At 40.7% G+C, this 144179-nt stretch overlaps 6 protein-coding genes across 11 annotated transcripts in view; all 6 read left to right on the top strand.

Annotated features, from left to right (window-relative positions):
* The window catches only part of LOC100560613 (alpha-1-antitrypsin), a 68165-nt gene extending 4975 nt beyond the window's left edge, over positions 1 to 63190 (top strand). For 2 of the 4 annotated variants that reach the window (XM_062968434.1, XM_062968433.1), the window contains exons 2-6: positions 355 to 558; positions 48967 to 49670; positions 54020 to 54290; positions 55902 to 56049; positions 58731 to 63190. In XM_062968434.1, the coding sequence (XP_062824504.1) occupies positions 48974 to 49670; positions 54020 to 54290; positions 55902 to 56049; positions 58731 to 58922 (1308 nt within the window). In that variant the 5' untranslated portion in view covers positions 355 to 558; positions 48967 to 48973 and the 3' untranslated portion in view covers positions 58923 to 63190. Of the gene's footprint in view, positions 1 to 354; positions 559 to 45189; positions 45349 to 48966; positions 49671 to 54019; positions 54291 to 55901; positions 56050 to 58730 lie in introns of those variants that run through there. The other 2 variants (XM_016990760.2, XM_062968435.1) reach the window with 2 other exon arrangements.
* Positions 63191 to 72701: 9511 nt separating this feature from the next.
* Positions 72702 to 79874, top strand: LOC100564098 (alpha-1-antiproteinase). Its single transcript, XM_062968432.1, has 4 exons — positions 72702 to 73560; positions 76369 to 76639; positions 78411 to 78558; positions 79614 to 79874. The coding sequence occupies exons 1-4, from the start codon at positions 72960 to 72962 to the stop codon at positions 79803 to 79805; spliced, it is 1212 nt and encodes a 403-aa protein (XP_062824502.1). The 5' UTR covers positions 72702 to 72959; the 3' UTR covers positions 79806 to 79874.
* A 12035-nt stretch (positions 79875 to 91909) lies between these two features.
* Positions 91910 to 99028, top strand: LOC134295659 (alpha-1-antitrypsin-like). Its single transcript, XM_062968770.1, is given in 4 exon segments — positions 91910 to 92549; positions 93806 to 94076; positions 94847 to 94994; positions 96172 to 99028. Coding segments are annotated over 4 exon segments (1245 nt in total). The 3' UTR covers positions 96358 to 99028.
* A 6162-nt stretch (positions 99029 to 105190) lies between these two features.
* On the top strand, positions 105191 to 117832 carry LOC100563702 (alpha-1-antiproteinase). The gene is made up of 4 exons (XM_016991328.2): positions 105191 to 105913; positions 107451 to 107721; positions 110893 to 111040; positions 113775 to 117832. The coding sequence occupies exons 1-4, from the start codon at positions 105319 to 105321 to the stop codon at positions 113964 to 113966; spliced, it is 1206 nt and encodes a 401-aa protein (XP_016846817.2). The 5' UTR covers positions 105191 to 105318; the 3' UTR covers positions 113967 to 117832.
* Positions 117833 to 122327: 4495 nt separating this feature from the next.
* LOC100563120 (alpha-1-antitrypsin) lies at positions 122328 to 131062 on the top strand. The gene is made up of 5 exons (XM_062968431.1): positions 122328 to 122525; positions 123496 to 124149; positions 126709 to 126979; positions 128138 to 128285; positions 129912 to 131062. The coding sequence occupies exons 2-5, from the start codon at positions 123516 to 123518 to the stop codon at positions 130113 to 130115; spliced, it is 1257 nt and encodes a 418-aa protein (XP_062824501.1). The 5' UTR covers positions 122328 to 122525; positions 123496 to 123515; the 3' UTR covers positions 130116 to 131062.
* A 2763-nt stretch (positions 131063 to 133825) lies between these two features.
* Positions 133826 to 143017, top strand: LOC100560417 (alpha-1-antitrypsin). Of its 3 annotated transcripts, none has more exons than XM_016991292.2 (5): positions 133826 to 133983; positions 136270 to 136959; positions 139328 to 139598; positions 141176 to 141323; positions 142644 to 143017. In XM_016991292.2, exons 2-5 carry the CDS (start codon positions 136290 to 136292, stop codon positions 142845 to 142847), a joined length of 1293 nt encoding a protein of 430 aa, XP_016846781.2. In that variant the 5' UTR covers positions 133826 to 133983; positions 136270 to 136289; the 3' UTR covers positions 142848 to 143017. The 3 variants fall into 3 exon arrangements, with proteins under 3 accessions (XP_016846781.2, XP_062824499.1, XP_062824498.1); XM_062968429.1 differs by having other exon boundaries at positions 133835 to 133983; positions 136273 to 136959; XM_062968428.1 differs by having other exon boundaries at positions 133850 to 133983; positions 136152 to 136959.
* The last annotated feature ends 1162 nt before the right edge of the window (positions 143018 to 144179 follow it).

The raw sequence follows: 144179 nt of genomic DNA, 5'->3' as shown, positions 1-144179 counted from the left end.
CTAGCAGTTTGAAAACATGCAAATGTGAGTAGATCAATAGGTACCGCTCTGGCAGGAAGGTACCCTGCTCCATGCAGTCATGCCAGCCATATGACCTTGGAAGTGTCTACAGATAACACCGACTCTTCACCTTAGAAAAGGATATGAGCACCAACCCCCAGAGTCGGACACGATTAGACTTAATGTCAGGGTAAAACCTTTACCTTTAATATTAAAAAGAGCTTGCATTAAGAATTGGGGAAAGAGAGAAATAACAAATATGCTTTTGTGTATATTCAGATATTTGCATATGTGCATATGAGGTCCAGCGCATAACAGAGTGTTTTTTTTTTTTAAAAAACAACCTTTCACCAGATGTTTCCTGTTCACCCTCCATCTTGATCTGATACAGAGGAAGCCAGTGATGATGGTGAGGAACTTAATCCCAGGACTAACAGGTCTATGTGGGGACCTGCAGTCAGGTCCCAAGATTTTTTACCTCCCATTTTAAACCCGGATTTTGGCACTGCCTGGAAGCGCCCTCAGAAGAACTACAGCTAGGGATCACTGACTTAAGAGGTAAGATTTCAGGGTTACATTTGGTCATTAATATCCATAAACATGAATATCAAAAATTAGGAGAACAACTTACAACGTCAGTCAATGTGTTGCTTTTTCTACACAGAATCTTTTGACTTAATTTCACACATTTTACATCTATAGAACTTAAATCCCCAGAGGGGCTAAATTAAATTATATATATCATAGAGGTGGCATTTTACAAATATTATTTCAATCCTGACATCATTTTTTTCCTGTCAATCTGAAAGTATAAATCTATTTTGTGCTAATGTTTTCATTCACTTCTCCCATAAACCTGACTACCGGTAATAATACCACTGATTTGATATTCAGGTCTGATTGACTTACAAAACTATTGTTAAAGAGCACCATCCTGATTAGACTATTGTCTTCTTGCCTTCCACACCCAATGACTTCAGCACAGTCTCCCTGAAGTCTTAGTTGGCATCAGACAAAACATATTATTTCAGGTAATTTCAAGTTAGCTTGATGTTGAATACAGTGATAAAACCTCATTCTTAAATGCCATACCCATTTTTACCCGAGTCTAATGCACCATTAAATCTATTGCACATTTCAATTTTCAAAACCCTGAAACCAAAAAAAAAAAATGGAAAAAAAAGGATTTGCTGGTGAATGTAGGTGCAGTGGCAAAAAGTACACTCTTTGTAATTTGGCCCAAAAAGATGTGCATTACAGTAGCTGCATGCTTATGATTTCTAATTTAAAAAACACCAAAGCTTTCAGCAATAGAAAAGACAATCTTGGGGTGCATCTATGCTGTAAAATGAATCCACTTTCCCTGCCCTGGCTTAATGCTTTGGAATCCTGGAGGCTGTAATTTTACAAGGTCTTGAGACTTCTCTGCCAAAGTATGTTGATGCCACACCAAAATAAAAATCCCAGGATCACACAGCATTGACCCAGGGCAATTGAATTAGAGATAAAATCCCTCAAATAAGAACTCTAGGTGTTTCTGAATTAGCTTCCCCTTTTGCTTTGGCTCAGCACTAAGATTACCATATTACACAAATCTAACGCACATCTTAATTTTGGCAATGTGATTTAGCCAAACAGATACTGTTCCATTATCTGGGCAGACTCTAAAAGGAGGCCTAGACAGTCAATTTTATGGGGTGGGGGGAGGGTGTTGAAGGAGGAAAATCATTTCCCCATTTTCATTGGTTATTCCACCTCCCTGCTTCCCATGTTATAAATGAAGATTTTTTTCCACAATGGCGACATGGGTGAGGAGTATACCAGGAAAATGGGGGGGAATAGTTTTACTCCTCCCCCAATAAAATGGATTATCCTTCTCTGTCTTGGCCTCCCTTTGTCCTATGCCCAGATAATGAAACAGTAAAAGTTAAAGGTTTTCCTCTGACATTAAGTCTAGTTGTGTCCAACTCTGGGGGTTGATGCTCATCTCCATTTCTATGCCAAACAGCCAGCATTGTCCATAGACCCTTCCAAGGTCATGTGGTTGGCATGACTGCATGGAGCGTCGTTACCTTCCCACCAGAGCAGTACCTATCGATCTACTCACATTTGCATGTTTTCAAACTGCTAGGTTGGCAGAAGCTGGGTCTAACAGCAGGAGCTCACCCCGCTCCCCGGATTCGAATCACCGATCTTCTGCAGCTAAATGGTTTAATCTGCTGTGCCACCAGGGCTCACTAAACCAGACAGTAACACCAAAAAAATGGTCATTAGATTCAAGTAAATCTTAAAACAGAGATTCAGTAAGTGTGGCTCTCTCGACGTTGTTAGCCTGTAGCTCCCATTATCCCTCACCATTGACTATGGGTCTTTCAGAAAGGAGCAAAACTGGCACCAAAAAATCAAGATGGCTGTGTGGATTGGGCCTGGGAATCACGTGATGCGGCTCCTGAGCCCAATCCACACAGGGCCCACACCTGGTAAGACTTGCATCTTATCTAAGATCTGGATCTTACTAGGTATTTAATTAATTCAGAACAAAACAGGGTTTCCCTGCTTTATTCCAAATTAATTTGGTTGCACCAGATACATCATTTGGTCATCTCCGGTAAAACTGAGACAGGTTCCCGTTTTTAGGCCAGTCTGGATGGGTCCTAAGGCAGCTAGGCTGATTTAAGATATAGTCCATCCTCCACCATTTGAAGGACCATATATTTCCTACTCCTTCACCAAACACAGAAAATACACCTACTTCTTTATCACATAGGGCTTTAAAGTGGGTAGCTCCACATTTTGGGCATATTCTGCCACCTGTAGAATTCTGGGAAATGTAGTTTCATGTAGGGCCTTTTGAATTCTCAACTACAGAGGTCTTTGCCTTCCCAAACTACATTTCCTAGAATTCTGCAGGTAGCAGAAGACATCAAAAATGTGGGGCTGCTCGCTCTAAAGCCTTAGTGTGATAAAGCAGTTATTGTCAGTAGCAATTGAGCATTTTATTCTGAAATTCCAAAATATGAATCACCCAAAAATTCAAAATGGGTGGCTGAGTAACCCCTTTGTTTTTTGATGATCCAATGCATACAAACAATGTTTCATGCATGACATTATTAACATGTTGTGTATAAAATTACCTTCAGGTGATGTGTATAAGTTATATGAAACACAAATGAACACAAACAGGTATTTCAAAATAAAATCCCAAATCCTACATACTTCCGGTCCCAAGCATTTTGGACAAGGTAAACCTGTATTTTATTAGAAAAAAATAATAAAAGTGAAAGTTTGCTGTAAATATATGTCACAGCTGTCTTCCATATTAGCCATACCAGTGTTGTCATATCTCAGTTTCAAAGTAGAAGGACCTTTAGAATTCACTGGATAAGATTTGCATAGTTTACATTCCTCCCAAATGGATTCCCTGCCTCATTTTCATTCTTCTCACTCCACCCTTTCAATTAGTCCAGAGATTAGCACCAACTCATCTTGGTGTGTTCTACAGCAACTCCAACAGATGTGTTTTTCTTGTTGCAAAGTGAGAAGGAAGACCAACATCTTGGACAAGGCATGAGCAAACTTCAGCCTCCCAGGTGTTTTGGACTTCAATTCTCAGAAATATCAGGCAGCTTACTGGCTGTTAGGAATTGTGGGAGTTGAAGTCCAAAGCACCTGGAGGGTCGAAGTTTGCCCATGCCTGTGGACAGATAGTTATTTTGCTGTTAACCTTCAGCAAAGAAGGCTATCTGTGAATCAGCCAATCATGGAAAGCCAGTGCTAGCATTACATACCCACCAACATTTCACAGATGTAAACCAAACAAAGTGTAGTTAAGCAATGCCAGAGTGTTATCAAGATGAAAATTATTAATGAGGATAGGTAGGCAAGGTAGGAGTAGTTTGCCTTTTACTGGGAAAGGTGCATTTACAATGTAAAATTAACGCACCATTTTGACACCAGTTTAACCGGCATGGCTCAATGCTGTGCAATCCTGGTAGTTCTCTTTCTACAAGGCCTTTAGCTTTCTCTGCCAAAGAATACTGGTGCCTTACAAACTTACAGCTCCCAGATTTCCATAGCATTGAGCCATGGCAGTTAAAGTAATATCAACTGCATTAACTTTGCGGTGTAGATGGACCCTTCATCCCCTCTAGTCCTCTTCCCCTTGACATGTTAAATGAGTGCAAATTGACTGAAATCCTCTCTGGTCATTCAGAATAAACCTCTGACTTTGCCTTCTACCAATCTGTGTCTGATTTGGCTTTTTAGAAAGTTAGACACTCTAGGCCCGCTGAACCCATGATTTTAGCAAAGCAGAAATTACTCAACACTCTTATGAGACTTCAGGCAGTCTTTCAGCAGGCATCCATTTATTTTCTCATCTGATCCCAGGGCTTTCCAGCTCAGCAGAAAACAGATTACACTTGTACATCATCAGTGCACCAAAAAGATATGCACAATCAGATGGGAATGAGGGCAGAGAGACAACATGTATATCATTTGGGCCCATGGACCTAGGAATAACTAGGTCCTCCAGTGTAATTCTATGATCAATTTCCACTGGAAGTTGTCTACAGAATCACACTGGACCTACAAAAACTTGAAAAATTGTATTACTAGAAATCTTTAGGTCATCTAATTTGACTCAACGAGTCAACCATACCGTCGCCCTGGAGGATGTAAAGATTCCTAGAGAAAAGATATAATAACACAGCACAGCTGTGTTATTTCTACTTTTAATGTTTTACAGAATCTTAGGGTTTGTAGTTTGATGAGGTGTTAGAGGTTTCTGCCAACAAATTGTTAGTACCTCTCTCTAAACTGAGTAGACTGTACTGATTGATAATTTAGTAGCCAGTGGAGCGGAGAGCCAGCATAGTGTAGTTGTTCACTTTATAGGCTCGAATTTATTTGTAGGCACCCAAAAATAAGAGCAAGCAGAAATGAGAGCCACCTTAGTAAATAGAAAGATGTTAATGAGGTAATTACTTGAACAATTACTTGAGCGGGGGGTGGGGGTGTCATTGTCTTGTGAGGTTGAAATAATGTGACTTGCCCAAGGTTACCTAGTTGTTTTCATGGCTGAGTTTCAGTATTGTAGTCCAATTCTCAAACCCAAAATTGGAGAACATTGTTTACAATTATATATAGATGACAAAAAAGTAGAATCCCTGTGTTGTAGGTCTATTTCTGTGTTGACTCTGCAATAAAAATATGATTTTCAGAGATTAAATTGTCCTCTTTTTGGTGCGTGAGGGTTAAGGTTATGCTTTCTTCCCCTTCTAAGAGAGGGGGCGTGGTAAAAATAAAATAATAATAATAATAATAATAATAATAATAATAATAATAATATCTTAATTTATCCCCTCCCCTTTTATACATACAATATTTATTAATTATATAAAGTATCAATTAGCAAGCCCTTTTGTTTGTTGTGTGTTCTCACTATTACCAGGGCAATGCCACCTTTCTTGTGACTTGAGTGATAGAAGGAGAAAGGGAGAGAGAAACGCCTTGAGATGGTTATCAAAAGAGAACTTGGATATTTTTTACTTTTCTTTTGATTGTTGTGTAACAATGGTGTTGAAGTTGACATTTGCTGGGAGGGGCATTTTTGGGGAAGATATTTCAATGGAATGGAAACAGCTGTTTTGGGGAGTTCCAAGCCTGGAAGCCAATAGATGAAGAAGAGTGGGTGGCAGCAACAAAGACTTACAGGATGTCATAAATCACAGTGATAAGATGAGGAGAGTGAAAAAATGAGTGGGAGGAAAGGTGAGAGTTTGGGAAGACAAGGGCAGAGTTTCTTTCTTGCAACACCATCCATGCTTATGAAGATCTTTGAAACTCTTACGGTGCATACACATTACTTTTATCCTGGTCTAGCTTCAGGCACAGCTTAGATTTTTATGGATTAGCTGTGCTACACTGTACATATTAATGGGCCGGGTGCAGTCCACACAATTCACAATGACCAGCAGAAGGAAAATGATTGCTGTTATCATAGCTAGATTGCAGAGAACTGAGGGTTTGTGGGGTACATTGGTTTGAGATGCACTAGAACTCCAGGGAACCAGGGCTCAAATTATCAGTCAGCTATGGAGCACACCTATAATAACACTTATTTCAAGACCAATCCAGCATGCTGAACACCAGATTGACCTCAATAAATGTCCCTACAGAGACTCCCTCAACTTCCATAAAGATGGGACCGCATCTCCCCCTATGAACCCGCATGTTATCTTCGCTCGTCGGGGGAGGCCCTTCTCTCACTCCCACCACCCTCGCAGTCGCGGTTGGTGGGGACGAGAGAGAGGGCCTTCTCCATCGTGGCCCCCCGGCTTTGGAACTCGCTTCCTAGAGAGATCAGGCAGGCCCCTACCCTCCTCTCCTTCCGAAGGAGCTTAAAAACCTGGCTCTTCCAAAAGGCCTTTGACACTTAATTTGTTGTTGGACTGATCTATCTGCCCATTTTATAATAGCCCATTCTTGAGGTGTTGCCAATGTTATATTGCACTTTATTGTCCATTTCAACTGTGAAATTACCTTCCCCATTTGGCACATTCTGCACTGGGTTCTATGAATTAGTCTCCTGTTTTAATATTGTATGTTTCATGTCGATTTTAATGATTGTTTTTATTGATATTGATGTTTTTATTGGTATAATTGTTTTATTGCTGTGTTATTGATATTTGATTGTTTTATCGGGCTAGGCCCCATGTAAGCCGCCCCGAGTCCCTTCAGGGAGATGGGGCAGGGTATAAAAATAAAGTTGTTGTTATTATTATTATTATTATTATTATTATTATTATTATTATTATTATTATTATTATGGAGTTCCCACCATCCAGCAACACGGAAACACAATTTGGCACCACTGTGAAGGGCACTCTGCATCCCCTCCCCAATGTTGCAGTGGTCTTTGGCCATGACATAGATCCTGCCTATTCCCCATCACTTGCCCTGATTTCAGGGTAAATCGCGTGGAACAGGTAGGTGCTATGGCAGTGATATTGAAGGTATGATGGAAGGGGGTTAGCCTGGGGAACATGGGATGGCAATTGGGACAGTTGCAGCCAGTTCTGTTTAGGAATCCACCCAACTTTTCCCACTGGTTGTCAGTCAGGGGAAAGCCCAAATTCTGAGCCCTAATTCAGACTTTCCTCCAACTTTGGGAATGCAGAGCAAGGTCACCTTAAAGTGGCTTTGTCCTGTGTTCCCGGTGATCAGCCCCAAGAGGCCTTTGGCCTAAGTGGTCAGTGTAGATGGGGATATGGAAATCCAGTGGGAGATCTTGTAAATCACAGTCTCTCAAACTTACAATGGCAAACTTCATCTAAACAAATAATAGGAGGAAATCATAGCTCAGATCTGACATAAATTGGAACTCAAAAGTCTATAACAACAACAGAGAGTTTTGTGGATATTTATTAGACTGGACTATTTAAGATTGCACTATCTGTTGTAGTGCTATTATTCTATCTTAGCTGTCATGGCAATATCATATGGAATCTTGGGATTTGCAATTTAGGGAAGGACATTTAGAATTCGCAATCAGAGAGCTCTTGGGATTCACTAAACTATAATCCAAGAAGTCCACAGAACGTTGCTATGACAGTTAAAGATGAGCAATTGTGCTATAATAGTGTAGTGCGATGGGGGTCTCAGTTAGCAGTGTCTCAAATTTCATCTCAAGTGAGTAGTAAACATGTTCTGCACTTTCTCATTTAGCTTCCATTAATGTGGTCCTTAAGCTTTAAATCTGTTTTTTGACTTGATATGTTAGATACACAGGTTAGCTATCAATATTTTGGAAAATTAATACTATAAACAAGGGTGTTTTCATTTGATATTGAATATATTAATTTGTTTGCAAATTGCTCTAAGCTTCTCAGAGGAAAGAAGTTCATACTAAAGGGCAAACATAGTGTTTGCAGACATGTCAGGCTATATAGATAATGACTCAAGGCTAATTGCTCCATATGATTTCATTTCATACTGAATTATAGATTGAGTGCTTGGATTAGAAATAGAGATGTGGGGGGAAAGCAGGTCAGATAAAGTCACAAAGCAATTTGACTAATAAAGTTGGAAGATACCTTGAATATACTTGATAGGGTGGAATCCAAGTTCGGTAATGTATATATAACAGAACAGTATGTTCTATTGTCACAGAAATTGGTTCCCAGTTTGAGCTAGGGTTCTCAGTTTCATTCTTTGAATTTGGTTTTCTGGCAATCTATTGGACTCAGAGTCTTCTTACTAGTATAACTTGCATTTCATTTTTCCTGTGTAGTGCCTAACTTTTGTCATTTTTGGATCAGCTTTCCCATTTCTTCAGGTCATTTTGAGTCATGATACTGTTCTCAGATGGATTAGCTATATCTCCCAATTTGGTATAATCTGCAAAACTGATTATATTGGGAAAGTTCAAGACCCCAACTTTAAGGATTTAAAAAAATGTTTTATGTCATAAAAGTTGTTTTTTGTTTTTTTATTTTTAACTGGAAAATAAATATAAACAATAAAAATCCCCTAATAAGATAATTTTTCCAACAGTACATTAATTAAATACAGTTTACAAAAAGGCTTAGGAATAATTATGCTATCTAGACATTATGCAAAACATCTTTTCATATTTCAACAAACAAAACGCTATTAGACCCAGTCATTTTTTGTCTCATCCTCAAGTCCCCCCCCCCCCCAAAAAAAAGAAAATATCCCATACTCATCTTCACCAGGTAGTAAGGAAAAGGAGAGGTCGTTTTTGTTTTATAATTTCATTAACAACACTAATAACTCTAAGTGGAATTTGGTTTATTTTGAGGCACTCCAGCCACAGGTGTAAATAAATCTATTACAGTCACAATCTCTCCAACAATTTATTTTAAGACACATTTTTCTGGTTACTTTTTATTAAAATAAAACAAATAAAACAAATACATGGTTCTCTCTCTCTCTCTCTCTCTCTCTCTCTCTCTCTCTCTCTCTGGATTCAGATTGTGTTCCTTTTCCTTCCTATTTTATTCTGCAGAGCCATACATGTTCTGTTTATCTCAGAATATTTTTGTCAGTTCCCATTATCATTTGAGACTTTTTATGCCTGCTCTTCAGGTCACTTTATTTTAACCCGGTATAACTCAGTATACAGTATAACCCAGTATAAATTTGGGAAGAGCAGGAACAACATCAGTGATTTATCAATCAGTCTGGATGTGTCCTATCATAGAATCATAGAATCATAGAATAGTAGAGTTGGAAGAGACCTCATGGGCCATCTAGTCCAACCCCCCGCTAAGAAGCAGGAAATCGCATTCAAAGCACCCCCGACATATGGCCATCCAGCCTCTGCTTAAAAGCTTCCAAAGAAGGAGCCTCCACCACAGTCCGGGGGAGAGAGTTCCACTGCCGAACAGCCCTCACAGTGAGGAAGTTCTTCCTGATGTTCAGGTGGAATCTCCTTTCCTGTAGTTTGAAGCCATTGTTCCGTGTCCTAGTCTGCAGGGCAGCAGAAAATAAGCTTGCTCCCTCCTCCCTATGACTTCCCCTCACATATTTGTACATGGCTATCATGTCTCCTCTCAGCCTTCTCTTCTGCAGGCTAAACATGCCCAGCTCTTTAAGCCGCTCCTCATAGGGCTTGTTCTCCAGACCCTTAATCATTTTAGTCGCCCTCCTCTGGACGCTTTCCAGCTTGTCGGCATCTCCCTTCATCTGTGGTGCCCAAAATTGGACACAGTATTCCAGGTGTGGTCTGACCAAGGCAGAATAGAGGGGGAGCATGACTTCCCTGGATCTAGACGTTATTCCCCTATTGATGCAGGCCAAAATCCCATTGGCTTTTTTAGCTGCCGCATCACATTGTAGGCTCATGTTTAACTTGTTGTCCACGAGGACTCCAAGATCTTTTTCGCACACACTGCTGTCGAGCCAGGCATCCCCCATTCTGTATCTTTGATTTCCATTTTTTCTGCCGAAGTGAAGTATCTTGCATTTGTCCCTGTTGAACTTCATTTTGTTAGTTTCGGCCCATCTCTCTAGTCTGTCAAGATCGTTTTGAATTCTGCTCCTGTCTTCTGGAGTGTTAGCTATCCCTCCGAGTTTGGTGTCATCTACAAACTTGATGATCGTGCCTTCTAACCCTTCGTCTAAGTCGTTAATAAAGATGTTGAACAGAACCAGGCCCAGGACGGAGCCCTGCGGCACTCGTCACTTCTTTCCATGATGAAGACGACGCATTGGTGAGCACCCTTTGGGTTCGTTCGCTTAGCCAATTACAGATCCACCTAACCGTAGTTTTGTCTAGCCCACATTTTACTAGTTTGTTTGCCAGAAGGTCGTGGGGGACTTTGTCGAAGGCCTTACTGAAATCTAGGTACGCTACATCCATGGCATTCCCTGTATCGACCCAACTCGTAACTCTATCGAAAAAAGAGATCAGATTAGTCTGGCATGACTTGTTTTTGGTAAATCCGTGTTGACTATTAGCAATGACCGCATTTGTTTCTAAGTGTTTGCAGACCACTTTCCTTAGAGAAAGAACGGGATAAAACTGAAATAAACCATGAAAGGGTTGACTGACAATGACAAGGTGCCAGAACACATTTGTGTGACCACTGACACAATCACACAGAAGTGAAATCCTGAGCGAGTTTCAAACTTCCTGCTTCCCCACAGCTGTTGACAAGAAAGTTAACCCAAAGATGATACCAAAGTTATTGGTTTTGTCTTTGTCAGTCATGAATCCTGAGAACCAAATAAGTACAAGGCACTGTGCCAGTCCCCTTAGCATTCCCTACCCATGCAATTGTTTGGGGGAAAGTCAGAAAGTTCCTTTAAAGTCATCTTGCCCAAACTCCCACAACAGCAGCTATTTTGGCTCAGAGCTTTAGCAGATGTGGCATGTCATCCACCCACTCAAATCAACAGCAGAAGTGAGTGGCTGCCTCTTCTTCCAAGTCTCAAAGTGCTGAAGAAGTTGCCAAAGCCAGCAATGGGAAAGAAGCATCAAGGCCAGGAGAAAAGCAAAGGACCCCTGCATCTGGCTAGAGCTAGCATTGGCTATTTCAACATGAAATATTTGGCTTCTTTCTGCCTTTGGTCTCTTTTTTTCTCTGAGCTTTTTGAATATCTGTTAAATCTGTTAAACTATTAGCTTTCAAATTAAGTACAGCATTATTGGTCACCTTTGATTTTTACATTCTTATAATTGGTTCATTGTGGCATCTTTGTATGGTAATTGAATACACAAATAGTCATGTATTACTTTGGTTGCAATACCATTTATATCCATGCTCCTCTACTTCTGCATGAATATATACAAGCCAGAATGAGAGTTGACTGTGTTAGTCAAATATATCACATGCAATACAAAATCCCCTGGAATTAGCTCATTTGAAACCTTTATGGTCAGAGACAAAGCATCAGCTCTGCTTCTGAACTATGGCTCTCATCCCATGATAAAATGGACCCTGGTCTTCTCCCTTCTGTCAGATAACTATGAACCATAACCTAATAATAATCCTTGAACTTTTTAATCATTGCATAGTTCTTGTCTTCATATAAATAATTGTATGGATTTGATGTGCCATTACTTCACAAGAATATACATTTCCCAATAAGGTATCAAATCAAGATTTTAATGTCCAGACTTGATGTGACTAGTCCTCCAAAACTAACCTGAAATCAGAGTGAGTGAGAATTCAGGTTTCAGGAGGGTCCTCCTCTGTGCCACAACAGATTTTGTAGCATGGCTTCTAACAGGCTGTGCCATACATCACTGGGCATCTTCATACGCATCACTGGATGTAAACTGTCCCCATTGTCTATGAACTTAGGTAACTCATTTGAGGTATCCAAGCAACATTCTACAAAACAAAATTATACCCAGCAGGAAAATAGGCTATCAGGAGTGTTGATTGATTATCCAGAACTCTGTCTAGCCCCAATGAAATATAAAACCAAAACTGCTGATGGTGAAGTTTTCAGAATGGGACAGTGATCAACATCAGCAATGTTTAGGAGTGGTCACTTTTGGGAAATATATTCTACTCACATATTAGAATCCTAATAAGGAAGGCTTCTAAAATGCCTACACATAGACACCCCGGCAAGCAATATTCAGTCTTGGTATCCAGTAAAGTTTATTTTAAATGTATGCTGAATATGATTTAAGGCTGTTTTACAATTTTGTAACAGCTCTTAAGTGATGCCTTCACTCATATGTTTTGGTTAATGTAAGATGTACTTGCTTACAATAAAAGCTTTCCTTAAGTAAATCTTTCTACTCACTCTTCATATGCTTTTGCTTCATGTTTGTGCACAGATGTGTATACGATTCCTGTATAGTTACTAAAAATGGAAGTGGATTCTTCTAGTTGGATCCACACACATAATTTCAACTAAAAATTTGCTTTACAGGTAAATTTGACATGTTTTTCAAAAACATATTCAGAACCAAGAAAGAATATGAATATTTCCATTACCTGATTACATGTGAACTGGAATCTATTGAACATTGAAGGAAACTGTAGACAGTATAGTCAAAGGTACAAATGAAATGTGTCTTGAGATTTTGGTCCTTCCATAGCCAAAACAGTTCCATGCATGCACAAGAAGAAGTCTAGGTATTAGAAGACAACTCACAATTGTTGCCTTTTTAAAAAAATTCTTAGGAAGAAAATTCTAAATGGGGTAGTGAACATAAATTTGCCATTCTGGGCTGAGAAGATTAGTTGTTGTTTTTTTAGAACATACACATATGATGAATTGGAATATCCTAGAAGAGGGCATGAAGTGTATTTACACTGTAGAATTAGTGCAGTTTGACACCACTTTAACTGCTAGGGCTCAATGCTACGAAACCCTGTGATTTGTAGTTTGGTGAGACACTGGCACTCTTTGGCAGAGAAGGAAAAAGATCTTGTAAAATTACAACTCCATTGATTCCATAACACTGAGCCATGGTAGTTAAAATGATGTCAAATGGCATTAATTCTGTGGTGTAGACATATACCCTAGGGTAGCAGGAGCTGATCACAATATAGCAATTCTTTATCAGTTCTAATTGGTGGTTGTGGTGATGGTGATTGTTTATTTTGACACAAGTGTTGATGGACATTACCGCATGGAAGCTGCTATACTGCAGTGTTCCCATAAGTGGAATATTAGCTATTTACTGGCATTATCATCAGTGGCTACCACACAGCTGCTGGTTTTTCATGATTGCAACATTTAGTTTTTATTTATTTATTTGTTTGTTTTTAAGTCAGGGAAATACATAGTATTTTTTAAAAAGAAAAGAGAAATTATTGATGTCTTAATACAGCTTATACGTAAAATCATTAAGAATGTTAACATTTTACATAGTTGCTTATCTAAAATAACAACAAGCATAATAATAAGGTGCTTCCCATCTAGTGTAGAACTTTGCCTGCTTAAGGTCTATTATGCTTATAATTCTGCTACAATCTTCTACCTACTTAAGTATATTTTGTTTTATTCCCCCCCTCCTTTGTCCCTTATCACTTTCTTGTGCCACCTCCACCTGGATCAACTAATCTTTTAAATCCAAAATTTCATTGTTTCTGTCACAGGTTTGCTCCCCTTTCCTCCAATAAATACACACTCAATAAATTTACCCCATATGTTCCAAAAATCAATTTGCTTCCATATTCCCTTTATAACTTTAATGTCACATGTCAGCTTATCATTAATGGCTATATTCCAAATTTCTCTATACCATTCTTCTAATTGGATTTCCCTTTTATCTTTTGAATTCTTTGCAACTATCAGTCTCGCAGGCGTTAGTAAGCTAGAGGTCAATTCTTTATGTTCTTGTGATAATTTATAAATATTACCTATTGTTCCTTTTATTGTTTTGTTTTTGTTCTTTATTCTCTCTTTGGGTTATCATCCTTTCTAATTTTGTTAGAAAGGATGTTATACTTCTTTCTTATCTCAGTTGACCATTTTCTCAATTGTAAACACTCATACCAAGCAATGTCCATTCCTACTAATTGTTCTTTAATTCTCTCTATGTTTATCATCTTTAGATCCCAATCACTTATTTTCATTATACCTCTTCTTTTAAACTCTTCCTCTAATTCTTTTTTTAAAATATATTTGTTGAGAAGTTTTCTGTCGTCAATACTGGTGTTAAAGGTGAAATACCTGGCATCAGTTTTATTTTATATTTTTTCCAAATCTCTAAAAGGTTTTTTAAAAAGGGGATTGCTTAACTTATTATACTTGTTCTTTTTATATCTTCCTTTATTATCCAAAAAGAAATTATATTCTAATTTCAGTTCTAATTTTTTATCATTTTCTTCTAGCCACTCCAACTTTCCTCATTTTGCCAATATTTCTTCTGTATACCTTATTTGATTGGCATGGTAGTATAATTTAATATTTAGAAGGACTAGTCCACTTTCTTTGATAGTGCAAAGCTGCACTTCCAAGTGAGCAGTGTAACTTTGCCCTCCTGCTGTGCCACTCCCCCGCTTTTTAAAAATTCTTTAATAGTACTAAATATTTCCAAAGTACTAAGCATTTTTTAAAAGAGGACAGCATGCCTCCACAGAAGCACTGAGATCCCATCATATGAAGTATGCCCTGGAACTGAGATGCAAACAGGGGCTGTTGATGGGGAGGTGGTAGACTGGCAATGGGCATTGTGTGACAGTCCTACTTCTGTGCCAGTTTCCACCTCTGTGCAATAAAGTTTGATACAATATTTTATAGGATGCAAGAAAACAGGTTGTTGTACATGAAGCTTACAATATAAAATTCATGGGGGACAGGGGAGGAGATGGAGAAAGCCAAGGAATAGAGAACCAGGTAGAAGAATCTGTAATGGCTTGATTTCCACATCTCCACCCAAACATCCTTTCCTGAAGATCCCCACCTTTTTGTGATTGCTGATGCTGCAAAGTGTGCTGTCAAGATGACTATGAAGTCCTAATTATGAGCTTCTTATTTTCCTCCATGCCACAGCCCTTCATTAAGACACATGAGAGATCTAAATGGTTGGCTCATGTGTCAAGGTGAAGGAAATGAAAAGCATGAGTATGTGTGGGTAGGTGGGAGGTTTTAATCTCATTAAGGTTTGGGAAAACAATGTTTCTGGACAATGGTATTTCCTTCAAAGCATATTGGCGTCAAGAGGGTGTAGGTGGTGTGAATGTTTTCTCGATACAGATAGGTTCTTTCTCAAACTATTTAGTATTTGCTAACCCAATTCCCTTCTTACTGTTTGCATGACAACTAGGGGCATAGGTAGAAGGCGGTTTGTAAAGATCCATGTGAGGATTTTCCCAGAGGAGGTTAAATGGGTGGTACCTTGATAGTTTCACCCTTTTTGAAAAGAGCCATCCTTGAAGTCTCCTGAGATCTTCTTGGTCACCCACACATTTTCAATGAGCTTGTGGAGTTGTTGTTTCAGCTCAGGTCCACCCTCTTTAAAGATTTCAACAGGAATCCCATCAGGCTCACTGCCTTTGTTATTTTTACTTGGTTGATAGCTTTGCTGACTTTCTCCAAACTAGGCAATGCTGCAAGCTCATCCCTGGTTTGTTGCTGAGGGATTTGCAAGAGGACCTCTTAAGCCACATTAGAACTGTGGTTAAGGATGTTATGGTAGTTCTTGTAGTGCAGTTGATTTTTTGTTCTTTAGAAGTTTACTTCCATCTGATGAATGTAGAGTGTGTATGCTGTGATTTCTTAGGCCATAGATTATCTTTATGGCATTAAAGAATTCCCATGCATCATGAACATCTGTGAGGTGTTGGATTTCTTGAGCCTTTTTTGTCCACCAGATATTCTTGAGTCCTCTGGTCCTTCTTTGGACTTCAGCATTTGCACTAGTGTAGATCTTTTTCTTAGGAATCTAGCTGGTGTCTCTTTGCCATATTTGGAAGGCTTTCCTTTTCTTATCAATTAACTGTTGCATCTCATTATCATTTTCATCAAACTAGTCTGGCTGTTTCTTAGTTTGGTATCCAATGTTTTCTTCACAGGCTGTAATGATAGAGATCTTCAGTTTATTAAATTGTTCCTCAACATTTTCAGAGTGTTCCATGGGTAGATTATCCTTAATGTTGTTTGTAGAAGGGCTGATTTAGAGGACTCTTGAAGAGCTTGGGTGTTCATTTTACATCTTATTTTTTTCTCCTTGGAGTCTGTGTTTGGAAGCAATCTTGATGGCCATCTGCACTTGTCATGGCTCTTGTGGAAGTCTCTGGCATGTATAATTACATAGTCTAATAGGTGACAAAGCTTTGACTAGGGGTGCTTTCATGATGTTTTAAACTTGTTTTTCTGGCAGAAGAGTGTGTTGGTGATGACAAGGTTGTGTTCCACACATTTGGTGAGAAGTAGGATGCCATTTGAGTTGCTGTTTCTAACCCCATCTTTCCCTATAGTCCCTGACAACGGGTTGATATCTCGTCCAATGCTCACATTAAAATCACTCAGGAGGATGATTTTGTCCTCCTTAGGTATCTCCAATAGAATGATGTCCAGCTGACAGTAAACATTTTCCTTGATGTCTTCATAAGCATTTTTTCGAATGAAGTAGAGAGTGTTTGAGTATCAGAGATTTAGATGGACTTAAAGCTATCCTTAAAAACTGTGGCATAGACACCAAGAACTGGAAAGCTCTTGAGCGTTCTAACTTAAGGTCAGCTGTTACCAACAGTGTTGTTGAATTTGAAGAGGCATGAATGGAGGGTGAAAGGAAGAAACATGTCAAGAGGAAGGCATGTCAAGACAACCCTTGTCAGGACCACCTTCCATCTGGAAATAGAAAGAATATGTGGATTCAGAATAGATCTCTACAGTCACCTATGGACCCACTGCCAAGAATCTACACTTGGAAAGCAATCATACTTAGCCATGAGTGATAGCCTATGGTGGGTATGATGACAAAAATCTGATTTTAGTGGAGGGAAAGAAGTTTTGTGCACTTTTTACTAGTCATATTATTACAAAAATATTAAGCTGAAGAATATCAAATTGAAAACCAACTTTCTATGCTGATCACATATTTAGCACAATTTTGTTTCTTTGAATCAGCTCTAATAATACATATAACTTGCCTATTGACTCAGATCAAATGTCATAATTTTTATTTTATTTTATTTTATTTTATTTTATTTTATTTTACTAGCTTTATGTAAGTTGGGGAAGACTGTCAGTGTTTCCTATATTTGAGGGTTGTGTTTAAATATTAACAAATTTCAAAGCCCTGTGACTGGATGGATGAGCTCTATCAGTTCGGTTGCTCCAGTATTCAAATGTGATTCCCATGTTCTTTGCATTCTAAATATGAAAATAGTTGGAAATGTTGTTGAAATATGGTAAACTAAACCCCCAAAACCAGATTTTCCCCTATGCTCAGATTTAAGCAATGAGATATGCCCTTCATCTAGGTACATTATATATTCTGTTGCTAAACTCCAGAACACTTGAAAGATGTTATGAGCTTGCCCAGGCTTTGAAATCCTCAGAAGAGACCATTCCCGCCACCTTATCATGACCTGAAATAAGGGTATGAGATAGAAGTGGTCATTCCTAAGTGCTGCAACTCCTGTCCTAGAACTATTCTATCTTTGCTGGCAGGTAGGTTCATTATTCCCATACAATTTAGAAAATTCAGTATTCCTAATGAAAGGGCTTTCTTAGAATCATAGAGTCACAGATTCACAGAACTGGAAGAGACCACAAGGGCCATACCCTACCACACAGGAATAGATATTTTTAATGAGGTTGGTTGATGTACTGCTCTTAACTGTTGTGACGGCGCGAGTGGCGCCATCTATATGTCAAACTATAAGTTTCAAGATTTGAATTGTTGTATCATGCCTGATTTTGCCCTTACCCTGTAAATGTATTTGGATTGGTTATTTATATCTGTCAGTCAGTGTTGTTTGTACCTGTTATATTGCTCACTCAGCAAAACTGTTTGGCTCCACCTCTTCCTGGAGTAGGACTGTGTTTCCTCCTTTTCATTCCACCAGCAAGTTCTCTTATCGGATGGACGTGAAAGAGAGGCTTGGCTCAAAAAGCCCTTCAAAAGTTACCTCTCAGCACCAATTCTGAGGTTCTTACCCTTGGGACTCACACTTCATGTTCAGGGCCAACCTGAACAACGTTGAGGAGTCTCAAGCGCCTTCACATCAGTCCTTTGGCAACAGAGGAAGACTCTTGTCTTCAGATATAGGTCATTGGACTGAGGCTGAGTTTGCTCCGGCATTCACAGCCAGAGAAAGAGGGATCTGGACAAGCTTCATGGACTTAAACAATCAAAGACTGTAATGTATATTTTCTTTTACCCCCTTTGTGAAGAATAAACCCAGTTTTTGAGTTAACTACAGTGTTTTGGTCCTTGGGAGTTCCAGTTTCCCTAAAGGAGGGCAAGAAGCAATCCCCTGGGGAAAGATGTCACGTCCATGCCTCTTTCACTAAGAGTACAGCCCCAGGCGCGACGGCACAGTGCTGAGAGGAGCCTTCTTTTCCAGAAGTGCTGAGAGGACCCTTCTTTTCCAGCAGTGCTGAGAGAAGCCTTCTTTTCCAGAAGTACTGAGAGAGAAGCCTTCTTTTCCAGAACTGCTGAAAGAAGCCTTCCAGAAGTGCTAAGAAGGGAAAAGAAGGAGCCAGGAAGGGCCTTGAATTTGCCAAGCCCATAGTCTCCTAAAGATAAAGAAGTCAAAAGAAGCCTGCCTTTGCCTCCAGAGGGAAGTCCAGCCTTCACAAAATTGAGACATTTGCAAGCTTTCCCGCTCTTTTTGCATCTCAAGCCACCAGCAAATTGCTACATTCAGCTCTTGTAGCTGCAGCAAGTTCAAGCCTTCTGCAAAGTGGATACATTTGCTAGAAGCCTAGCCTTTGCAAAATTGAGACATTTACAAGCTTTCCCGCTCTTTTGCATCTCAAGCCATCAGCAAATTGATACATCCAGCTCTTGCAGCTGCAGCAAATCCAGGTTTCTGCAAAGTAGATACATTTCTCCAGAAGTCAGCCTTTGCAGACCAACCAAGCCTCTTCCAGAACTCTGTTTGCAAAGCAATAAATTTCCAACCTTCTGCAGTTCCTGCCATTTCTTCAGAGCCTGCTGCAAGTTTATGAAGGCCCAGGCTTAACTTCTCAGTTAAGCAGCTGTTTTAATTGTCTTGTTTAAAGTATTGCATTGCCCTTTTGTGTGCCTTTAATTGTATAGTTATATAGTATTTGTGATGACCCATGGGCCTTGTAGTCCTGCTCAGGACATTGTAATTCCTGATGAAGATGAAAACTTGGGTTTTTTACCTTCCCAGTCTGAACTGGATTCTTCTCAGCCAGATCTTTCCCAGGCAGATCTGGGAACCTTGCACCTGCAAGAAAGTTGTCTCCCAGAAGTATGTCAAACAAGCCCAGAGCCTACTTCTCCCGTGTTCTTGCGCCGGGAGTTTTGTAAACAACAGAGAAGTTTAGAATCAGCTTCGCGCAGGAGTGCGAGGATTGCAGCTAAGAATGTGGCCAATTAAGACTGCTTCTCGTGAGAATCTTTGGGGAGTCTCACATCTGGTCTCAGAGTTTAGCTTTCGGTTCTGATTCCCAGAGAACTGCTTCGGCGGGAAAGTTAGACTCTATTTAGGTGTTTTACCCGCGTAGTAACTTCGCGGAGTCAATTCGTCAGCCTACGGAGCGAGTTGTGTCTGGACAGCGCGCTCCGATTCAAGCCTCGCTCCTGCTCAAGCCTTGCCTTGCTATCCAGCCTTCGCCTTGCTACCCAGCCTTTGTTTATCTACGGACTTTGCCTTGTTTCCCAGGATCAATCCTTGCCTTGTTCCACGGATTTTATCAAGTTATTCCACGGACCTTGTTCTTGTTCTTAGTTACCTTGTTCCACGTTCAAGCCTTGTTTCAAGTATCAAGTTATTTCCTAGCCTCGCTCAAGTTTCATGGACTAAAGGACCTTGTCATCTCCCCTCACTTTGCTTGGCAAAGTGAGTGTTTCGGTTATTGGATTACAACTTTGGACCTTAATATTTCTTATTGGACATTGCTTTTTTGGACTAATTCTGACCTTTCCTGAAAGGTCTAATTCTGGACTATTTTCTACACTTGTTTTTATTAACTTTATATATTCCTTCAATAAAGATATTAGATAGATTCTGGCCTCTGTGTATGGTTATTGGTGCTCTGCAGCCCGGGTCGTGACAGTTTGACTCCGCCTCCCTAAGCACCAATTAACCTCGGCCAGAATGTCTACCGGAACCGTGCCCGGTGGGCAGCCACTGAGCTACACCATCAGCAAGGACGAAGTGGATCGCATCCGCGACAGACTCAACGCCCAGGATGGAGAAATAAAGGGCTTGCGGGAGCGCGGAATCCGCCTCCCGGCCATGGCGCTGCCTACCAAGTTTACCGGAGAAGCTTCTAAGGTTCATGTTTTCCGTCGCCAATGTCAAGCTTATCTAGAGGCCCGTGATGCCGAGTTTCCCCAAGAAGACATCAAAGTGGCGTGGGTTTACAGTCTTCTAGACGGGCCAGCGGCCAATTGGGCGACGGCACTGTTCGACCAAGCCTCTCCACACCTAAGATCAGCGCAACACTTCTTGGACCACCTCAAGGAGACTTGGGGAATCGAGGACAATTTGGAGGCAGCCGGTCACAAACTCCGTCGCCTTTTCCAAGGAGACAGACCTATGTCTCAGTATATAGCCGAGTTCCGAGTGCTGGCCCACAACACCGGCTGGAACGATGTAGCCCTCAGAGGACAATTCCGGGAGGGTCTCAACATCGAAATGCTGGAAGAAATCTCCAAGGTGGATCCTCCCCAGACCCTCGAGGCACTTATTGATCAATGCTTACGGGCTGAAGTCATGATTGCCAACAGGAAACAGTGGGTTCGAGGCCAGGGCGGTAGAGCCGGGGCAAAACCCCCCGCTCCCGCCAGCGTTCAGCCACGTCCGGTGTGGAGACCCCCACCGCCAACCCCATACCCCAGAGGAGGTGAGGAGGTGCCGATGCAGTTGGGCAATGTGCGTCCCAGACTAGATGCCGCCGAGAAGGCCCGTCGTCAACGCTTAAACCTCTGCTGGTACTGCGGGAACGGGGGCCACTTCGCCAGAGAGTGCCCAGCCAAAGGGAAGCCTGCCGCCCGTCTTGCGGCGGCGTCCTCCACGGAGACGAAGACGTCTGAGCCGACTGGCACACAGCCGGCGGGGGAAGCCAACGACCGGGTGTAGAGAGGCTCGCCAACCCGGTCAAAAAATCCATCCAAGAGCCGCCAACCGGGGTCCTGTTCCTTCTCGTGGTCACATTATGGTCAGCAAAAAGGGGACCCGTCATGATCCACGCCATGATAGACTCTGGAGCTACCAACAATTTCATCGATAGAGAGTATGCCGACTCTCTGGGATTACAATATCATGATTTCAAGAATGCCCGTGTGGTGCAAGCCATAGACGGCCGCCCCCTCAAGACGGGCCCCGTAAGTCAGTGGTCGGAACCCACCAGGATGTGGATAAGGGAACATATGGAAGAGATTTCCTTCTTTGTTACCGAGGTTCCCCATTTCCCTGTGATTTTGGGAATCCCATGGCTGACTCTCCACGACCCTAACATCTCCTGGTCCAACAGAGAACTGCAGTTCGCTTCACCGTACTGCCAAAACCATTGCCTCGTAGCCAAGGTATGCCACGCCACAGACACCGAGCCCATCATCACCTTGCCAAAGAAGTACTCCGAGTATTGGGATGTATTCAATGAGAAAGAAGCCGAAAAATTACCCCCACATAGACCTTATGACTGTGCCATTGACTTGGTGGAGGGGGCCCCGATCCCGCGAGGGCATCTCTACTCCCTGACTGAACCAGAGCAAGAAGCTCTCAGGGAATTCCTAGAGGCAAACCTTCGCAAGGGATTCATCAGACCCTCTCAATCCCCAGCCGCCTCCCCAGTGATGTTTGTGAAGAAGAAGTCAGGGGAACTACGCTTGGTGGTGGACTACAGAGCATTGAACAATATCACCAAGCGGAACAGCTATCCCCTGCCCTTAATCTCGGATCTACTGGATCGGCTTCGAGGAGCCAAGGTTTACACCAAGCTGGATCTTCGGGGGGCTTACAACTTAGTTCGCATCAGGGAAGGGGACGAGTGGAAGACCGCCTTCCAGACCAAATTCGGATTATTCGAGTCCCGAGTTATGAATTTCGGTTTATGCGGAGCTCCCGCAACGTTCCAGCATTTTGTCAATGACATTTTTCAGGACTATCTAGACAGGTTCTTGATAATCTACCTGGACGATTTTTTGGTGTTTTCTAGATCACAATCAGAACATGAGAACCACGTCAAAATGGTGTTACAACGATTGCGGGATCATGGACTTTATGCCAAGCTGGAAAAATGCGCCTTTGATCTACAAGAGGTAGATTTCCTTGGTTACCGCATCTCGCCTCTAGGGCTTTCCATGGATCCAGCCAAGGTTTCAGCAGTATTGGAATGGCGGGCGCCAACTAACAAGAAAGAGGTGCAGCGTTTCTTGGGGTTCGCGAACTATTACCGCAAGTTCATTCCAGATTTTGCCCGCTGGTCCGACCCCATCACTAGCTGCATCCGTGGAAAGCAGCCTTTCCGCTGGACTGATCAAGCAGAGAAAGGGTTCCAGCAACTAAAGAAACTATTCACTTCTCAGCCAATTCTACAGCACCCAAATCCTGGAACCCCTTTTGTGGTGCAAGCGGACGCCTCTGATGTGGCAATTGGGGCTGTACTCTTACAACCGGTGGGAGATCACCTCCATCCCTGTGCCTTTTACTCTCGTCAACTAACCACACCAGAGAGGAATTACACCATTTGGGAAAAAGAACTACTGGCCATAAAGGCAGCCTTTGAAACTTGGAGACATTGGCTAGAAGGGGCCAAATTTCCCATTGAAGTCCACACTGATCATCGTAATCTAGAACATCTAAGAACTGCCCGCACACTAAATCAGAGGCAGCAACGTTGGGCTTTATTCTTTGAACGTTTCAACTTCCAGATCCATTATGTGACCCCAGCCCAAACCAAGCAAGCAGACGCCCTGTCACGTAAACCGGAATACGCTGCAGGACGCAAGGAGATCTTTGAATCCCAACTACTACAACCCGAGAACTTTGCCACGCTCACAGTGGGGAACACCAAATCCACTCTCATTGGTTCAACTTCCTCTACTCCAGGACCCATCTGTGCTCAAGAAATCAGGGCTAGTCAGCAAGCAGATGCCTGGGCGCAGGACCAACTTCGTCAAGGTCTGCATTTTCCCTTTTCGCTTAAAGATGGACTGCTTTGCTATAGAAATCATGTTTATATCCCACCCGGACCGGGCAGGGAAAAAGCGCTTCGTCTGTGTCATGACTGCAAACCAGCAGGGCATTTCGGACTATTTAAAACCATGCATCTGATCCTAAGGGATTTTTGGTGGCCCAAGATCCGCAAAGATGTGGAAAAATATGTCAACACCTGCCCAGTTTGCCAGCGCTCCAAGATAAGAAGGGAGAAACCCTCAGGGCTTCTACATCCCCTTCCTACCCCATCTCGCCCATGGGAAATAATTTCTGCGGATTTCATCACTGACCTACCACCTTCCTGTGGATTCACCACGATCCTAGTGGTGGTGTACCTTTTCACCAAGTTAGCTCATTTCATACCCTGTGAAGGTCTCCCCACGGCCAAAGAGACTGCAGATCTATTCCTTCAACATGTTTTCAGACTACATGGATTGCCCAAGAGTTTAGTCACAGACCGTGGTTCTCAATTCACCTCTCGTTTTTGGAAGGCACTACAAAAACTATTGGGCATAGACTCTCGTTTATCTTCAGCTCATCATCCTCAAACAGATGGGCAAACGGAGCGCACCAATGCCACCTTGGAGCAGTATCTTCGCTGTTATGTAAACTACCAACAGGACAATTGGGCTTCTCTGTTACCACTGTCTGAGTTTGCCTACAACAATGGAGTTCAAGCTTCTACAAAAGAAACGCCGTTCTTTGCAAACTACGGCTTCCACCCACGTTTCTTTCCCCCTGTCATTGAAACTTCAGAAGTCCCCGCAGCAGAGGATTGGCTGCAGGAACTCACAGCGGTGCAACAACTTTTGCTCCAGCAACTGGACCAAGCCAAGGAGGACTATAAACGCCACGCTGACAAACATCGCCAGCCGGGCCCCGAAATCAAGGTAGGAGATCGGGTTTTCCTGTCCACTCGCTTTCTGCCCTCCCACCGCCCTTGCCGGAAGTTAGATGCCCGTTTCATTGGCCCCTATCCAGTGGTGGCGCAATTAAACCCCGTGACTTTCAAACTCCAACTTCCGCGTTCAATGCGCATTCACCCAGTGTTTCACCGTTCCCTGCTCCTTCCGGCGGATGGTGTGCGACCTGATACAGACCAACCAGCCCCCCCTCCTGTTTTGATGAATGGGGAGGAGGAGTTCGAGGTTGAGGACATTTTGGATTCTCGCTTTCACCGCCGCCGCCTACAATATCTCATTGACTGGGTGGGTTTTGGCCCTGAGGAACGCTCTTGGGAAGATGCCTCCACAGTCCATGCTCCTGATCTAACCCGTCGCTTTCATCAGACCTATCCCACCAAACCGCGACCTCGCGCCTCGGGGAGAGGGCCCCAGTTTGGGAGGGGCCTTGAGGAGGGGGATAGTGTGATGACCCATGGGCCTTGTAGTCCTGCTCAGGACATTGTAATTCCTGATGAAGATGAAAACTTGGGTTTTTTTACCTTCCCAGTCTGAACTGGATTCTTCTCAGCCAGATCTTTCCCAGGCAGATCTGGGAACCTTGCACCTGCAAGAAAGTTGTCTCCCAGAAGTATGTCAAACAAGCCCAGAGCCTACTTCTCCCGTGTTCTTGCGCCGGGAGTTTTGTAAACAACAGAGAAGTTTAGAATCAGCTTCGCGCAGGAGTGCGAGGATTGCAGCTAAGAATGTGGCCAATTAAGACTGCTTCTCGTGAGAATCTTTGGGGAGTCTCACATCTGGTCTCAGAGTTTAGCTTTCGGTTCTGATTCCCAGAGAACTGCTTCGGCGGGAAAGTTAGACTCTATTTAGGTGTTTTACCCGCGTAGTAACTTCGCGGAGTCAATTCGTCAGCCTACGGAGCGAGTTGTGTCTGGACAGCGCGCTCCGATTCAAGCCTCGCTCCTGCTCAAGCCTTGCCTTGCTATCCAGCCTTCGCCTTGCTACCCAGCCTTTGTTTATCTACGGACTTTGCCTTGTTTCCCAGGATCAATCCTTGCCTTGTTCCACGGATTTTATCAAGTTATTCCACGGACCTTGTTCTTGTTCTTAGTTACCTTGTTCCACGTTCAAGCCTTGTTTCAAGTATCAAGTTATTTCCTAGCCTCGCTCAAGTTTCATGGACTAAAGGACCTTGTCATCTCCCCTCACTTTGCTTGGCAAAGTGAGTGTTTCGGTTATTGGATTACAACTTTGGACCTTAATATTTCTTATTGGACATTGCTTTTTTGGACTAATTCTGACCTTTCCTGAAAGGTCTAATTCTGGACTATTTTCTACACTTGTTTTTATTAACTTTATATATTCCTTCAATAAAGATATTAGATAGATTCTGGCCTCTGTGTATGGTTATTGGTGCTCTGCAGCCCGGGTCGTGACAGTATTGCATTTTGTACTGTTTGAAACTTGGGATAAGTTTCCCTTTTAATTACAGAATGTCAAGTCATAGCAATGAGATTTTGCAAACAAGGGTCAAATCCCCCCGCCCAGTCAGAGAAAGGCACCCCACAGAGAAAACAATGCTCTGCCTTTTGCAGCAGGAAGGCCAGCTTAGGCAGAGGTTTAACAGAGCTTGGCAAAACCTGCCAACCATAGCTGATGCAATAAAGGCATCCCTTTGCCCAAAGGAAAAGGAAATTCTTAGGCAAGAATTTGTAAAGGCCTTCAATAATGGGAGTGCTATTGCAGAAGAAATAATCTATGTACTGAACAAAATTAACACTCCAGAGTCTTTAGATAGGGCTAAGGAAATTTCTTTTAGCCTACAAGAAGAGAGGAGGCGCTACAGCGCGGTTCTATCTGAACCAGAGCCCAGTTCCTTATTCAAAGGTGCAGAAGAAAGGGTTCAAGGCTCCCCATGTGTAAGCCTTAGATCTAGTCTGCTCAAGATTCTATCTAATGATGCTAGCCATAAATCCAAGCATTCATCTAGGCATAGCAGTTCCTCCCAATCCATACATTCATTCATCAGTACTTCTACCAAAGCAGCCCACTACAACAGAGAGGCTGTCCGTTTGAAAATTAGAAAAGAGGTTTTAGAAGCACAGGCGTCTGCAGAAATAGCTAAGCAAGACCTTTCCTTCAATGAAGAGGAACTCCTCCTTCAACAGGCTAAAACCAAGCAGAAACTGCTTCTAGCACAGGCCAGGGCCCAGAGAGAAATAGAGCTTGCAATGGCTGAAGCCAAGCAAGATGAGCTGCAACGGGATCTAGATCTGCTTCAAGTAAAAAGAGACACAGCACAAAAGATAGTCAGAGCTAACGTTCTAGCCAAAGCCCTATCACAGGAACTAACCCAAGAAAACCTTAGTTTCCTGCCAACACAAGAGCCTACAGCAAAGGTTTCAGCACATCTGCAACTGGAATCACCTGTAGTGCAGAGTCATATCTCCTTTCGCCACCTTGAAGATTGCTCACCTGTTCCAGTGTTCGCAACTTCAAGGCCAGCCCATTCCTCAGAAGTACAGCAAAGCACGGCCGGGAGAGTGCCATCGTCTCTGTCAGAGTCCATCCCTCCACTTAGGCCTCAGAGATACCACCTGTCTACTTGGGAACGAAAGGATGACGTCTTTCAACAACATCCAGATGTCCATTCAGATTGGCAAGGCATGGCCGGGAGTGAACCACCACATTCATCCCTGCATACCAAGTCAATTCTCCCATCGCTGAAGATGAAGGCTTCAGAGGTGCTGCCTGCCAGCAATCTGCTGAACCCAGCATCGCCTACCATCGAGACAAGATGTGTTCAACCGAAGAACATTGACTTCGTCGGGCCACATCACACTCCTCAGATGTACCCTTACACACTGGAGTCTCAATTGGGTTCCCTCTTGAGAAATCCAAGAAGAGACATCAGAGACAAAGGCGTCCAGAAATTCACTGACCGACCAGATGACTACCTTCTGTGGAAAATCACCTTCATGAGGGCCATTCGAGATTTCAAGCTAGAAGCAGATGAAGAACTGTCCCTTCTTATGGCGTGGCTTGGACCCAGCTCAGCCGAGCAAGTAAAAAGACTTTATGCTGCTCATGTAGCAGACCCCCAAAGAGCTTTGTCCACAGCATGGTCTCGCTTGGACCAGCGCTTCGGTGCGAGCACTGAGATAGAAGCATCCCTCATGGATCGACTCAACAGGTTCCCATCACTGAAGATGAAAGATTGCAAACAGCTTTGGGACTTTAGTGATCTTTTACTAGAGCTAGCTTCAGCCAAAGGAAATCCAGAGCTGCCAGGTTTAGCATGTCTGGACCAGCACACGTCGCAGAGTGCCATCCTCTGCAAACTTCCTTTTCCTCTTCGAGAAGCTTGGGGGAAACAGGTGTTCAAGTACAAAGAGGAGAATGCAAATGTATACCCGCCCTTCACCTTTTTGGTGGATTTCGTCACTAGAGCAGCCCGTGAGAGGAATGACCCTCAAACAGGTCTTCTCGCTTTGTACCAAGACCTAAAGCCTGAAAAGACCTCCAAAGAAGACAAAGCCCAGGCAGAGGTGTATCCAGACAAGCAGCCGTGGAATAAGAAAAGGGTCTACGTCGCCTTGGATGCCCAAAGTGACGCATCTCTTGCAACCTGTGATGACCCATGGGCCTTGTAGTCCTGCTCAGGACATTGTAATTCCTGATGAAGATGAAAACTTGGGTTTTTTACCTTCCCAGTCTGAACTGGATTCCTCTCAGCCAGATCTTTCCCAGGCAGATCTGGGAACCTTGCACCTGCAAGAAAGTTGTCTCCCAGAAGTATGTCAAACAAACCCAGAGCCTACTTCTCCCGTGTTCTTGCGCCGGGAGTTTTGTAAACAACAGAGAAGTTTGGAATCAGCTTCGCGCAGGAGTGCGAGGATTGCAGCTAAGAATGTGGCCAATTAAGACTGCTTCTCGTGAGAATCTTTGGGGAGTCTCACATCTGGTCTCAGAGTTTAGCTTTCGGTTCTGATTCCCAGAGAACTGCTTCGGCGGGAAAGTTGGACTCTATTTAGGTGTTTTACCCGCGTAGTAACTTCGCGGAGTCAATTCGTCAGCCTACGGAGCGAGTTGTGTCTGGACAGCGCGCTCCGATTCAAGCCTCGCTCCTGCCCAAGCCTTGCCTTGCTATCCAGCCTTCGCCTTGCTTCCCAGCCTTTGTTTATCTACGGACTTTGCCTTGTTTCCCAGGATCAATCCTTGCCTTGTTCCACGGATTTTATCAAGTTATTCCACGGACCTTGTTCTTGTTCTTGTTCTTAGTTACCTTGTTCCACGTTCAAGCCTTGTTTCAAGTATCAAGTTATTTCCTAGCCTCGCTCAAGTTTCATGGACTAAAGGACCTTGTCATCTCCCCTCACTTTGCTTGGCAAAGTGAGTGTTTCGGTTATTGGATTACAACTTTGGACCTTAATATTTCTTATTGGACATTGCTTTTTTGGACTAATTCTGACCTTTCCTGAAAGGTCTAATTCTGGACTATTTTCTACACTTGTTTTTATTAACTTTATATATTCCTTCAATAAAGATATTAGATAGATTCTGGCCTCTGTGTATGGTTATTGGTGCTCTGCAGCCTGGGTCGTGACAGTTTGACTCCGCCACCCTAAGCACCAATTAACCTCGGCCAGAATGTCTACCGGAGTCGTACCTGGGCCGAGCGGCCAGCCGATTACCTACACCATCGACAAGGATGAGGTGGACCGAATCCGTGATAAGCTCAATGCACAGGATGGAGAAATAAGGGGTTTGAAGGAACGCGGAATTCGTCTTCCGGCCATGGCGTTGCCAACCAAGTTTACTGGAGAAGCTTCTAAGGTTCATGTCTTCCGTCGCCAATGTCAAGCTTATCTAGAGGCCCGTGCTGCCGAGTTTCCCCAAGAAGACATCAAAGTGGCATGGGTTTACAGTCTTCTAGACGGGCCAGCGGCCAGCTGGGCGACGGCACTGTACGACCAAGCCTCTCCACACCTAAGATCAGCGCAACACTTCTTGGACCACCTCAAGGAGACTTGGGGAATCGAGGACAATTTGGAGGCAGCCGGTCACAAACTCCGTCGCCTTTTCCAAGGAGACAGACCTATGTCTCAGTATATAGCCGAGTTCCGAGTGCTGGCCCACAACACCGGCTGGAACGATGTAGCCCTCAGGGGACAATTCCGGGAGGGTCTCAACATTGAAATGCTGGAAGAAATCTCCAAGGTGGATCCTCCCCAGACCCTCGAGGCACTCATTGATCAATGTTTACGGGCTGAAGTCATGATTGCCAACAGGAAACAGTGGGTTCGAGGCCAGGGCAGTAGAGCCGGGGCAAAACCCCCCGCTCCCGCCAGCGTTCAGCCACGTCCGGTCTGGAGACCCCCACCGCCAACCCCATACCCCAGAGGAGGCGAGGAGGTGCCGATGCAGTTGGGCAATGTGCGTCCCAGACTAGATGCCGCCGAGAAGGCCCGTCGTCAACGCTTAAACCTCTGCTGGTACTGCGGGAACGGGGGCCACTTCGCCAGAGAGTGCCCAGCCAAAGGGAAGCCTGCCGCCCGTCTTGCGGCGGCGTCCTCCACGGAGACGAAGACGTCTGAGCCGACTGGCACACAGCCGGCGGGGGAAGCCAACGACCGGGTGTAGAGAGGCTCGCCAACCCGGTCAAAAAATCCATCCAAGAGCCGCCAACCGGGGTCCTGTTCCTTCTCGTGGTCACATTATGGTCAGCAAAAAGGGGACCCGTCATGATCCACGCCATGATAGACTCTGGAGCTACCAACAATTTCATCGATAGAGAGTATGCCGACTCTCTGGGATTACAATATCATGATTTCAAGAATGCCCGTGTGGTGCAAGCCATAGACGGCCGCCCCCTCAAGACGGGCCCCGTAAGTCAGTGGTCGGAACCCACCAGGATGTGGATAAGGGAACATATGGAAGAGATTTCCTTCTTTGTTACCGAGGTTCCCCATTTCCCTGTGATTTTGGGAATTCCATGGCTGACTCTCCACGACCCTAACATCTCCTGGTCCAACAGAGAACTGCAGTTTGCTTCACCGTACTGCCAAAACCATTGCCTCGTAGCCAAGGTATGCCATGCCACAGACACCGAGCCCATCATCACCTTGCCAAAGAAGTACTCCGAGTATTGGGATGTATTCAATGAGAAAGAAGCCGAAAAATTACCCCCACATAGACCTTATGACTGTGCCATTGACTTGGTGGAGGGGGCCCCGATCCCGCGAGGGCATCTCTACTCCCTGACTGAACCAGAGCAAGAAGCTCTCAGGGAATTCCTAGAGACAAACCTTCGCAAGGGATTCATCAGACCCTCTCAATCCCCAGCCGCCTCCCCAGTGATGTTTGTGAAGAAGAAGTCAGGGGAACTACGCTTGGTGGTGGACTACAGAGCGTTGAACAATATCACCAAGCGGAACAGCTATCCCCTGCCCTTAATCTCGGATCTACTGGATCGGCTTCGAGGAGCCAAGGTTTACACCAAGCTGGATCTTCGGGGGGCTTACAACTTAGTTCGCATCAGGGAAGGGGACGAGTGGAAGACCGCCTTCCAGACCAAATTCGGATTATTCGAGTCCCGAGTTATGAATTTCGGTTTATGCGGAGCCCCCGCAACGTTCCAGCATTTTGTCAATGACATTTTTCAGGACTATCTAGACAGGTTCTTGATAATCTACCTGGACGATTTTTTGGTGTTTTCTAGATCACAATCAGAACATGAGAACCACGTCAAAATGGTGTTACAACGATTGCGGGATCATGGACTTTATGCCAAGCTGGAAAAATGCGCCTTTGATCTACAAGAGGTAGATTTCCTTGGTTACCGCATCTCGCCTCTAGGGCTTTCCATGGATCCAGCCAAGGTTTCAGCAGTATTGGAATGGCGGGCGCCAACTAACAAGAAAGAGGTGCAGCGTTTCTTGGGGTTCGCGAACTATTACCGCAAGTTCATTCCAGATTTTGCCCGCTGGTCCGACCCCATCACTAGCTGCATCCGTGGAAAGCAGCCTTTCCGCTGGACTGATCAAGCAGAGAAAGGGTTCCAGCAACTAAAGAAACTATTCACCTCCCAGCCAATTCTACAGCACCCAAATCCTGGAACCCCTTTTGTGGTGCAAGCGGACGCCTCTGATGTGGCAATTGGGGCTGTACTCTTACAACCGGTGGGAGATCACCTCCATCCCTGTGCCTTTTATTCTCGTCAACTAACCACACCAGAGAGGAATTACACCATTTGGGAAAAAGAACTACTGGCCATAAAGGCAGCCTTTGAAACTTGGAGACATTGGCTAGAAGGGGCCAAATTTCCCATTGAAGTCCACACTGATCATCGTAATCTAGAACATCTAAGAACTGCCCGCAAACTAAATCAGAGGCAGCAACGTTGGGCTTTATTCTTTGAACGTTTCAACTTCCAGATCCATTATGTGACCCCAGCCCAAACCAAGCAAGCAGACGCCCTGTCACGTAAACCGGAATACGCTGCAGGACGCAAGGAGACCTTTGAATCCCAACTGTTACAACCCGAGAACTTTGCCACGCTCACGGTGGGGAACACCAAATCCATTCCCATTGGTTCAACTTCCCCTACTCCAGGACCCATCTGTGCTCAAGAAATCAGGGCTAGTCAGCAAGCAGATGCCTGGGCGCAGGACCAACTTCGCCAAGGTCTGCATTTTCCCTTTTCGCTTAAAGATGGGCTGCTCTGCTATAGAAATCATGTTTATATCCCACCCGGACCGGGCAGGGAAAAAGCGCTTCGTCTGTGTCATGACTGCAAACCAGCAGGACACTTCGGACTATTTAAAACTATGCATTTGATCCTAAGGGATTTTTGGTGGCCCAAGATCCGCAAGGATGTGGAAAAATATGTCAACACCTGCCCAGTATGCCAGCGCTCCAAGATACGAAGGGAGAAGCCCTCAGGGCTTTTACACCCCCTTCCTACCCCATCTCGCCCATGGGAAATAATTTCTGCGGATTTCATCACTGACCTACCACCTTCCTGTGGATTCACCACGATCTTGGTGGTGGTGGACCTTTTCACCAAGTTAGCCCATTTCATTCCCTGCGAAGGCCTCCCCACGGCCAAAGAAACTGCGGATCTATTTCTTCAACATGTTTTCAGACTACATGGATTACCCAAGAGTTTAGTCACAGACCGTGGATCTCAATTCACCTCTCGTTTTTGGAAGGCACTACAAAAACTATTGGGCATAGACTCTCGCTTATCTTCAGCTCATCATCCCCAAACAGATGGGCAAACGGAGCGCACCAATGCCACTTTGGAGCAGTATCTTCGCTGTTATGTAAACTACCAACAGGACAATTGGGCTTCTCTGTTACCACTGTCTGAGTTTGCCTACAACAATGGAGTTCAAGCTTCTACAAAAGAAACGCCGTTCTTTGCAAACTACGGCTTCCATCCACGTTTCTTCCCCCCTGTCATTGAAACTACAGAAGTTCCCGCAGCAGAGGATTGGCTGCAGGAACTCACAGCGGTGCAACAACTTTTGCTCCAGCAACTGGACCAAGCCAAGGAGGACTATAAACGCCACGCTGACAAACATCGCCAGCCGGGCCTCGAAATCAAGGTAGGAGATCGGGTTTTCCTGTCCACTCGCTTTCTGCCCTCCCACCGCCCTTGCCGGAAGTTAGATGCCCGTTTCATTGGCCCCTATCCAGTGGTGGCGCAATTAAACCCCGTGACTTTCAAACTCCAACTTCCGCGTTCAATGCGCATTCACCCAGTGTTTCACCGTTCCCTGCTCCTTCCGGCGGATGGTGTGCGACCTGATACAGACCAACCGGCCCTCCCTCCTGTTTTGATGAGTGGGGAGGAGGAGTTCGAGGTTGAGGACATTTTGGATTCTCGCTTTCACCGCCGCCGCCTACAATATCTCATTGACTGGGTGGGTTTTGGCCCTGAGGAACGCTCTTGGGAAGACGCCTCCACAGTCCATGCTCCTGATCTAACCCGTCGCTTTCATCAGACCTATCCCACCAAACCGCGACCTCGCGCCTCGGGGAGAGGGCCCCAGTTTGGGAGGGGCCTTGAGGAGGGGGATAGTGTGATGACCCATGGGCCTTGTAGTCCTGCTCAGGACATTGTAATTCCTGATGAAGATGAAAACTTGGGTTTTTTACCTTCCCAGTCTGAACTGGATTCCTCTCAGCCAGATCTTTCCCAGGCAGATCTGGGAACCTTGCACCTGCAAGAAAGTTGTCTCCCAGAAGTATGTCAAACAAACCCAGAGCCTACTTCTCCCGTGTTCTTGCGCCGGGAGTTTTGTAAACAACAGAGAAGTTTGGAATCAGCTTCGCGCAGGAGTGCGAGGATTGCAGCTAAGAATGTGGCCAATTAAGACTGCTTCTCGTGAGAATCTTTGGGGAGTCTCACATCTGGTCTCAGAGTTTAGCTTTCGGTTCTGATTCCCAGAGAACTGCTTCGGCGGGAAAGTTGGACTCTATTTAGGTGTTTTACCCGCGTAGTAACTTCGCGGAGTCAATTCGTCAGCCTACGGAGCGAGTTGTGTCTGGACAGCGCGCTCCGATTCAAGCCTCGCTCCTGCCCAAGCCTTGCCTTGCTATCCAGCCTTCGCCTTGCTTCCCAGCCTTTGTTTATCTACGGACTTTGCCTTGTTTCCCAGGATCAATCCTTGCCTTGTTCCACGGATTTTATCAAGTTATTCCACGGACCTTGTTCTTGTTCTTGTTCTTAGTTACCTTGTTCCACGTTCAAGCCTTGTTTCAAGTATCAAGTTATTTCCTAGCCTCGCTCAAGTTTCATGGACTAAAGGACCTTGTCATCTCCCCTCACTTTGCTTGGCAAAGTGAGTGTTTCGGTTATTGGATTACAACTTTGGACCTTAATATTTCTTATTGGACATTGCTTTTTTGGACTAATTCTGACCTTTCCTGAAAGGTCTAATTCTGGACTATTTTCTACACTTGTTTTTATTAACTTTATATATTCCTTCAATAAAGATATTAGATAGATTCTGGCCTCTGTGTATGGTTATTGGTGCTCTGCAGCCTGGGTCGTGACAAACCCCAGAGTTCTTCGACATGTTCGATCTTCATACAGAGACAATAGAATACACCATATCTTGTTCTGGAAAGAATAAGATGAATGGCAGAGTTGCAACAAAGTTCAAAATCTCACCTGTCGGACAAAAGGCCAGGTACGATCTTCCTGACCTTATAGAATGCAGCCTGATTCCCAGGAACAAAGAACAGATAGCCACGAAGGAGGTGGTACAAGCCCATCCTCATCTCAAAGGTATTCAAGATCTAATACCAGCTTTGGACTTGGAAACAGACATCGTCATGCTTATCGGTGCAGATTGTCCCACACTGTTCCGTGTTAGCAACCAGATTGAAGGTCCTAAGGGATCACCCATGGCCCAGCAGTTGCCTTTAGGATGGACGGTGTTAGGCCCAGTCTGCCTGAACAAGATGTTCCAGCCTGTCACTAAAAGGCCTTCACTAATGCAAGTATGTGCCAGCCACATCTCAGTTTGCTGCCAGGGAGTAATGCCCGATTACTCTTCCATCATCGAAGTCACAGAGAGAGATGAGCAAACAGCCTTCTCTAAAAATGAACAGAAGTTCCTTGAGATGATGAACAGCCAAGTCACTCAAGACTCTGAAGATAATTGGATAGCACCTTTATCTTTCAAGCCGGTAAGACCATCTCTACCCAACAACAGAGATGTTGCCCATCATCGTCTCCTGTCCTTAAGAAGAAGGATGCTAAAGGATCCGAAGGTAAAGACCCAGATCACCCAGTTTGTGGAAGACCTCTTCAGAAGCAACTACGCTGAACCAGCCAGCGTGTGTGCGGAGGGAGAAGAGCAGTGGCATTATATATCCACTTCAGAAAATCCGGCAGATGTGGCATCCCGAGGAACATCAGCCGCAAAGTTGTCCAAGTCATCCTGGATCACTGGACCCAAATGTCTCCAAAATCCTTCCTTTCCAGAAAGCATTTCCGTGCTCAAAGACACTGAGTTGCCAGAAATTCAGTCCTGCAAATCTACCATCGATGGCCAAGACTTATCAAGGCAAGGTTTAAATCCAGCCAAGTTTGAAAGATTTTCAAAATGGACTAGACTTCAGGCAGCCATTGCCAGGCTCATACATTACATCACTACAAAAAACAGTGGTGCAATTCAGCCCCAAGATCTTTCGAAAGCCTCAACAGTCATCCTGAGATCCACTCAAAGACAGTGTTTTTCAGAAGAAATAGCTTGTCTAGAAAGAAAAGCATCCTTGCCCAAAAATAGTTGTTTAAAGGACTTGAACCCCTTCCTGGACAATGAGGGTCTCGTTAGGGTTGGAGGTAGACTAAAAAGAGCAAAGATTAGATCCTGTGTTAAAAATCCTTTTATTTTGCCACACCATAGCCACATAGCTCTGCTGTTGACACAGCATTTCCACACAAAAGTCAAACACCAGGGAAGGTCAATTACTCAGTCTGCCCTAAGAAACTATGGGTTTTGGATTGTTAGGTGCCAACGTAAAGGTTGGGGATTTGGTGTTACTTAATCAAAGATGCTCCTAGATACCAATGGGCTAAGGGTATTGTGTCAAAATTATATCCTAGTTCTGACAATAGCCCAGGTTAAGGTAGTTTCTAACAAAAGGTTTCTTTATTTGACAGGCCTATTAGCGGCATGGTTGTGTTATTTACAGAAGACATACAGTCTAAAGTTATTAGAGTTAAAGGTATTTAACTCCATTTTGTTTAGATTTCCGAAAGTCCGGAAATCTAGGCCGGGAGTGTGACGGCGCGAGTGGCGCCATCTATATGTCAAACTATAAGTTTCAAGATTTGAATTGTTGTATCATGCCTGATTTTGCCCTTACCCTGTAAATGTATTTGGATTGGTTATTTATATCTGTCAATCAGTGTTGTTTGTACCTGTTATATTGCTCACTCAGCAAAACTGTTTGGCTCCACCTCTTCCTGGAGTAGGACTGTGTTTCCTCCTTTTCATTCCACCAGCAAGTTCTCTTATCGGATGGACGTGAAAGAGAGGCTTGGCTCAAAAAGCCCTTCAAAAGTTACCTCTCAGCACCAATTCTGAGGTTCTTACCCTTGGGACTCACACTTCATGTTCAGGGCCAACCTGAACAACGTTGAGGAGTCTCAAGCGCCTTCACATCAGTCCTTTGGCAACAGAGGAAGACTCTTGTCTTCAGATATAGGTCATTGGACTGAGGCTGAGTTTGCTCCGGCATTCACAGCCAGAGAAAGAGGGATCTGGACAAGCTTCATGGACTTAAACAATCAAAGACTGTAATGTATATTTTCTTTTACCCCCTTTGTGAAGAATAAACCCAGTTTTTGAGTTAACTACAGTGTTTTGGTCCTTGGGAGTTCCAGTTTCCCTAAAGGAGGGCAAGAAGCAATCCCCTGGGGAAAGATGTCACGTCCATGCCTCTTTCACTAAGAGTACAGCCCCAGGCGCGACGGCACAACTGTACCATTTCGATCTGTATTTTTGTTATTTTAATTCCTAAAACTTTCATCAACAATTTAATTTTTCAATATCATTTGTAATTCACAAACATCAACAATAAACTCAACAAACACCCAAACAGCACAGTGTTCCTGTTCTATTCTTTAGTATTATTCTGTAGCAGGAATGGGCAAATTGTGACTTCCAGGTTGTTCTTGGACTGCACTTCCTAGCAGCCTTAGCCAGTATGGTCAGTGTAAGAACATCTGTAGGGCAGAATTCTGTTCATCTCTGTTCTACTGGACTGGTGGTGTCCCCCCATCCAATATTTTGGAGTTCAATTTCAGATCATCATTCCATCAGTGGCTAATGTGCTGTCACTACAGCTGAAGTAAAATTCAAGTTTTTAGCTAACTCATTTCTGTATGTGGAATAACACATACAGAAATGAGGAGAATCTCTGCCAAATCAGTATAGTTACAAGATATATCATTAGTATATTTCTGTAATTTAAAAGAAAGATAACTTCACTAGGACAAAATTCTAAAATGAATTGTATTGAAAGTGTTGACAGAAGTGGAAAACAATAACTGAAGATGTACTTCATTAAAAAAGAATCAAACCTAAAATCAACATATTTAACTCACCCCCATCTACACACACGTACTTGCAATTTAGTAGATTTTTTTATTCAATGTTGTAAAGGGGAGGGGGCGAAGACCTGCACCAAACTCAATCTTATAACACATGAATCGGATGTTTCATAGTGGTAAGTTATTATCACCCCTTCCTGTTGTGCATGACAAATGATACTGTAGTTTAAAATCAAGCAAAGCTATCAAGGAAAGTATATTCACCCCCATGCTGACATTTGAATATTTGAGTTAGCAAAGCCATCTCCTTATGCTCCAGCAGGAGAAACGCTCTAAGAGTGACTGCATGTCACTCACACGTCTCCAGCCGTTCTGGAAGGATAGGAAGAACACAGCACAGCAGGGCGCTTTAGCTGCAATCTACAGGCATATGCAAGGCTTTAGGGGGATTTAATGACTTGGCCGGTAATAAATGGTGCACAAGCATCATGGTTAATAAAACACTTAATCAGAAAGATGTTTCTTTTTGTTCCGTCAACAAGCAAGAAAGATGTCAAAGGTGTGCTTCTTTGCCACAAACATTCTTAAGATGAGGGTACAACCTAAGGGAGAAAAGGATCAGATGAACAAGAAACAGAACAAACAGAAGAGAGAGAAGTATTCTTTTTTAAAACAAAAAAAATCCATCTTTATTTTATTTTACATTATTTTGCAGTTTCACAAGCTGCCACTTCATCTTAAATTTATGCACAGTGCCTAAATCTCAGAACTTTCTTATACCAAGTAGGATTACTGTTCCAACAATTATAGGGTTTTAGTTCTAAGTCAGAGGCAGGTTCTTCTAAATCTTAAATCCTTCAGGGGGAAAAGAAAACACTGCAACCTTTCATAAGGTTCAGATCCAGTTTTCCTCCCTGCATTTCTCTAAATGAATGATCCAGTTCCACACAACCAAACCAAGACATAGAGCATTAACGGTGTCAGCTGTACAAGCTGATGTGGGTGTAACCTTCAAGTCCTGTAAAATCAGTGGACTGTCCTATCAATATGATGGACACCAGGTGGTCTGATAGCTTTGCATCTTAGCATTTCATTCCTGCGGGGGGATGTCAAGTTTCCCATATTATCTGCTGCAAACTATTAAGGTGGTGATATGATACTGGGTTCTAAGCTATGCTACTGTCTTTGGACAGTTCTACACATAAACTCGAGATAGGAAGTTGATGAAAATGAATGGGTTTTACTGCAGAGTGCCTAAACAAACCCCAGAAAGTGGTTCGAAGCTGGGACAGTGGTTACTGTATCTGCAAACTGTAGATCAGAACTAACAAAAGCATTTTTTTCTGCTGAGATGCATTAATGTGCATTGTCACGTCCATTTTGGATCTGTGTTGTACCATGACAGGGTACAGGAAATTATAACAAAGGGGTAGAAAATGAGACTCCCCATGGGAATGATGTGGTTTCCCTCCCGAAGAAGTAATTTCTACCTGCCAGCCAGCTATGTTTTGCAGTTTTAAAAGGTGTGTCACTGCTAACGATGTCCTGTCAAATGCTCCTCATTTTCCACTCCTGGTTTTGAGTCCTGCATGGTATATACTCTGATCGGCTGCAGCATATTACTTGGCTTATTCCTGACTTTCTGGTGATTTTTATTAATGCACTGTTTATGGTTTAATGTGCACTACAATGTGCATTGGGTATGTGTGTTTAGCATATACCCCGCCCTCAAGCCAGTTTCAAACTACATTATAGTGTCTTTGTAGAACCACCCTTACTTTCTGCATGGAAGACTTCTGCTGGAGTTATGGTAGGGCAAAAGCAGGAAGAAATAATCTAATATAACAATATCTCCTAAAGTTGACCATACTTTATTTCTGGCAAATCTGTCTAATAATAATAATAATAATAATAATAATAATAATAATAATAATAATAATAATAATAATAAGGCCAAGATCAAAAAATCAGCTGATGACTCAAAATGCAGACTGTGCAAGGAAACCGATGAAACCATTGATCATATCCTCAGCTGCTGTAAGAAAATCGCACAGACAGAATACAAACAGAGGCACAACTATGTGGCCCAAATGATTCATTGGAACTTATGCCTCAAGTACCACCTTCCAGCAGCAAAGAACTGGTGGGATCACAAACCTGCAAAAGTATTGTAGAATGAGCACGCAAAGATACTGTGGGACTTCCGAATCCAGACTGACAAAGTTCTGGAACACAACACACCAGACATCACAGTTGTGGAAAAGAAAAAGGTTTGGATCATTGATGTCGCCATCCCAGGTGACAGTCGCATTGACGAAAACAACAGGAAAAACTCAGCCGCTATCAGGACCTCAAGATTGAACTTCAAAGACTCTGGCAGAAACCAGTGCACGTGGTCCCGGTGGTGATGGGCACACTGGGTGCCGTGCCAAAAGATCTCAGCTGGCATTTGGAAACAATAGACATTGACAAAATTACGATCTGCCAACTGCAAAAGGCCACCCTACTGGGTTCTGCACGCATCATCCGAAAATACATCACACAGTCCTAGACACTTGGGAAGTGTTCGATTTGTGATTTTGTGATACGAAATCCAGCATATCTATTTTGTTTGCTGTGTCATAATAATAATAATAATAATAATAATAATAATAATAATAATAATAATAATAATAATAATTTATAATCTGCCCTATCTCCCCAAGGGGCCTTCTTCTTTGGCCATCTCTTTCTGGTTGTTTCCCACAGCATGAAGAAGGAATGCATTCAGTTATATGATATGCCCCTTCAGAACTTTGGGTAAAAAGCCTTACAATATATAAGTAGAGAAGGCTACGGTACAAAAATTTGGGTTTCATTTGCTTCTTTCTTTGATTGACTCAAGATCTTGTCCAAGGCTGGAGAAAATATGGCTACATGCAGACCAAACTTCTTTTTTGTATCCTACCAAGCCTCACTCCAAATCCCTTTCCCATTATTTTAGGTGGGGCAACATTGCCTCAAAATTCCCCCACAAATACCCCAAAATGTTATACTTTTAACTCTGAACTGTCCCCATTTACCTACAAAGCCCCCAAACAAACAAAATTAGGGGGAGGGGGGCAGCAAGTGACATACACATCCATCACATTATGCATGGTTCTTTCACTTTGAGCAAGCATTGTATCAAGACCTACCAAAGTAAAGAGTTCTTTACCAGTCCCTTTGGATCCCCAAAAGGAATCACAACCATTTGTTTTACCCCAGGAGACCAATTCCCACCTGATTGCGAGCCCTCCCAATTGCCTCAGCTGGGTTTAGTGGAACTAAGTGGCAAGAATTATGAGTTAACTTCATGACCCTGAGTATTTGAGGAAGTAGATGCATCCAAACTCCCCAAGATACAGCAAGAAGGAAGGCCTAACCTCCAATTGTTCCAGTTTGGCAGGAACAGTTCCAGTTAATCTTCTGTCATCCCACTTTTTCAGATGATTTAAAAATTACCAAGTTTCTGTCTCACCATCCCCCGTTTTCCCTAGCTTACATCAATTGAGGCAACGTTTCAAAGTGCAAATACAGTTTGCATTGGGGGAGGATGGAGGAATGTTGTCTGATAACACAACAATCAGCTGTTTAAGTGACCTGTTTACATTAAGGAAATTGCAAAGTTTTGCTATTTTTTTCTAAAGACCCATTCACACAGCTATATAACCCAGAATATCAAGGTAGAAAATCCACAATATCTGCTTTGAACTGGGTTATCTGAGTCCACACTGCCATATAATCCAGGTCAATGTGAATTTTATACAGCTGTGTAGAAGGGGCCTTAATCTCTCATGCTGTATGGCAGTGGTCCTCAACCTGTGGGTCCCCAGATGTTTTGGCCTTCAACTCCCAAAAATCCTAACAGCTGGTAAACTGGCTGGGATTCTGGGAGCTGTAGGCCAAAAACATCTGGGGACCCACAGGTTGAGAACCACTACTGTATGGGGACCTGGGACTTGCTGTTCTCAACTCTGCTAATTTTACTACTAATGTGCCCACAGCTGTTTCTGTCACTACTACTATTACTCTATTTCCACCCATCAAGCCGTCCTCTTATGCTTGTTGTTAGCACTTGCTGCTGTTTCCAAAGAGGAGAATAAATTTAAGATCTGGGAGTGTCATAAAAAGTTCTATCTATCTCCTGTGTAATGCTTCAAAGATACCACTGAAACCACACCTTGAGATTGAACTTTCCTCTCCACCTGACCCAGCCCATTTTATAGCACCTTTCTGGACTCACATGGAATGTAATTGCGTTTTCATTGGGCATCTTTCATCCTCCAAAACATTAGATTGCCATGCATTGTTGAATTCAAGAGGACTGGTCTATCAATGCAAGGAGGGTGGTACAAACTATACAGTCTGGAAAAATACACCAGAGACTCCTGAGTTACTTCTGTATATTATTTCTACAGCACTTTGCTATCAATAGACTTGGCAATCTCTTCAGGCCACCATGAAAACACAACTCCTTGAAGCTGAAGCTTAGTGCAGGTTGGCTTGCCAGAAGCTGTTGCCTCCCTCTTTAATTAGAGCTCTGGAGAGATGCTGTGGCTTCAGTGGGAGGGCATGGCATGAAATTCTCACTGTGTACATGTGAACACTTGGACCATCCCTGGGTTTGGCACACTTTTAAGGAAGGGTTTTGCATTTCATGAAATAAAATCTTCTTTCCATGTTTCCCACAGTTGTAAATTGTGGTTTGCTGCCACCTGTCATAGCACCCCAGGGGTTCTTCAATAACTTTATTTTTAATTCTCATGTAATTTGATTCTTCCTAGTATTTAAACCATATTGGTCATAACTATCCACATTAAGCTTTGAACCAGTTAGCAGGTATAGAAGTTCTTACAAGTTTTCATTTTTGTCAAGAGCCTATAGGCATGAGCTATTAAGCCATGAGAACAGAAAAAGAGCTATGTTGGATCAGATCACTGTCCCATTTAATCCCACATTCTGTTCAAGCAGTGCTTGATTCATTCCTCACAGGAAGCCCATCTGTTGCTCATGAGAATAACTGAATTCTCCATTTCATGTTCCTTGAATGCTGTCTCCTTACGAAGTGTACTGTTGGAGGTGACCCATAGCCATCCTGGACAGATCAACAGTGCATTTTTACAATTCTTTAAAGCCATCCTAGTTGACTGGAGACCATGCCCATCAGGAATGGCTTAAAGAGCTGGGTATGTTTAGCCTGCAGAACAGAAGGTTGAGTGGAGACATGATAGCCATGTATAGATATTTGAAAAGATGTCATAAGTAAGAGGGAGCAGACTTGTTTTCCACTTCCCTGGAGACTAGGACTCGTAGTAATGGGCTCAAATTACAGGAACGGAGATTCTACTTGAACATTAAGAAATATTTGTTCAACAGTGGAACTCACTGCCTCAAAGTGTGGTGGAAACTCCTTCTCTGGAGGCTTTTAAACAGAGACTGGATGGCCATCTGTCAGGGGTGCTTTGACTGTGCTTTTCTTGAATGGCAGGGGGTGGGACTTGGTGGCTCATGTGGTCTCTTCCAATTCTATGATTCTATGACAACAGCTTGTAGCAACAGGTTTCACAGTACATAATGAAATTATTTCATTTATTTTGAAGTTCTCAACATATAGTTTCAGTGAATGACTCTGGATTCTAGTGGTGTATTTCTGCACCATGCATGTTAGGCATTTTTAATCTGTAGATATTATCATAAAAACAGGTATTCAGATTAAATGAAATATTCTCTGTCACATTCTCAGAAATGCTTCTCAGCTTTCCAGTCACCTAATATTTAGTTGTGACCTCCCAAATATATCTTAAATTTGCATGCCAATTGCACCTTAAATTGAACCTGCTTTAATGCCATGTGGGAGAAATGAACCATGGTGACAGTAGCTTGCATAATAACACTGTTCAGGTATTCTCTTTTTCCTCCCACTGAGCTTGTCCTTTTAGTCAGTTCCTAATAAGTTGTTAGACAGAAACGCCTTTACACTCACCTGTTTGTAATACAATACTTTGAAGTTACTAAAGTACAGACTGCACACCAGTTTCTCTAGTAGTGATACAGTTGGCCTTCCATATCCATTCACAGCTAGAAAACAAATTCAAAAAGCAAACCTTCATTTTGCCACTATATAAGGGACACCAGTTTACTATGCCATTATATATAGTTTATTTATCGTGTCAGAAGCAAATTGAGAATACAGTTATAGTGTATAAAAAACCACAAAGTTAAAAAAACTTGGCATTATACTAGATTTGCTTTGACCAGAAGCTGGCCACTTTGAATGCCTCTGCTGTCAGTGTAAGAAGGTCCTCCATTGTGCGTGTGCTGGGGTTAAGATTTCATTGTAGTAAGTGATCTGTGGTTTGTTCTTCTCCACACTTGCTTGTCAATGTAGCCTCATTTCTTAAGGTTGGCTCTGCATCTCGTGGTGCCAGAGTGCAGTCTGTTCAGCATCTTCCAGGTTGTCCAGTCTTCTGTGTGCCCAGGAGGGAGTTTCTCAACCAGCACCAGCTACTGATTGAGATTGCAGGTTTTAGTCTGCCACTTTTGGACTCTCTCTTGCTGAGGTGTTCCTGTGAGTATCTCTGTAGATCTTAGGGAAGCTATTTCTTGATTTAAGTCATTGGCATGCTGGCTGATATCCGAACAAAGGATGGACCAGAGATATTAATGCCTTGGTCCTTTCATTACTGGTTGATACTTCTGGGCGGATATCAGGTGGTGCAATACCAGTGGTGTTGGGTGTAGACATCCTGTGATAATGTGGCATGTCTCATTAAGAGCCACATCCACTGTTTTAACATGGTGATATGTATTCCACAATGAGCATGCGTATTCAGCAGCAGAGTAGCAAAATGCAAGGGCAGATGTCTTCACTGTATCTGGTTGTGATCCCCAGGTTTCAGTTACGTCTTCATTTATTCATATTGCCTTCAACTTTCTCCACTAAAATGGACTCTTGGTCTCCTCTAAGGTTTGGTTCCAGGACTCACATGGATATCAAATGCTCAGGTTCCACTATATATATACACCAGAAGTGACTTGCAGCATTATATTTAGTGGGGCCTGAGCATTTTGATATCTATGTGAGTCCTGGAACCAAACCTTAGAGGAGACCAAGGGTCCATTGTAGTGGAGAAAGTTGAAAGCAATAGGAATAAATGAAGACATAACTGAAAGTTGGATTGACACAATAATGGAAGCTATGGCCCCGTGTTTCCAAGACCTGTGCAAGGCTATTGATGACAGGATACCTTGAAGCTAAGTTATGAATAAGGTTGCTACAAGAACAAGCTGACTTGATAGCATACAACAACACATATTTTAATGAATCACTTTAATGTGTTTTAATCTTTGTCTTTTAATATATGTGTTTTGATGTTGCAATCTCTGTATTTGAAGTAAGTTGTACGGCACCTCAAGACTTGAAGAGAGGCATGTAAGAAATAATAATAATAATAATAATAATAATAATAATAATAATAATAATAATAATAATAATAATAATAATTGGAACTCTTCATCATCACTCATTAATCAATGCTGTTCTTTCTCAGAGCTTGCATTCAAACCCAACTTTCCCTTAGTAAGTCTATGACATGCACAAGGGTGGAACTAAATACATTTAAAAACACAGGGTTGATGCCTTCTAAATAGACTTTTTCTACCCAACTCATTCAAAACACTTAGGTTTAATTGCCATTTTTTAAAAAAAAAAATCCTTTCATTTGTAATGAGTTGGAAGATTGCAACAATGAAAATGTGGATTGATTATTTAATTGTGCATTCTGGAGAAGTTCATGCAGATGAGAAATGGTTCTCAATCATCAAGGAGACAGACGTTTCTGTGTCATAATGTAAACAAGGTCACATGTACTTTCAGAAGAATTCAGTGTCTAGTAAAACTAGTTCTCTGTCTGGGTGAGTCAGACTCAGAACTAGTTTGCCAGTCCCAAAAGGACGCTCTGCTTTCACTCTAGCAACCAAAAGGACCAAAGAGGGAGCAGTGCAAACACAGAGAGAACAACAGAGCAATATTGACTGTGCTGTAAGTACATTTCTCAGCTAGGCTGGTATTTGTGAGTGCTGGGCAATTAATAATTCATGAAAATGCTTGTTTGAAATGCAGGCTTATCTGTAAATGTCTTTTATAAGCTTTTATAGCAGTAAATCTAATATTAGGAAGATTATTTCATTTTTAAAAAATCATTGAAAGATTTCATTATAAGATAAAAGAGACGTGTATGTCAATAGGTAATATGTGGGGGCAGAAAGGGAGGGGGAAGATTATTTCATTTTAATGCTATTCCAATATTTTAAGACGCGTTCAATTATTGGAGACAATAACCATGTCTACACCGGGAAGTTTAATTTGGTTTAAATCTGTGTCAGAGCAGCCCTGAGTCCAGCATGAAAAGATGATGCCTAGCTTACAAGGTCTGTCTGGACAAGTCTCCAGTCCAAAATGGACCAGATCCACTTGCTAGACTGGCACAAAGCTGGATACTCAGGAGTTTCCAGATAACTCTGGAGTTTCAAGTAAACTCTGGAGTGGAGTGCCTAAAAGTCAAATTAAGGCAAGAAAATGTGGGATTCTCACTGGAAGTTGCTATTTGGCATGGAAAACAGTGATGGATTCATGTGAGTCCAGGTTTTCTGTCTGTTGCAGGCAAGCCCTGCATTAGTTGTTTCAATGTAATGAAAATATGAATTAGGGAATTAGGTCAGTGGTTCGAATTCAGGGAGCAGGGTGAGCTCCCGCTGTTAGCCCCAGATTCTGCCAACCTAGCAGTTTGAAAATATGTAAATGTGAGTAGATCAATAAGTATCGCTCCAGCTGGAAAGTAAGGATGCTCCATGCAGTCATGCCAGCAACATGACCCTGAAGGTGTCTACGGACAAATGCTAGCTCTTCGGCTTAAAAATGGAGATGAGCACCAACCCCCAGAGTCGGACATAACTAGACTTAATGTCAGGGAAAATCCTTTACCTTTTACCTTAGATATAAAAGAGAGAGAGAGAGAGATTGAAATATAAATGAATTTAAAAATTGGTGAAGAATACAGAAAGGAGAAGAAGGGATATTTGCATCTCCAGCAGAAGATCTGGACCAGGTAATATTTTGTGACATATTCTGAGCATGAAACTTTAAACAAGGTAAATATCTGGACAAAAATGCCAAAACAATTACAGAAAATCTGAAGGGGGCATTTTTTTTAACAGAAAGGAGCTAGAATCCTCTATAGGTTTATATTTAATTAAGTACTTAATGAAGTAATTTATTCTAGTCTGACGTTCTCAATCCAGATTGAAACATCATTCAACAGCGGTCTAATTTGTCAGCAGGCTAGATCTTCTCTCCAAGAAGTTGATCCCCTGTAAAGCAGTATTGAAATCATGATTACCCTACACACCCATGTATACGTCTAGAAATATTAGCCAAAAAATCAATGGCCCAAAGTGGATCTAATATAGGTCAATGTGAATAATGTGTCTTATCTATTATTTTTTTAAAAGGAGCACCCCTTATCTGAATAGGATGGTGAAAAATTGACCGTTCTGGCCCTCTTGAATGCCAGAATGGGTGGGAAAATGATTATGGCGGCCAGGGGTGGCTGGTGCCCTTGACTTAGCCACAGTGTCTTTGGTGACTCTAGCTATCAACAGGTCATATCCACATCCATAATGTTAGCCCCCAAACTCAACTTACATAAACTTGGCTACCAACTAATTTTGTTGATAAAATAGTTAGGAGGAAGGAACATAGCCTTCTAAAAATGGTCTATCAGTCAATCCCATTTCTGTAGTTACATCTTTCCAACCCTCTTTTGCCTATTGCTTTCTTTTTAGACCAGAGTTGCACTTGCTGATTTAAAGTGTTATTAATGGGTGGGAACCAATGTTATATTCTTCTAGCAGAGCCTTCCTGTGATAGAGAATCTTCTTTCATGGAAGGAAAGGGAAACATTGGCTCCAACTCTGAAGAAATACTTCCTACATTTTTCATTTTTATTCTTGATGATGAGATTGTTTTGGGCATCAGCTCTTCTCTTATTAAAGGTAGGGAAAGGTTTCCCCTGACGTTAAGTCCAGTCGTGACCGACTCTGGGGGTTGGTGCTCATCTCCATTTCTAGGCCGAAGAGCCGGCATTGTCCATAGACATCTCCAAGGTCATGTGGCTGGCATGACTGCATGGAGTGCCATTACCTTCCCGCCGGAGAAGTACCTATTGATCTACACACATTTGCATGTTTTCGAACTGCTAGGTTGGCAGGAGCTGGGGCTAACAGCGGCCGCTCATTCCGCTCCCGGGATTTGAACCTGGGACCTTTTGGTCAGCAAGTTCAGCAGCTCAGCGCTTTAACACACTGTCCCACCAGAGGCCCTCTTATTACATTTTATAATTTCTGCTTGTTATAAAACAATTTCTCTCAATTGTGAAAACCACCTGAAATATACATTTTTTTTCATTTGGTCTTACAATTTTCTATCAGTCATTTACTCCACAAATTGAGCAAGCTTATATGTTGTGGCAGTTAACAACCACAATACCTTTACATCCTCTTGCCAAAGGCAGCGTGTATTAAAATGTATGTAATTCCATCTCATAGTAGCTCCATGAAATACTTTATGTTGAGCAAGGGTGTCATCCACTGGTTGGAACTTGTCATAGCATTGTAGCTAGCTACTAGTAAGCACAGGAAGTCCGCAATTCAGTTTTTGCAGTAGCAGAAAATATTTTCTCAGCTTATGTTCTTCCTGCCTCAGTGAAGATAATAATAACAGCCTGCTATAGACCACTGTTTTAAATATGATGAAAATACTGTATAAGAAACAAGGGTGAGCAGCAAGAACAGAATAATGACTGAGTCAAAACTGGATCAACTTTATTTTGTCAGACTTGCAATACTTATGACCTCATCAGACAGGCTACTTTGCATGTTGTGCACCACTTCTTCTCTTTTGCCACGGAGCCCACTACACAATGCACATTTACTTCCAGCCAGGCTTCATGGTGAAAGGGAAGAGCAACAGCATAGACTGCTGCCGCAGCAATATGGAAGGCTTCCCATGTTGCCTTTAAAACAATGGAGGGGGGGGGGAGCCAAGTGGCAGATGCTTCTTTCCATGGGATGGGGTGCCAGGTAAGTTGGGTGATGAGGGGTGTGGGGCAATGGGCTCACAATGCGTGGTGAATCCCGACTATAATCTGATAATGTCCAACGTCACATAGTTTAAGTACAATATTAACAATCTAGAGTATGTCCATATAAATGGGACAAAAATGAGAGGCTTGGAGAACAGATCCCATGATGAAAAGTTGAGGGAGGAGCAGCACGCCAAGAACATGAATCGTATGATTATGTGTGCTTATTGTTAGTGAGCTTCATTTTTCCTTGGGAATAAATGTTTTGGTAGTTTATAATGAAATGTGGTTGTCCAAATGTTATTTTATAATAGCATGAGAAATAGGAAATATCACTGTGTTGCCAAGGTTCAGGAACTTGTGTTGCCAAGATGCAATGTGTCAACAAGCTGAGATAATCTCCAGCTAAGAAGAATTTGATAAAAAGAATGTGTCAATAAGAACTAACACCCCTCTCTCTCCCTCTCCCTCTTTCCCCCCTTTCTCTCTCTGTCTTTCTCTGTCTTGTTTTGTTAAAGGGGCAAAATGAGAATTTTATTCTTCCTGTTCTTTTTCATTGTTGGGAGCCTTGCTAACAATCCTTATCCAGACAATTCTGGTCATCCTAACAATAACAACAATTGGAACAACAACTACCGAAATGAAATATATGGCAATCGTGAAAATCAGCCCAACACAAGAAATCGTGAGATGCCAAACCAGGTGCTAGTTAACAGTAATTTTGACTTTGCATTTAAGTTCTTCAGGGAGGTTTCTTCCAACAGAGGTCAAGGGTATCATTCCAGAAGGAAGAACATTGTCTTCTCTCCCATGTGCATCTCCTCTGCCTTTGCCATGCTGGCCTTGGGTGCCAGGGCCAACACCTTAGATCAGATCCTTAGAGGACTGGATTTTAGGCCATCAGAGATCCAGGAAAAAACAATCCATGAAAGCTTCCATGACCTCATCTACATGCTAAACAACGCAGGACCCGGCCTCCAGATGGAGATGGGCAATTGCCTCTTTGTAGAAAAGAAGCTGCATCCACAAGAGCAATTCTTATATGGACTCAGAAATATCTATGGAGGAGACATTTATTTGGAAAACTTTAAGAACACAGTCGAAACAGAACAGCATATCAATGATTATGTTGAAAGGAAAACCCATGGGAAGATTGCCAGGCTTGTTGATGGGGTGGACCCAATTACTGAAATACTATTGATTAGCTATATGTATTTGAAAGGTAAGACAAGATTGTGATCTTATCTGCAGATAATGTTAGATATTTATCATTACATGAAACCCTGCTCTAAGTAAAACCCCAATTGTTCTAATAATAATAATAATAATAATAATAATAATAATAATAATAATAATAATAATAACTTCATTTTTATACCCCGCCCCATCTCCCCGAAGGGACTCGGGGCGGCTTACATGGGGCCTCGCCCGATACAACAATCAAATAACAATAACAGAGCAATAACACAATTATCCCAATAAAAACATCAGCATCAGTAAAAAAAACAACCATTAAAATCAACATGCAGCATACAATGTTAAAAACAGGAGACTAACAGCAAGGGCAGGAATTTTCTGAACTGTCCCCTTCTCATTCTCTTGGACCCACATCAAGAATGCTCATTCCTTCTTGTTGTTTCTAGAGACATAGACATTATATCTGCAACCATCATTTCATTATTGCAGTATTCCAGAGCCCATCTACATTATAATGCAGTGTAGAGAGTGCATTAGCCTAGGACATTCAAATGACACCCCATGCAAATGTAATTTAACCTGGGATCAACCTGTTAATCTAGGTTCATTTCAGATTTAAAAAACACCAGCAAAGGTCCAGATCTTCCAGAAAGCTCCAAGAAGATCTGGACCTTTGCTAATGCCATGGCTGTGGAGACTGCTATCAGGGATTACCATGGATGATCCTCAATGGCAGTCTTCAGAGCCAAGTCACTCTCCCACGGATCAGGTAGCCAGGTATGTGGTGTTTCCCTCTCTGCACCCAGTTTTGCCCAAAAACTAAAGAAAAGGCATGCTTACTCATGCAGGAAGTTTCCCTGTAGTTCTGTGATACTCAGACATGACGCTATGGAGTTTTTGAGAGAGGAGGGGGAATTCAGCACATGTGGGAGATCTGACCCACAATTAACTAATGAGTGGCTGCAAATTTTTTAATGCTACTTCACATCCCATTTTGGCCCATGTAGAAGGGTCCTTTGTCAGACAAGCCTCTACGAAGACACCATTTCCAGGGTCTATGAGACAAAATGAGAATTCTTTCTCCACTGCTGCTAGAGCAATTGAGGTTTTAGCTGGGATGGGTTTCGGCATGCTTTTTCATTAATATGCATTAATGAAAGAGCATGATAAACATACAATAGCCATAAGAGCAAACAATTTCAGAAAGAAGTTCTCCCATTGAATCATAATCAGTCTCAGAAATATTGAAAAAGAATGGTTCTAAAGTAAAGCAAGTAAATATTAGAGATTATGGTTAAAAAGACTGAAGTTATTGCCGTATTTAATTATCTGCATTTGCAAAGTAAAGAAAGTCAATATTGTTCACAATTATCTTTACTAAAGTTAATAAAACCTTTTGAAATAAGTTCATCGAAGGGAGTGGGATGAAGCATTGACTTTGGATGGAGGAGGAGGATAAGGAATTTAAAAAACATATTCTGTCAGACAAAGTCAGACAAATTCTGAAGTTCTAACTTCAGTTAGGTATGTACACTCAAGAATTAAAATATTAAAATTGAAAGGTTGTTATTCAGTTACAAGAACTGAGGTATAGAGGATGGTTAGGAAAAATGAGAAAACATGAAATTAAAACAAAGACACCACCATAGTAGGTGACCCATCAGTAGAACCAAAACAATAAAACTCTTCCTGGATCATGCTAGCCCTGACTGGATATGGAGGATTGTATGTTTGAGTATATATTTATTTGAAACACATACTGAACAAGAAAAGCGTCTGAAGATACTTAAAATAATAGAAACTATAGAATCTCTAATTTCAGTTGCATAGTCAAAAATATATAACAAGAAAAAAGGAGGAAATAGACAAAGGAAAGCTGGAAAAGAGAGGGACAATTTCTTATAATGAGATTTAGTTTTTAATGCCACCCTTCATTGTTTTGTAATGTGGTGAAATTAATTCCTTTGACACCTTCAGATGAGAACATGGGATTAAAGTTGCTTTGTTAGCTATTTAGGGCAGTTGGCATTTAAAGCTTTTATAGTTTGAGTGATTGATTAATTATAGACATAATGCAGCTACTTGTTCTTTTCACACATTTAGTATCATAGCACTTCAAAGGACTAATGAATGAATTCCCAGCAACATACCTGTTAATCATGAAAGCATACCATAGTTATTCCCATATAACAGATTAGAAAACAATGGGTGTATAGAGAAATTAAGTGGCTTGCCCAAGACTATACAGAGAGCCTCTGTCAGAAGAGGGATTTATTTAATTCATGGCTCTTTAGATTTTAAGCAAGAATGACTGTGATCGGCTCGACAATCGTTTGTTGTCTGTTGTGTTGCTATTTGCAGGGGGTTTTTTTATGTCTTGCATTATTTCTGTGAATTGCTAATGGCTATTATCAACTTCATGTCATGCCAAGCAATGAGAAAAGGCATAGCAGGGATGCATATACAATGCAGAATTAATGCAGCTCGACACCATGTTAACTACCATGACTCAGTGGATTCTGAGGTTTGGAGTTTGGTGAAGCATTAGCCAAAAAAATTTAAAGACCTTGCAAAACTACAATTTCCATGATTTTATAGCATTGAGCTATGGCAGTTAAAGTGATGTCAAACTGCATTAATTCTACAGTTCAGATACCCCTTGGGACACTTGGCATCTCTGCTTATTTAAAAAAACTATAATAATGGGCATATGCAATCCTACCCATAACATTGGGATCTAGTGCATAGTAGTTCATAAACATCTGAAGTCTGACAGTTTCCCTTTATCTGATCTAAATGGTGATAGTTTCTATGGAAGAATATTCAACATTGTGTTCTACATTTTGTACCAGTCGATCCATATAGATGCATTTATTCTCTATATGTTTTTATTGGCATTTATTCTGAAAACAGAGAATGGTTTAATGGAATTTTCCCTATGAAATGAAATCTTCAGATTTAAATACAGATTGCACACATCCTTCATCTTGAATTTTAAAATTGACTGAAAGGGTGGTTGAGACAGTCACTTTTGCTCTATGAAGGTTTGGCGCACAAAGTCTGAAAAAGAAATTAAATCCAATCTGTATAGTTGTTCTTGTGTAAGGAGAGTTCTAAAGTGGAGAGGAGATATTTTGGTTTCCCTCCCTCCCTACCATGGTTTTTTGTTTCTGTAGATAGCAGGTGTTCCCATAAAGGTGCTCAAGGAAGAAAGTTGCTTGAAAATGAGTTCAAATAAAATATTAAAAGTGCTCAGCAAGCTCAGAGTCTCAACTTTTCCTCACCTTAAAGAACAGAAATTAAGGAAATCTCACTAAATATGTGCCCTAGTATTAGAAAATGAAGTTACCAGACACCTAAGGCTAGTCCTTCCCTCACGTGTTAAGAGTGTTTTCACAGAAACAACGCTTAGCATTTTCTCTTTACTTCTCCCTGGACAAATCAGCAGCTAGGCTTTCATAAGGCTTCAAAAGTCATTTCAGACTTTGGGCTTCTTTACGTAGAATCCAGTGCATATCTGAACAGCAGGTGATTTTAAAATTTTTCCCTCTTGGCATGATTCCAGTGAAAAGTTGGAAGTCTTCCCATTTTCTTCAGAAGGCAAGACTTGTATGGATGTTTATTTTGCCTTAGGATGTTTTCTGAAAGCTAGCTTATAACATGTATGTATGCATGCAATAAATACCTAGGTAGAGGGAAGGAATGTTTGAGATATCCCCATAGCTTCAGCTTGTAATGCCAAATTTCTGTGTGCATGTGGTTGGCTGAATTCAGGCTCTGGAAGATGTGAAATTTTATTCCACAGTAAAACAATGGAGAAATATTTATTTTCAGCACACATTTAATTACTCTTAAATGCATTGAACCCATGTATTCTGTATCCTGAGATCTGCAAGATCTGAATTGATTCTCATCTCTCAAATCTCAGGTGTATTTCTGTTATGGTCATGTGAACTGGCCCGTGTCCCAACAGGCTGGGTCACATGAACAAATTGTATTACTATCTTAGGAATGGACAGAGATTTAGAGATAAAGACGAAGGTAGAGAGCAACAACAGAAACATTAGCCTCAGCAGCAATAACAAAAACAGCAAATAGAGAAAAATAGGGGAAAGCAGGAAAGAACTATTGAGATTTAGAGATTACAAGCAAAAAGCTGGATGGAAGGATGAATGGATAATCTGTAAAGTAAAAAAACCCAAAACAATAAATTCCACGTTGCACCTTCAAGTCAAAGGTGAAAATTAGGTCTGGAAATGTTGTATTCCCCAAATGATTCTATTCCAAATTCATAATATCTTGCATACAAAAGGGTCTAGTAAGAATTGCAATGTTTTAATTAATTGCCCACTAATACATTCTTCTTTTTGTCAGCCAAATGGAAGAAGCCTTTCAATCCCAAGTACACTGAAATGCAGAACTTCTATATAGATAGCTACAATGTGGTGAAAGTGCCTATGATGTTCCAGATGGGCATGTTTGAAGCTGGCCGTGATGATGAGCGTTCTTGCACTGTTTTGAAAATGCCCTATGAAGGGCACGCTGCTGCATATTTTATCTTACCTGACAAAGGGCAACTGGACAAGGTGGCCAGAAGCTTATCATGTGGAGCCTTGAGAGCATGGAAAAAAATACTTACAAAGAGGTAATAGCCTTCAGGTTTTGACTTTGGTGCCAAGGGATTTTGATTGAAGGTTAAAATGGTAACTGAGGGATGATGTTTTAAATACAAGGTTTTTGTAAGAGGTATCTGTGAAGACTTGAGTGCCCAGTGGCGTAGTGGATTAAACTGCTGAGCTACTGACCAAAAGGTCAGCAGTTCGAATCCAGGGAGCTTCTGCCAACCTAGCAGTTCAAAAACATGTAAATGTGAGTAGATCAATAGATACTGCTCCAGCGGGAAGGTAACAGCACTCCATGCAGTCATGCCCTCCACATGGCCTTGGAGATTCTATGGACAACACCGGCTATTTGGCTTAGAAATGGAGATGAGCACCAACCCACAGAGTCGGACATGACTAGGCTTAATGTCAGGGGAAAACCTTAATCTTTACGTATCTGTTAAGATTAGGAAAACTGATACAAATGTGATACTAATTATTGTGTGAGGGTTTTTAAAAAAAATATACCAAGATTATTTGTTTTGCTGTTCATGTGTATTAATCTGGAGGCAGGGCCGGCCCCACCATAGAGGCCACGTGAGGCGGCCGCCTCGGGCGCAGGTCCCCGGGGGGGCACCGTCAGGCTTCCCCCGCCCCTGCAGGGGGGGCGCTTTTCCCCACCCCCTGCGTGGCGCCGGCGGGGGGGAGGGGCGCTTTCTCCACCCCCGCTTAATATTTTAAATTATCTCCGGCCGGCCCTGTCTGGAGGTTTACTCTATTGAATATATTAGGTCTTAATTAACTTTCAGTTTCATAGTAATTAAAAACATTAATTTTTCAGAAAGAAAAAAATCAAATTCTCTTGGATTGGACTAACGGCTAATCTAATTCAGCAGTCTGATCAGTGAAGGTTTGAAGCTGCGTTGTATTACTGAATCAATCTATGGGTCTGCCTTGCCAAGGTGGAAAATTTGTGGCAGTCAACTTATTTCAGTCTTTAACTTTCATCAGTCTGGATCACAGGCCATACTTTTGTTGTATTCCACCAAAAAAAAAAAAAAAACCTTGAAAGTCTGACAAAATCTAGATGTCCACATGTTTCCAAACCACTGTCCTATAATGACTGACAGCATCTCCCTAAAGTTTTATTTGGAAGTCATTTCCCAACATATCTGTATCACTCTCAGAAGAAAATTAATTTATTGGCCATCTATGCTTTAATGGTTACATTGCTTGTGTGGAATATCCTTCCTCCTTTCTTTGCTAGAGATTTTAAATGCAGGAGAACAATACAATGACTCTTTGTAGAGGGGCAATCCATTTTATCACTACATTCTGGTGTTCAAGGAGAATGTATCCACAGGGGATATATTGCAAGATCACCTTGGTTAACCAAAACCATACATAATAACAGACCCTATATTTTGATTATATCTGGGCCTGAAGCATACAATAGAACTACATAAAAGGACCTAGAGAGGGTCCCAAACACTTCCAAGGGAAGAGAGTTATTTTTTTTGGAGAATGGGTAAGTAAAACCGTGGTTATTGAATCTGTAGTTAAGGGGATCATAATGTATAATGATCTTGATTTGCATCAGTTTTCACATGTAGTTGACAACTCCTTATTTCTCTTCTGTTTTTATTACTGAATAGCTCGGTCAATGTGTATCTTCCAAAGTGCATGGCTATTGGAGAACTTCACCTGAAAGATATAATGTACACTATGGGTGTGGTTGATGTCTTCACTGACAAAGCAGATCTGTCTGGAATCACAGGACAACCACGGCACAGGCTCTCAGAGGTAAATTGACAGTATTTTCCCTACTTCATATAAGAATGGAAATTTGTCTATACTTACTTAATTTTTATCCCGCCTTTCTCACAATATATACTGATGTTAGTTAACAGCAAACATGACAGAATTACAAATTTAAAAAGAGCAAATGCATCAAAACATGAACATCAAAATTAAATCAATTAAATCAAGATTTTCTGAGCAGATAATAACATCTTTAGAATAAATATACATTTGTAAATATACATATCTATATTGCTATTCTCTGAGACTCCACATGGACAATTATGAGCATTGTCCTCTGCAAAACTTTTCAAAGCTTTAGCCATTCCAGTGTGGTTGTGTTTATTAGTACACCATATCCACCCCATCATTTTTGCTCCGATCCTTCAGTTTCATTTCAGAGATTTATCTTAAATCATCCCCTCCCTGCAAGTCAGATGAACCCCAAATGACTTAAAGGAACTCTAATTTTCACATAATTACTGGGACCCAAATTTAGATGATGGCAAGAGTAGAACAAAAATCTGTGGGGGAATTAATAGTCCTCGTTTCTCCATTCACCTTCCAACCCATGACATGATGATTGCCCACTCCATGACCACAGCCACTTTATTCCCACTAAACAGTATTTAAGAAAGGATGTTAATATTCTAATTAGCATGCTGGGTACAGTGAAAACATAGTGGCAGCTCATGAGTGGTGTCAGTGGCAGAAGCGATAATGAAAATTGACTGCTCATTTACCAACAGTAAATGATTATTGGATGGCTCATTGCACAGGAGGTGTATTTACACTTTAAGCAACTTGATATTACTTTAACTGTGAAGCTTCATCATTCTGAATCCTGGACTTTGTAATTGGATGAGGGACTCAAACATTTCAGCTAGAGGACCCTAGTGCTGTGGTAAAAGGAAGTATGTTAGGATGGAGCCACAACAAAGTGATATCAAACTATCATAATTGTACAATTTAAATGTGCCGAGCTATTTCAGAGGGTTTTTATTTATTTATTTTGAGATGCTATTCAAGATCCTGAACTCTATCTTCAAAATTGTTCAGCACCTTAGACATCTTAAAAGTCTGAAATACAGCCATGGAAACTCATAGATACAATAGAAACATGGGATTTTATTGCAGGAAGGAGGCAAACTGTGGTTATTACATAATGTGATGCACATCCCATAGTCTATCAGCCCCAACCCTATAATAAATCTACCTCCAAGGAAAAGTCATGTATAGCCACAGATCGTGCCATCTTTCTATAATTTACCAAACACTAGTGATGTGCATTCAGGACTTACCTTGTTCCATTTCGTGTCCTGGCTTTCGTTGGGGCCCTGATCTGTTTTTGTCTGAGCCTCCCAAAATCGGGAGGTCAGACATTTGTTTTTTTGTTTTTTGTTTTTGTGGGTCAAAAGATCAATTTTTTGGCCCATTATTGGATGGAGAGGGCTTAACCCATAGGCCCAAAGCGCCTGGACCTATGGTTGCAGCCTTTGGGCCTATGCACCCAGGCCTCGCAGGGCTTGCAGTCGATTGCTGAGTAAGGAGCGCTCCTTACTCGGTAATCAGCTGCAGGCCCTGCAAAACCTGGGTGCACACCCTTGCTTTCGCACCTCTGTGTATTCATACCACTGCTCTGATTCACTGATCTGTGATCCCACAATGGTAGTTCCACATAACAATGGCACCCCAGTCTCCTTCACTTCTACTGCTCCATAGTTTTAACATATTTTTAAAAGCAATATTGTAATTCCCGCTAAGATTATTTTTAAAAATTCCAAATAAACTTAAAATAAAGTGAGGGAGAGGGGAGAAATTGGGAGAGGAGGTGAATCTCACCCCCAATGTCACTTTAGTGTGTGGTAGTTTTGTGGACGGTATTTGTCCCATTTGTTTAATTCGTGTTTCCGTTTCTTACTGTCCATTTGAATGGCATAAAATGGGAAGCCCATCCCCGAAACAAAAATCAATTCGATATGAAAAGCGTGACTGGGCTTCGCAGGGTCTGCTGCAGACCCTGCTGCAGAGTCTGCAGCTGAGCGCCGAGTAAGGAGCTCTCATTACTCAGCGCTCAGCTGCAGAGTCTGCAGCAGACCTTACGAGGCCTAAGGGTGCAGACCTTGGGCCTATCTTAGCTGGAATTACAATATTGCTTTTAAAAATATGTTAAAACTATGGAACAGTGGAAGTGGAGGAGTGTGGGGTGTCATCGTTATGTGGAACTACCATTGTGGGATCACGGATCAGTGAATCAGAGCTGTGGTGTGAATATAGAGAGGTGTGACAGTGAGGGTGCTCCTCCCAGTATGTTGCCACAACTGCCATAGAACAGCGGCTTCATACGATAAGGTCCAGACAGATGGGAGAAATCAAAAGGCCCTGCAATCTAACCCACTGTCATAAATGAATACATCAAAGCACTCCTGACAGCTGGCTATCCAATCCTGGATCAAAGCTACTACAAACCCTGACATTAAAGCCACCAGCTCAAAAGGAATTGTGGGCAAATGTTGCTTTGATAGAATTTTAGAGATGAATTTGCCAAATGCATAGAAAATGGGTGATATAATTGGACTTATTTGTAAGACATTCATTAACAGTCTGGAAGAATGTATTGAAGTCTTAACTATCCATTGACAGGTCTTACCTATTCACAATGTTTGATTCTGTTTCTTTTTTAGGCCATTCATAAAGCAATGATGTTGATAGATGAGAGAGGAACAGAAGCCGCTGCAGCATCCTCCATGGACCTGGTACCAATGTCTACACCTACCGTTCTGAAGTTTAACATGCCTTTCATAGCTATGGTTGTAGAAGAAAATACTGAGAGTATCCTCTTCATGGCAACAATTATAAATCCAAATGAGAAGTAGAGAGCCCAAATACACCTGATGATTATAATTTGGCATGTATTTAAGAAACATGTTGACTTATTCCAAACTGAGTTTCCTATTGTCTCCTAATTTGCGTGGCAGTATTTAATTAGCTAGGGAGAGAAAGGAAGACATTTGATCCCTAAAAAGTCAGAATTTGATTGCTTCTCACAGTACCTCACTACATAATAGCTGGAAGATGATTTTGTCAACTTATTTATGTGGATTGAAGGTGGAATCCTGTTGGTGGACTCTGCTAGCAATAGCTTATTTACCAGAGTCACACAATGGTCATGACAAGACAGCATCCAGTTATTTCTCCTGTACCCTATTCCTTTAAAGTCCCACTGCTTGCACCAATGCTCTTCTTACTGTCAGGTGCTTTGCCAATGTAGTTACACCAGTGTACTTCACCAACAGGATTCCAGCTTGAGTCTACAGGTTGAACAGCCAAACTTGCATGATTTGCTTCCAAGCCAAATTTTATTGGCTGCTGTTCAAACCGCCTTCTTCTTCTATACCAAGGCCAGGTCTACAAAAGCATTTTCAGACAGTAGCCCTTTTTCCATTGGAGGCAACTTGAAATTTATCTGCTGGCCATTCTGCTAGAAACAGTCCTTATTTTTCCCTTGTGGGTTGGAGTGGGTGGGTGAGTGGGTGGGGGGGGGTGAGAACAAAGTACAAATACAAACGAAATAGTTAAGAGACAGGAAAATGCTATACTATCAATAGGAGATACCCTTTTCCTTGCTGCTGGGAAATTATAAAGGTCCATGATCATACTTTTTAAATTTAAGTTGCAGTTACCACATAGATTTAGCATGCTTCTAGACAGCTCTAGAAAGCCTGTGTGCTTTGTGGCTATACCAGAAGCCCTTGAATTGTATATAGTTTGGGTTTCAAAGGGTCCTCTATTTGCTCAGTCCCAGCCACGTGGCATGCATGTATCATGCAGCAATCTTTCCTAATCTGGAATTATCAATGTGAGATTTAACAAAACCTCACAGGGTTTTGGCCAATATGGGAATGATGTAGGATATATAGTTAATCATAGGTTGGAGATGTCAGGCTGAGAAAAGCTGCTGTATAGTCAGTATTTGTTTTCCAGCATGATGAATCACAAGTTGTACAGGCATGAATTGCACTACATTTCTCCTATTGGTTACCCTACATCTCCTTATGCAGCAAATGCCCCTTAAAGGAATGTTATAGAGCAGCACTTCCTACTCTAAGAAACTCCTTTACATTTAATAGTCTTGCTTTACATTTAAAGGTTTGCAAATAATACCTAAAATACATAAATAAACCGATAATGAGGATGTCATTTTAACATACAACTGTAGAGTTTGGGGCCTGTTTATACTGACAGCTATGTCTGGGGCTACTCTGGAGCATTTATTCTTTCAGCAGGCCCTAGAGGCAACCAGAGGCATCCAGTCAAACTCACTGTGGTGTTGCTTTGGTGTCCACACAGTCCAGCCAGGTCAAAGTTGCATACCCCGCCTTTTTGCAGCCATTTCCAGCCAGACATATAGCTCTGTGATAACTCCTGGCCATTGTGGGTTTCCTGTTTTGATATCAACATTTTCATGTGTTACTAACAGAAAGCTAAAGAGTGAATTCCCTTCCTTTTTCTTAGTCATACAAGACACCTCTGTTGATGTCAAAATGAGGTGGCCATGATGTTCCAGGAGCTCTCAAAGAACTCTGTATCTGACTGGGAGTGGCAGTGGTAATGGCGCAGACTGATGAGCAAAGAGAAATGGGAATTGCTGCCAGTGCGTGTCTGGACAGTGGACTGGTCCAATTTGGAACCAGTTCTGTTGTCCAATTGCCCCAAAGATGTAAGCTACTCCATAGTTTCCAGAAAAACCCAGAGTATCCCCCGACTTTGCTCAAAGCAAAGCAAAGTCTGTTTAATCCTGTAAAATCCAAGACTCACCAGAAGTTAGAACAAATTGTGGGAATGGCAAGAAGTGACTTCAAGTTTAGTCTGGGGTTTCTTGCACATCCCATAAGAGTGAAGCACACATGTAGATTCTACTTTCTACTTGATGTTCTACTTGGAGCTCTGGCATAATGGAGCTTCAACTGCCTTTTACTTATTCCTTTCTGTGATCTTGTCTTTTAGCTGTGTTCAAGGTTCAAAACCAAAAACACAAAAAGCTATTCATTTTAGTGCAGAATGTACAAGTGGACGGTGTAGTATGACGGTCTTGAAAAAGTTTGTTTAGTCACCAACAGCTCTTTGGTACTTATTGGCTCACAGTGGATCTTAGGCTTTGTATTGTGTACACACCTAAGCGTTCTCTCAGGGAAAAAAGAAGGCCTATATTCATGTGGGGTTTTTTTTGCTACTTTCACAGGGATCCTGAACCCCTTGACACTCACAAAAAATGCGGACAGAGTGTTGTCACTATTCACCTGATGAATCATAGCTCAATGACACAATACAAGCTTCACATGTAGATAGTTACAGGTTTGATACTTCCTCTTTTCAATCAAAAAGATCAAATAGCTCAGGATAGGAAAAACATGGAATAAGACTCAAAAGAGAAAATAATACAGACCTAGATGGACCAGTGATTAGTTATGGCATGCAGTACTTTCCTATGAAGTCAGATGGATCAGATCTGCACTATAGAAAAGGAACTATGCCTAATTCTGACTATATACGTTTCATGGATTAACTTTCTGAGTTCAGACAAACTTATATAATCACATTCTGACAAATGTATGGTTCCTAAATGTGCAAGATTAGGATTCCAGTAAAATTTGGAAAAGGAATTCTGATACTTACTATTACCCACTGGTTGCACTTGGGCAAGCCAGTCACTCTCACAGTCCGTCCATACAGAGCACAGAACCCGCGCCCTCCCAGGTATTTGCAGGGGGCATCCAAATGACGGCTCATGCAAAATCAAATGCTTTCACCACAAAGTAAGAAAACCCTGCTTTGTAGCGAATTACTTTGTTAGTGGGTTTATTCTGCACATCCTTGGAAGGCATGGAGTAAAGCCACTATGGCTGCTGTCTGGAATAGCCAATCAGAAGTCCTGGGACTTCTGAAGGGATAGTCCAGACAGTAGTCTCACTTTTTTCTGGGCTAAAGCAGCCCAGAAAATGGCAAGGGCACCAACCCCTTTCCCAAGCCCCCCAAAATTCCTGCAAAAAAGAAAATAACTTATGGGGCTGGCATTTCCTTGCTGCTGGCCCTCTCTTAGCAATTAGGAATGATGAGCCAGGAGTAGCGGGGGAGGAAAAGAGCTCCTACCCCCCCCCCCTCCCCTCCCCTTCACCTGGCACATTATTCCTAAGTACCAGGAGAGGGTCAGTAGCAAGGAAATGACAGCCCCATAAGTTATTTTCTTTTTACAGGGGTTTTAAAGGGGATTTGGGGAGGGGGTTAGGGTGTCTGGGTGTTCTCCTGAAAGCGCAGACTTCAGGCTGGTGCATGGACAGAAGGCTGCCCTGACCTGGGTTTTTCAAACCTGGGTCGGCACAGACTTCTTCCCTGTCTGGAACCGCCCTCAGCCTAAGAGGAAGACAATGGGAAACCTTGCCGTTGTTGGGAGTACAGATTTTGACAAAATTTGCTTACCTCTGTTAAAGGTTGAGAGGGTATGTAGTGCTTAAAGTCACTTACTGGGTTTCCATGAATGAACAAGGATTCCAATCCGAGTCTGTCAGTCTCCTAGTCCAACGCCCAAACCATTACTTCATGCTACAAAGCAGGAAAACTTGTTCTGAACAAATCTTGCCAGGAAAAATAGGTTTGGCATCAGATTCAATGGACGTAATAACAATAGCACAAATCCCCTAAAGGCACCAGATCTGTCTGGTTTTGGGAACTAAGTAGGATCAGCTCCACTCAGGACTTGGATGGATGACTGCCAAGAAATACTACATGACATAAGACATATTTCAGAGGCAGAAACTGGTAAAACCAAATCTGAGTTTCTCTTGCCTAAGAAACCCTATGAAATTCAGGAGATCACCATAAGTCGATAGATAAGTGGAAGGCACACTCACATACAAGAATTACAATGACTCTTTTCTTTCCTCTTTTAAGATTCAAGCAGCGTAGCCTCTTTGGTGCTTTTTGGTGATAGTTTTTTTTTTTGTATAACTGATGATAGTATAAATGGAAACAAAATTAAGACATACTTTCTCTATGACTAGGAATTTATGTTATGATAGACATTCTTTGTCTTGAAAAAATATACAAATAAAAAATGAAAAAAATAATTAAAACTCAAACAAAATCAGATGTCTGTTTTGTCATTTTTTTTTTACAATAAATATTTAATTACTTAAGCATTCCTGTATTACAGTTTATAAAATATCCCAAAATGGAATTCTGGAAGGAATGGCATATAACATAATATAAAACACACAACATTAAAATAATAAAGAAAGTAGAAATATGCGGTCATGATGCAAGACAATTTAAAAGGAAATTCATGCTAGTGGAATTAATAACAGCTAGAAGATAAGCAAAGGCACTCAAAGTCAACAATGCCAGAGACACTCTAGGGAAGATGGCACCCATGGTGTGTCGCACATCATCTGAAAATACATCACAGTCCTAAACGCTTGGGAAGTGTTCAACTTGTGATTCTGTGATATGAAATCCAGCATATATATCTCGTTTGCTGTGTCATACCCTTTCTTTGTGTTAATGATAATCATAATCATAATCATAATCATTGTTACCTGCCTCTCCTAATGGCTCAAGAGGGCATACAAATAAGCAATCAATCAGTCTGTTCATATGATTCTTCAAATAAATATTTACTGTAATATGCTTTACTTATCTTTGAAAAAATAGATGTGCACAGAAGTGTCTCAGAAGTCTCTATATTATTCCCAACAACCTGATCTATTTCAGTCCTAGCTAAGCCAAATTCTGAATAAAATGAAGTTGCTTGTGCTATAGAAGTGTGTGTGTGTGTATTTCATGCACAAATGTGCTTTTTTCCCAGGTAGATAAAAAAATTGGTTTCTGCCCTCAATAGGAGCCCTACAGAATTCTTCTCCTTCCCGACCCCCTCCCCTTTGTACACATCACTGTCAATTTCTGTTTTATTCAATGGGAGCTCAGGCACCACTTCTGGGTTCAATCCCCAGCTCAGTCATGGAAAACCTCTGGCTGATCTTGGGTAAGTCACACGATCTCATCCCAGCAAACTCCATGATAAGGTCATCTTAGAATTGCCATGTCAGAAATGACTTGAAGACACAACAACACATCAGGTAGATGGAGGCAAAGTTAATGACAATAAGGATGTAAATAAATTGTATTGTTATAGTTCATTGCGTTGGTCTGGTTGCTAATTTGTCAATTTATGGCACATTGTACATACATTTTATCTTCCATTTCATTATTATAATAATTGGAATAGTTATTTTAGTTCATTCCCAACGAGAATTTCACCCTGTTTGGTTAGCTAAATATGCCTGGACACAGGTTATGAACCACAGTTGAGTCTGTAAATTTACTCCAACATTAACCCTGTTGTATCGTGTAGTTATCAAGGCAGTTTTCAAAATATAAACCATTAAACCAGGGGTCCCCAAACTTTTTAAGCAGAGGGCCGGTCCACAATCCTTAAGACTGTTGAGGGGCCGAATTATCATTTGAAAAAAACTACAAACAAATTCCTATGCATACTGCACATGTCTTATTGGTAGTGCAACAACAACAACAACGAAAGAACAATACAATATTTAAAAATGAAAACAATTTTAACCAACATAAACCTATTAGGATTTCAATGGAAAGTGTGTGCCTGCTACTGGCCAATGAGATAGTCAAGTTAATTAGGATTGTTGTTGTTGTGTGCCTTCAAGTCATGTCAGATTTTGGCCGAGCCTAAGTCTAAAATTAATTATTTATTTACTGCATTTATTTACTACATTTATATCCCACCCTTCTCACCCCGAAGGGGACTCAGAGCAGCTGTATGTACATACAATATACAGTAGAGTCTCACTTATCCAACACTCGCTTATCCAACGTTCTGGATTATCCAACGCATTTTTGTAATCAATGTTTTCAGTAATCGTGATATTTTGATGCTAAATTTGTAAATACAGTAATTACTACATAGCATTACTGCGTATTGAACTACTTTTTCTGTCAAATTTGTTGTATAACATGATGTTTTCGTGCTTAATTTGTAAAATCATAACCTAATTTAATGTTTAATAGGCTTTTCCTTAATCTCTCCTTATTATCCAACATATTCGCTTATCCAATGTTCTGCCGGCCCATTTACGTTGGATAAGTGAGACTCTACTGTATTATATTATTAGCGTAACACAATATTAGCATTATATATTACTATATTGAACTATACCACTATACTATTCTATAATATGTAATATATAACATATAATTAATATTATTATATGGTATTACTATTAGTATTATATTGTATAACATAAGATTATTATCAATATTATATGTATATACAATATATTATATTATTAAAACTGATATAAAATATTATATTATAAAACTGAGGGCGGGGGCCAGGTAAATGACATTGGAGGGCCGCATCCGGCCCCCGGGCCTTAGTTTGGGGACCCCTGCATTAAACTATTCTTAAGGTAGTGCAGGATGTTCACTGTTTCCTAACACAAGGTGGCACTGTAGCTTACTTAAAAATGCTTATTTCCTGAATTTTTCATTTTCAATGCATGAAATGAAATATTATAATGCACATGAAAGATGTACAAGCATACACTGCCACATATTTCAAGTTATGCAAACTTTACAAGAATATAACCTGAAAGCCTATGAACAGATGTGAGAAAACAGTTTCCTTCAGTGTGCTGTTAAAGGCTTTCATGCTGGAAACATTGGGTTGTTGTGAGTTTTTCAGGCTGTATGACCATGTTCCAGCAGCATTCCCTGTCAACAGAACCTCTGAATATGCCAGCCACAGATGCAGGTGAAATGTTAGGAGAAAATGCTACTGGAACATAGTCATACAGCAACCCAGTTTAATTTAGCCTCAAAAAAAAGTTTTACATCATTGGTCATGTAAGCAATATAACATATTATGATAACTAAAATGCAATCTCCCCATTCCCTAAAAAACCAGCATAGATCCACCAAAAGGATAAACAAAATAATGTGTTTGTGTGTGTGTGTGTGTGTGTGTGTGTGTGGAGGGGGGGCATTATTGAGTATTCTCAATTCACAAAAATTCACACACATTAATTTTAAAAATCTGAGCAGTATGATTGGCAAGCTGAGCACATAAGTCCAAATCCACCCATCAATATGGGAATGTAGCATATTTCCCCACATTCAGTGGTCACAGATCAGTAAAAAATGAGAAAATCCACTTTGGGTCTTGATCAAGAGAGAAAAGTGGAGAACAACAACAACAACAACAACAACAACAACAACAACAACAACAACAACAACATAACATCTGATGTAAAAGAGGTCCTAGACTGAGATGTTCAATTGTCAGATTTAGGAAGCCACACTGGTCTATCAGGGAAATTTGGAGGACTACACCTCCCCGCATACTCCTTAGGGAGAGAAAAACCAGGGTTAAAATAAACATAATAAACAATTGTTTTTGTTTGCGTTCCCCCCCCCCAACAATGCCCCCTAGATGGTTTGAGGACAATTACTCCATATTTCTTCATCTTCAATTTATTCTGCACAAAACCACAATTTTTCATTCAAAGAACTTGGTTTAAATACGTTTTTCTCAAAATTATATTTCTTGCACCAAAACCTATCAATTTTGCACAAAGACCGCCCATGATTCTGGAAACAGTGTGTGTGTGGGGGGGGGGGGAGGAGGGATGGTGGAAAAACCATAGAAAATTTTGACAGGATATTGGTTTAATGTTGTCGATAGTTGTGTTCTATTTCAATAATTTTAAAAAATGTTTTCATCTGTATTGCAATCATTTTAATTTGGAGAAAAGGTGGAGCATTCCTGATGATGTTGATGATAATGATATAGACCAGTGTTTCTCAACCTGGAGGTCAGGACCCCTGGGAAGGGGGTCACAAGGGGAGTGTCAGAGGGGTCGCCAAAGACCATCAGAAAACACGTATTTCTGATGGTCTTAGGAATCCCTTTGGCAGAGAAGGCTGAAGATCTCTCTGCCTGTCCTTCTCTTCAAGGTCTATTTTCCCCAAACTCCAGCAGTGTTCAAATATGAGCATATGTACTCATGCCAAGTTTGGTCCAGATCCATCATTGTTTGAGTCCACAGTGCTCTCTGGATGTAGGTGAACTACAACTCCAAAACTCAAGGTCAATGTCCACCAAAACTTTCCAATATTTTCTGTTGGTCATGGGAGTTTTCTTTGATTATAGGTGAACTATAAATCCCAGCAGTCACAACTCCCAAATGTCAAGGTCTATTTTCCCCAAATTCCACCAGTGTTCACATTTGGGCATATTGAGTATTCGTGCCAAGTTTGGTCCAGATCCATCATTGTTTGAGTCCACAGTGCTCTCTGGATATAGGTAAACTACAACTCAAGGTCAATGCCCACCAAACCCTTCCAGTATTTTCTGTTGGTCATGGAAGTATTGTGTGTCATGGTTCAATTCCATCGTTGGTGGAGTTCACAATTCTTTTTGATTGTAGGTGAACTATAAATCCCAGCAACTACAACTCCCAAATGACAAAATCAACCCCACCAGTATTCAAATTTGAGGGTATTGGGTATTTGTTCCAAATTTGGTCCAGTGAATGAAAATACATCTTGCATATCAGATATTTACATTACAATTCATAACAGTAACAAAATAACAGTTATGAAGTAGCAACAAAATAATTTTATCGTTGTGGGTAACCACAACATGAGGAACTGTATTAATGGGTCACGTTATTAGTAAAGTTGAGAACCACTGATATAGACACTTTTCATAAGCAGCATAATGTATAAGGACAAAGGTATGTTATTGATGTAATGAATAATTTATTTTTGTTCTGCTTTGGCATGAAAGTATATTGTGTATTCCTGTATTTTCCTTTAAAAAACATTGTCTACATTGATGCAACTTTGCTAGAGTTTGAGAGATGGAGAGACATTACTTTTAAAACATGTAATATTATGACCAGAATTATTATCTAAGAAAGCTGTTTTGAAAGCTGGAGATGTGGAAAATGTTGTTAGACTGGCTATTCATGCCACTTCCAGCTCCTCAAAGATATTTTCCATATCTTTACTGTAAATAAGATCTTGAAGGACATTTTCAATGCAAAGCATGTCCTCTTTCTTGAAGATCACAGACTTATCCAAAAGGAAACTGTCTACATTCATGCAATGACATAAAAACTTCACTGTCAGCAGAGGCGGTCCAACCATAAGGCGAAATAGGCATTTGCCTGTGGCGCCATCGTCCCGGGGGCACCATCGTCCTGGGAGGAGGGCACCACTCTCCACCTCCTTCTCTTTCGGGCCTTCCAGTGGCCGTGCTGGGCCTTCCGGCCGGCGCAGACCCACCTTCGCACCACGCAAGCCCACCTTTGGGGCCTTCAGAGATTGTGAGGTCTGTAGGAACTTGGAAGCTAGGTATGTGGGGTTTATATATCTGTAGAAGGTCCAGGGTGGGAGAAAGAACTTTTCTTTGAAGCAGGTGTGAATGTTGTAATTAATCACCTTGATTAGCATTTAATGGCCCTGTGGCTTCAAGGCCTGGCTTCTTCTTGCCTGGGAGAATCTTTTTTTGGGAGGAGTTAGCTGTCCCTGATTGTTTACTGTCTGGATTTCTTCTGTTTTCAGAGTGTTGTTCTTTATTTATTGTCCTGATTTTAGAGGGTTTTTTTTAATACTGAGGGCTATCTGGGTTATCTAAGTCCACACTGCCCTATATCCCTGTTCAATGTTTAGTGCTAAATTTGCAAATATAGTAATTCCTACATAACATTACCATGTATTGAACTGCTTTTTCTATTGATTTGTTGTAAAACATGATGTTTTGGTGCTTAATTTTTAAAATCATAATGTAATTTGATGTTTTATAGGCTTTTCCTTTATACTTCCTTATTATCCAGCATTTTCACTTATCCAACGCTTTTATTTTTCAGTGATTGGTTTGGGGGGGCGCCAAAATTCTGTTCGCCTACACTTGAAAAATACCTAGGGCCGGCTCTGACTGTCAGTGACACTTTCCTCAATGATCACGATTTCCATCTCAGAAGATCATAATCCAGTTAAATATCTTCTTAGCTTTTGAAAGTGGAAATCAAAGGGAAAATATTCCTACATTATCTAAATCATGCAGCATTATAGCATATAGAATATATTCGGATATCAAAGTAAATAATTGGTTCAATGGACTCAGGGCAAATACTGACATGGCAGTGGTAATGAAGGGTTTCAAAGAGGAATGTTGCCCATCTTTCCCTGGAGATGCCAGTGATTGAACTGGGATCTATGAGTGAAAGCATGTGGACATCACTGAGCTGTGGCACAGCCTCAAGGAAAAAGTGTCTAAAGTCATGCAACCTGGTGAACTCTAGAATGATGTTAAAATGGAGTGGGGCAGGTTGGTTGTGGCAATTGCAGTTTTTCTGAGCAGATAAAATCTTCTGGGACTTTTTGCTGTGACAAATGTGCTTGTCTTATCAAGAGGCAATGCAACAACATCCATGAATGCAAATACATAAAAACTGGAAAAACCAGTTGGCTGTGGCATTTCAAAAAAAAAAATTCTTGTATTTCCTGTAGATAACATCTACACTTACCATAGGGTCATTAGATATGAATCTTTTTGGGGTTAAAAAAAAAAAAGGACGAGGGGATGTATTCAGTAGAATGCTAATCTGACATTGAGCTTCACTTTTTCAGCCCTTATTTCTCACCACTGGACTCTGTCCACCAAAGCACTGAATGATGTGTACCACAAGGGACCTCTCCACACTGGCTTGAATTTTTCAGCGATGGTGGGTGTTTAGCAGTTCTGCCATGGAATCCGATGGCTCTCATAACACTCTGGAGAAATGCTTCTGGGGTCGCTCCATGGCTGAACAGCCGTAAAAACCCTGCTGCTGCTGAAAAATTGCTGGTGATGGTCGACCAAAGGCTCCATCTTTCCATTAGGAGAGATGGTTGATCTGGCTTAATGAGGTTTTCCCCATGTGATGAGGAAGGGGTAAAGCTGGCAAATGTGGGCATGTGATGATTGGTCCCCATACCCCCTCGCCACGGTTCTAGCAGCTCATTTGAAGAAGTCCAAGGGTGACTCACTTGTTAAACTGATCAGGTGAATTCACCAGCTCTCTGTTTGGGAACCATCCCCAGGGTGCAATTGGACACAGAGGATACCAAGAAAGGTCCAGCAATCTGCACCATAGCCATCGTTTTAGTCGCCTTGCCTAAAATACACTCCAAATTGTATTAACAAACTGTATTCACTGTGAAACAGGAATGTTGAGACCATACTCAAAACTTCACCTCAGGTCAGTGGTTCTCAACCTTTGGATCCCCAGATATTTTGGCCTTCAACTCCCAGAAATCCTAATAGCTGTTAAACTGGCTGGGATTTCTGGGAGCTGTAGGCCAAAACACCTGGGAACCCATAGGCTGAGAACCATTGCCATAGGTGCTTTCTGTTGGACTATAATTTTAAAAACCAGGAGAAATTTAACAGTGTACTGCATCTCCCACTATTTTCCCACAAAAAAAACCCCAAATACATTAATTTTACCTTCAACCCCCCCCCCCCCACACACACACACACACATGCACGCTCCTGTAGTTATTTTTGCCAAGTTCTGGGGCTCAATTAAGCCATTTTAGACCTTGAAAAATACATTTTTCATGCAAAGGAAGTAGTCAGAAGTCAAGGATTACATTTTTGACCTCCTAGGGTGCCCATGGACCATAAAACCACCTTGAATGTGGCTGTGGGCCACATTTTGCCTACACCTGAGTGATTATTATCACTGAAATACCAGCTTATTCACACCAATTTTCTATTTTGGATTATCACCATCACTTCCTAAGCAGGCCAGTCCAAGGCAGCAAGCTCAAAAGACCCAAACAAGCTGCAACTAGCAGACTTCTGCTCTCCAGAAACGAAATTCATGAGTAGGTTAAAATCACACTTTCATCTTTGCAGATTGCATCCTCAGTAGGTCTCAGTAATGCCAAGAGCAGATCTACACTGATCCAATAAACTGGGGTTGTTGGCTCAAAGTTGCTGGACAGCCACCCTTACCATCTCCTCCAAACCTCCATATTGGGGTGGTCACCAGCCAAAACATGTGTCCTAGCTGTTGCTTATAGTGGCATCATCTGGGGTGATGAGGGGGACAAGGGAGGGGGAAGGGGAGAGGAAAATCTCCCCTTCTGATTTACCCATTGCCTAACTCCCCTAGACAACATCACTGCAGTTGGCAGCCGACAGGTATCCCCTGAGTCTCAACTGGAGACCATTGCAACATGGAGAGCAGAAGAGGATGGTAATTGCCATCCCGTGTTCCCAGGCCAGGTAACATGAGTTGTATTGAGAACAGTTGAGGCCATTTATGTTCCAGAATTGGTATTCTTAAACTTTTGTTAATGCAGGGAAAGGCCACATTAAGGTGGCCTTGTCCTGCATTGGCCTAGATCAGCTCCACGTAGCATTTGGCTGCAATGGAGCTAATCCAGGGCTCATCCGACCTAAGTGGTCAGTGTAGATGTGCTCCAAGACTATGTCAAAGCAAACTGAAATGGGGCAGGAGTGAAGAGGAAATCTGCATAACAAAATGATATGAAGTTGACGAAACCTTGTAAAAGCCTAAATGGAAAAATGGAACCATACCAGTTGATTGTATCAGTTCCTGGTTTCGATAATGCAAGGGCAACACAAATTATGATAAGGGCACTTTCAAATAAGATTACTTCCCTTTGCAAAAGTATGTCAGGATGTTGCAGAATAGGACTGGCCATTTGGGAAACCAACTAAAAGCAACCAAGGAATGGCATTAGGATTTCTTTCTATAAAAGCCCAGTTTTTCAGTGAGGGACATCATTCTCCAAAGTGTTTGCAGTGCTGTGTATCACTGGTTCAGCATTACTTTGTGCATCTTTGTGAAGCAACAGCAAGCTCAGTCTTGTCTGTCTCCTACTTTAGTGCCCAAGTCATCTTCATTGTAGTCTACTGGACTGAATAACAATCTGACAAAATCAAGGTGAGAAAAGTATAAGGCTGTGTTTGGAATTGCATGTGTTTTTTCTTACTAGTATATTCTACTGACAAAGACATTTTTTTATTTTACAAACTTTGTGGGGGGGGGTTGAGCATCATATTCTAAAAAGAACTTTGAAAGCTATTATTTTCTATATGCATTTCTGAGATAAGGATATCTTTATTTCTAAAGGAAAAAATTACAGGTCATCTCGAGATCATCCACACTGCAGAATTATAGCAGTTTGATACCACTTTAATTGCCATAGCTTCGCCCTATGGAATTTTGACTGGTGCACCAAAGTCCTCTGGGAGAGGAAATTGGAGAGCTCATAGAACTACACATTCCAGAATTCTATAGCATTGAGTCAAGATTAATGTGGTGTTAGGCTGCTATAAATCTGAGTTGATACAGCATGTATTTTAATATCATTACAGATTGGTTATAAATGCAAAGCAGGGATAATAAAAGTTATTGTCCAAAGTCAATTAACAATCCATCATAGAAGATCTGCCTCTTGAGCTCAAAACTGCACAATAAGACAGATTTACAATACTTATTTTATCTGTTTGCAACAAAACATATTAATATATTAATAGAGATATTAATATCTCTAGCTCTTCTAAGGTTAGGAGTAGCACTGGTTCCCACTTCTGATGTTATGAATTGATTATTTTAAAATGGCATCCATTTCTCAGAAATTAACCTGACAAAGAAGACTGCAGAGACTAATATATTCAGAGTAAATACCCTAAGAGACTCGAGCAAGAGATAAATGTTGTGCCTCACATTGACACAGCTTGCATCTTATATCATGGAATTGTGCAATATCTTTCCTTCTTTACAAATTTCTACCAAGGGAGCAAGATGTCTGATTTCAGTCTATGGCTGATTTTTGCTGGGCTCCTGGCTTTTGGCAGCTGTGGTGACATAGAACAGAAACCACCCAAGACTTCCCCCTCTCTGAAAATATCCCCAAGCAATGCGGATTTTGCCTTTAAATTCTACCACCAGCTTGCTTCAGAGGCTGCCAATAAGAATATTATTTTTTCTCCTGTGAGCATCAGCTTTGCCTTTGCCTTGCTGTCACTGGGGGCTAAAGGAAACACTCTGAGCCAGCTTTTGACAGGACTTAGTTTTAACCCAAAGGAGATCACTGAGCAAGAAATACACAATGGTTTTCGTCATCTTCTCCTTGCGCTAAACCGTACTCAGGCTGAACTTGAATTGAACATTGGAAATGCCCTCTTCACACACAACGAATTCAAACTTCTGCAGAAGTTCTTGAAGGATCCCAAACATTTTTATCAGTCAGAGATACTTCCTACTAACTTCAAGAAGCTTAAAGAAGCAGAACAGCAGATCAATAACTACATAGAGAAGAAAACTAATGGAAAATTAAAAGATGTAGCGAAGAATCTCGATCCATCGGTAGTTCTAGTTATTGTAAACTATGTTTTCCTAAAAGGTAAGGGAAAATTCATAATTGTTGCATTGTGTTCCAAAATCACCTTGCATGTCCTCATTTTTAAGGTAAAGGTTTCCCCTGACGTTAAGTCCAGTCATGTCTGACTCTGGGGTGTGATGCTCATTTCCATTTCTAAGCTGAAGAGCCGGCGTTGTCCGTAGACAGCTCCAAGGTCATGTGGCCGGCATAACTACATGGAGCACCATTACTCATTTTTATCTGGGTATTAAAGTATAATTGGTCCTCAGGTTTAGTTGAGCCCCTGGAGATCCACAATGTAAACCACCCAGGATTATAGTGAGGTCTCCCTTCTGTCCTAGTCAACTGTGCCTCCCTCTGATGTAGGATATCTAGAGAAATGGAAGGTGGATGGGAATTTATATCTTGCAACCCTTAATTGTTGGGCTCAAGACAGCTTTTGAAAAATTTAATTCAATGCAGATTTGAGTATCCCTTATCCAAAATGTTTGGGACCAGAAGTGTTTTGGATTTTAGACTTTGTCAGATTTTGTAATAATTCCATATACATACATACACACACACACACACACATATATCTATATCTATATATCTATATCTTTGAAATGGGACCCAAGTCTAAACACAAAATTCAGCCACACATATTGATGATTATGGAGAATTTTAGAATTCCATATAGCGAATGCTTACTTTATAGATATAAAATACAAAGTAAAGGTTATTTTAAATGCAATTCCACAATCTATAGTATAAAAATAATTAAAAACAGAAGATAAACCTTTACAAGGCATTATAGTCTTAAAAGTCTATTACAGTTCATTTTAAAAAAAGATTTTCAGATTCTTGTGTTATATCTGAGCCCAGATCAGTATAGATCTCTTCTGCCACTGTGTCATTGTTCTTCGAATTGGAAAGGACAATGGAATTCTTGGTATTATCTCCAGTTACATTTTCCAAAAAAGCAGCAGGGACGTACTTGGCTCACTGTAATCTTGTAACCAGCACCAGAGTCATGTTCTCTGGTTTGCAGCACATGGCCCTTCTCCAGTCAGAGATATGTGGAGTAGATAGCTTTCACAACAGGTGTCATCTGAAGAATCACTTTGGTAACCTAACCAGAGCCTAGCTCAGGAAAGCTTTTCTTTTTATTTCTTTACCAATGTTTTCAATTAATTTTTAACAAAAAAAACAGAAGTAAAAAATAGCAATACTTACACATACATGAAAACAGACATACCTACAAGAATTCAATATCAAGCTATACAACATACCTCTCTCTCCTTTGACTATATATGAGTCAAACATGTATACATAAATTGATTTTAAAGGTGGATTTCTTGCTTCCCTTTTTCTGTTTCTCTATGATGTAGTATTTTTTTCCAATTTTAATTCCCACAAATCATGTACTTCTGGTTATTTTAAAATTAACAAATATGTGTCTTAACAGTTCATATTTTCAAACCTATACATAAGTCTTTCCCCTTTTCCTTGGTTATATATATTGGTAAAAAGATTTCCATTCTTCAAAGACTATATCCAATGACTTATTGCTCAACAGCATCATTAATGTGTATATTTCTGTTATTTCCCACACCTTTACTGTTCAATCTTCTACAGTTGGCATCTCTGTTGTTTTCCACTTTTGAGCATACAGGATTATTGCAGTTGTTAGCCATATTGCAGTATTATTTCGTGTTTTTTATCTTATTGTCTAATAGTCCCAGTCATGTAAGTTACATCTTAAAGTGGATTCTTGTCTTAAGGATTTATTTGATTTCCTCATAGATTTGTCTCCAGAATCTTTTAGACTTTTTACAGGTCCATCACACATGGTAACACTTCTAACACTTATTATTTGGATCTTTATATAATTTTGATATTTTTGAGAGGTTAGATGCCATCTATACATCATTTTATAGAAATTCTCTTTAAGATTATTTAATAATGTAAATTTTAGTCCCTTCTGCTAATGTTTCCCCATTTCTCTAATTCTATACCATAGCCAAAACTCTGTGCCCATTTAACCATACATTATTTAACAGCTTCTTCCATTTCTATTTTCAATAAAGACTCATACATTTTAGCCATTAAATGGTTGCCATTACTCAAATTCACTTCTATTATGTTCAAAGCCAGACAATTAAAATTCATTTTATGCCTTTCCCACAATTGGAAAGGCATCCCTTCAGCTCTTCTCTTGTTTTGAAATTAGGTTGGCCACTTTCCCATTTGAATATACAGTAGAGTCTCACTTATCCAACATAAACGGGCCAGCAGGATGTTGGATAAGCAAATATGTTGGATAATAAGGAGGCATTAAGGAAAAGCCTATTAAATATCAAATTAGGTTATGATTTTACAAATGAAGCACCAAAACATCATGTTAGACAACAAATTTGGCAGAAAAAGTAGTTCAATATGCAGTAATGCTATGTAGTAATTACTGTATTTATGAATTTAGCACCAAAATATCACGATATATTGAAAACATTGACTACAAAAATGTGTTGGATAATCCAGAACATTGGATAAGTGAGTGTTGGATAAGTGAGACTCTACTGTATTGATATATTTCCATCTTTCAGGAACAAAATCTTCAGGGAGGCTTTTCTAATCAGGGTTCAGCCAAAGAAATCCTGTGTACAATGTAGCAAATTTGTACATTCAAAAGCTGGTTAATCTTAAATTTTGAATATTGCATAGCATTTTGAAAGTTGGAATGCTTCAAGTTTTGGATTTTGAGGTAGGAATTAATTCTGACTTTGTGTAAAATGCCATGAGCCTATGTTGCCAAAATAATCTTCATCTTCATGTTTTTCTCTCTGAAAGCTTACTGGGAAAAACCTTTCAATTATGAGTTTACAAGGGAAGGTGACTTTTTTGTGGATGAACAAACCACTGTGAAAGTTCCTATGATGAACAGAGACAGCTATTTTAATGCCTACTATGACAAGGATCTGGGCTGCCAGGTGGTGCGGCTTCCATACAAGGCTAATGCTTCAGCATTATTAATTCTGCCTGACCCCGGGAAACTGAAACCGGTGGAAGATGCTCTCGGAAAAAAAGTTCTATTGAAATGGGAGAAGTCACTGAAACCACAGTAAGTAAATGTGCTGTATTGAATGAAATGGAGAACTCACACTACTGGGACTTCCATTCCAGGAGTGGTAAAGATGGCAAAGGTTATTAATGAGGACGAAAATGCAAGTTTAAGGAAGACCAGAGCCGGCCCTAGGTATTTTTCAAGTGTAGGCGAACAGAATTTTGGCGCCCCGCCCCCCAAAACAATCACTGAAAAATAAAAGTGTTGGATAAGCGAACATGTTTGATAATAAGGAGGGATTAAGGAAACGCCTATTAAACATCAAATTACATTAAGATTTTACAAATTAAGCACTAAAACATCATGTTTTACAACAAATCAACAGAAAAAGCAGTTCAATACCTTGCGGAGGCAGGGCGCAGGAGACAGGAGTTGCCTCGATGGCGCCCCTAACAAGATGGCGCCACAGGCAAATGCCTAGTTGGCCTGGTGGTTGAACCGCCTCTGAGGAAAACTGCAGCAGTCTGGTTTTGCCTGATACTGTTGGGAGCCCCTGGTGGCGCAGTCGATTAAACCACTGAGCTGCTGAACTTGCTGACCAAAAGGTTGGCAGTTCAAATATGGGGAGCGCGGTGAGTTCCCGTTGTTAGCTCCAGCTTCTGCCAACCTAGCAGTTCAAAAATATGCAAATGTGAGTAGATCAATAGGTATTGCTCCAGCGGGAAGGTAACGACACTCATGCAGGCATGCCGGCCACATAACCTGAGAGGTGTCTATGAACAATGCTGGCTCTTTGGCTGACAAATGGAGATGAGCACCAACCCCCAGAGTTGGACACGACTAGACAAAACATCAGGGAAAAACTTTTACCTTTACCTATTGAGAAGGCCAAGATTAGTCTTAATCTTCTCTGCTCTTGTAGCTGATTTAATTGAGTGGAATCTGTTTTTGCACTTTGAACTCTATTTGTAGCAACTGAAGTAGGCTAAGCCAAGAACAAAGGGGAGAGTGTAGGAGGAGAGTGAAACTGAGTATTGATAGGAATTGTCCCTGCCAAATCAAGGCATGGGAGACTTGAAATGGAAAACCATATATAACAAACCCAAGAGCTAAGCTGGACACAAACCCTTGATCAGAAGCATATTTGGAGAACACCTTGTAGACAAGGACTTACTGTTCTTTTCTTGAAAAAGTCTTGTGACATGGTCAACAAAAGCTTACCTTTCACAACATTTCATATGGTAGTAAATAGAAAGCTGCTACTTGATGCATTATCTCATTATAATATGCCTGGATTAATACATGATTGGGTTAATGAAGAACCACACAGTATCAATTTCTAACAAAGGCATCTGTATTGAAACTGAAATTACAATGCAATGCAGACCAGGCGGAAGCAACTATCTAGCACTTTCTTCTGTTGATGGTGAAGCTGTTTTTACCTTGGGGTCCAACAACTTTTCAGCCATTTCTGACTTAATGCTTCCCTGGACTTCTTATCCATATTGCCATGAAAATAATTCTCTCTGTATGCCCCCTTTTTCTATAGCGATATTATAAAATGTATTTTCTTAGAGTAGAACCAAGCAAATGAGAACTTCCAGGTATGGATGGATTCAAACTCCCATCAGCCTTTGTCAGAAAGCCTAATGACAAAGGATTATGTGAGTTGCAGTCCAAAGGATCTGTTGTAAGTTACCTTCGGTCCCATGCTGGGAGAAACACAAGTGATCTGTTATAATAAAATAAAATGTTAAGAGACCACATTTTTCCACCTTGGCTCAAAATGACTGCTTACTACACTCCTGATGGATTCCTCTTTCAGCAGGAAAATACATCTCACCCTACCAAGGTTTTCACTTGATGGTAGCTATGATGTTGAAAAGACATTAAGAAAATTGGGAATTAATGATGTATTTACAAACCATGCAAACCTGACTGGAATTTCCGGAGACAGGAATCTGAAGGTTTCAAAGGTAAACTTCTCAAAATATGTCCTACTAAAATACAGATGGAATAAGTGTAGGCATAGGTCTTTCTTTGTGCCTATATTTGTATGAACTCAAAATACCCAAGGTACTGGGTGACAATTATGCTACATTTTAGACTCCACCCGCCATTTATACCCATGAGAGTTTTCTCTTTAACAAAAATTGAATTCCCATAAACAATGCCTCTTTAGAATCCAAGACACCCCAAAGGTCCCCTGAAATGTAGAGAAATTCTTTCTGGTGTTGGAGAGTGAGTGCAAGTTTTAATTTTTAACTTTAAAATAGGTGAGCATAGTGGGTAATGGGGGAATGGCAGAAGGTTGCAACTCTCTATGTCAAGTAGAGGGCTGGTATAGCTGTTTATGCTATGCTACAAAGATGTTTATGCTATGCTACAAAGTACAAACATGAGATCCTAATTTCTACTGATTTTTGCTTTGTACATAAAAAAACCATTATGCCATTCAAATGAATGTATTGTAGAAGAGAAACAAAGAATCATACACACTTGAACAATTAAATGTTTTTAAGTAATTGTTTTTCTTTCTACCAGAGCCTAGGCAGTCACTGAAGCTTTAAGTTTAGGAAATAATGTCTAGGCAAACCACCTGTAATTATTCCTTGCCTAAGAAAATCTTATGAAATTCATGAGATTGCCATAAATTGAGAGGCACATGTAAACACACACTCTCTAAGCTTCTATAGATGAGTTGTATTAATGAATAATCATAATAATAAATTTTATTTATAGACCGCCCTCTCTCCCCAAGGGGACTCAGGATGGTTTACACACACACACAAAGGCAAACATTTAATGCCCGATGCGAATATAACATTGTGTTGTCGAAGGCTTTCATGACTGGGATCACAGGGTTGTGTGTTTTCCGGGCTGTATGGCCATGTTCCAGAAGTATTCTCTCCTGACATTTCACCCGCATCTGTGGCAGACATCCTCAGAGGTTGTGAGGTATGCAAAATGGCACCAGGGTGTGTCATGAGGTTCTCAATTCTTAATGGATTTTTCCATCCTTTACTTGCAGGCAATTCACAAAGCTTACCTAAACGTCCATGAGAATGGCACTGAAGCTGCAGCTGTCACTGTCATTGAAGTGTGTCTGTATTCCGCCTCTAAACATATTAAATGTGACCGGCCCTTCATCTTTTTGATCTGTGACGAGTGGAATAAATCTATCTTATTCATGGGACGGCTTAAAAATCCTAGTAAGAAGTAAACACATAGTGATCAGTTACATTATTGGAACTGTTACTTCCAAAATACCAAAATAAACACTGTTGTGAAAGTGTGTGTGTGAGTGAAATATTGTTTTGCTTGATTGTTTTTCTGTACAAACGTCCTAGTACAATTTTGCATCACTATTAGTACTAGGGATGTGTGATCCATTAAAAATGGTTCAAAAGATATCACAAAGCTGTGAAGTGCTGCCATTTTATTTCTAAAGTGTTTCTAAAGTAGAGTTAATGAAAAATTCATTACTATAATAAGAGTAATGAAATTTCATTACTATTTCATTACAGTAATTGCACATAAATTACTATAATTGGGGAAACTTCAGGGGCTCCTTTCTCCCTCATTTTAAAGTCATTGGGGTGAAACTTACTACAATAGTAGAACACATTTACCACTCTTAGCCCACCAAATTTCAATACTTTTCACTTATCCACAGATTTTAGGGAATTTTCAAGGGTTTCATAAACAACATTTGTTAAAAAACTACAAGAGCTATCCCCTTGAATTTTCTAAACATTGACAGGAGATAACGGGATAATTCTCCCCAATTTCAGAAATATTAATACATGTATTGATTTAAGGGATTTTTTTAAAGTTGACAAAAATGTTTTTAAAGCCACCGCAGCTGTCTCATGGAATGTCTCTCATATTAACCAGTTGAAACCAATATTAAACAATTCTGCATTTTCATAGAATCCTAGAGTTGGAGGGGCCCCCCAAGAACCATCTAGTCTAACCCCCTTCTTAGAAGCAGAAGGTCACCATCAAAACTCTACTGACAGATGGCCATCCCGCTTCTAAACTAATTAAAATGCTTTCCCTATAGTATGGGTGCCATCCATTTAGGGATTTCTTCCCAGTCCAGCACACCGAATTATTTCTCTGGCTATGGGTCTGTTCCAAGGGGTGGGTTCCATCCATCGGACCAATGCAGTGAGGAAATCCTAGTTCCTTGAAGCCATCCATGATCATAAAATGAAGTTGAAAAAAAAAACACCTGTCAGAATGGACAAAAGAAGTCAACAGAGCTTGAAATCTCTCCCCACAAGGCATTCCTACATCTAGAAAATCTGTAAAAGCACAGAATTTGCAGTTGCAATACATGGATCACCTAAACACCAGCACATTTGGCCCTGAACACTCACCCATCCATTTCGAGTACCAAATTGAGTATTTATTTAAAGTACTCAAAAGCACTGAATTCCAGTCAGATTTGAACACCATGTCCTAGTCTTTAAATATTTCACTCTTAAGGAAGCAATAATTTCGAGGACAAGGAAGCAATTAATTTGGGTTGAAAAGATATTTTTAGTACCTCCCCTATTAAATCCATTAAACTCCCATCTATGCCCCCCCCCCACACACACACACACATTACTGGAAAAGTCATTTATGTAATACTAGCTGTGCCCGGCCACGCGTTGCTGTGGTGAAGTCTGGTGGTATGGGAAATAAAGTATTGAGGAATTGGTGGTAGTTAAGGTCAAGGGTCAAGGTTTTCCCCAGACATTAAGTCCTGTCGTGTCTGACTCTGGAGGTTGGTGCTCATCTCCATTTCTAAGCCGAAGAGCCGGCGTTGTCCGTAGACTCCTCAAAGGTCATGTGGGATGACTGCATGGAACGGCGTTACCTTCCCGCCAGAGCAGTACCTATTGATGCACTCACATTTGCATGTTTTTGAACTTCTGGGTTGGCAGAAGCTGGAGCTAACAGTGGGGGCTCTCTCCGCTCCCCCAATTCAAACCTGTGGCCTTTCAGTCCAGAAGTTCAGCAGCTCAGCGCTTTATTATTTCCTAAAGGTTGTGAATATACAATATTTCTGATTGTTTTTTTTTTGTTTGTTGGAGGCAAGTATGAATGCTGCAATTAGGAAAAATGATTAGGATGTAATGGCCTTGCAGCTTTAAAGCCTGGCTGTTTCCTCCCTGAGTGAATTTTTTGTTGGGAGGTGTTAGCTGGCCCTGATTGTTTCCTGTCTGGAATTCCCTTGTTTTCAGAGTGGTGTTGTTTGCGATATTTTATGTGCTTCTACTGTCTGTGGCCCTGAGAAAACAGAGGATTTTCCAGACTTTGATGATGGGAATACTTTGTTGGGAGGTGTTAGCTGGCCCTGATGGTTTCCAGTCTGGAATACCCTTGTTTTCAGAGTGATGTTGTTTTCGATATTTTATGTGCTTCTACTGTCTGTGGCCCTGAGAAAACAGGATTTGCCAGACTTTGATGATGGGAATACTTTGTTGGGAGGTGTTAGCTGGCCCTGATTGTTTCCTGTGTGGGATTCCCCTTTTTATTTACTGTCCTGGTTTTAGAGATTATATTGTTCTGCATTATTCTACCCCAGTTCTTTATTTCATATTAAAGAAGAATCTCACTTATCCAACATTCGCTTATACAATGTTCTGGATTATCCAACGCAGTCTGCCTTTTCATAATCAATGTTTTTGTAGTCAGTGTTTTAAATTCATTGTGATATTTTAGTGGTAAATTTGTAAATACAGTACAGTAGAGTCTCACTTATCCAACATAAACGGGCCGGCAGAACGTTGGATAAGCGAATATGTTGGATAATGAGGAATTAAGGATAACCCTATTAAACATCAAATTAAGTTATGATTTTACAAATTAAGCACCAAAACATCATGTTAGACAACAAATTTGTCAGAAAAAGTAGTTCAGTACACAGTAATGCTATATAGTAATTACTGTATTTATGAATTTAGCACCAAAATATCACGATATATTGAAAGCATTGACTACAAAAATGTGTTGGATAATCCAGAACGTTGGATAAGCGAGTGTTGGATAAGTGAGACTCTACTGTAAATACTACATAGCATTACTGCGCATGGAACTACTTTTTCTGTCAAATTTGTTGTATAATATGTTTTGGTGCTTAATTTGTATAACGATTACCTAATTTGATGTTTAATTGGCTTTTCCTGAATCCCTTCTTATTATCCAACATATTCACTTATCCTGCCGGCCTGTTTACGTTGGATAAGTGAGACTCTACTGTATATTGATAATCTTATATTATCTGCTCAGAACTGGATTATATGAGGCCCCTTCTTCACAGCTGTATAAAATGCCCACTGAAGTGTCAGGACCCTGCTACTAGAGCCTGGATGTGGCTCTGAGTTTCAGGGTCACTGACATTGATAAGACACCTGCGTCCCAGGACTCGGAGGAGAAACGGCTGATGGACTTGGCGGGGAATTTGCGCGGGGTTTTACTGAGCGGGAAGAGACTGTTCAAATGAGGGGGAGGGTATATAAAGGAGGGTTGGCCGGAGCCTCCCATTCTTGGCTTTTCTGATGTTCATGTTTCCTACAGTAAAAGTTCCTGGTGATACCACAAAGAGTCTCGTGTGTTCATTCAGGAGCGGCTGTGGTGAGCTGACACTAAGCCAAGAATACGGACACCATCCCGCTGTTGCGGTGAGGTGTAACATGCAAGTGGAGGATGAAGAGCTCTTGGGCGCCGGAGGAGGAAGGTCGGAAAGGGCCACTCCCGAGACGGACGCTGAGTTCCACCAGCTGGCGGCCCTGGCGTCATCCACCGCTTATGCCCAGCCAAATGGGGTAACCCAGAGGCGCGGAGTGGTGCGGGGAGATAGCACCGGAGGAGAGGAAGGTTCACCTTTCCCAGGCCCGCAAAAGATGGTGTTTCTGGAGGAGAGGATGTCGGCGATGGAGACCACCCTGGCAGTGATGTCGAGGGCGATGGAGCGCCTGGCGGTTTTGGCGGAGCCGGAGCGAGGAAGGGAACTCCGGGCTAGCTCAATGTGGGACGTGAGCATGGGAAGCAGCCAGGGCTTTGCAGACCTCCCAGCACCGAAGGGAAGGGAAATGCGAAAGGAGCCCGGTGCCCGGCCCAAGATCCAAACGAGCCTGACGCGGGTGGAGGAGAGTGACGACGAAGGGGAAAAGCCTCCGAGAATCCCGGCTACGCTCCCAACTGAGACCCTGGTGCCCCTGGCGAATGCCGGGCGTGGCACAGGACAAAGGGAAGCAGCAGCGGGGCCCACTGGCCCGCAAGGGGGCTTGCGACGGGCGGAGGATTGGGGATTGCCACCACAGGGACCCCTACCGAGACGAGAGGAACTAAGGATCGAGTTTGGGGGAGAGTCCTCTGAACTGGATTTTTTCCTGACCACGGTGAGGGGCTATATGGAGGACAATGCCCACACTTTTAGAACGGAATCCAGCCGGGTACGGGCCATTGGTGCAGTGTTGAAGAGGGGAGCGGCCAGCTGGTACGTTCAACTACACGCGCGGCGCGACCCATGTCTGGGGTCACTCCGACACTTTATGGGGGCCCTGGAGACCCGTTTCCGAGATCCACTGGAGCAGATCCGGGCGAGGGAGGAGTTGAAGACCGTCTCCCAGGGGCAGAGGTCGGTATCTGAGTATGCGGAGGAGTTCCAATGCCTCGCTGAAAAGGTGCCGGAATGGTCTGCAGCGACAAAGATAGAACTCTTCAAAGAGGGGCTCAGGCGGGAGATCCTCTCCTGGGCGGTGCATCGTGATGAGCCTGACACACTGCGCGGATGGATTCAGCTGGCGGGGCGCATCGAGACATCGCTGGCCCAGGCGAGGAGGCACCGAGGAGGGCTACAGCAGCGGCCGCAGATGAAAGAGGGGAGCCGGAAGGAGGGATCAACCCCAGCCGGGAGGAGAACGGAGCCGACAGGGAACGTGAGCACCAGCAGGAGGGGCTGCTTCGTGTGCGGCCGTTTGGGCCACAGGGCTGCCGAGTGCTGGCAGAGAAAAGGGGAAGGCGGAGGCCCGCCCAAACCAAGAGCCGTGGCAGGGAAACGCGCCGAGGAAGAACCACCGATGAGGCACCACTCGGGGGGGTTGGTAAGTCAGGACAAAGCCATGATAGTGGTCCCCATTCAGCTGGAAAGCGGCAGCAAACAAGCAACCTGCAAAGCATTTGTGGATTGTGGATGTTCCAGGAACATCATCTCCCCTGAATTAGCCGAGGGATTGGGATGCGAAAGAACGAACCTAGAATCCCCAATAGCTTTTTCGCAGTTGGACGGATCCACAGCATCGGGATCATTAGCTAAGTACAGTGCCGAAGATGTAAGGTGTAAGATAGGGAGTTGGGAAGGAAAGGTGTCATTTGTGATATCACAAATAGCCAGCTATAATGTTATACTAGGCATGCCATGGCTGGGGCAGGCCAACCCGCAAATCAACTGGGAGGATAAGAGCATGATCTTCAGGATGAAGTTGGAAGGAGGGAGCCAGGAAGTGGAAAGGGAGCCGGGGAAAAGGGGGGAGGAAGACTCTATCAGGATAGCAGAACTGGCAGATAAATTACCCCCAGAGTATCGGGATTTTGTGGACGTATTTGATGAGAAGGAAGCAGACAGTTTCCCACCGAAGCGGAGAGTTGAAGTGAAGATAGAGCTAGTCCCAGGAGCAGAGCTTCCTAAGGCAAAAATATACCCAATGTCGGCTAGGGAAAAGGAGGAACTGAGAAAATACATTGATAAAAACCTAGCGAGGGGTTTCATAGAGCCTTCAAATTCCCCTCTAGGGGCGCCTGTGTTGTTCAGGCGCAAAAAGGACCAAACGCTGAGGCTCTGCATTGACTACAGGGGCCTGAATGCAATCAGTTCTGGAAATAAATACCCCCTACCTTTAGTGAAGGACTTGATCGCCCAGTTATCGGAGGGACAGATATTCACTAAATTGGACTTAATTGAAGCGTACCATAAATTGCAGATTAAACCAGAGGACAGGTGGAAGACGGCCTTCTCCTGTGCATTCGGATTATTCAATTATCGTGTGCTCCCTTTCGGTTTGTGCGGCGGAGGCGCCGCGTTCATGCAATTAATCAACGAAGTGTTGCATCCATTGTTGTACAAGGGAGTCTTTGTTTTTTTAGATGACATATTGTTAGTATCTCGGACTAAGGAGCAACACATAGAACTAGTCAGGGAAGTCCTGCAAAAGTTGAGAGAAGCAAAACTGTATGCGAAGCTTGCCAAGTGCGAGTTCAATAAAGACCAGATAGACTTTCTGGGGTATAGGATTTCCTCCCAGGGAGTGGCGATGGACCCTGCGAAGGTAGAAGACGTGAGGGGGTGGGAAGCCCCCAAAACACGGAAGCAGCTGCAATCCTTCCTAGGGTTCGCAAACTTCTATAGAACATTTATCAAGGACTTTGCGCGCCTCACTTTGCCATTAACGGATTTGTTAAAGACTAAAGGTAGGGGAGAAACAGCCAAAGTGAAGGCCCCAGGGGCCAAACTGACCTGGACAATAGAATGCCAGGAAGCTTTCGAAGCCCTTAAAAAGCGTTTTACTGAGGAGCCTGTCCTACAGCACCCTGATATGTCTAAAGCCTTTGTATTACATTGCGATGCGTCAGACCGGGCATATGGGGCAGTTCTGCTACAGAAAGACGAGGGGGGGAACCTGAAGCCATGTGGCTATCTGTCAAAAAAGTTTAGCGATACAGAAAAAAACTGGCCGATTTGGGAGAGAGAAGCCTTAGCGATTCTAAAAGCACTAGAGTGCTGGAGACACTTCCTGGAAGGAAGTGGAACACCGTTTGAGGTGTGGACTGACCATAGAAATTTACAGTATCTAAGATCCCCTCGTAAACTATCAGCGAAGCAAATTAGATGGGCCCAATATTTCAGCCGTTTTGATTTCAGACTCAGATTCTTCCAGGGGAAACATAATATACTCGCTGACGCTCTCTCTCGGATGCCTCAGCACGGGGGAGGAATTCAGGAATCTGAAGGGAGTATTTTTCTTGATAAGCAATGGGGCCTGGCAGTACTAACTCGAGCACAAGCGGCCAAAGAAAACAAACGTACTGCCATTTCCACGGGGGGAGGAGAAATATGGGAGGAAGAGTTGAAGCGAGCGTATGGAATGGACAAATGGTTACAAACAAACAAAGAAAAGGGAGAATTGTGTGGGGATTTGGTGTTTGTAAATAAGAAATTGTATATTCCTGAATGTTTAAGACAAGAAATGTTAAGGAAGTACCATGATAACAAGGGTGCGGGTCATCTAGGCCCCACCAGGACTATTAAACTGTTGGCCAAACAATGCTGGTGGCCCGGAATGAGGAAAGACGCCAGGGGATACGTCACGCAGTGTGAATTATGTGCAGAGGGAAAAACACCACCGGGGAAGCCCCAGGGGCTATTGCAGAAGGTGATGGAGCCCATGAGGCCATGGGAATGCGTAGCCATGGATTTTGTAGGCGAACTACCCCCCAGCAGAGGCCACAGATACATTTGGACAATATTGGACCTATTCTCAAAACAGGCACACTTTGTGGCTCTGCCAAAACTTCCTTCAGCTGAAAAACTTGCTGATTTGTATGTGAAGCATGTATATCGCCTACATGGGTGTCCCGACAAGATAATTAGTGACCGGGGAGTCCAATTTACTGCAAAATTTTGGGGAAAATTCTTACAGCTGTTAGGAGCAGAAAGGAACCTGAGCTCGGCCTTTCATCCCGCGACCAACGGGGGGGTCGAACGTACCCAACAGACACTGTGCCAATTCTTAAGGATGTACACCAATTATAGACAGGATGATTGGGCGGACCTTCTTCCGTTTGCTGAGATGGCTTTTAACGGGGCCGTACATTCGGCCACAGGTCGTGCCCCATTCGAAATAGTATACGGACAGGAGGTGGCACCTTTCCCCAGGCTACCCGAGTGGAAGGAAGGGGAGGGCCAGACCGATGAGGAATGGCCGGCCAAAATCAAGCAAGGGTGGCAAACCGTGGTAGAGGCATTGCGGGAAACACAAAAGAAGTACAAGCTCTTTGCGGATCGTAGGCGCCGAGAGGGGGACAAATTGGGCGAAGGAGATCTGGTTTGGCTGAGCACAAAAAACCTGAAATTGGGGTTCCCATCCAAGAAATTGGCTCCACGCTATATAGGGCCATTCAGGGTAGCAAAAAGAATAAACGAAGTGACCTATGAGCTGAGGCTACCAAAGGACCTAGGAAAGGTACACCCGGTATTCCATTGCAGCCTGTTAAAAAAGTATAAAGGAACTCTGGACAGCGGAGAACAATAGTTGTGTTTAATCTTTTCCTTCCAGGACGAAGGGGAGGAGGACGCCATGTCAGGACCCTGCTACTAGAGCCTGGATGTGGCTCTGAGTTTCAGGGTCACTGACATTGATAAGACACCTGCGTCCCAGGACTCGGAGGAGAAACGGCTGATGGACTTGGCGGGGAATTTGCGCGGGGTTTTACTGAGCGGGAAGAGACTGTTCAAATGAGGGGGAGGGTATATAAAGGAGGGTTGGCCGGAGCCTCCCATTCTTGGCTTTTCTGATGTTCATGTTTCCTACAGTAAAAGTTCCTGGTGATACCACAAAGAGTCTCGTGTGTTCATTCAGGAGCGGCTGTGGTGAGCTGACAGAAGTGGATTATATGGCACTGTGGAGTCAAGATAATCCAGTGCAAAGCAGATAATATAAGATTATAAATGGGTTATATAGCTGTGTAGAAGGGCCTTGAGTCTACACTGCCATATAATCCAGTGCAAATTAGATAATCTGTGGAAGAAGTCTAAGTGAGGCCTAAATCTGCCTGTCCCCTAACTGAAACCTGGCTGTCCGTTGGTTGCTAGGCAACCAAGTGGGCAGAGATTAGCCCTCTAAACTGGCAGCAATCGGATAAAAACAATTATTGCTCTCCCTCTAATTAGGACTTTATTTTTCTTTTCTTTTTGTTGTATCAACCTTGAGGCGTGGATGATGGGTTGTGTTGTCAAATTTTGAGGTTGGGGGGCCTGTACTTTTGTTGTTTTGTGAATTGCCGTGATGCCATCACTCTTTTATATATATAGATGGTAAAGGTATGGCATGATGTTGCAGAATAGTATTGGATATTTGATAAACATTCAGAGGGACCATTGCAGACCATTAAGTTTAGACTAACTGGACTCCAGACCTTTTCCTATAAGAATCCACTTTCTCAGTGAGAAAGACAACCTCTCAATGTGTTGTTATTACTACATGTAACTGTCGCAGATCTAGTTTTTCTTAATTTGATTGCTTATTGTAAACATCCAATTCTCTGCGAACAGAGTGAAAGCTCCCCATCTGAGTTAATCAAGCGCAACATACCACTGAGGTGAGCACATTACTTTGCTGTGTTATCAACTGTGTGTTGCTTTCACAATTGTGCTGTAGAACTGGAAGAAACAATCAGGATTTGGTGTGTCTCTGATATGTTGCTGTTGTTGTTATGCTGCTTCAAGTCCTGTACTAAGGAAAACATGGAAGTGAAATAATAATAATGATGAAGGAGGAAGAGTTGTCAGGGTTGACCATACTGGGTTGATCACACTCAAACAGGGTGATATTCTGATTATCCTTGTTCTCTTTTGTCATCTCACCACAATGTTTTATATGGATGAAACACATTGTTTTCTGAGTCTTTGCACTTTTTCAGAGATAAATGGACTAAATCAAATTCTACTATATAATCCCCTTTTTCATTGCCAGGTCACAACACGTTTTCTGACAGGAATGCCTTTTTTTCATCTATGTGAGATTTGGAAGAGTACAAATATTCCTTTTTGTTCTGAAACAAGCCTTCAGTAGTTCACTGTGGATTTTTAAGGGTTTTGAATAGTTTATGTTTTAATTGGTTGTGATTTGCATTAAAGTCTTTTCCTTAGTTTGATATGCTTTTCATTTTTAACTGTTGTACATGCCCGTGTCTAAATTGACCTCATGTATAAATTGAAGACATGTTTGGGGGTATCAATTATGGATTTGAGATAAGCCAAGGGTCATTTTATGGAGAGGGAAAAGTGCCAATACATGCAAGCCTAAGGTGCCAGCCGCTAATTGCTGCCTCTTCCATATTGTTCTCTAGACATTCAAAAATGCCTTTTGCCTTCTGTTCAGAGATGGGGGTTGTTTCTTTTTGAAGTCCAGTATTAACTGTTATAAGAATGGAACCATTCCTTTCTCTGATGGGGTGGGAAAAGGTGGAAGGTTAGTCCATCCCAGAGGAACCAAAAAGAAGCACATTCTACTCTCTCAGTCTTCCTTTGAGGAGAAGCACCAAAGAACTGCCACAACAGGCCACACCCACATATTGGATATCACTTCAGAAGTACAGGTTTTAATGTTACTTACAGAACTTCTGAAAATTTTGCACAAGTCTAGTTACCATCTCTCAACCCCATATACTTGCTAAAATAGGTTGGAATTGTGTGCATTGCAATTGGAATTTGTCTTCCACAGGGGGAAATAGAATCCATTAGTTTCAAGACTCCTCCAGCTCCATAGAAGTTTGCAATGTAGAGTAGAATGGAAAGCCAAATATACAATTCTAAGTTCAAGAGTAATGCTCTTGACTAGATTCATAGCTGTAGTCTTCTCTTCATGAGGGAGATAGCTGCTCCCATTTTTAAATATAGCCAATAACTTACAACATGTTTTTATATCAGTAAATAAAGAACTGTTGCTCTGTGCAGTGCCAGCCCAGGTTTTTACTTTTTTCATGTCAGGAGCGACTTGAGAAACTGCAAGTCGCTTCTCGTGTGAGAGAATTGGCCATCTGCAAGGACGTTGCCCAGGGGATGCCTGGATGTTTTGATGTTTTTACCATCCTTGTGGAAGGTTTCTCTCATGTCCCCACATGGAGCTGGAGCTGATAGAGGGAGCTCTCCCCGGGTTGGATTCGAACCTGGCAGCCTTCAGGTCAGCAACCCAACGTTCAAGTCACAAGGCTTTAACCCACTACACCACCGGGGACCTGCCCATGTGATGCACAAGAAATAATAGAGTATTCAATTAAAATAGGACCACAAGACTATATATTCATAAAAGAGGAGAGTCAATCTGCAACAACAGCAACAGCAGCAACAACAATAACAATATAAATTTTATTTGTTACTCAGTTCTCCTCATGGCTTGAGGTAGAGTACAATACATTTAAATCACATTACCATAAAATGCATAGTATAAAGTTTAAATACAGTACAAATAGAATGTAAATTTAAAACAAACTGTGTAGGCCTGTGAGAAGAGATTGTTCATTAATTATTTTAATTTCTGACAGCTCCCTTTGCTGAAAGAGCTCTTCTAGAAGGTTATTCAACAATTTAGGGGAAGCCAATGAGAACATGCACCTCCGGACAGAAGGAGCCAACGGGAGGCCAGAGGGGAGCAATTCAACCCCCCCCCCCCCTGCAAAAGACCAGTTGGTTCTGGCTGGCATTCCCGCCAGTTGGCAAAAGGGGAGGACACATGAAAATGCTGGACACATGAAAAAGTCATTGATAGCAGGCTCTTGTCCTATTGGTCTGTGGTTTCCATTCCAGTTGGAGGCATTTGATCTTCAACTCAGCAGTGGCTCTTCAGCAAAAACCTATACTTTTTAACTGTCATTAAGGCAATGATGTCTATAACAACTCAAAATTATTGTTTATGCACTCAGTTCTAATTGGTGTTAGAGGGGAAAGTTGCCAGAAATCCAGAATCAGGATGTCAAGTGGACATTGTTTATGAAAGGAATTGGACGCTCTTGGGAAACAATAGGTTCAAATAATACGAACGGAGATTCCACCTGAACATTAGGGCAAACCTCCTGACCAGGAGAACTGTTCAACCATGAAACTCAATGCCTTGGCATGTGGTGGAAGCTCCTTTTTTGGAGGTTTCTAAACAGAGACTGGATGGCCATTTGTTGGGAGCACTTTTGTACTTTTCCTGTATGGCAATGGGTTAGACCACATAGCCTATGTAGTCTCTTCCAACTCTCTGATTATATGACTCTATGACATTGTTAGAACCAATAAATTCAGAGCTTTTGTCTTTCCTATTCAAGTTATGGTGTGATGAAGTCTTTCACCAGGCAGAGTTTGGTCACCCTTGAACTTGGAACATGACAGAAACACACTGGGTTTTGCCACCAACACATACTTAATTTATGGAGTCCACTTCCTCAGTATATACTAAAGTCTGTGTGCTTAGATGCAATTAAAAGAAATAAAATAAATCAAAGAAGAATATGCAGTTTTTGAGCACCATAGACTGCCTTATCCAACCATATCATTACTTCCAGGGGAGCATGATGTTTAATTTCTACCTAGGTTTGCTTCTTGCTGGGCTCTACTGTTTTGCCCACTGTCACCATCTCCCTACTCACCATGAAGAGGGCCATGACCATGACCACCAGCCTCCACTGGAAGGTCGCAATAATTTGTCCTACCTGAAGATAGTGCCTAGCAATACCGACTTTGCCTTTAAATTTTTCCATCAGGTTGTTTCTGAAAATGCTGGCAAGAATGTTGTTTTTTCTCCACTGAGCCTATCTACTGCTTTTGCCCTGGTGTCCATGGGAGCCAAAGCTGCCACCCTGAATCAGCTTTTGTCAGCACTTGGTTTCAACCAAACAGAGATCAGTGAGCAGGAAATACATGAGGGTTTTCTTTATCTTCTCCACTCACTAAATCTCCCACGGCCTGAAAATGACCTGCGTATTGGAAATGCTCTTTTCCCACATGACAAAATGAAAGTCCTCCAGAAGTTCTTAGATGATGCCAAACATTATTATCAGGCCGATGTTTTTCCCACTAACTTTAGTAATTCCACAGAGGCTGAGGTAGTGATCAACAGCTACATAGAAAATAAAACCAAAATAAAAGATGTTGTTCGGGGTCTCCAACCAGAAACACTGATGGTTCTTGTAAACTATATCTACTTGAAAGGTACTGTAATGGATGGAGCTTTTTTATAAATATAGTACCACCTGGTTTTTATTATACATATGTCAAATGTTCCTTTGTATGCAAGTATGTATCAGCTGTTTCAGCATCACTTGTAGACATTGTTTTCTCTGGAACATTTGTTTGTATATTCATCTGAGATAATCATCTATCCATTATAAAGTTGGAAAAACTAGAGAAAAACTTCCACAGACTTCCTCATAGGGACATTTGCTAAGCTGGGGGGGGGGGGGGGGTGGAGGGCATATTTTTCTAGCCTTATTAAGGTTGTTGGTACTTTCCCCACTCCCCTATTACTACTTTTCTGATATTTTAATTATTCTTTTAATATGGAAAGCAACACTGAACAATAAATAGTAGCCATCATGAAGTAAGATAGCATGTACAGGAATCCAGGAAAGTGCCTTATTAGAAACTTATATGCACTGTTCAGAAACACTGATTCCAACTAGAAGTTGCTTTTGAACAGTCAAACCACATCCCAGAACTTTCAGTTGATAATGTCAGATAGAACTGTTGAACCCAGTTCTACCTCATGTTACACAAAATTAGGGAATGTTCCAGATTTTTAGCAAAACTTCAGAGCAGTCCCACACATCGGGTTTTGATTTGGTTCACTGTCCATATGGCAATAGCCAGGAGCTCTTTGGGGCTCTGTGATCATCCAGCAGTGATGACAGAAGACAACAAAGCTCATCAATCCAGTTTGGACTCCACTGGACAATCTGGACTCCATCCTGCTGCTTCCGAGGGATGAAGATGAACAGTGTATGCACCCTGGAGACAATCCAGAATTTTGTTACTCCGTAATGACTTTGAATTAAAGATGTCATATAGATAGAGCTACTGAGTCATTGTGTGCACCAATAGAGCTGTATGACACAGTGACCATGATCTAAATCAGTTCTTGATGGAGTGCGATTTTTATGCTCAGTTGCACATTAAATGTATACTTCAACTTCTGATAAGAAGAAGTGGCTTTGGAAAATGGAATGTCATTTTTTACCAATTTTATTTTCATTTGCAAGAACAACAGTTAGCTTTGAGTGGCTGCTCCCAGACTTTGGAACTCAGCATCACTAGCAGACACTGTTTTCTCTGGAACATTTGGTTGCATATTCATCTAAGATAATCATCTATCCATTATAAGGTTGGAAACACTAGGGGAAAACTTAGACAAAAATACATTTTTGGTAAAACAATGCTAATTTATGTATTCTAACCCTTTTCTTTGTAAGCCTACTGGGAAAGACCTTTCAGTGCTGCGAGTACGCAAGAAGATGACTTCTTTGTGGATGAGCAAACAAAAGTGAAGGTCCCGATGATGAATAAAGACTCCCATTTTAAGGCTTACCATGACAAAGATTTGTCCTGAAAGGTGGTTGAGCTCCCTTACAAGGGTGATGTTTCAGCACTCTTCATTCTGTCTGACAGAGGGAAACTGAAATTGGTGGAAGATGCTCTGGGGAAGGATGTTTTGCTCAAATGGAAGAAATCAATGTGGGGACAGTAAGCATAAGTATATGTGTTGTAATGGATGGACCATTAAAAACAGAGGGAGTTTGTCAATGTAATCCATGCTCATTCTGAGACCTTCAGCCAGTTTCTATTTCTCATTCTAATACACCTCCAAGCTTAAATATTAGGATGAAAAATAATTTTAGAGTTAAAAAGAATATTTGAAAATATTTAAAGAGTGGTTGAAACACGTACTTCTCAAGTGTATAGTCTTCTCATCAGGTGAGAAGAATCCTCAGCTGATGAGAATCTTCACAATACAATTCTAGTTCATGTAGGGTTGTCTTACACAAAAATATTTTTCTGCACATTCTTTTCTGCAAAGAAAACATATTTCAGCAAATTCTATTGTGCACAGAATTTTCAAACCATTTCTGTACAGAAAATGCAATTTTTCTGGTTTGTAAGCCCAGAATTAGACCCAAACTGTGGATAGTCTTTAAAACTGCACTGTATTTCAGGACTCTCTCACAGTAAGATGAATGGTGCCAAAATTATCCAAGAAGAAAATTAACAAAGGATTATTATTCCCCTGAAAGCAATAGAATATTTGGAGAAGATATCAAAAAGTATCAGACCTTATCTTCTGAAATAATATTTATGTTTCCATGTGGAAAATAATAAATGAATTAGATTGAAAGTCCTTTAAGCAAAAGGTTGCCTCTTTTTATAGAAAGGACTGGTTTGCATACTTACTGCACTCTGTCTTAAATGCATAATAGGAATGGAATCTCACCAACTTCTGATTCTTCTATCCACAGGAGAATAGATCTCTATCTTCCAAGGTTTTCTATAGCCAGTAAATATGATGTTAAAGAAGTGTTACAAAGACTGGGTGTTATTGACGTGTTTGAAAATAATGCAGATTTATCAGGAATTACTGGGAAGCCAGAGCTGAAGGTGTCCAAGGTATGTTTCTCGGAGAACATCATGCAACAAAATTGAAAACTGGAGGGGGGCTCCATTGCTCTGAGGTCACAAATCTACTCTTAGTACTCTTAATTCCAAATTGTTCCTCTGGAGGCCCTTCTACACAGGGCCTAAAATGTGGATGTTACCAGGTTAAAAGGGGGTGGTGGCTAAATGACACTGCTGGTAAATCTGCTCCAATTCTCAGCAATAAGTGAAAAACACATGTTTTAAAGACCTGCTTATATCCCAATTTCGGTCAAAAATGTGCATATTCGGATCACTGTATATCCCTGCAGTCATGCAAAACATGTGAATTCTTTCCCCCGTGGAGACTGCTCCAGCACATACCTCCACTTTTAAAAAGCCTGAAACACCTGATCAACTGATCGGGCTGTCAAACGAACACACAGGTGGTTTATAAAAGAAGCACAAATGGAAAGCAATTAAAACTCCCTGAAACTCTTTATCTTATACTTTATAATCATAAATAAAGGTTGAATTAACAACTTGGACAAGAGAGAGATCAGATGGAAGATTTCTTTTTTAAAAATCCCCCTGTTAAGCACTGGAGGTCATATGTGCACATCTGAATCTATTTATATTTATATTAAGATATTTGCATGTGTGCATATATGGTCCAGCTTATAACAGAGTGATTTTTTTTAAAAAAAACTTCTGCCAGATGCCCCCCGTCCACCTTCCATCTTGTTCTTATACAGAGGAAGCCTGTGAAGATGGTGAGGAACCCAATCCTGGGACCAACAGGTCTGTGTGGGTACATGCAGTCAGGTCCCTGAATCCTTTTTCTTCAATTTAATACACAGGCTTTGGCATTGTCTGGAAATGCCCTTGGAGATGTTCTAATCTGTCCTAATGCCAAAATTTTGAACTAAGAGCAGGTGTAAAATGAGAGGTCCATGAAGTCAATAATGAGATATGAGGGGGCTGGGGGGGTCGGTGGGCTTGAAAAAAGCTGCAGATACTGCATATCTGATACCAGTTTGAGGTTTAGGCATCATCCAAGCCTCGAACCTGTTGAATCAAATCATCTCACATTGAAGGGGATTTTCTCTGCTGGTTTCACATCAACCTAAGTAACAAATGTAGATGTGCCCAGGAGCAGGAAAACATAGCACATGCCTTACTAATTCTTTTCTGGTTTTGTCCTTTGTAGGCTATTCAAAAGGCCTATCTGAATGTCTATGAAAATGGTACAGAAGCTGCAGCAGCCACGTTCATTGAATTTGCCTTTACATCCATGCCTCCCATAATGAAATTTGATGTTCCATTCCTGGTTATTATCTCTCAGGAGGAGAACATATTATTCATGGCAGCCATCAACAATCCCACTGAGAAATAATCATGAAATCCACGTTCTTCTCGCATCACCGACAATTTAGTATTCTTCAAATATATAAAACACTTATGAAAATATTATTTGGTGTAATTTCCTTGTACTGATGGAACAGTTTTACATTTATTTTTCCTGTATTCATTCTCACCAAATAATGGACCAAATAAACTTTCATTTGTTTTCAAAAATCTGTAGATTTGTCAAAAGTGTGATCTGAAGTCCTTGAGCCATAGTTGTTTTAAAGTGAATATTGAAAAAGTTCCAGCCAGGGGGTTTGAAAAAAAAACCCCATTTGTTTGATTGCTTGTTTGCTTTACAAGCTCCTCATCTTAAAATGACAGAAAATGCAATACAGCAACAAATGGCTGTACCTAGTGAATATGGGGAAATGGCACCAGCATCTATGGCAGGGCTTCTGAAACTTTCTCCACTCACAACCCCAGGTATATAGATATATTTATTTATTTCGTGTCAAAAGCATTGCATAATAAATAAGTATAAAAGTGATAAAATAAAGGAATCACAAACATCTAAATAGTTTTGGACCAAAAGCGGGCAACAGCAACCGCATTGTCCATAGCTTTAAACAACTCCTCCTCCGTGCAAGAGGCAGGGCACTGTGGGCAAGCATACATATGAGGAGTTGTTTGTTCAGCTCCACAGTCACACAAGGTGGAAGATTCCTCCAGGTAGTGCCATCTTGCCAGGTTGTCTTTTGATCTGCCCACTCCGCTTCTCAGTCTATTTAGGGACTTCCAAGTTGCCCATTCTTGGTTTGCCCCTGGAGGAAGACCCTCATGAGGGGCCATCCAGTTAGAATTGCCTGGTTTAGCTGCCCAGAGGGACACTCTTGCTGTTGCTGGGGGGACATCAAGAGGAGTGGTGGTTCTCATGAAGCCCTTCCTTGATTTGAGTCTGGTGGGAGGAGGCTGATAGTCATGCAGTGGGTGGCTTTCACAATGTTCAACCTTATTTCTCTCACAGCAACTTCCCGTCGCATGTCAGGAGGGGCCATGCTAGCTAACTTGTAGAGTTTATCAACAGGTGTCGGTTTAAGGCATCCTGTGATTATTCTGCATGTTTCGTTTAGTGCTATGTCCACCTGCTTTGCATGGGCAGACTTGTGCCAAACAGGACAGGCGTACTCTGCAGTTGAGAAAGACAAGGCCAGGGCTGATGTTCTTATTACTTGTGGGTCTGCTCCCCATGCGCTGCCAGTCAGTTTCCGCAGGATGTTATTGAGTGCAGCTACTTTGTGCTTGGTGTTCATGCAGTGTTTCCTATATGTTAGTGTTCGGTCTAAGGTGACACCAAGGTATTTAGGATGGAAACAGTGTTCGAGCTCTTGGCCTTCCCAAGTAACTTTCAGTTTCCTGTTGGCTTCGCGGTTACGTAGGTGGAAAGCACACACTTGTGTCTTGGAAGGGTTAGGCTTCAGGTGGTTCTCTTTGTAGTAGCTGGAGAGATCTTTCAAGGCATTAGCGAGCTGGTTTTGAACTGTTTCAAAATCTTTTGCTTGTGTTGTAAGGCCAAAGTCATCAGCATATATAAAGCTCTTTGTGAGTGGTGGTTATGGCTGATCGTTCGTGAAGATGTTAAATAAGAACGGCGCAAGAACACTGCCTTGGGGTAAACCATTCTTTTGCCTCCTCCATCTACTTTTCCTGCCCTGAAACTCCACATAGAAGCTGCGGTTTTCCAGGAGGGTCTGGACAGTTTTTGTAAAGTAAAGGTGATATGGTAGACTTTATGCAGCATTTTTCTATGTTGTACCGTGTCATAGGCTGCCGTAAGGTCCACAAAAACTGTTCCTGTGATGCAGCCTTTCTCGTAGCCTTCCTCGATATGCTCAGTCAGATGGAGAATTTGACCTGTGCAGTTTTTCCCTGGTCTGAAACCTGCTTGTTGTGCAATAAGCTTGGGTTCATTGACAGGTCCTAATCGATTTAATAGCATCCTCTCATAGACTTTATATAGATGACATAAGAGGGAGATTGGTCGGTAGTTCCTGGCATTGGAGGCATCTTTACCAGGTTTTAAAATGGCAATGATCTTAGTTTTCCTCCATACTCTGGGAATCTGTTTGTGTGCCAAGCATTGATTGTAGAATTTCAAAAGCCAGTTTTCAGCTTTGGGGCCCAAGTGTTTGATTTGTTCCATCATTAAGTCATCTAGGCCAGGTGCTTTACCAGTTTTAAATCTCTTGATGGCTTCTCTGAGTTCTTTCAGGTTTAGAGGAGAGGTTTAGAGCATTGCATTGCTTTTAAACATTTTTTATAGGTATATGAAACAGGTATACAAATCAAACATTGTTGAAGGTTTTCCTTGCCGGAATCACAGGCCATATATTGTAATATATCTCACAACCTCTGAGGATGCCTGCCATAGATGTGGGAGAAACATCAGGAGAAAATACTTCTGGAACATGGCCATACAGCCTGAAAAACTCACAGCAGCCCAGTTCATTGGTATACATATAATTTCACCATTTATTAAAGATGAAAGCCAATTTGCATACCAAATGGATGTACTTGTTCATTTTTAGATAAAGAATTAAATCTTGGCTGAATGTTTGACTGAGGACTGTGTGGTGGTGGTTGGGGTATGGAAGAATAGATGTGTTATTATTGTGATGCATGCTGAAGAAAGCATTTAATTTCGTTGTACAGAGTATTTCACACTGACAAGTTATTCTGTTATGGGAGGTGTAAAGCATCTTCAACATTTTTCACATCACGCTGGCATGCTTGGTTTGCAGTCCCAAGTAGCAGAATATACTCCCAAATATTTGGGATACAGCAGGCCCGTATGTAGCCGGGGGGGGGGGGAGCTTGGGGGGCTTCAGCCCCCCTCCCCGAAATTCTCAGGGTGGTCCGTGAGAAGGCCTTATATTTATTATTTAAACTGTTATGTTTATTCATATCATGATCTGTTCACCATGCTCAATATATCCCATACGCATGGGGGTGTTGGGATAGCAATAAAAAAGGTTTGCTAGGGTTGATCTTCTTCCACGCAGACTCAGCCCCCCCTCCTCCAAAGCAAAGCCCCAGCCCCTCCCCAATCAAAATCCTGGCTATGGGCCTGGACCTTTGCATTGTATGTTTGTATGTTTTTACCCTATTTCCCCTTCCGCTTCTCCCCCCTCCCCGCTCCGTATTTTGCTTTGTATGCTTTTGATGTACTAAACATACCAAGTTGTATGAAACTGTGACCTTTGTTTCCAGTGCTGGTCTATGACAAAAATAAATGATTCAATTCGATTTGGCAAGATGCAGAAAACCAAAACCATCTTCATTTCAGTGTGAAATATCTTATCCAGAGACAATGGAACTACATAAAATAAATGCAATCACATAAAAACTGGAGAAACCAGTTGGCTGTGGCATTTCAGCTTTTTCAGAGCAATTTCCTGTCTTTCCTGTAGATAACATCTACACTGGCCCTTCAAAAATTTGAGTAACTATAATTACAAATAAGTCTGTTAACTTTTTTCTCTTTTTTTTCAGGATGAGGGGATATACTTATTAGAAGATGAATCTGACACTGCACTTGTTTGACCCCTAATCCTCACCATTGGATCCTGTCCACCTTAGTGCTGAACAATGTGTACATCACTCTACACAATCACACAAGGATGCATCACCCATCAGATAAATAGATCACGTAAAGCCACAAGCTGTCTGTTTGGCAACCACTCCCAGGGTGAGATATCATGTAATTGGATACACAAGAAATGTGTAGTGATCTGCTCCATAGTCATCTTTTTTGGTCAACTTTCCCAAAATGAACTCCAAACCACATTACAAATATAAACTTTTAAACAGGGATGTTGGGACCATACTAAAACCACACTTAGGTCTTTCCTGTTGGAGTATAATTTCAAAAAAAAAATAGTAGGAGAAATTTCGCAGTGCACTGCATTGCCCACTTTTTCTCACATAAAAAAAAATTCCCTTCAAATACCCCCCCCCCCCCCCGCCACGCCTCCTGTAGTTATTTTTGCCATGTTCTTGGGCTCCACTGGGCCAATTTAGAATGACAGAATAATAAAGTTGGAAGAGATCATATGGGCCATCCAGTTCAACTCCCTGCCATGCAGAAAAAGCACAAAGATGGGCATCTAGTCTCTGTTTAAAAGTCTCCAGAGAAGTAGCTTCCACCACACTCTGAGACAGAGAACTCCACTGTTGAACAGTTCTTATGCACAGGAAGTTCTTCCTAATGTTTAGGTGGAATTTCCTTTCCTGTAATTTGAACCTATTGCTCCAAGTCCTAGTCTTCAGGGCAGCAGAAAACAAGCTTGCTCCTTCTTCCTTATTACAGCCTTTCAAATATTTAAACATGACTATTGTGTCTCTGATCAACCTTCTCTTCTTTAGGCTAAATATACCCAGGTCTTTAAGCCACTCCCCACAGGGCATGGTCTTCAGACCTTTGATCATTTTCTCTGAACACTTTCCAGCTTGTCAATATCCTTATTGAATTGTGCTCAAAACTGGACACAGGATTTCAGGTGAGGTCTGACCTAAGCAGAATACAGGGGCATCATTACTTCATTTGATCTAGACACTATACTCCTTTTGATGCAGCCCAAATCCCATTGACTTTTAAAGTTACTGCATCACATTTTTGGCTCATGTTTCATTTGTGGTCCACTAAGATTCCAAGATCTTTTTTCACATGGACTATTACCAGGCCAGGCATCACTCATCCTAAATCTGTGTATTTCATTTTTTTTTTCTGCCTAAGTGTAGTAGCCTGTATTTCTCCTTGTTGACGTTTGTTTTTTGGCCCAGCTCTCTAATCTTTTAAGATTGTATTGAATTCTGCTCCTGTCCCCTGGAGTATTAGCTATCCCTCCCAATTTAGTGGCATCTGAAAACCTGATAAGCACACCCTCTAAACTGAAAGGGGTGATTTGGGGTCCCCCAATCACTTATACATACCGGGCGTGCCAAGCCGCTATGAGCACCACTCGGAGACCAAAGAGTTGAGGACAAAACACCTTTATTTTAGGAAGCTTCCGACAGACAACAGCAACACGTGGCAGTGGAGCTGGCAAAAGTTGTCTGCCCTGAGAAAATCTGCCCGGGGTCTTTTATACACATTTCTAGTTCTCCATTCTGGACTGGGTTTTACTGGAAAAACCACCAGTACAGTTTGTGGTTGGCAGGCACATCCTGACTTGTAAACAACTCCAGGATGTTGCCCACCACAAACTGTAGAACATTTCAACAGTTCGGACTAAAGTACATGTATTGCATACATTTCTCAGAATCGGCTTAACCACAAGCTTAACCACAACTGATTCTTGCTAAACATACAGGACACATGTTGCTCTGTAACAAGACAGCAAGTTGCGAACTTTAAAATCAATTTTGGAGGAGAGACTGATTCTCAGGTTTCAAGCAGACAGGCATCAAACATGGAGTCACTCTGGTTCAGTGACCCCTTCAAAACCTTCATTCAAGTCATTAATAAAAGAGGTTGAACAGCACTGGGCCTAGGACATAACCCTGCAGCCCCAGAAAAGATTTTTTATTTTATTTTAGCAAAGTAGCCAAAAGTCAAGGAGTACTTTTATGATCTCTTGGGACCTCATCATATTGGGTTTCTTCCCCATCCTAGAACTCTGCCAAGATGGAACCGGGACAGAGCTCGCTGGAGCCCATCATGTGACACAGGGTTACTTCCTGGGTCCATCCCAGTAGTGTGCTCAGTGGAAGCCCTGAAGATATGGGTGACTACCCGTATCCTCATTAAAGAAGCAGGGAACAGCACAGAAGGAAACCAGGAACAGCCAAGAAACATCATGGGATGGCAGCCCATGACCAATCCTGGTAAGGGGATGAAGCTAAGTACTGCCCCATGGTTTTTGCAGCTGTCCCCCAGCTTCTGAACCTCCATCTAAGGGGGTCCTTAGAATCCCCATGGGCCACATGGGGGTTACATGAGGCTGTGGGTCACACTTTGTCCACTCCTAAGTAATAATCACCGAAACAGTGGCTTGATCACTCCAATTTTCCATTCCTTATCATTATCATCATCATCAACAACAACAACATCTCCTAACCAGATCTAAACAGGCCTGCACAAGGCAGGCAGCTCAAAAGACTCAAGGAGGTTGCTTCCATCAGGCTTCTTCTGCATAGAAACTAAACTCATGAGCAGGTCAAAATCATGATTTTGTTTTAGCAGATTGCATCCTAAGTAGGCTTCAGTGATTAGAATCAATTCCAAGGGCAAATCTACGCTGACCCAATAAACCAGGGCTGATCTAGTGGTTCTGTGTCACTAAATAGTGACACTTACCATCCCCTTGTGCCCTCCATGTTGTGGCCTCAACATGTCTACTACCTGTTGGCTGGTGCTTGCAGGGACTTTGGCTGGGGGAATAGGGGAATGGTGGAAAGAGGAGGAATCTCCCCTCATCTCCACCTTTCCTTTCCTATCAGTCCATCGCCCCATTATCCCAGTTGGCATTACTGCAGATAACAGCCAGTAGGTAGGACCTATGTCACTGCTGCTCAGTCGCATAGTCATTTCCGACTCTTCGTGACCTCATGGACCAGTCCACGCCAGAGCTCCCTGTCGGCCGTCACCGCCCCCAGTTCCTTCAAGGTCAGTGACCTTGTCACAGCTGGATGTTAATTGCGCTTTTATGTCCCTAGGTCACTCATGTCTAGGAAACACAGCATGACGAGAACCATTGCAACCTGTTCCATTCTGAAATTGACCCAACTGTTCAGCTGGGCCCAATGTCAGGGGCTGGTCTAAATTCTGGAACAGAATTCAGATTATTCCCTGACTTTGGTTAATGCAGGACAAGGCCACATTAAAGTAGCCTTGCCATGCATTAGCCTGGATCAGCTTCATGCAACATTTGGCTATCATAGAACTAATCCAGAGCACATCTAACCTACATGGTCAGTACTGATATGCTCTTTCTCAAAGCAAACTGAAATGGTTTAGGAGTGAAGAGGAAATCTGTATTACAAAATTATATGAAATGATGAAATTTTGTGAAAATCAGAATGGGAAAATGAAGTCATTGCATCAGTTCCTGGTTGCAGGGGCACCCCCTAAATAATTTGTAAAGCACAAGGCCAACAGAAGTTAAGGGCACTTTTGAATAATTACTTCCCTTAGCACTTTGTTGCAAAAGTATGGTCGGATGTTGCAGAATATGTTTGGCCATTTGGGAAGCCTACTAAAAGCAGCCAAGGACTGGACTGAGGACTTCTTTTTATAAGAGCCCAGTTTCTCAAAGTATTTGCAGTGCTGTGTATCGGTGGCTTAGTATTACTTTGTGTATTCCATCATTGTGAAGAAAGAGCAGGCACAGTCTTCGCTGTTTCCTACCTCGGCCACCAAGGCCACTATATTATATTCAACTGGGCTGAATCTGATGAACTCAAGGTGAGCAAAGTATAAGGTTTTTTTTGGAATTGCATGTATTCTTTCTTATATTCTGCTGGCAAAAAACTTGGGTATACTTTACTCCTGAGCATCATAATCTTAAAAACAAGCAAACCCCTATGGATGTCATTTTTACCTCCATTGGGCCATTCTGAGATGTACCTCTGAAGGAAAAACTAAATGTAAATAGTATGAGATCATCCCCACTGCAGAATTATAGCAGTTTACATCATTTTATTTGCCATGGCTAGATTCTATGGAATCTTTGCTAGGTCACCAGAGATCTCTGACAGACAAGGCTAGCTATCTCAAAAATCTACAAATCCCATAATGTTATGGCATTGAGCCATGGTAGAATGGTACAATCATCTGTATATAGAGCATTTTTTAACATTACAGATAGGGTATAAATGCAAAGTAGGGCTAATAAAAGTTCCTGTTCAATGGGCAGGCAATCCACTATAGATGATCTGCCTCTTGAAGACTAGTGTCACAGAGGAGCTCAAAACTACACAATGAGAAAATGCTTACTTCATTGCAGCCAAACAGATTAATGAAACTGTTTGTTTTTCTGGCCGAAAGAAAAGAGTGTTTAATACCCTGAAGAGACGGTGTAGCTTGAACAAGGTGCTGATAAGAACTATCTCCTTCTTAGAGAGGTGGTAAAAACACATTTATTTTCTTAGTTTCTTAAATATATACATTTGTACTTTTCATACCAAGCCAGAAAGCAGCATTTCACATGTTGATAAACTTCTACTCTTATAAATGCATACCATTTTAATGACCAGAAAACATTCATTTTTGGACAGGGAAGTAACTTCCAAAATACACTCAAAAATATTAGAGAATGCAAAAAGGAAAATGATATACTGTATGACCTAACTCCCCTCCCCTACCCAATCTCCAATGGATACATTCCTTCACTTCCTGGATACGTGGAAATATGGATAATAGTGAACCCTATTAAAATCAAGGATGCCACGGAGTTACATTAGACGACCTAGAAAATGCTTAAATAGGACATATTTTGTCATATGTGGATAAATGAAATCACAGCTGTGGCTTCAACTCTGCCTAAGAGTATTGGTGCCTAACAAACTACAAATCCCAGGATTTCATAGCACTGAACCATGGCACTTAAAGTGGGTGTCAAACTGCATTACTTTTACAGCATAAATGAACTCCCAGTCTTACTGAGATGTTGACAGTGCCTGGATTATTGCAGCAAAATTATAACATGATCGTATTTTTTGTTTTCACCTGTACCTGGTTTTAATCTGTAGCTCTTCTGAGGTTAGATACAGCACTGGTTCCCACTTCTGATGAAAAGACATGATATGAATTTATATTTTTTTAAAATGACAGATCAGTTTCTCATAAATTAACCTGACAATGAAGGTTACAGGGAATGTCTGCAGAGCAAACATCCCAAGAGATTCAGGCAAGAGATAAATATTATGTCTCACATACACAGCTTACATCTTACATCATAGAATTGTGCAATATCTTTCCTTCTTTGCAGATTTCTTTCAAGGGAGCAAGATGTCTGATTTCAGTCTGTGGCTGATTTTTGCTGGGCTCCTGGCTGTTGGGAGTTGTGGTGACATCAAACCACCCAAAGCTTCGCCCTCACTGAAAATAGCCCCTGGCAATGCAGATTTTGCTTTCAAATTCTATCACCAGCTTGCTTCAGAGGCTGCCAATAAGAATGTTGTTTTTTCTCCTGTGAGCATATCTATTGCTTTTGCATTGCTATCACTGGGAGCTAAAGCAAATACTCTGAGACAGCTTTTATTAGGACTTGGTTTCAACTCAAAGGAGATCAGTGAGCAAGAAATACACAATGGTTTTCATCATCTTCTCCTTGAGCTAAATCGTCCTCAGGCTGAACTTGAACTGAACATAGGAAATGCCCTCTTCACACACGACCAGTTCAAACTTCTGCAGAAGTTCTTGAAGGATGCCAAACATTTTTATCACTCAGAGATACTTCCTACTAACTTCAAGAAGCTTAAAGAAGCAGAACAGCGGATTAACAGCTACATAGAGAAGAAAACCCATGGGAAATTAAAAGATGTAGTCAAGAATCTTGATCCACTGGTAGTGACAGTTATTGTAAACTATGTTTTCCTAAAAGGTAAGCAAATTTTCATTTTAATTTTTTTAAATACTGTATTGAATCATTAAAAGTAATATGTTAAGCATATTTTCATAATTGTTACATGGTGTTACAAAATCTTCTTGCTTGTCCTCATTTTAAGCCAGGCTTTAAGATATAACTGTTAGATAAGCCTCTGGAAATTTGCAATATAAACCACCAAGGATTATGGTGAGGTCATCCTCAATTGTGCACCCCTTTAATGTAAGATTTCTTTTCTAATAATGACAGCTAGAGACATGGAAGGTGAAGAGGAGTCATTTATATCCTGCATCACCAATACTGGGGCCCAAGATAGTTTTCAAACTAGAGATTGTGTACACCTTATCCAAAATGCTTGGGATCAGAAGTGTTTTGGATTTTAGACATTTTATGGATTTTATTTAATTATTATTTATTTACAACATTTTTTACCTCGCTTTTCTCACCGGTAAGGACTCAAGGCAGCTTACAGGAGTTGGCAAAATTCAATGCCCAAAAACAGAATTCAAAAATTCAATATATTATATATTCAATATATTCAATATATTTCAGTATACTCGAGTATACGCTGGCCTGAATATAAGTCAAAACACCTATTTTTACCACAAAAAAACTGGGAAAACTTAGTGACTCAAATATAAGACAAGGGTGGGAAATGCAGCAGCTACTGCTAAATTTCAAAAATAAAAATAGATACAAATAAAATTACATTAATTGAGGCATCAGTAGGTTAAATGTTTTTGAATATTTACATAAAATTGTAATTATAGATAATAATAAGACTGTAATAAGACTGTGCAACTCTGATTACCTATATACTAGAGTATAAGCCAACCCAAATATAATCCGGCCAGGACCCTCACTCAAGTATAAGCCGAGGGGGACTTTTTCACCTCTTAAAAAGGGCCAAAAACTCAGCTTATACTCGAGTATATACAGTACTTGCAGAGGCAATATTGGTGCCCCCTCACTGTGGGAGGCGTGGCCACGTGACTCGGGAGGCGTGGCCAGACCTGGCTCCGCCTCCCGTGCCATGCGCCCTGGCCCTGCTTCCCACGTCAGGCGACCACGCCTGACTGCATCACACAGCCACGCCTCCTGGGATGATGATGTAAAATTCTCACAAGTGGAAAGAGATTGAGAATGGAAAAAGTATGTTGTCTCTGTCTCGGTTCGATGTGTTTATGGGCATTGAATGTTTGCCCTATATGTACATAATGTGATCCGCCCTGAGTCCCCTTCGGGGTGAGAAGGGCGGAATATAAATACTGTAAATAAATAAATAAGAAGCCCTAGTGTAGACTTGTGCTGAAATCAATCAAAGCCCTAGAAGTTTAAAAGCTCTTTCAGATACACCTCATTTTTTGGGAATTTTTTGAGTTTACACCTGTTTCGAGCAACACATTTGGAATGTATACAGATCGAATTGATCAAATTCAAATTCTGAGGTAGTGCTGAATTCTGATTTGATGTGAAATGGCATAAGCATATATTGCAGAAATAATCTTCATCCTTGTGTTTTTCTTTTCATAAGCTTACTGGGAAAAACCATTCAATTATCAACTTACTCAGGAAGATGACTTCTTTGTAGATGAACAAACAACTGTGAAAGTTCCTATGATGAATAGAGACAGCTTTTTTAATGCCTACTATGACAAGGATCTGGGCTGTCAGGTGGTATGTCTTCCATACAAAGGTGATGCTTCAGCATTATTCATTCTGCCAGACCCGGGAAAATTGAAACAGGTGGAAGATGCTCTGGGGAAAAAAGTTCTATTAAAATGGGAGAAGTCACTGAGACCACAGTAAGTCAATATGCTGTATTGAATTGTAAAACCTGCACTACAGGCTAACTTTGTTTTCCATTGGGAAGGATAAGATTACTCCTTCCTGCCAATTGAGTGAAATCTATTTTTGCAATTTGAATGCTATTTGTGGAAACTGAAATATGTGACAAAGGGGAAAGTTCAGGAGGAAAGAGAAACAGATTGCCCCTGCCAAATCAGGATAGTCAACGGGTATGGCACGGTGGACTGGAACTGGAAAGCCATATATATACAAAGCAGGACATAAGCTCTTAACTAGAATCATATGTGTAGAAGACCACGTAAACCAGGGGTCCCCAAACTAAGGCCCGGGGGCCGGATGCGGCCCTCCAAGGTCATTTACCTGGCCCCCGCCCTCAGTTTTATAATATAATATTTTTATATCAGTTTTAATAATATAATATATTGTATATACATATAATATTGATAATGTTATACAATATAGTACTAATAATACCATATAATAATATTAATTATTAATATATTACATATAATATTACAGTATAGTGGTATAGTTCAATATCTATATATATAAAAGAGTGATGGCATCAGGGCAGCGGACAAAACAACAAAACTACAGGCCCCCCAACCTCAAAATTTGACAACACAACCCATCATTCACGGCTCTAGGTTGATACAACAAAAAGAAAAGAAAAATAAAGTCCTAATTACAGGGAGAGGAATAATAGTTTTTATCCAATTGCTGCCAGTTAGAAGGCTATGCTCCGCCCACTTGGTCTCCTAGCAACCTACTCAGCCCAGGGGACAGGCACAGTTAGGCCTCACTTAGGCCTCTTCCACAGATTATCTGATTTTAACTGGATTATATGGCAGTGCAGACTCAAGGCCCTTCCACACAACTATATAACCCATTTAGAATCTTATATTATCTGCTTTGAGCTGGATTATCTTGACTCCACACTGCCATATAATCCACTTCAGTGTGCATACTAAACATAAAGACTACCATACAACAGACATTCAATACCACCAGTACCTCAACAATTTCTCACCAACACCACCAGAAAATGCCACAGCAACGCGTGGCTGGGCACAGCTAGTAGTAATATATAATGCTAATATTGTGCTATGCTAATGATATAATGTATTGTATGTACATACAGCTGCTCTGAGTCCCCTTCTGGGTGAGAAGGGTGGGATATAAATGTAGTAAATAAATGCAGTAAATAATTAATTAATTTTAGACTTAAGCTCGGCCAAAGTCTGATATGACTTGAAGGCACACAACAACAATCCTAATTAACTTGACTATCTCATTGGCCAGTAGCAGACCCACACTTTCCATTGAAATCCTAATAGGTTTATGTTGGTTAAAATTGTTTTCATTTTTAAATATTATATTGTTCTTTTGTTGTTGTTGTTGCATTACAAATAAGACATGTGCAGTATGCATAGGAATTTGTTTGTATTTTTTTTCAAATGATAATTCGGCCCCTCCACAGTCTGAAAGATTGTGGACCGGCCCTCTGCTTAAAAAGTTTGGGGACCCCTGACGTAAACAATAGTATACTGTTCTTTCAATGAAAGAGTTGTGTGACATGGGCTATCTACTCTGAAGTGGGCATGAAGTTGCTCTGAGACATCAGCACGATGCACAAAGGCTTTCCTGCCCCCAACATGGGGTAAAATTGGTTAAAGTGGTTTCACCTGTATTAGGTAAAGTTGGGCAATGCCTGGAACTTCACAGTGAACCACTAGGTGGGTAATGATTTAGAACAGTGGTTCTCAACTTGTGGGTCCCCAGATGTTTTGGCCTTCAACTCCCAGAAATCCTAACAGCTGGGATTTCTGGGAGTTGTAGGCCAAAACACCTGGAGACTCACAGATTGAGAACCACTGATTTAGAACCAACCCTGCCATTCACATGGGACACCCTGATTTCTCTGCACTATGTCGAATGGAATGCCACTTATGTTTGTCATTTTTGGTGTTGCAGTGGCAGCCATGGAGCTCCAGATTGCTCCTGGTTGTTGCTCAGCATTTTGGCAAATGTCAGCAAAGGTGCCTGGACAACTTGGAGAGGGGAGAAGGAGGGAGCAGGTGGGGCAATCTCGTGGTTGTCTTTCCTAACATTGGCAAAAATGTCCAGCAATGGCCAGAATTTTTCTAGTGCTCCGTGCCTGCTATTGCAACAACAACAGCAACCAAAAAAACCCCCACCTAAAATAAGGGTGGCCACCCAAGTTTGATTCTCACCGTATAGTCACTTATGTTTGTCATTTTTGGTGTTGCAGTGGCAGCCATGGAGCTCCAGAAAACTCCTGGTTGTTGCTCAGCACTTTTGCCAGTATTAGCAAAGGTGTCTGGACAACTTGGAGAGGGGAGAAAAAGGGAACAGATGGGGCAATCTTGTGGTTGTCTTTTCTAACATCGGCAAAATTGTTCAGCAATGGCCAGAATTTCTCTAGTGCTGTGTGGCTGCTATTGCAACAACAACAACAACAACAACAACAACAACAACAACAACAACAACAACAACAACAACAACCTGAGGTAAAGGTGGCCATCCAAGTTTGGTATCACTGTATAGTCAGGACTCTCATCACGGACTCTCTGTCATGGCTCAGGAATGGTTCACGTGGCAGAATTCACGGCTGCTTTAAAGCAGCAATGCTTTGCACCAGCCCCAGATTTTGTGGCTCATGGTAAACAATACCCCACGATTCACAACATTTCATGTGATAGCAAATAAATAGAAAGCTGCTACTTTGTGCCGTATATTGTTGTAATATCCTTGGACTAATAAGTGATTGGGTTAATCTGGGGCCACAATATTATAAATATCAAACAGAGGCATCTGCATTGAAGATGAAATTACAATGCAATGCTATGAGGCACATTCCTCTGCACAATCCCTTCTTTCTCTGGTCAAATTATAAAATGTATTTTCTTAGAGTAGGACTGAGCAAATAAATCATTTCATAAATCAGTGGATTCAAACTCCCATAGGGCCTTTTTTCAGAAAGTCCAATGGTTCAGGATAATCGGAGTTGCAGTCCATCTGTTTTAAACTGCCTTGGCTCCCATGCTAGGACAAAGCCAGGTGACAGTTAAAATAAAATAAAAATACAACATTTTCCCACCCTGGCTCAGAATGACTCCTTATGACCCTGATTCTTCCTTCAACAGAAAAATACATCTCACCCTTCCAAAGTTTTCACTTGATGGTAGCTATGATGTTGAAAAATCATTAAGAAAATTGGGAATTACGGACGTATTCACAGACCACGCAGACCTGTCTGGAATTTCTGGGGCACCGAATCTGAAGGTTTCAAAGGTATACTTCTCAAAATATATCCTACTATAATAGAGATGGAGAAAATGTATCCAATAAAAAAACCTCAAGTTATCTTAAGTACTGGGGGCTTTGTATATTTTAGATTTCATTTGTTCCCATTATAGGTTTTTTTAACAAGAAAGTAAAACAGAATTTGTTTTGTAATTAAATTTTAATAAACTAGGGCTTTTTGGAGCGTGTGTGTGTCTAGGACACCTAACAGCTCACTTGAAATGTAAAGGAATTCTACTCTCCACTCCTCCTTCATTTTGGGGATGGAGTGCAATCTTTTGATTATTTTGAGGGTGGGTGAGCATAATGGTGGTGGGGAAACAGCAGCAGGTTGCAGAGAACAGATTCAGCTCCTCAATAACCCATGGCAGTCATTTACTCTTAGCTACAAGAATGGGATCAATGATGATGATGATGATGATGATGATGATGATGATGATGATGATGACGACAACGACGACAACGACTATATTTATTTGTTGTATGTTGCTTTTTTCTCTTAAAGAGGCTCAAAGCGGTGAACAGTGGTAAAAACAATACAATATACAATTTAAAACTTAAAGACTATAAACATTAAGATAGAATTAAACACAGAGCTATTTAAAATGACCAATTAAAACCATTAAAAACAATTCAAAATATATAAAACACCATACAATACCCCCAACTCGATCTTTCCTTTTTAAAAGCCTGCCTGTGGGTTGTTGTGCATTTCCCAGGCTGCATGGCCATGTTCCAGAAGCATTCTCTCCTGACATTTCGCCCACATCAATGGCAGGCATCCTCAGAGATTGTGAGGTCTGTTGGAAACTAGGCAAGTGGGGTTTTATATATCTGTGGAAGGTCCAGGGTGAGAGAAAGAACTCTTGTCTGTTGCAGGCCACTGTGAATGTTGTAATTAATGTTGAATGTTGTTAGCTGCCCCTGAGCAGCTAACAGCTCCGAATAAAGGATTCCCCAGGCTGGAAGAAGCCAGGCCATGAAACTGGCAAGGCCATTAATGCTAATCAAGGTGATTAATTACAACATTCACACTGGCCTCCAACAGACAAGAGTTCTTTCTCCTACTCTGGAACTTCCACAAATATATAAACCTCCCTTGCTTCGTTTTCCAATATACCTCACAACCTCTGAGGATGCCTGCCATAGATGTGGGCAAAACGTCAGGAAAGAATGCTTCTGGAACATGGCCATACAGCCTGGAAAATGCACAACAACCCAGTGATTCCATCCATGAAAGCCTTCGACAATAAGATTTCAGCTTCCTGCCAGAAGGACAGCAGGGAAGGGGGTCATTCTGGCTTCCCTGGGCAGAGAGTTCAAGAGACAAGGGGCAGACACTGAGAAGGTCTCTCTTGCATTCCCACCAACCAAGCTTGCAGTGGTAGAGGGACTGAGAAGAGAGCTTTTCTTGAGAATCTCAGGGCCTGGTTGGGCAGGGAGATGCAATCAGCCAAATAGCCTGGACCTGAGCCATATAGGTCTTTATAGATCGCAACCAGCACCTTGAATTGTGCTTGGAAACAAACTGGAAGCCAGTGGAGCTCCTGCAACAAGGGGCTGTCTACTCCCTGTAGCCAGCCCCAGTTAGCAACCTGTCTGCAACTCTTTGGACCCGTTGGAGTTTCCAAGTACTCTTCAAAGGTCACCCCACACAGAACATGTTATAGTAATCCAAATGGGATTTAACAGAGGCATGTACCACCATGGCTAGATCTGGCCTCTCAAGAATGGGCATAGTTGGCACACAATTTTTAATTGTGCAAAGGATCTCCTGGCCACTGAAGAATCCAGGAGATACAATCCACCAAATAGCTCTACCTAACTGTATAGGGCTTCATATATTTTATTTATTTATTTATTTATTTATTTATTTATTAGACTTAACATTAACATTAACAGCACTTTGAATTCTGCCCACTTATGTGAAGATACAAAAATAAAATGAATATTTTTAATGTCTGATGATTTCGCTTCATACATAAAAATATAGAGAGCACGCCATCCAAATGGATATACCAAAATATAGAATTAGGCAATTTTATATATATAGCAGTATAAATGATTGCATTTCCTTGTCCCATAGCATAAGCAGTCATTAAATATTCCTGTTTAGGAAATAGTGTTTAGTAAACCTGAGTATTTATTCTATGCCGAAAAAAACCTTATGAGATTGCCATACATCGGCCATTGACTTGCAGGCACATACATGCACACACCATTTCCTCTAAGCTTCTGTATATTCATGAAATTCTTTTTTTGGGAAAGTTCAAATGTCTTTCCACTCATGTTGGAAGGGTGAGGGTGAATCTTGTTTGGGAATCACTGTGAAGTCCTTTCATCTTCCTTAATTTAATGCAGGAACAAGAAGCAAATTTCAGGAAAAGGGATTTTCCCTAAATCTTACTCAGAACTTCACAATGTTGAGAGATGTTTGGCAGTGGAATATGCTGCCATCTGCTGCCAGTGTGGTAGGGTCTCCTTCTTTGGAGTTTTTAAAAGCTTGGATAGCTGTGGATGGCTGTGGTAGATTGTGTTTTGCTACTTGGCAGGGGGTAAGATTGGATTGTCCTTCAGAATCATTTTCCAGCCCAATGATTCTGTGATTCTAGATACACTAATCCTCCATATTTGTTGAAATAGTGTGAGAGAAGCACATCTAACTTGCATCATAAAATCTGGGTCACTCTCTTGTATTAATTATTTCATCCTTTCCTTGCAGGCAATCCACAACACTTACTTAAATGTCAATGAGAATGGCACTGAAGCTGCAGCTGTCACTGTCATTGAAGTGGGTCCAACTTCCGTCTCCGAACTTATTAAATATGATAGGCCCTTCATCTTTTTGATCTTTCACGAGCTAAACAAATCTATCTTATTCATGGGACGGCTTAAAAATCCTAATAAGAAGTAAACACTCAGTGGGTGGTCGTATTTACTTTTGGATCAGATATAATAATGATGTTGTGAAAGTGGAACTGTTAGAAAAATTGCTTTGCTTGATTGTTTTTCTGGTTCAAAATTCCTAAGCCAGTTTTGAATGACTGTTAACCAATAATGTGTGTTCTAATCATATGCAGTTTATCTTACAATAATCTTTGCCCAAACAGCATGTTTTTAAAAAGTGGAATCTGTGCAGCCAATGGGCTCCAAGAGGATTCTGGGGGACTATATTCTGGCAGACACATACACATACACCAAGCCTCCTAGAGATCCCTTAAGCCACTAACCTTCCTATTATTTTTTTAAAAATTAAGGATATAAATACTCAAAACAGCACTAAAATAAGTTGTTTTGGTACCTCCGACCATTCCTATGATTTTTAAATCAATATTCTATTGGTATTGTATTTTAATCTTTGTACAATACATTTTAATATATGTATTTTATGGTAATGTAATTTGTATGAGTGTTTTATCTGTGTTGTACCCTGCCTCAAGCCATGAACAGAGGTGGGTAACAAAGAATAGTTATTGTTTTTTGTTGTTGTTGTTTATGATTTTCTACTGAGACGAGGACTCAGAATCTGCTCATCATAATTGGTTGTGAAATACCCTTCTTTCACAAACCTGATTTATAGCTAAGATTGTTCACCCAAGCTTTTGAAGTCCAGTAATCATAACTAAGTTCTGGATTTCCACATCTTTTAAAAATCTTGCTCAATTGTTTTATTGTCTTTACCCTTGGCGTCTACCTTCTGTATGGGATATAAATATTTTAATAAAGAAAAATAACTAAACCACAACTGTTTTCGAAATACAACAGAATTTTGAAGTGAGGTTCTTTGTGCTTTACTGCTAGAAAAGACTTGGAAGCAAAGCCATGCAAGGAACAGCTTGGCACAGAGAAGATTTAGAAATGCTATTACAGCTGAATATAAAGATTTGAAGGAATTTAGTGTAGTAGATAGGGCATGCATGTTTACTGTTGCCCCAGAAACACAGACCCAAGTTGATCCTGAGACTGAACTGGAATGTCAGATTCCAGATCCACCCCAGAATGGTTTTGATAACCAGTTGCCCAGCTGCTGTGGAGGCAGGAAGGAGTTCTGATCAAGGTATTTGCTGGTGCTGAATTTGGTTTGGGACCACTGGACCCTTGCTGTCCCTCTCTCATTCTCATTGTAGCAGTGACCAGCAGGTGAGACATGGCTTGTGTCTGTCATACATTGCCTGGAGTGATGGCCAGAATGACAGCCAGGATGGCACAGGAGAGGGAAGAGGAGGAATCATCCCCTCACACACACCCCTTCTCCAATCAGCGCATTACCCCATCTAGTGTCAATCCAGGTGACAAAGCCATGTCAAATCTGCTGGCTGCTGCAACAACCAGAACAGCAGGAGGATGGTGAATGCAGAGCAGGTTAAATCACTGGTTGCAGTAAATCTTGTTGATCAAGAGGTTGACAGTTCAAAGCCTGGGTCAGGATGAGCTCCTGGTCTTTAGCCTAGCTTCCAGTTCAAAGTCAAAATGTAAGTAGATAAATAGATACTGCTTAAAAACGGGGAGGTATTTTAAATGCACCCATCGGAAATGCCAGAAAAATGTCAGCAATTCAATCAAGGAGGAAAATTTACAAAGAAAGCTCTTCAGCAGGGAGATGAAGTGACAGCAATCTCCATGGCCAGAACCGAGCACAAACCTCCAAGATGTTGAAAGATAGGGAAAGCCTATATATCTCTGTCTATGTACAATTGTCTGTCTTGTCCTGCGTATAAACGGCATTGAATGTTTGCTGCATAAATATGTTCTGTGATCCACCCTGAGTCCCCTTCTGGGTGTGAAGGACGGAATATAAATGCTGTAAATCAAAATAAATAATAAATGTCCCCCAGCCACCTGAGCATGGGGACTATGGAATGGCCATGTAAAGAGTTCCATCATGCAAAGTTGTAGGTCACTTCCAACTGTTGGGCTGAATTAAGACGGAATGGTTTGAGACTGCTTTAACCCGAATCAGACCTTTGAATAATGCTTACTATGGTACAAAACTGTGGTTTGCTCCAGATTCTTGGGGATAATCTGGAATAACTTGCAATTTTTGTTACTGTGGATTTAGTTGGATTAACTGGTTCAGTGTATATGTGCTCTAGACATGAACCCATAAATTCAGATTTCAAAAAAAGATATTCCATCTAAACATAAGAAAGAACTTCTACATTATGATAGATGTGTGACAGAGCAATACATCACCTATGAAGTTGGTTGACTTTCTTTCTTTGGAAGTCTTTAAGCATAGGCTAGATGGCAATCTCTCAGGACTGTTTGAGTTGTGCATTCTTGCCTGACAGGAACTAAATGGCCTTTTGAGTCCCTTCCAATTCAGTGATTCTGTGACAACAAAATTTGAACATATGTAGTTGTCTTTCATCATTAGATGTCTTGAGCCACAAAGCTGCATTATGCTTCACATTCTACTACTACACAACAAGAGCCATAAAGTCTAAACATATCAAGTGTCTGACTACTAAAAATGGGATAATTGTTATCTGGTATGTTCTCCACACACATGTGTGGAAAGTAAACACACATGCACACTCTTAAATCTGAGACTTTCTCTAAGAATGAATGTATGTAAGATACACATTTAGGCAGATTGCTCTATCCCACAGGGTCAAACTTGCGGCCCTCCAGATGTTTGTGCCTCCAACCCTCAGAAGCTCTAATGAGCTTGTCCAATAGCCAGTAATTCTGGGAGTTGAAGTCCAAAACACCTGGAGAGTCACAAGTTTGACACCCTTGCATCCAAATCAGACTCAGGTAAAGCAATTTCTATGCTCTATATATATTGAGGAGTGGCATGTGTGCTAATGTGAACTCCCTGGGAAAAAGGTGGCACATACAATTAAATTATGAGAAATAGAAGAAAGTGGAGGAGGAGGAAGGTGTTAATTTAAACTATTATGTGTTTTAAATAACCTTTTACGTTATTACTTCTCAATGCACAATGTTATAATTTACTTTCCTAAATTTGAAAAATGCCTTTAATTCGCTGAAACCATAGTAAGCCATGCTGTATTGAATGAACTGGAAAATCTGTGCTAGTACTCAGGCTGGATCTATAATTCCAACATAGTCCCATGTAATACAATTAAATCCAGTTAAGCTGCATTACATGGCAGTGTAGATCCAGCCAAAATTGGACTAATGTTCTTGATTAGATTCATAGCTATAGGTTTCCTATTCTCTCCATGAGGGAGATGACATCTCACATGTTCAAACATAGCCTATAACTTACAATTTGTTTTTATACTAGTAGAGAGCTGCTTCTCTGTGCAGTACAGTGTTTTTAGACGATGTTTTCAGAGTCTTGCACTGTATATAACTATAACTTCTGATTGTTAATCCTGGGCAGATAATATTGCAGTTACATCATTTCTAGCATAGCATCAAAGACAGAGCTCAGCAGGCAATATTGGTCATGGGGAGACATTAGCTAATGTCAAGATGGAGTTGATCAGGCATGATTGCATTCTTAAATACCTTAGAGAACACTCCTCTGGGTATTTCTGTCAGAAGTTGGCCATAGAATTGCACTGGAGGAACCAGAAATGCCTAGACAATTATTTTGGTTGCATGTAGAACAGCAGTGACACCAAGTAGAGTAATCCACAAATAATCAAATCCATAAATGCATAACCTGGAAATGTAGAGGGATAACAGAAATGAATCCTAGCACTAAGAAACAAAATGATTGATGTGTCCGAGATGTTAAATATGTACTTTGCTTAGAAGGACCAGGATAATGTCGTCTAATAAAATCTTACATTCTGTACAGAATTAAGTCTCACTTGCTTTCCTTACAGGCTATTCATGAAGCAGCTCTGAATGGCCATGAGAATGGCACCAAAGCAGCAGCTTCCACTATATTGAAATTACCATACTTTAAGGAGTACATATTTTGAAATAGCATTCAACAGAATGTTCATCATAGTAATTATTAATGACAATACCAAATCTATCTTGTTTGAGGGGAGAGTTGTAAACCTTATGAAGAACTAATTGCATATCCAGAATATTTAAAACAACACATAACACCTACGCAATGACATAGCATACACAGTGGATGAAATTATTTTATGTGCCAGTTGCTTTACAGCTTACTGTGGTCCACAATAACAAAAATAAAGATTAGCCATTTTTCTTTCATGGGACATATTCTGACAATTCACTGTTGACTGTGATATAACCAAAGTTTTGTATCAATCAACATGGTGTATCAAAGGCTTGCAAGGTAAGGAGTATCTTAAGACCCTTCTACAATGCCCTGTATCCCAGGATCAGATCCCAGATTATCTGCTTTAAACAGGATTATATGAGTCTCCACTGCCAGATAATCTGGGATAAACAGATAATCTGGGATCAGATCCTGGGATATAGGGGCAATGTGGAAGAGGCCTTAGATTTCAGAGCTGAAAACGGAGATGTAGTGATGGCATTCCTGTGATGTCACAGGGGATGGGTATCAGTCACATTCCCAATAATTGACCCTGGGATGTCATTAAGCATGGTGCATCAGTAAAGTAGTATCATTGAAAGCTACAGTAAAATAAACCAAATAGTCTTAAAGGTGCTGCTTGAGTCTTCATTCCCCTCTTCCTCTTTATAAAAAATTGTACAATTTTCAAAGATTCAGCAGACAGAAAATTGAATGAATTATTCATTCTCCCTGTAACAGCATAATTAAGTAACATCCTAGTAAGGACTAAAAAGGAAGATTTCCTAACATTAAAGAACCCATACCAAGTCAAAAGCAGTCCAAATTGGCATGGATGAACACTCAACTGAAGCCATATGGTTTTTTAAATCATATTTGTACTTTGTTGCACAAACAATGCTGAGGGTTCTACTGCACAGAGATGTCAAGACACGAGTTTGGTGCTAGCAATCTCCTGGCCATAGTGGCATACCAGTTTCTTTTTTCCCCCTACATCTCTAATGAGAGAAGTAGGAACTGCCAGTTAATTAATTCAAATTCTAGTTTGAATTTATTAGCTAGCATACTTAACAAGAGTGACACGAATTCAGTCTTTACTCCAGTTGGGTGTGGAGGGTATATATCATAATGTTGCATATGTTATACATTTGTAATTTTGTCTTATATAGGTTAGTTGTCATCTATGTTATTGTGATGACTTATGGGCCATGTAGTCCCGTTCCTAGTACTGTTGTGACAGATGAAGAGGAAAACTTGGGCTTCCCACCGTTTTTGCCAGAATTGGAGCCCTTGCAGCTGTAGGATGTTTGCCCACAAGAAGTCACACAAACAAGCCTTGAGGAGAAATCTCCCCCATTTTCTCGCCGCCTTTATTATAATCAAGATAGACACGCGCGGGAGGCGACTCGCCGAAGCGCCCGGATAGCTGCCAGACAATTAGATGATTAAGTCTGGTTCCCTTGGGAAAGTTTAAGGAGTCCTGCATCTGGACAGTTTAGGTTTCGGTTCTTGTTCCCCAGAGAAAGTCTGCTTTGGCGGGAAAACAAGATCCTATATAGATGCTTGGCCACAAGGATTCCTTGCGGAGTCAATTCGTCAGCTTCGGGAGTAGATTGTGTGTGGACTACGCTACTCCAGTTTCCAGGACCTTGCTCTCGTTTTCAGCCCTGCCTTGTTCCCCGGACCTCGCCACGGATTTCGCCACGGATCCTGTTCTTGCTCCTCGCCTCTTGTTGCCTTGAATCAAGCCTTGATTTCCAAGAATCTAGTTTGCTTCCTAGCCTTGCATTACGCTCCATGGACTAAAGGACCTTGTCATCTCCCCTCACTTTGCCTGGTAAAGTGAGTGTTTCGGTTATTGGATTACAACTTTGGACCTTAATATTTCATATTGGACATTGTTTCCTTGGACTAATTTTGACCTTTCCTGAAAGGTCTACTTCTGAACTATTACCTACATTTGCTTTTATTAACTTTATATATTTCCTCAATAAAGATATTAGATAGATTCTGGCCTCTGTGTATGGTTATTGGTGCTCTGCAGCCTGGGTCCTGACAGTTATCTCTCTTGATTGCTAATCTGTCTAAAAACTTTGGGATATGTAGTATAAGTGCTGGATCTTGAATGTTAACTAGCAATGTCTTGAAGGAATTGATAAAGAATGAGGGTACCTTTAAGGGGAGCAAATATGGATATTATGAGATCACAACTCAATGTTGGCTTTTGATTATCAGTTTTCAGTAGCTTATAGGTCTATGGCCTCATCAGGCCCGTAGCCAGGATTTTGTTTCGGGAGGGGCTGGGATTTTTGTTGGGGGGGGGCTGAGCCTGAGCGGGAGAGGGTCTACACTAGCAAACCTTTTGTATTGTTTTCCAATACCCCCATGCATATGGGATATATTGAACATGGTGATCAAATCATGATATGAATAAACATAACAGTTTAAATCATAAATGTAAGGCCTTCTTGTGGACCACCCTGATAATTTTGGGAGGGGGGGCTGAAGCCCCTCAAGCCCCCCCCCCACCACTACATGCCTGGGCCTCATATTACAATTGGCAGTGATAGCACAGGGGTGGCGCCCTCCCTGGATATATAGAGATAAACTGTGGATGGCAGAGTGACAGATGGTGGCACTCCACCTCCAGTATCTGGAGCATCCTATTAGATCCTCACAATGCAATGATGGGAGGATCCTCTGAAGACATACAGGGGTTCCAAAGACCTTATACACCCTTTAACAGCTAATACTAGCTATTATTATTCAAAGGCTAGGTAAATACGCTTGTATTGATGAATGGGTATTATAATGATTTAATCAGAGTTAGCAATTCCCTCATAAATTATAATTTTATGTAAGGTGCTCAAATTGTTTCCCTGTGTGTGCAATACGGCACTGCTTGTATTGTAGAAGCACAAAATTGCAAAGCTCACTCTCTTGTAATTTCAAAACATCTATCAACTACTGGAGTGTTTAACCCTTTTAAGAGTGTATGCATTTTGGAGGGACAGATTGGTTATGAGCATATAGCAGGAAGGGAAAGGGTGAAGCTGGTATTGGCTTTTAAATGAGGTTTTTGTGTCTAGTGAGAATAAAAACTTTTCCAAATCTCATTGTACCTTCAGCAAACCCCCCAAAAAAGAATGAATAGAAGGAGAGTTATTTTTCAATACCAAGCCCAAAAAGTTTACTATGGGTCTAGTTCTTGCTGTGTACCTTCAAGACTAAAAAATCCCCATGAAACACAGATTATCTGTTTTGAACTGAATTATATGTCAGTGTAGACTCATATAATCCAGTTAAAAGCAGATAATGTGTTATCTGCTTTGATAATCTGGATTATATGGCAGTGTAGAAGAGGCCATAGAAGGGGTCAGAGAGAAAAAAACATTTAGGATACTATCAAGCAAGTTCCAGTTCCCTTGGGCACTTCAATTATTTCCTCAAAGTATACAAAATGTTAAAAGTGCTTTCCACCTTTCTAACCCCAGCAAAATGCCCTTTGAACACTCATTTCGTGATAGACTCATATGCAGAAATAAGAAAAATATAAGCAGTTGGATGACAAAGAAAATGTGAGGAGACATGAGCTGCAATGCATGCAGGAAAAAAATCTTTCTTCTCTTCCAAGCAGACATCAGTGAAGTCCAAAACAGATCTTTCAAAGAGCACAAAAGTAAACCTTCCCAGAAAGGTCAGGACATCCTGACCAGTTGAGCAACAATCTTGGCAGTTGGTTGGGAATTACTAGGACAGTGTATCAGGTGAAGAAGGAGAGAGTTACTCAGAACATCCCTTTCATGCAACAAACATGGAACAAGTAGGGGAAAGAAGTTGTTGGGATGTGTTCTTCTGCAGATAGAAGTCAAATCAACATGACATTATGAGCTCTGCTACTATTGTGCATCCTTATCTGGTTTGAAAGATTGTGGAATAGGATGTATGAACATCTCTGTAGGCAACTCACACTACTTGTCCCAAGATCTGAATCTTGCCAATAAAGCTATCTTCTCAACAAAGCCAAGAATATAATATTAATAATAATAATATTAATAAGAATGTAATATTAATAATAATATTATGATGCAATACAATGTAATAATAATTATAATTGACTATTATAATTGTATATTTATATTACATGCAATATTACTAATAATATTGCGATATAGTTGTATAATATAATGAATGTATATATACTTGTAAACCGCCCTGAGTCCCCTTTGGGGTGAGAAGGGCGGTATATAAATGTCACAAATAAGAAAGAAGCTGCAGAGTCTGGAAGAAATTTGCATATAATTCATTATGTATCATTACTTCTTTTTCCCAATAAATTTGTTAAAGGATGCTGCACTTTCAGAGTATTTGTTAATTGAAGTATACCAATTTCTTTCGCAATATGATTTATAGACACTTCTGTTTATTTAATGGTTAATGGAGAACATGCTTCTATCAGCAATCCCGCACCATATAAAAGAAAATCCAGTGTCAGGATATTTTACTGCTTCTACAGGGAAACATCTCTGATTTAATGTAAGTATCATTCTTGAAAGAGTTATGCTTGCTAGAATGATCTAAAATTATTTTGTTGAATAAATTCTCAACATTTCTGGTTTTTCAGAATAACCCATATTTTCTTGTATTTCACTAGTTTTTGCACATTCATCATTTATGAGTGTACAACATGACTTTTAAAAAGTGTGAACTAACAACACAGTTTCTCTTGACTCTTTTCTAAATAGTTTGCTTCATCCATCATTTGTTTGAGCAGGACTTTGAGTCTTCATTTACTCAGCCACGAAGTTCTTTAAATGTGTTGTTTTTAGCATTTTTATTACTTAAATAAACTGTGTTCATTCAGAGTTTTAATAGTTTTTTTTTTGCTTTTTATAAATATTTTCATCAAGTATGCTGTAACTATATTTGGAACTGGAAGGGAACAGCATGATAAGGATGTTAGATATCCTAGTGATGATAAAACTTTTAATGGACTTTATATGTATACAGTAGAGTCTCACTTATCCAACACTCGATTATCCAGCATTCTGGATTATCCAAGACATTTTTGTAGTCAATGTTTTCAATATATCATGATATTTTGGTGCTAAAGTCATAAATACAGTAATTGCTACATAGCATTACTGCGTATTGAACTACTTTTTCTGTCAAATTTGTTGTCTAACATGATGTTTTGGTGCTTAATTTGTGAAATCATGATCTAATTTGTTGTTTAATAGGCTTTTCCTTAATCTCTCCTTATTATCCAACATAATCACTTATCCAACGTTCAGCCGGCCCATTTATGTTGGATAAGTGAGACTCTACTGTATTATGTTTCTCAATACTATTTGCTGAACAACATAGATAAGGTTGATATTGTGCCCATGTCCTATGTGTTCTTTTAAAATGTAATGCCAGATTAGATAAGCTTTTAGTCTGATGTAGCATTGCTGTATAGACATCAATATGGTCATAGACTGAGAATATGATTCTTTCTTTACAGATTGTTTCTACGAGAACACAATGTCTAATTTCTACCTGGCTTGGCTTCTTGCTGTGCTCTGGACTTTTGTTCAATCTCATCACTTCTCTAACCATACTGAGGGTCACAATCAACCATCTCCTGCTGTAGTGCATCATAATTTGTCCTATCAGAGAATAGCTCCAGGCAATGTTGATTTTACCTTCAAATTCTACCATCAAGTTTCTTTAGGAGCAACTAGGAACAATATATTGTTTTCACCTCTGTGCATTTCTACTGCCCTTTCCATGCTTATGCTGGGAGCAAAGCATCACACCCTGAGTCAACTTTTATCAGGACTTAGCTTTAACCAGACAGAAGTAAGTGAGCAAGAAATCCATGAAGGTTTCAACAACCTCCTGGACCTTTTAAATGACCCTTCGAATGAAATTGAACTGAACATTGGAAATGCCCTTTTCATAGATGAGGAGATGAAACCCCTAAAGAAGTTCCTGCATGATGCTAAACATTTCTATAAATCTGACATTTCTCACACTGACTTCAAAAATTCTAAACAAGCTGAGGAGCAGATTAACCGCTACATAGAGAAGAAAACCAATGGACAATTTGTTGATGTTATCAGGGATTTGGAAACAGATGTTTTGATGGTCCTTGTAAATTATATGTTCATGAAAGGTAAGTCAACTGGGCCATTTCTATACATAGAATCCCATTAGAGTTTTTAAATAGATGGTTTTAATTTCTTCTATCTGATATAGAAATGGTTGGAAATCAGAATTAATACATTAATTGATATGTCAAGTTGTTAATTTATGTTTTAGATTTAATTAGATTTCCCTATTAACTCTGAAGTTAAAAATAGCCTTTAGTCAATTAACATTCACAACATTTGTTAGGAAAGGTGCCCATCTTCTCTTAAATTCAATAGGAAAGAAAGGTCCACTGCCTCAGTAGAACTGAAGAAGACCATTATATTTGTAAGATAAGTGTTCAACGATAGTGTTGTTAGGATATTAATGTGAAGACGAACACAGGGAGTGAGATTTGTGGAACCTCAGTCAGTTGGTTGGGTTTGTGGAACAAAAGAACAGGTAAATTTGGGTAAGAAGGAAAATGAAGACTGGAATGGCAGGGAAATAAATCTTGAGTGGGATGTCATGGTAGGAGAGTGATTTCTTTGCTTAGCAGAAGATAATGGACCTCAAGAACACAAGGTCCTTTCAGAATATTCTGCATAAGATGTTATGAAAAGAAAAATCATAGCGTTATAGAGTTAGAAGAGACCAGAAGGACCATCCAAATGTTGAAGTATTTCCCAGTGTGCTGCAAGGGTGGACAACTATGAGAGGTGGGAGACAGATGTGTGTGTATTAATTAACCCACACCTCCTCCCCACAAAAAAATAAAATAGGTTGTTTGCCCTCCAGTACCTACAAACACCCTCTAATTTCATGTTTTTGCCTCTTTCCAGGTCACTTTAGGCCCTGGATACACCATTTTAAAAAGTGCAAAGTGACAACCCCTTTTTTGTACTTTAGATAAGGCCTCCCTGAGGATAGGCAAAATAAATACCTCAATTCCTCCAAAAGACTATTTGGGATTTTTTTTCTCTTTGGGGGGACAAAAAATAACCCCGTGGCTGCATGTGCCCCACCCCCTGCACTTTGCCCACTGCACAGAGAAATACAGCAGTGCATGAAACAATTCAGTGAAGTGAACCATCTTCTCCCACCAATGTAGTATTTCATATTTCTTATGCCTCTCAGTTCCATCCTCCTGAACTAAATACCCAGAGATTTTATCTCCAAATCCCTTAACAAGATGTCATCACACCAATTCTCTTGGATATATGAGCTTGAATGATTGAAGATAAGCAAGCCAGAAGACTGTCATGCTATAATTGTCCCATTTGACAGGGAAAGTCCTGACTGATCCTCTGTGGTTCCACTTCTTCAACTACTTCAAAAATGTCCCAATTTTTATCTCCTCCTCCCACTTTGTTCCTTTGTCCTCAGATAAGTTTAGTTGCTTAAAACTGAGTTTAAAGTGCAAAAGTATCTGCTCTCAATTGAGGAAAAGGAGAGAAGGAGGCAAAACCTAATCCTTTGCCCCTTCCACACACTCAGGCCCCTTCCACCCAGCTGAATAAAATCCCACATTATCTGCTTTGAACTGGAATATATGGCAGTGTAGACTCAGATAAGCCAGGACAAAGCAGATATTGTGGGATTTTCTGCCTTGATATTCTGGGTTATATGGCAGTGTGGAAGGGTCCTCAGGCAAAGGTAAATTACAGTAGCCTTTCTTAGCCTGTGTGTTCTTCCTCATCTACAGCTGGTTGCCATCTTGAGGTTCCTTGGCTACATGTGTCCCAGTTTTCAATTGGAGGGCATGGGCTACTTGATACATACTATCAAGTAAGAGTCTTAGTGATAGGACCTTGGGTCTGTATGTATATGTGCTCATAAACTTCATAGTGTTAATTTTTCACTGGCCCTGCCCAATTTTGTAATCCTGAGTTTTCATACTGATTTTGTCAGGTAACATAGGATTAAATGCAATTGTTAATCTCAACTAGAAGAGGAACAATGAATCAAAAGAGAGTTAATAATTTATCAACCCCTAAATTAATTTAAATTAATCCCATTGATTTGGTGGGTCTATTCTAGTAGGCACCAGCAGTTAGATCATGGCAAGGAGTAAAATTATTTGGATCTCTGTAAATGGATTGAACACTCAGTATTCCTTTTAATAGGTTATGCTGGCTGGAACTACTGTGAGTTGTAATATGACAGCATCTAGAGGGACACAATTTTCCACCACTGATTTAGAGGAGTCTGTCTTTATGCTGGCCATTTCAAAAGGGACAGAAGAAAGGGAAAGTGCTTGCTCCTCACTGTCAGACATGGATTCAGACTTTCACCAGAATCATCTCATATGATATTATTATATTGACTTATCTGTTACTATAACTAAATTTCCAGTGGATTATTCAACACTGTCACCCACTGCTGCTTCATATCCTCTTCCTCGTGTGAAAATAATTAATAGCATCACATATCTGTGTTTCACCCTCCTCCAGAACCAAGAACCCAGAGATGTTGAGTTAATGAGAAATTAGAGCCACCACACATGTAACTCCATCAAGTGTATTTTGGGATTTACACAGAACATATAATGGTACTTGGTTAGCATAATATGAAATGCCTTTATGCTTTTTATTTTCTTCTTAAGCCTATTGGAAAAATCCTTTCAGTTTTAAGAATACTAGAGAAGATTACTTCTTTGTGGATGAACAAACAACAGTGAAAGTGCCTATGATGTTCAGAAATGCCTTGTATAAGACCTATAAAGACACAGATCTGTCCTGTCAACTGGTGGAGATCCCATACAAGGGAACGACTTCAGCACTCTTCATCCTACCTGAACCAGGAAAAATGAAGCAGGTGGAAGATGCTCTGGAGCAAGGCATTTTATCAAAATGGTTGCATTCATTTGAAGAGCAGTAAGTCAATGAGTGGAGCATTGAATGAAGATTCCCATCCCCACTTAATCTACTTATTTTTAGCTTAATATACATCAGCCCTGTTATTACCTTGATATGGTTTGGGAAGGGGAAGACATATTACTTTTTCAGCCCTGAGCTCATGAATGAGAGGTAGTAGAATCAATAACTACATATATGTCCTAAGCCCTTCATAAGGTTGACAGAGATGAATTAATATATGGAGGAAATAACCTTCCGCAGTAGCACAGGAACTTCAGTGATGTTTTAGCACTTCTGTCCCAGAAGGCCTACAGCAGGTCTTCTTCTCTTAATGTTACTCAAAATGACTTACCCATAGATCTATGACATCTGAAGCCTCCCAATTTCTACTAAGTTTTTTTTTTACTTACACAACTTTGATGCAGGACAAGACTAGGAACCTCATCATATTAAGTTGTAGATTAGCCACAAATAGTGGTGAATCTGTTGGGGCCAGGGGGGTAAACCCATCGCCACATGCCCAGCTTCCCTCTTACTTCATCCCACGGAGGGAAAGCATCCACCACCTGGCTTCACCCCCCCCCCCCAGTTGATCCCTATGCAACATGAGAAGTTTTCCATGTTGTAGTCACCACGGTATATGCTGGTTCCTTTCCATTTGCACCACAGAGCCCTGCTGGAAGTAGATCTACACCATGGAATGGCAGCCAGAAGAAGGGAGAAAGCAGTGCAGGACAGGCAATTTTGCTCGTATGCTGAGGTGGTAGAAATTGATTTATAGAAATATGGTTGTGCCACGTTACTGTCCATTAAATGTCCTCCCTAAAATACAAGAGTCTGTTGTATTGATTTATTTATTTTATTAAAATATTTCCTTATTTCCCTCTGTTGTGAGATCTCACATAATTCCATTCTTGCAGAGATAGTTCGATTTCACCATGGATATGGAAAAAGAAACCAAAATGTATAACCAAATTCCTGAACCAAAAGTTCCATAGGACAATCAAGGTTTCTCTTCACATTTTCTTCATCTTTTCCAACTGGAAGTGTTTTTGGTGCATGCACTGAAAATGATATCAATTCATTTCTCCTATATAAGAAAGAAGGAGGCTGCTGAATGCAAAATGTAACGTTCTTTAAAACTGTCTCATCAGTGTCCAATTCTAATTTCAACAGGAGAATAAATCTTCATCTTCCAAGGTTTACCATACATACCAAATATGTTCTCAGGGGATTGTTGAGAAGAATGGGTATTACTGAGATATTTACAGATGAAGCAGATCTATCTGGAATTACTGGAAAGCCTGAACTGAAGGTTTCCAAGGTATGCTCCTCAAAATTAATCACAGAACAGGAATTAAACCAGGAATAGCAAAAAATACTTTTCCTATAAAATTCAATGATATCCTATTTTACAAAAGCCACTAACAACAATTTAAATAAGACAACCCTCATGGAAACAAATACATAAAAAGTTATTGTTAAAATGTAATTAAACTCTATATGAAATTAAAACCTTCTTAGTCTATCTAATTTAAAAGTATCAGTAATAAACTAGAATACTGTTGAAGTGAGATCCTAAGGTTTCATCAGACAAGAAAAAAGTTTTCACTTGCTGATGGAGGAACCTTAAAGAGGGAACCATCCTGGATTTTTAGGGGAGTGGGGACCAAGGTCTTGGCACAGTTATTAAGAAGGTACCTCCCATGTTTCCACCAAAGATGTGTGTAAAGTTATTGAGACAATAAAGAGCCCCTGAGAAGTCTTTACAATTCAGACAGGTGCTTGTAGGAAAACGCAGGCCACCAGATAGCCTAAACTTGATCTGTATAAGGTTGACAGATCTAAACCAGCACTTTCAATAGTAGCTGGTAGCAGACAGGCAGACAGTGAAACTGTTGTTACAAGGGAGTCATATACTTCATTGAATTTTCTTTGTGTCAAAGGAGGTTTCTTGGTATTTTTCAAATGCAGCACCATGTACAGCATGTTACAAACATCCATTTGAGATATAACAAGGACATGTATCACAGGCTTTTCCAAGAAAGAGCAAGGGGAGCAACTCCTTGATTCGTTTGGGGATGAGTAATTACCATGGAAAAGTTATTCTGTTGACAGAGGAAAAATACTTCTGCTCTGTTCTCTCTCTATGTGAATATTTGCTTTTTGAAAAAGAATTGCATATCAATTATTCTGTAGAGAAAAATATATGGAATTATTGTGCATCACCACCATGCTTGTCCAAGCTAAGACAGAAATAACAAACTCATGGTGGGTCTCAAAATCTCTGGATGTTCAACATTATGCCAAATAATCTTCATCCTTTACAGATGCAGAGCCAAAGAAGTAGTGGAAAGTAGTTGGAAAAGAAAGTAGTTGTATTTTTACAAGCTTAGAGCTATACAATGTCTCCTTCGGAGAGCTGTCTCTTGTACGTTGGTCTGGCTAATAGGGCTCATGCTTGGGTTGCTGCATCAGAACAGTTAGTAGAGTGTTCTGCTCTTCTGATTTTAAATAGAATCACAGCCTATGTATTTTTGGGCATATTTTCAAATGGTTGCATGCCAGCACTAACTTTTTGAAAATTTAAAGCAAGATAATTTTCTTACAACACCCCTCATATCCCCCAGTTCCTGCTTATGGACTTCCCGCAGGAGTCTAGGTCACTGATATGACACCAAAAATGATACACTAGGTAGGTTTTTGTCAGAGCCAATACTGAAAAGGTTCATTTGTTTCCCAAGATCAAGAACTCTCCTAGATGTTTCAGGTAGATTGCACAAACATTTTAAGATCATTGGTCAAAATATTTCAACTGATCTAGAGACACATGACAATGTCCCCCTCCACACAAAAAGTGGAATCCTGTGATTTTAAGGACCAGGGCATACCATATAATTAAATTTAAATTGTGTGTTCCTTTACTAATTCTTGCTTCCCTTCCTTGCAGGCAATTCACCAAGTTTATCTACGTGTCCATGAGAATGGCACTGAAGCTGCTTCTACTGTTGTCACTGAAATTGTGCCCAATGCTCGCCCTCATATAATAAAATTTAATAGGCCTTTCATAGTGATTGTCTTTGAATCTTTGAGCAGGTCCATCTTACTGATGGGAAAAATTACAAATCCTAAAGAGACTGAATCACATTACTAGTGATTTAATTGTAATATTTAATGATGACTGAAATAAATAAAAAATAAAAATCATGGCTGTCATTTACTGTACATGAACTGTCACTATCATGCATTCCTAATTAAGTAAACATGATAACATAGAAGTCCTGACAATGATGTGAGGAGGAGGGACCATATGATTCCTCACTGGTGGGGAGCAGTAGATGTCGACTGCACTAGGTGGCACCATCACGGGAGATGATACCAAAATGATTCCCCTGCTCTTCTCTAATTCAAACAATAAGGTTCCTGAATTCACTCTATATGAGTAAATGAACATGGTGCTACCCAAATACATCAACCACATGTGAAAAGATGGCTTAATGTCCTTTCCTTTGTACTAATGAAATAACTGAAGTCTCTGGAATTTAAGAGTTATATCTTCTGTAATAATTCTCATCAAATAATGACAAAACTTTTATTTGGTTTCAAAAGGCAGAAGATTTGACAACAATGTGATTGAAAGTCATTGAGGCATGGTTGCTTTTTAAAATGAATATTGAAGATATTCCAGAATTAATGGAAAAATTCAAATTTTAAAATTATAATAATAATCAAAACCCAATTATAGATTTTGATATGATGTATAGGTTTTTTAAAAAGATATTCCAAAATAGAATACTTACATTCAATGTACCTTTATCCCAATTTTTGTAACAGTTTGTATTGCATTATGTGATGGCCTTGAGTATTCTGGTTCCATCTGTAAAGGGATAACCAACCAACCTATGTAGAATCCTGATTAGCATGTCAAAACAGAATGAAGATAAGAGTCTTAAAAGGTGTCTCAATAAAAAATAGTCAGGTCTGGTAAGATCTTTCACAATTCTCAATTTTTGCAAAAAAAAAAAAAAAAAACATTGTGCAGAAAAAAACCAAACTGTGCAAAATACAGTTGTGCAAAGCAACTTTTTTGTTGAGATACATCGGTGCTTTTTAAAAATTAATAAAAGAACTACTCTGATAAAATGAATTTGTCTGGTCGCTTTATTAACTTACATCATGCAGCTCAATATATACAGATATCTTGAATGTTTGAAAGAAATGTCTTTTAAAAAGATTATGGAGTTAGTGTGCTTCATTAAAAAAGAATTAAGAACATAAAATATACAATTTACATTTTTGGAGTTTTTTGGATATATGTTCCTTTTGTGAAAGGAAGGACATTTTTCATTCAGGAAAGGGACACTTTGTCCTCAAACCCAGATAAACATCTTGCAAAATAAATCTGGGGCAATGAAACTATGACTATACAAAATCTTTGACAGATGTAAGAGTGCTACTATAGATAAAACGGCTAGAAAAACGGAAAGAGCAACACATTTCCAAAGACATGGAAAAGCTTATCTTTCGACAGCTGGAAAGAGGAGCGGATAACAGTGTGATATGTTTTCTTGTTTCTCCTAAAGCGGCATACAGTCTGGCAAAACCCATTCTGTACATTAATGATAGAGTGTATATTTACCCTCCAGAAATTGAGCATGCCATTCCTGACAGTCGCATCTAACAAAAGTTAGAGATGGTAGGAATTATACTTTTTAATAGGTATAAAAAAGGTATAAAACATCATAAATTTCCTTGGCCTTATTGTATGTTGTTTTGCACTATCACATGCCTGACCCTTTTATAGCCTGATCATGCCCATTTTTATAATTATGGTCACTGGTTTTTGTTGAACACAGTCTGATGGAGCCTCAGTGCTGTTGTACTTTTTCTTTTATGCTTAATTGTGTTTATGCGGATTGTTGTAATTTATAATGTTCTTATTTTATTTTAGTGGTGGTTTTGTTTTAATGGATTGTTTGCTTTTATGTCTGTTGGACTTTCTGTCCCATATGTAAGCCACCCAGGGTCCCTTCGAGGAGATGGTGGTGGGGTATAAAAATAAAGTTATTATTATTTATTGTTATAAAACACAATGGCCCTCCAAGTGTTATAGGAATACAAATCCCAGCAATACTAGTAGCTAGCATGGCCAATGATAAGGAAAGATGGGAGCTGTAGTCCAACATTATTTAGCTAATAATTTGACAAACTGTAACAACCATTATGAGCCACTCCAGCCCTTGATATCCAAAAGAGAGGTTCTTCTCTCACTTCCATCACATTCATAGGTATGACTGGTGAAAACATGAAAGAAGGACCTCACAATAGCCTTGGCTTTGAAACTTCCTTCCTCTCCATTGGCAAATGAAGACTTTTTTATTTGTATTTTTAGAACTGAAAGCTTTTAAAAATGGGTTATTGACCTCTGTCAGCTGGGCACCAAGAACCATACACGGAGGCCAGTCTCTATCTAATATCTTTATTAAGGAAATATATAAAGGCAATAAAAACAAGTGAAGAATATAGTTCAGAAGCAGACCTTTCAAATGAGGTCAAATATAGTCCAAAAATGAATTGTCCAATAAATGATATTAGAGTTCAAAGTTTTAATCCACTTGATCGAAACACACTTCTGCCAAGCAATAGTGTGGGGAAATGTCAGAGTCTTAGAGTCCAAGGTAGCTTGACAACAAGGCTGGAACAAGGCTGGAAATAAACTTGGTTCTTTGACTAGGTCCGTGACTAGAAACAAGGTAATCCGTGGATCCTGGAACAAGGTTCGTGGTCGAAAGCAAGGCGATGCATAAACTTGAATACGTGATCTGGGAGGCAAGGAACTGGGGTTACGAAGTCCACACACGATCTCACTCCTGAAGCTGATCTGTTGACTCTGCAAAGAATCTCCCGCGCCAAACACCTATATTGGGTCTCGTTTTCCCGCCAACAATCTCTTTCCCTAGAGAACGAGAAGCGAAACCCAACTCTGTCCAGATGCATGACTCCTTAGAATTTCCCAAGGGAAGCAGGCCTAATCAGCCTGTTGTTTGGCAGCGGTCCGTAAACTCCTTCGATTTGCTTCTCTGACTCCTCTGTCTCTAGAGTAAGATTCCTTCCTGGGAAACGGAGGGGAGTAATGCCCAAGGCCTGTTTTACTGAATTCTTGAGGGCAAACATCAACATCCGGCAGGTGAAGGGACTCCGGCTCTTGTTGAACCGGCGAAAACCCCATGTTTTCATCTTCATCTGCCACGATAGTACTAGGAACAGGACTACAAGGCCCATGAGGCATCACAGTTATAAATGTTGTGGTTGGTTTAAATTGTAATGTGTAATTTTAAAGATCTTTTTGGAGTGTATGTGTTTAATATGATTAATCATTTAATTTTGTTGTCAAAGGCTTTCATGGCTGGAATCACTGGGTTGCTGGGAGTTTTTCGGGCTGTGTGGCCATGTTCCAGAAGCATTCTCTCCTGATGTTTTGCCCACATCTTTGGCAGAAATTTTCAGAGGTTGTGAGGTCTGTTGGAAACTAGGCAAGTGGGGTTTATATATCTGAGGAAGATCCAGGGTGGGATAAAGAACTCTTGTTTGCTTGAGACAAGTGTGACTTCACAGCAACCCATTTATTTTGGTTTTACTCTTTACTTTTTGTATGCTTTTTAATTGTAATCTTTTTTATGTGCAAGCCTTCTTGAGTTCCAGTCTTAAGAATGAGGAAAATTTCGATGAGAAATTGGTTTACTGACAATTAAATGCTCAAAGAGCAGTAGGGTCAGGAGCCAAATCACGTACATGTCATATTTTTCCCCTTGATCTTATCGACTACCAATGTGCTGCCATTATATAAAGGTCAAAAGCAAGCTACAATTTCATTGCATCACATTTTCCTCTGCCTCCCTTTGGAAATCCCTATTTGCACTGCTTAATAGTTAACAACGTATACTGAGTACAAACCTAGTACATAAATTACAGAAGAGAGAGGATTGTAGCCTATTTGTGCCATAAGATTCTTCTAAAGATATGTAAGTATATTATTTTTTCCCCTTTGCTCCGAAAGTACTATAGTTCTGTTATGTGCCTTAAAGTCCACTCCAGTTTTTGGTAATCCTTTTATATGATTTTCGTTTTGAGATTTATTTGGAAGCTTTTCCTCTAAATCAGGATTCCTCAAACTTTTTTAGCACTGGGGTGATTCATGGTCCCTCATATTGTTGCGGGCCGGACTATAGTTTGAAAAAAAACATGAACAAATTCCTATGTGCACTACACATATCTTATTTGTAGTGCAAAAAAAAAAAAACCACGAAAGAACAATACAATATTTAAAATTAAGAATGGTTTAAACCAACATAAACATAACAGTATTTCAATGGAATGTGTGTGCCTGGTTTTGGTTGATGAGATAGTCAAGTTAATGACGATTGCTGTTGTTGTTGCGTGCCTTCAAGTCATTTCAGAATTAGAGCAACCCTAAGTCTAAAGTTTAGGGTGAGGGCCAGGTAAATGACCTTGGAGGGCCACATCTAGCCCGTGGGTCTTAGTTTGGGGACCCCTGCTCTTAATAGAGCCCATGGCACCTGCTATTCCTTGGCAGTCTCCTTTCCAAGTACTACCTAGGCTTGACCATGCCTGATTTTCAAGATCAGATGACAGCTGTTGTCTACAACATATTTAGGCAGTGTGTTACTTTAATAATAATAATAATAATAATAATAATAATAATAATAATAATAATAATAATAAATAGTCTAAATCTTATTGTTAGCTCCCTGATAAAGTAGACAAATTCAATCAAAAGACTTGATGTTAATTCATCATTCAACAACAGAATCAATTGATCTATTGTGCTTCACACTGTACAACAGAAATCAGGTCAATGTGTATCGTGTCACAGAGTTAAATAAATGAGTTAAATGGGGCTTACCCCAATGTATGTGTGTATAGGATTGCAGTTAATGTTATAGCTGTTGTTATTTTCCATGAAATTGTTTTTGACTTATGGTGATCTTATGAATGGGAAACTTCCAAGAACCTTCATCAACCGCCCTGAGTCCCTTCGGGGAGATATGTTAGGTTGTTGTTGTTGTTGTTGTTGTTGTTGTTATCATTACTATTAGCCTTACTCAGATCTTGGAAATGCAAGGCTTTGGCTTCATTTATTAAGTCAAGCCATCTGTAAAGTGGTATTCTTTTTTTCCTATTGCCTTCTACTTTCCAAAGAGTCATATTGTCTTGTGAAATGCCCAGAGCATGAGAGCTTGAGTTGAGTCATTTTGACTTCTAGTGAGAGTTTAAATGTGATTGTTCTTAGACGTATTTATTGATGTTTTTGGCAGCTCATGATAACCATAGAGCTTTCCTCCAGTACCGCATTTCATAATTAATGGCAGATTTTTTCCGTGTAATTTTTATTGCAAATATTTGAGGAATGGGGAATGGTACAAGAGTGGATATAGAACAGGGGCATTTTTAAAAAGTTACATCTTCATCTTTTTCCATTTTTCTCTAATACACAAGAAAGGTTCTATGATGTTAAAAGAAAAGAGAAAAAAGAGCATTTATTTTCTTATCTAAAACAGGATAGAAAAATGGGTGTACAGTGTTTTGAAACAATTGAGATATAAAAGTTGAGAAACTGAAAATAGAAATCCCTAACTAACACTTCCTACCCTGTCTCTGTTGTCTTCTTCATAATCAAAAAATCTATTCTTTTTTTCATAAAAATTTGTATCTCTGGTAGTTTAACTTTCCAGGATCCCTTGAATATAATTGGGAATCCTGAGAATTAATGGCAGATTTTCATTTGTCTTCTAATTGAACTTCAATACACCCTATAGGCTTTGCACTTTAAAAAAATAGAGTTAGGAATTTTAAAGACAATGCTGAAGCTTCTCAAAAGGGAATTATTAGGCTTCCCATCAAAACAAATATGAACTAATCATGTTATTGGAAGGTGGCTTCAAAAATATCCAAATCACATTTTTGAGGAAAGGTTTGGCTAGAATATGTTTTGTTCAGTTTAAATGCCAAAGAATGTGTGAGGGTTTTAAGATCCAGAATAACATTCTTATTTTGCGAGTTATGTAAACAGATATTAAAATGCTGAGAAGCCCAATTAGGATACAGTTTTATAGTCAATTTGTGTTTTAGTGTAACTAACTTCTAAAATTCTTTCTTATACTGCTCACAGGAAATGTGAATAATTTATGATATATAAATGTATAGATCTAGGGCAGAATACTCCATTATTGCAAAATTCCTATGTATTTCTGGATTGATCTTCTAATGTCTTCTATGGGGACTGTTAGCAGAAGACTTGCATATCCCAATGAAGTCCATCATCAACCTCTCCTTGTTACTGACTAGTCTTCAAGTCTGTTGTCATCATCTACCAGGACATGATGGTCACCAAGATGATCATGAAGATAACAATCCACGTGAACATCAGTACACTCTTTCAAGAGAACAGCAGGGACAGAAATCTCCAGTCTATCATAAGATAATTCCCAGTAATGCTGACTTTGCATTCCGGTTCTACAGAAACATTGTTTCAGATCCAGATGGCAAAAATATTTTCTTCTCTCCTCTCAGCATCTCCACAGCTTTTAGTTTGTTGGCATTAGGTGCCAAATCTGAAACCCATGATGAGATTTTTAAAGGACTTGCTTTTGATCTGCTGGAAATTGAGGAGAAGGAAATCCATGAAGGGTTCCACCAGCTCCTTTATGTGCTTAACCAACCAAATAACAAAGCACAGGTGAATTTAGGGAATGGTTTATTTATAGAACCATCACAGAAGTTCCTGCCTGCTTTTTTGGATGATGCCAAAAACTTGTATGGTGCCGATGGTTTTTCTACCAACTTCAGCAACCCCAGTGTGGCTAAAAAGCAGATTGATTATTATGTGCAGAACAAAACGAATGGGAAAATATCCTCTGCACTTAATGAACTTGACCCGAATGCTGTCATGGTTCTTGTAAATTACATCTTCTTCAAAGGTAAGTTGAAGGGTAAAGATGTTTTTGTTAGAGCTTCAGACAGTCTGGCATAGGACTTAGTTGTCTAGGAATCTACTCTTCCTCAACATCACCCCAGACTTTCCTTGTTATGTTACATAGTGCTAAAATACTGTCTTTATAGCTCTAGAGTAAGGATGAACATACAGATTTGCATAAAAAGTAAGAGTGTTTGGTAAAGAGGGAAAAGTGTACAATGAGTTAACCTCAATGTTTAGTTCATGCTCCCATCAATCAAATTTACTTAATGTTCTCAGGGTATTGGACTGCCACATTCTTCTTTCCACTTACCCTTGTTTTCTTCTTAGCACTTGATAATTTATTCTGAAAGAAAATGTTCTATTTTACCTGTAACCATCTAGAGACCTAACTGAGAGACATGTTCAGTTTGTGTGACCTTTGGTTTCTTTAGCTACTTAATGCCTTTTTGAAAAAATAAGCATAATTACTGCCATCATATCATGAATGCGCAGCTTCTTTTCAGACAAACATTGATATTCTGCATTGGCAAATTACCTACTTAGCTGTAATCTGGTAATATCTCTTGGCCTGACGTGCCTCACAGGTTACCTGCAACAGGTGAAGGAGGTATATTCAGCAGCTAATTGGAATACATGGAGGATGAAGCCATCTCCCACCAGTAAATGAGGTTGCAGCAGGGATGTAGAAGTGGTGCACAACCTGTGATATTCCAGGTGTTTTTAACTTCAGCTCCTTGAATTTTTTGGCCATTGGACAAGATTGCTATGGCTCCTGGGAGTTGGAGTCCCAAACACTTGAAGGGCCAAAGTTTGTGCACTACACCACTCGAATAGAGACTGCTTCTGACTATTACTTGTTGTTGGGAGGGAGTTGAGAGCCAAATGGCAGTTTGAAATAGACCACCTTCAAACAATCTAGCATCTGGCTGTTAAGCTGGGCTAGGATGGTATTTGTCTTACAGCAAGACTAGACAATGTTGCTGGATATTTAGTGGTTAGAGATCCATAATTCTTTGTTACAAATCTGTAACTGCAGTATAGAATGCTGACTAAATTTTGGCAAGGTGATTTTTAAAAAACAAATATTTTAATGTGCACATGTATATATTTCTGTGTAACTAGGGAATTCTCTAGAGAGTAGAAACCACTGTCTTGGGGCTCTTCCACACAGCCATATTCCAGTTCAAAGCAGATATTGTGGATTTTCTGCCTTGATATTTTGGGTTATATGGCTATGTGGAAGGGCCTTCAGTGAGCCTGTGATGAGGAACTGTAATCAGAGTTCTGATTGTCATGACTTGCTCACCTGCTGCAGAAGGCTGGAAATGTTACCCTGTTACAACCTGATTGGCAGCAAAACAGACTCCCATTGCTCAATGCCACTGATGGCTTTTAAACTACATGTAGGATGTCAGTTCAGGAGATGTACTTAGGGCCCTTCCAAATAAACCCTATATTCTAGGATCTGAACCCAGGTCGTCTGCTTATCCCATATTATCTGGCAGTGCGGACTCCTATAATCCAGTGTAAAGCAGAAAACCTGAGATGAGATCCTGTGCTATAGGGCCTGTCTGGAAGGGCCTTTAGCTACATATTCATATCTAAGTAGGGGAAATAGTATCTTACCCTGTATTTTTTCAGCTTTTGTCTTTTTGAGGTTTGGCAAAATATAGTTTGGCAAAAAAAACCCAAAAAACCAAACCAGATTTCTTTAATAACAAGCAAAATACAAACATTTCTACCATCCTTGATTTCTATAATGTACATATACTAGGCATGGGCAAACTTCGGCCCTCCAGGTGTTTTGGACTCCAACTCCCACAATTCCTAAAAGCTGGTAGGCTGTTAGGAATTGTGGGAGTTGAAGTCCAAAACACCTGGAGGGCTGAATTTGCCCATGCTTGACATATACAGTGTGGCCTTGACCAGAATACATGCTCAGTAACCTATGGTGGCTCAGGTGAGGCTAGACTCATGGAATCAATGGGGTTTACCTTTTTTTTGACTCACCAATTAACTCTCTAGACCTACCTTAGTTGGACTAAAATGATAAAATTATGGCACACATGGTTGTAAAAAATGTATTTTTCCCCAGTAAAACTTTTTTTTGTGATAATATAATCTTCACAAGATTTTTTGGAAATAACTCCTGAGATACAAAAAATATATCAACACCCCCCCCCCCATTGTTTAATTTCACTCAATGGGAAAAAATCTGGAGGGTAGGGGAGAGTTTTAACAAAGATGGGATCCAGAACATTTTATCAGGAGTGAGCATGATTGTCTTTGCTATATATGATAAACATTGGGTACAATTTTTGGGTATTAAACATTTTCATTGTTCTGATACCTAATCTCTTTCTTCCAAGCTTACTGGGAAAACCCTTTTGACACTCAATCAATCAAGGAAAGAGACTTCTTTGTGGACGCAAATACTACGGTGAAAGTCAAAATGATGCATCGAAAAGGCTACTACAAATTTATCCATGATGAAGATCTTTTTTCCTGGGTAGTGGAACTTCCTTACAAAGGAGATGCTACCGCATTCTTCATTCTTCCAGATGAGGGTAAACTGGAGCATGTGGAAGGTGCCTTGGCAAAAGAAAATCTAAGCAAATGGACACAATCCTTTAGGCATGAGTAAGCCATTTCTGTGTGCTCTTTTAAAATGATGCTCCTCTTAACTTATTACATAGTTGTATAAACTGAATTGAATACATTTGTTTTAAAATGAGCACAAAGACATACATAGAGATTCAACTGGAATAATATGGGTTGGTGCTGATAAATCCAAAACAGTGCTCCTGCCTCCCATTTTAAAAAACTGTTGTTTTCCAATTGATCCCAAACTTTCAGAAAAAAATTTAGGATATTGATTTAAAAAAAATTAGTAATATCTGGATTTGTGTGGACTGAGTATTCCTTATCCAAAATTTCAGGGTTGTTGCTGTTTTTGAGATTTTGGAATATTTCTAAACATTCATTTATGTTTCATGTATGCCTTATATCAGGCATGGACAAACCTGGGCCATCCAGGTGTGTTGGACTTCAACTCCCACAATTTTTAATAGCTGGTAGGGTGTTAGGAATTGTGGGAGTTGGTCCAAAATACCCAGAGGGCCAAAGTTTTCCCATGCCTGCTTGAAGATAATTGTATAGACAGTAGTTTAAATAGTTTTGTGCATGAAACTAAGTCTGCATGCATTGATCCATCAGAAAATAAAGATGTCATTATCTCAGGCACCGATGTGGATGATTTTGGAGTATTTCGTTTCTGAATTCCATATCTTAGATTGCCAAGCCAGGAACTGGTTCAAGGCCTGGGTGTGATAGCACTGAACATGACTTCAAACCACTCTGCATGGTATTTTTTCTTGCCTTGTAGAAATGTACATAAGGAATACAGAGGGTGAAAAGGAGAAAGTGACATTTAGGAGCAGAGATCATTAATTACCCCTCCCAAGGAGTCAATTAGCCCTCTGCTGTCCAGCCATATCCTTGGAATCTTCTTTGGCAGTTCCTCACATTTTTATTCTATTTTTTTATCGTGTTAGAAGAAAATTGAGGCAAGTCACGTCTGGTGTGAGAGAATCAGCTGTCTCCAAAGATGTTGCCCAGGGGATTCCCAGATATGTTATCATCCTGCGGGGGGCTTCTCTCATGTTTTTGCATGGGAAGCTAGAGCTGACAGACAAAAGCTCACTCCGTCTCATAGTTTCAAACCACCAACTTTTAGGTCATCAGTTCAGCCGGCAAAAGAGTTTAACCCATTGCGCCACCATGGCTCTATAATATGCTGCAATGGGGCAGGTGTCAAAGCTCAAAGTCTGAGAGCAGCAACCAAAAGAGCCTGTCCATCTTCACACCAAATGTGAAAGTGGCAAAACAGAATAAAGGACTGTTCTAATGGGCTAACTAGAGAAAAAGTGGACACAGTGTAGCATTTTCAGCACAGAAAATAATATTTCTATGCAAACTATTATTTTCTGGGCTGTATTTTCTGGGGAAATGCTATTTCATATGCAAAGAATGCTGTTTTCTGAGAAAAAAACACATATTGTGAACAGTCTTTGAAAACTGTGTAGTTTTTAAAGACTTTCTTGCAGTGAGATGAAAATGGCTAAAATTATTTGTTGCTTTCTTTGAAAATAAACCCAATAAATAATTACATCCCTAGTGATTGAACATTTGGACTGTTTTTGCTTATTGTTAACTAGGAATATAGGTCTAGTCATCCCAAAATTTTCAGTTTCTGCAACTTATGATGTCAAAGACTTGATGGAAAGAATGGGCGTAACTGCTGTGTTTAATGATAATGCTGATCTGTCTGGAATTACTGGAGAAAAGGACCTGGTGGTTTCAAAGGTATTGCTTAATATTTCCATGCAGTTTCTCACAGTTTAAATAAGTATTCATTGCTTTGCTGTTTTGTTTTGTTCCAAGCATTGTTAGTGTGTTCACTGTCGGGTTTCACTTTACTTCCACATTGCATATACCTCGAAACTTGGGTTGCTTTTTAAAAAAAATAAAAGATTGAGACCATTCTAAATAACAGTTGGATTTTTCATTTCCAAAACAAGAGGAATTAACTATTGTTTGTTCTTTCTTCCTAACTGTCCTAGATGCAATTTCTGGTGCCAACAGCAAACCTTGTATAACTTATTTCAAATGCCTGCAACATCTTGCTTCCATATTTTCTCTTATAGGCATGATCACACATATATCTAATATACTTTAAGCTATGACAATTGTCATGTTGGATCTGTTGAAACATTTGCTCCCTGTTATATGATTGTCAATCAAATCTCTCCCCTCCCCCACCAAATTAACAAAGAGGAAGCAAAATAAGATTACATGTGTACTTGGGCAATGAGATGCACTAATATGTTATAACCACACTTACACAACCTATGAAAAAGTACAATTCTTAGTACATCTATTTTTATGCTTGTACAGAACCTCATCATTCTCTCTGTCATAGACCATCAAAGCTCCCTGTTGAAGACACCAAGAGATTTAAAAAGCTTGCACGTGTTAGCCCATATTTTGATTTACCATTCAACAATTGATTCAGATAGTCTCCTCTAGATGGGGTTAAAAAAAATACCAGAATTTTGCATTTTTGATCCTGGTCAGTACATACATTGGGCTAAATCAATTGTTACTCCCAATCAGAATAGACCCATTGAGTCAATGGGATTTACATAAGTATTGTCTGTTCTAAACTCTTCATTTGACTAACTGAATTCAGTTGGAATCAAGCAATTAGATTAAGAGCATGTGTGGGCATTATGTGGCTGTCCAGATATTGTTGGACTGCAGCTGCTAGGATCCCTCACAATTGGCCACCTACATCTGGGAGGCCACACTTTACTCAATCCTTGAGCTATTTCTAATGAGAAGGTCCTTCATCCGAGACCAGTGGTATTGGTGATTTTCATGTCATTCAGTTGGTGAATCTCCTTTGGAACTGTCAGTGAACCTATTTGAGGATTAACATTTTGTGCTCTGGGTAGATCATTTACATTTTCCTTAACACCTGGAAAAAAAATAACTGTCCCTGGATATGGAATCCACCACCTACCATTATATATGAACAGCAATTATTACAAAGCTTTGGCATTTTCATCTGTGAAATATGGACAGATATGATCTGTAGACAGTAAAACTGTTCTTTTCTTACAGGTTATTCATAAGGCTGTGTTGGATGTTAATGAGAGTGGCACAGAGGCAGCAGCTGTCACCACTATGGAGCTTAGATTCCGTTCTGCTCACCTTCCTCCTCCGCTTACCATCAGTTACAACAGACCATTCCTGGTGATAATTGTTCATCTACCAACACAGAGTATCCTCTTCATTGGGAAGATTCTGAACCCTACCAAAAAATAAATAGAAAAATTTAGTAAAAACCTGTTCAGGTGACTTTAAAAGATGGATTTTCTCACTTGCATTTTAATTGTCCTAGCTCCAAAGTACTGCAATGAGTTGTTTAAAAGGAAGATGAATTAGTCAATAGCTGCAACATTTTTTTTTAATAATAAAGATTAATTCAAAACTAATCTGCACCATTATTTAAAACTTCTCATATACAGTGGGGTCTCAGTATCTGCTGGAGTTTGATTCTAGGATCCTCCTGTAGATACAAAAATTGTGGATGCTCAAGTCCCATTATACAAAATGGTATAATAAAAGGGTATCCCTTATATAAAAAGGTGAACAAGTAAGTGCCAAAGAGAACCTGAGGATGCTTAAAACGGTGGGAGGCTTCATCATGGTATGGCTACAGTGTAGTGCTCAGGACATGGCAACATCAAAACTGGCTTTTTGGAATTTGCCTCCAGATATTTTCAAATTAAATGACTGAATCAATGAATACAGAATCCATAGATACTTTTTCAATGGAAAGGAGCTCATAACTTTCTAGCTGAACTGCTGTATTCCATAAAAATGTCAGTTCTCCTGAAAAGATACTCACATGCAAGTTGAATGGTGGAACTGCACTAAAACAATTAGACATGATTTCCATTGTCTCTTATTGGTATTTCATGGGACCGAGTGAATAGGATACAATCACTAGAAAATACATGAATGTGATAAAAAAAGAAAGAAAAATGGCAGATATATTAACCCCATAAACGGTCAACACTATGATTAAACAGAACACTAACAGATTGTGAATGGCATAAAAAATAGCTGTTGGTTGCTTTGTTTTTGTTTTACTACCAAAAATGGATAGAGAAGCGTATGTGATATTCTGTTGTGTGTATTAAATATCTTGACTATGTACTAGTACTAAGGGCCCTTCTACACATTATGTAAAACCCAGTAGTAACCACTGGTTAAAGGGGATGTGTGGCTAAACAGCGTTTAGCCAAAGTGCAGGAGGGATCAGATTAAGAGCTAAAAAAATGTGTTAAAAAGATGCACTTAAAACCCAATTCAGCCTGAATAAAGTGACACGACTGTATATCTCTGCAGAAACACGTGCCTTCCCTCTCTCCCCCCTGTGTAGACTGCTCTAGAACACATGCACTTTTCAAAAGCCTGAAAAATCTGCTCACTGATCAGGCTTTCAAATGAACACACAGGTGGTTCAAGGGAAGCACATCTAGAAAACAACTGGAACTCTCTGAGAGTCTTTATTTTACATTTTGTAATTTTAAACAGAAGTTGAATTAACAATTGGGGAAAGAGAGATCTGATGGAAGGGTTTTTTTAAAA

The sequence above is a fragment of the Anolis carolinensis genome, chromosome 1, assembly GCF_035594765.1.
Source record: "Anolis carolinensis isolate JA03-04 chromosome 1, rAnoCar3.1.pri, whole genome shotgun sequence".
In the NCBI taxonomy this organism is placed as follows: domain Eukaryota; kingdom Metazoa; phylum Chordata; class Lepidosauria; order Squamata; family Dactyloidae; genus Anolis; species Anolis carolinensis.
This window is presented reverse-complemented; position numbering and strand designations above follow the sequence as displayed.

What these genes read in the sequence shown, in the direction of transcription:
- LOC100563120 (XM_062968431.1), top strand. Translation starts at nt 123,516, where the DNA reads ATGTCTAATTTCTACCTGGCTTGGCTTCTTGCTGTGCTCTGGACTTTT. An exon ending in AAATTATATGTTCATGAAAG is followed by an intron (nt 124,150 to 126,708) that starts GTAAGTCAACTG and finishes TTTCTTCTTAAG; the next exon opens with CCTATTGGAAAAATCCTTTC. An exon ending in TTGCATTCATTTGAAGAGCA is followed by an intron (nt 126,980 to 128,137) that starts GTAAGTCAATGA and finishes TAATTTCAACAG; the next exon opens with GAGAATAAATCTTCATCTTC.
- LOC100560417 (XM_016991292.2), top strand. Translation starts at nt 136,290, where the DNA reads ATGAAGTCCATCATCAACCTCTCCTTGTTACTGACTAGTCTTCAAGTC. An exon ending in AAATTACATCTTCTTCAAAG is followed by an intron (nt 136,960 to 139,327) that starts GTAAGTTGAAGG and finishes CTTTCTTCCAAG; the next exon opens with CTTACTGGGAAAACCCTTTT. An exon ending in AGGACCTGGTGGTTTCAAAG is followed by an intron (nt 141,324 to 142,643) that starts GTATTGCTTAAT and finishes CTTTTCTTACAG; the next exon opens with GTTATTCATAAGGCTGTGTT.
- LOC100563702 (XM_016991328.2), top strand. Translation starts at nt 105,319, where the DNA reads ATGTCTGATTTCAGTCTGTGGCTGATTTTTGCTGGGCTCCTGGCTGTT. An exon ending in AAACTATGTTTTCCTAAAAG is followed by an intron (nt 105,914 to 107,450) that starts GTAAGCAAATTT and finishes TCTTTTCATAAG; the next exon opens with CTTACTGGGAAAAACCATTC. An exon ending in CGAATCTGAAGGTTTCAAAG is followed by an intron (nt 111,041 to 113,774) that starts GTATACTTCTCA and finishes CTTTCCTTGCAG; the next exon opens with GCAATCCACAACACTTACTT.
- LOC100564098 (XM_062968432.1), top strand. Translation starts at nt 72,960, where the DNA reads ATGTCTGATTTCAGTCTATGGCTGATTTTTGCTGGGCTCCTGGCTTTT. An exon ending in AAACTATGTTTTCCTAAAAG is followed by an intron (nt 73,561 to 76,368) that starts GTAAGGGAAAAT and finishes TCTCTCTGAAAG; the next exon opens with CTTACTGGGAAAAACCTTTC. An exon ending in GGAATCTGAAGGTTTCAAAG is followed by an intron (nt 78,559 to 79,613) that starts GTAAACTTCTCA and finishes CTTTACTTGCAG; the next exon opens with GCAATTCACAAAGCTTACCT.